This window comes from Lynx canadensis, chromosome A3 (genome assembly GCF_007474595.2).
Source record: "Lynx canadensis isolate LIC74 chromosome A3, mLynCan4.pri.v2, whole genome shotgun sequence".
Lineage (NCBI taxonomy): Eukaryota > Metazoa > Chordata > Mammalia > Carnivora > Felidae > Lynx > Lynx canadensis.
The window spans coordinates 14,232,383-14,373,090 of NC_044305.1; the positions used below are offsets into that span (position 1 = coordinate 14,232,383).

Genomic DNA, 140,708 nt, shown 5'->3' on the forward strand with positions numbered 1-140,708 from the left:
AGAGATGAAGTTATAATAGTTATAATGTTATCTATAATTTAGGATGGCTTATAATATTCCAGTCACTGTTGGGGCATCAGGGTGGCTCAGTCAGTTGAGCATCCAACTCTTGGTTTCAGCTCAGGTCATGATCTCACAGGTTCATAGGTTCAAGCCCCACATCGGGCTCTGTACTGACAGTGTGGAGCCTGCTTAGGTTTTTCTCTCTCTCCCTCTCTCTCTGCCCCTCCCAGGCTCACACATTCTCTCTTTCAGAATAAATAAATAAACATGAAAAAAAATTTAATAAAAAAAATATTCCAGTCTCTATTAAATTCCTTACCTGGCTTGGCTCTTGAAATTACAACAACGTTAAAAGGTAGGTACTTTTATTATGCCCTTTTTACTGAAAGTATAAATAAAAGATTTAAGTGCCTGTAGCTGGTATGGTTCTAAGGATACATCATTAGAAATTTGGCCAGATAGGGGGCAGCTGGCTGGCTCAGTTGGTGGAAGATGCACCTCTTGATCTCAGGGTCGTGAGTTCGAGCCCCACATTGGGTGTAGCGATGACTAAAAATAAATAAAAGGAATTTGGCTAGATAGATCAAGTTTGTCCTAGAGCCCAAATCCACAAGGTTTCCACCCATTCTGGGGAGGAAGATGCACCTCTTTATCTCAGGGTCGTGAGTTCAAGCCCCACATTGGGTGTAGCGATGACTAAAAATAAATAAAAGGAATTTGGCTAGATAGATCAAGTTTATCCTAGAGCCCAAATCCACAAGCTTTCCACCCATTCCGGGGAGGAAGGTACCATCTGTTTCCATCCCACCCTGTCCAAAAACTTGCCATCTCTTAGGCGTGGCATTGCCAGATAAGACACGGGGCACGTAATTATACTAAAGTAAAGTATGCATGGGATATACTTATACTAAAAATCTATTTGGTGTTTAACTGGGTGCCCTGTGTTTTTATTTACTAAATCTGGGAACGATACTTCGGTAGAAAGAGGGTGTGACGTACCCTTTGCTGACCCTTAGCTCTGACTGTCCTAGCCCATCCAGAGGACCAGTCAGTCTCTATTTTCAGTGGCTGATTTTATCACCATATTCCAGGTGGCCTGTTGCTGGACAGGACCAGCCTGCCTCAGTTTCTCTGTCAATCACTCTCCGTCCCTCTCCCAAAGTTTCAAGTGGCCGTCCCTCTCCCAAAGTTTCAAGAATTCTTGGGCTTCACACCCACAATGTGTAGCCTTGTCCAAAGATGAAAATTTTGCCTACTTACACTTTATAGATATTTTTTAAAGTTTCTTTTTGAGTATCTTTTTTTTTTTTTAATTTTTAACATGTATTTTTCAGAGAGAGAGACAGAGGGTGAGTGAGGGAGGCACAGAATCCGAAGCAGGCTCCAGGCTCTGAGCTGTCAGCACAGAGCCTGACGCGAGGCTCGAACCCATGAACCATGAGATCAAGATCCGAGCCGAAGTCGGTCGCTTAACCGACTGAGCCACCCGGGCGCCCCTCCTTTTGGGTAATCACCTGCCTCTTCCCTTGCACAGTCGGTAAGTCTCCCTCACTTCGCTGGCTTCATCAGGAAGCGGTTCTTCCTGCCTGTTCTTCTTCTGTCTGTTCACCACACTGTCCCAGTAGTTGTCTTCCTTCTCCGACTGCTGAGTCCTCATGGAAGGCTCTGGAGTGTTTTGCACAACGGCTGTGTGGTGATACGCCTGCTGAGTCTGAATATGCGAAAGTACCTTTATTCCGCCCTGTTACGTGAGTGACCGGCTACAGAACCGGGGTTCGGACTCCCTTCTCCTTCAGGGTGGTCTGGGAAAGCAGGGTCTCCCTTACCTCCCAGCGTCTGGACAGGCTGAGAAGTCGTGTGCCAGTTTGGTCCTCACGCCCGTGCAGGCGACCCGTTCTGTTCTTTCTTGCAAGTTTTTCTTTCTCGGGGGGGTTTGAGCTCTTTCGCCAGGATGCCCACTTGCCGGCCGGATGGTTCCTGCCCGTGAAGACCCGCGTGCACCCGGACACTTTCAGTGGTTTGGGGGTTATTTCCCTCCCTTCCTCCTCTTCGTTCTCACCACCCAGACCTCCTGCGAGGCTGTGGGTGCCTCTCCCCTGCGATCCGTCTGGGCTCCTTTACTTTTCTGTCACCTTTTCCATTTTCCTGGGCTTTTGTTCTGTGCGTTGAAAGATCAGCTCATTTTTGTCACCCGTGCCATTTTGTTTTCAAGCCTTCTTTAGAGAGTTTTAGGGTTGGCTTTTCCCCCCGCCAAGTGGACACCAAAATACTTACTATCTGGGGAGGCGCCTGGGTGGCTCAGTCGGTTCAGTAAGTGTCTGACTCTTGGTTTCAGCCCAGGTCATGATCTCATGGTTTCATGAGTTCGAGCCCTGTGTGGGGCTCTGTGCTGACCGTGCAGAGCCTACTTGGGATTCTCTCTCTCTCTCTCTCTCTCTCTCTCTCTCTGCTCCTCCCCTGTTCATGCTGTCTCTGTCTAAATAAATAAATAAATAAATCTTAAAAAAAAGATATATTCACTATCTGGGTCCCCCCCCCTTTTTTTTGCCCATAGTCCACTTTTCTCATTTTTTTTAAATTTAAACTCAAGTTAGTTAACATATACTGTAATAATAATTTCAGAAATAGAATTTAGTGATTCCTCACTTACATATAACACCCAGTGCTCATCCCAGCAAGTGGCCTCCTTAAAGCCCCTCATCCATTTAGCCCACCCCCCACCTCCCCTCCAGCAACCCTCAGTTTGTTCTCTGTATTTAAGAGTCTCTTGGGGCGCCTGGGTGGCGCAGTCGGTTAAGCGTCCGACTTCAGCCAGGTCACGATCTCGCGGTCCGGGAGTTCGAGCCCCGCGTCAGGCTCTGGGCTGATGGCTCAGAGCCTGGAGCCTGTTTCTGATTCTGTGTCTCCCTCTCTCTCTGCCCCTCCCCCGTTCATGCTCTGTCTCTCTCTGTCCCAAAAATAAATAAACGTTGAAAAAAAAAAATTTAAAAAAAAAAATAAAAATAAAAATAAAAAAATAAAAAATAAAAAAAAAAAGAGTCTCTTATGGTTTGTCTCCCTCTCTGTTTTTATACAATTTTTGCTTCCCTTCTCCTATGTTCATCTGTTTTGTATCTTAAATTCCACCTATGAGCGAAGTCATATGATGTTTGTCTATCTGACTGACTTATTTCACTTAGCATGATACACTCTAGTTCCATCCACGTTGTTGCAAATGGTGAGATTTCATTCTTTTTGATTGCTGAGTAATATTCCATTGTATATATACATCACTTCTTCCTTATCCCTTCACCAGTCGGTGGACATTTGGGCTCTTTCCATACTCTGGCTATTGCCAATAGTGCTTCTATAATCATTGGGGTGCATGTGCCTCTTCAAAACAGCATTCCTGTATCCTTAGGATAAACACCTAGTAGCAATTGCTGGGTCATAAGGTTGATCTATTTTTGGTTTTTTGATGAACCTCCATACTGTTTTCCAGAGGGGCTGCACCAGTTTGCATCCCTACTGGCGTACAAAAGGGCTCCTCTTTCTTCCCATCCTCGCCAATGCCTATTGTTGCCTGGGTTGTTAATTTTAGCCATTCTGACAGGTGTGAGGTGGTATCTCATTGTGGTTTTGATTTGTATTTTCCTGATGATGAGTGATGTTGAGCATTTTTTCATGTGTCAGCTGGCCATCTGGATGGATGTCTGCTTTGGAGAAGTGTCTATTCATGTCTTTTGCCCATTTCTCTACCGGATTATTTGTTTTTTAGGTGTTGAGTTTGATAAGTTCTTTATAGATTTTAGATCCTAACCCTTTATCTGCTATGTCGTTTGCAAATATCTTCTCCCATTCTGTCGGTTGCCTTTTAGTTTTGCTGATTGTTTCCCTCACTGTGCAGAAGCTTTTTATTTTGATGAGGTCCCGGTAGTTCATTTTTGCTTTTGTTTCCCTTGCCTCCGGAGACATGTTGAGTAAGAAGTTGCTGGGGCTGAGGTCAAAGAGGTTTTTGCCTGCCTTCTTCTCTGTGATTTTGATGGCTTCCTGTCTCATGTTTAGGTCTTTCATCCATTTTGAGTTTATTTTTGTGTGTGGTGTAAGAAAGTGGTCCAGGTTCATTTTTCTGCAGTTTCTATCCAGTTTTCCCAGCACCATTTGCTGAAGAGACCGTCTCTATTCCATTGGATATTCTTTCCTTCTTTGTCAAAGATTAGTTGGCCATACGTTTGTGGGTCCATTTCTGGGTTCTCTATTCTGTTCCATTGATCTGAGTGTCTGTTTTGTGCCAATACCATACTGTCTTGATGATTACAGCTTTGTAATACATCTTGAAGTCCGGAATTGTGATGCCTCCTGCTTTGGTTTTCTTTTCCAAGATTCCTTTGGCTATTAGGGGTCTTTTCTGGTTCCATACAAAGTTTAGGATTGTTTGTTCTAGCTCTGTGAAGAATGCTGCTGTTATTTTGATGGGATTGCATTGAATATGTAGATGGCTTTGGGCAGTATCGACATTTTAACAATATTTGTTCTTCCTATCCATGAGCATGGAATGTTTTTTCCGCCTTTTTGGGCCTTCTCCAGTTTCTTTCATAAGCTTTCTATCATTTTCAGTGTATAGATTTTTTCACCTGTTTGGTTAGGTTTATTCCTAGGTATTCCTTGATTTCTCTTTCTGCTGCTCGATTATTGGTGTATAGAAATGCAAGCAATCAACTTTTCTCATTTTATGGAAGTAAGACTCTTACATCAATCTAGGGACACCAATTTGAAGTCTTAAAAATATTTGTCTTCAGTATCTAAATTGATTTTGTTTCCCTACGCTTCAATCTATTCATCTTGGTGCTTATTTTTTAAGATGTTGGTTTCTATTTACAGAAAATAAATAATTTGTTAAGCAGTTTTACTTGTGAATGCTTATTTTTCCGATGGTTGTTTTTACTCCCGCATCTGGGCCCTTTTTAGTTTTCTGTGTAAATGGAAAGGCAAAAACCTCATTAGATCCAGGCAGCTGATGTGTGTTCACTCGGCAACACAGGAGTCTGTGTCTTTGGCGAGCTTTTCCCTTGAATGAAAGGGCGTCGGACTTGGGGGCCTTTCATGTGGATTGTTGGGAGATGTGTACAGACAGGCCTCTCTGTAGGCTCAATAGAGGGGGACAGAGCTCGAGGGGACCCTCCCTTCCCCCGCCAAAGCCAGCAGTGCCTTACCTGATGGCAGAGCACGTTGGTCTGTTTCCCTAGAGTTGCCTTAAAAGAAAGGCTATGGCCAGTTCAGGGCCCTCAGCATAGTACTTGCTTCCCTCTTGGGTTGCAAAGTTCATGCAGACTCCTGGAGGTGGTTCTCCTACATTTTACAGGAAACACAATCCTGAGCATCAACCCTTAGGCAACCCCTCGGGGGTGTGAGAACAACCCAGAAGTGTGGCTGTCTTTTCTCATATCCCCGACTCACTCTCCTGGTTCTTCAGCCCGGAGCCCATGTCCTGCTGTGGCCGGTTCTGAGTTGGGAGATCCCGCCTGGCTCTGGACAGAACCCAAGATTCTTGCACATTCCGTGTTTGTATTAGGGGGTTGAGCACACCGCCTCCAGTACGTGCCTCCTACTCTGTATCTTACAGAAGCCAGTCAGAATTTGTCACTTGCCGACAGCCCCCTTCCCTGTACTCCTCTGCTCTGATAATGTATTGGTGTTTTTATGTCTCTCCCTGCTATGGTTTTGGAGGCAGAAGAGAGAAATCTGGAGATGAATCCAGCCCATCTTGTGGTGTTGAAAGCATCACTTATTCTTGAAATTGTCACCGCCGGTGGCTTCATTCATTTGATGGCTGTTTAGTGAGCACCACTGTGGACCTCCTCTGCTCTAGATGCTGCAGATACTGGGCACCTGGGGGGCTCAGTTGGTGAAGCGTCTGACTCTTGATTCCTTTGGCTCGGGTCATGATCCCACGTTTTGTGGGTTCGAGCCCCGCGTCGGGCTCCATGCTGGCAGTGCGGAGCCTACTTCAACTGCCAACCCGACCTCTCCACCCGTATGTGTCACAGACGCCTTACACAGAACATGTCCAAGATCTACCCCGCTCTCTGTCTCTCTCCTGAGTGGTTAGTTTCGTATATGCCACCAGCATCGACCCAGCTGCTCTTGGATATAACCTCGGAGTAAGTAGTGTTCCATTTCCCTGCTTTCCCTAACCAATCGCTGATTAATTCCATTTAGAATCTGCTGTACTTTTTTTTCTTTTTAATTTTTTTTTTCAACGTTTATTTATTTTTGGGACAGAGAGAGACAGAGCATGAACGGGAGAGGGGCAGAGAGAGAGGGAGACACAGAATCTGAAACGGGCTCCAGGCTCTGAGCTGTCAGCACAGAGCCCCACGTGGGGCTCAAACTCACGCGCAGTGAGATCATAACCTGAGCTGAAGTTGGACACTTAACAGACTGAGCCACCCAGGTGCCCCTCCACTGCACCTTTTTTTTTTAATATCTTTTTTTTCATTTTTCTAATCTGTATTTTTGAGAGAGAGAGATAGAGTGCCAGTGGGGGAGGGGCAGAGAGAGAGGGAGACACAGAATCCAAAGCAGCACAGCACAGAGCCTGACGTAGGGCTTGAACCCCACGAACTTCGAGTTCATGACCTGAGCCGAAGCTAGACGCTTAACCCGCCGAGCCACCCAGGCACCCCAGAATCTGCTGCACTTTTAAATGCCCCTGTTACTACATTAAAATCTTCTCTTTTCCCTTTAAAATAAGCTTTCTCAACCTCAACGCTATCAGTATTTGGGGCCAGATAATCCTTTGTTGTAGAGGCTGTCCTGGGCATCACAGAACATTCCACAGCATCCCTGGACTCCCCCCACTATATACCAGAAGCACCTTTTCCTCAGCTGGGACAACGACAAGTGTCTCCAGACATTGCCAGGTGCCCCCCCAGCAGGCAAAATCATGTCGGTTGAGAAACCGCTGCTTTCACACACTCCCCCGCTCTGCTTCTAGGGCGTTGCTTTCCAAATATGAATCTGGTCATTTTACTTATGTATATATCCCCATTGTCCACGGAAGTCATCCCCAAAGCCAGGTGTCCACCCCGGAAAACTGCATGAGACAATCAAGTAGTGTATGGTATGCAAAGAAGGTATTAGAATACCCTTTTGTGTGTCTTTCGTGTCTACAAAAATTAAGAAAGGAAGCTTTCCCTTTGGTGGGTAGCTGGAGAGTCGTAGAGGTACATCATTTACAAGTTAATGCACCGAGGGAGGCTTAGGAACTCTTACTGACGGGGTTGATAAATACCTGGAGGCCAGTGGTCTCCAGGAGAAAGTCCAAAATTTCTCTGTGTCTGACCACTAAGTACCTCTACTGCTCTGAGTCTCATCAAAGCCCCCAGCCTTATCCTGTCACACTGCACTGCTTACAGCTCTCTTAATTTAATGTGTTTTTAACGTTTCTACACCTTTGCTTAGCTGTTGCCCATATTCACACGAAACTCACATTGATTGGTGTGCAGTCAAATATTGATCTCCTTGATGAACATAACCTGAGAAAACAAGGAGATTGAACACCCCTCCCTTTGTGATTTCACTCCACCTTATATACACATTTTTTCGCGGCCCCCATAATTTATTATTGTGCATGTATGTGTTTTGTAGAAAGTCTCCTCGATGGTCTATAAACACCTTAAAAAAGGGACCAGTGTCTCCTTTGCCTTACCATCCTCTACAACTAGAACAGTTCTAGGCATATAAAGGGACTCCCATTTTTATCATTTTATGAATTAATAAGTAAATGGGAGACAGAGTATTTCTATTATGATGTCTTTCTCCCACAAAGTATAGCATGAAGGAAGGTTAATGGCTGACATCCTTTGTAATGTTTTCTGGTAAATTCTTAACATTGAACACAGTAGGAATTCATTCCCATGCGTATTTCCCACGTTGTCTGGTCTTGAGCACTTCACAGAGAGCAGGATTGGTCTGTTACAGGGATCAATGTTGTTCGAGGATGTATCTGTGGACTTCACCCAGAAGGAGTGGCGGCTGCTGGACCCGGCCCAGAGGCTCCTGTGCAGGGATGTGATGCTGGAGAACTACGGGCACCTGGTGTCCCTGGGTCAGCACAGCTCCCCACTCAACTACCAACAGCATCCATTTCCTATCTTAGGAACCAAATCATTGTAGGATGTATCAGACTTGAGATGTGGGATTTAAAGACCCTTGTCGGGACTTGAAAGTATGTTGTATCCTCGCCTCCCTGGTGCAGAGGTCTCCTTTGATGAAGGCTCTGTCATCGTACAGCTTCTAAAGCTTCTCTCTTCTGATCCTTCAAAGGGCCTGAACCTTAAGCAACTTTGCCAAGCCCCATGTCATTTCCCACAACAGGGCGCTGTGTCACCAAAGCTGAGCTGATACTCAAGTTGGAGCAAGGAGAAGAGCCATGGGTACCAAGGAGGGAACTCCCAAGTCAGAGCCCCCCAGGCGAGTTAACGAAGGCAGCTGGTAGACATTGGATCCCAAATGGCCAGTTCAGGGTATTTTTCAAAATGTTTTAGAAATCTCTTTTCTTTTTTTTAAGTTTATATGTTTCTTTTGAGAGAGAGAGCAAGCGGGGTAGGGGCAGAGAGAGAGGGGAGAGAGAGAATCCCAAGCAGGCTCCACACTGTCCGCACAGAGCCCGATGTGGGGCTCAAACCTGCCAACCGTGAGATCATGACCTGAGCTGAAATCAAGAGTTGGACACTTAGCCAACTGAACCACCCAGGTGCCCCAGGAATTTCTTTTATAGGCTTCTAGAAGTGACTAAAGACAGATGATCACCATGCCTTAGATATCAAACCTTCAAATAGCACTCTCATGAGTAAATGCTCTTCGTGTTCTGTTTGACTTTTACATACAGAGAGATTGGCTGGGTTTTCGTAGAACCCAATTGCTGCCTTCCTCACCCGAGACCTTCATTTCCCTGTCTTTCTGTTCAGCAATGGCCATTCACCTTCCCTTCTGTGCCAAACACTCTGTAAATATACAGTTGTTGGTGCACTCTTATGTTCAACAGATATTCATTTTCTTTCATGTTTATTTATTTATTCTGAGGCTGGGAGAGAGAGGGAATCCCAAGCAGGCTCCACACTGTCAGCACACGGCCCGATGTGGGGCTTGATCTCACGAACCATGAGATCATGACCTGAGCCAAAATCAAGAGTCAGATGCTTAACTGAGCCACCCAGGCGCCCCTCAACAAATATTTATTAAGCACCTGCTGTGCACCAGTCACACTCCAAGCAGAGGGGATACAAAGTCTCTACTCCTATCAGTAGACCCAATTAGCAAATTGGCAAATTTAGCAAAAAATTGGCAATTAGCAAAAAATATATATATATATACATATATACATATACACACACATATATACATATATGTGTATATATACATATATGTGTATGTATATACATATGTGTATGTGTATATACATACACATATATGTATATATGTGTGTGTGTATATATATGCATATATATGTACATGTATACCAAAAATTGGCAATTAGCAAAAAATATATATATACATATATATGTATATATAGGCATATATATGTGTGTATATATATGCATATATATGTATATATATATTTTTTGCTAATTGCCAATTTTTTGTATATATATAGATATATATCCATATATGGATATATATGTGTATATACATATATATACACATATATATACATATATGTGTATATATGTACATATATATATGTATATATATGTGTATATATATGTATATACACACAAAAAATTGGCAATTAGCAAAAATTGTATATATTACAATTAGCAAAAATGTATATTGCTAAAAATATTAGCAAAAAATTTTATATTGTATATTGTATTGTAATTGTATATATTACAATTAGCAAAAATGTGTATTGCTAAAAAATTAGCAAAAAATGTATATATATGCATATATATGTATATATACACACATATATGTATATATACATATTTACATGTATACATATATACATTTATATGTATATATGTGTGTGTGTGTGTGTGTGTGTGTGTGTATATCTATATATATATGTCTGGTAGTGATCAGCAGTATGAAAAACTGAAATCAGATGAAGGGCATTGGGACTGACATGGAGTGCTGTTCTGGAAAGGAAGTCGGGGAAGGCCTCTTTGCAAAGGTGGACATTGGTCAGGAACAGTAGAATACAGTTTCAAACAGGATAGAGTAAGCCACAGGTTATCTGAGAGATTTCCAGATTGAGGGAGCAGCAGGTACAAAAGCCTCTGAGATGCGAGTCTCCTGGGTGTAATCAGGGAACAGCAAGCAGTCAGTGGGACCAGAGCGGGGTCAGAAGAAAGTCTCAGCTCATGTCAGAGAGTCAGCAGGAACAAAGCTTTCTGGTCCTCAGAAGACTGACTTGTACTCCGAGTGAGACATTAGAGAGGGGGTCAAGGACTGCACCTGTAAGCACTACGTTTGGAGGTCAGGAAGGCACGCGGCTCTAGCAAGGGAGACTGAGAAGCACCCAGTATGGAGGGAAGAGAACCAGAAGACAGTGGTGTCCCAGAAACCACATGAACAAAGGGTTTTGAGAAGGAAGGCGTGAGTTCCAGCATTGCAGGTGGATGCGTGAAGTCAGAATCGCTTCCTCTTTTCCTGCAAGTTATTCAAAGGCCACAAGGAAAATAAGAGCAACGTGTCAGCCCCATTTTCGTTAGTGGTTGGAGGCGGCTGAAATCCCAAACTGAAAGCAACGGAAATCAGGCTTGGTCACGGAAGTAGAAGTCGAAAAGAACACCATACAAACCAGCCGTGCAAAATAGTGTCAGAAAACATTGTGCAGATAGTACTTACTTGCAAACCTTGCCGTAAATGGAACTTGAAGTGATGAGATTCTTGGTTAAAAAAGCAATTGGATGGTAGCATTGCCCTGAAGGATGTATAGGTTCTGAGTAGAGCGAAGGATAGACTGTGTGCTACCCGAGTAAGAACACGAGAGTGGATTTGTATCTAGAGATTTCCAGTTCACAGAATTAAATGCCCTGGTCCGATATGATCTGACAGGACTGGGCTGGTCACTCAAAATTGTATTGTGATTTTGGGTATAAGAACCTAGCGTAAACTCTAGGTATAAAAATCCAATATCAAATTTTCCTTGCTCACGTATTGGCTTCTATTTGTTTTATCTGCTACGGAAAAGTCATATACTTTTAGGCATACCGTGGATTTTATTGCATAAAATGATAATAGCAGAGGATAATAATAATCACCCATAGCTAAAAAAAATTTTTAAGACAAAGATTAATAAAGGTCCTTGGACCAAGTTGGATAGCCAGCTGCTTGAGTTTTCACAGAAAAGAGAAATCAGAGAGGAAGAAAACATGATATAAAGGTGGAATTAAAAATTAGTGTTGTGACAGGACACAATGGGTTGGCAAAGTAAATCAGCAGATCGAAAGAGGGAAAAGTAGAGGTGTCAGTCAGGACAGATAACTGGTGACCAATTCTGATAGAATCAAATGAAGCCCCACCAACCAGAATGCAGAGGTGAATGGCTGGTTCTCTCCTATATTTTAACACTCTCTTTGGACGTTGTTTCACCATATCACAGCTCTGTGAAGAGATGGGGATGAACTATAAGACTGACCTTTAGACCCAAGGAACTTAGTAATTTCATAGGTTTAATTGGGAGTTGGTGTACAGAATGGGAAAGAGGAGGAAGAGATTGGGAACATGGAGAATGGAGTAAGGATTCCGCTGCAGGTGTTAAAATATGGGCGCGGGGAGGATATGGCTCTAGTCTCTGACCTGCTGTAAACCTGATCTGGGCTCTGGTACTTCCTTCTTACCACCCCCCTCCAGTCTCTTTTGTCTCCCTCCTCACTGTCCCTTGTCTTTGCCCGTCCTCTGAATATCCTCCCTCCTTGTTTTCCTGACCATCCTTTTTGCTCCGTTCACCATTCCTTATGTCTTATTTCAAGCCTTCTAGCCATTCTTTTTGACAGAACTCTAATATGATTTATTGGTTTTCTTTGATTGCCTCTGGTCCAGCTTTGGAAGGGCTTTCTGGGCTCTTCTGGCCTCCCGGGCTGCCGCTGCTGCAGGTTTTAAGGCCCTTTTTTGCTTCTTCAGCCTTTGTACTTCCCGGAAAACCCGAATGCACAGGGTCTTCTTGGTCGCCCAGCGGTGGTGGGCTTTCCAGTGGAACGGAGGGGGAAAGGTGTATTCCGTCCCCAGGTCCTTGCATACCTTCTCAAAGGCACATGGTTGGTCTTATGGAGGTCGGTCTTGTGAGTATCTTGCTCTTCTGGTGGATGCTCGTCAGCAGACAGCACTTGTGCGTCTCGTCCTTTCGGTGGCTCCGCGTGTGTGCTTCGTAATTGCAGATCTTGACGGTCAAGGCGACAATTCGAGCCTCCAGGAAGCTGCTACTCTCAGGGTTTGCCACAATCTTCTTCATCAACTGATCTTGCTTGACTTTTAGTTTCTCCTTCTGGTTGGCCATTTCCAAAGACAAGAGTCTTCTTACAACGTCATCAAACTTCTCAGTTCCAGGAATGTTCTGGTAGTCTTTGAGCAGTTGTGGAAGGGGGTGGGTGGGTCATCTTCTTGGCTGGGCTGGACTGGTTTCTGGGTGGCATATCCACAAGCAGCCAGGAGGGTGACACCCCCAGGAGGGGAGGGAAGGCCCCACTGGTGGCGGGGAGGCCTGGTGCGCGCACCGCCCGGCAGCCCACGGACTGGAGCCTGGGCCGCTGCCTGGGTCTGAAGCGACCTCAGCGCGCTCCATGCCATTCTCAGCATGCTGACCTGTGACCCCGAGGGGCCAGCGCCACAGCCACCTTCCCTTTGCGGCACAGATTGTGTTACAAGGACGTCGCCATCCTGGCTCAGCCTCTCTGTCCATTCTGACAGCATATTCGCAACAAACCAAAGTCACTTGTATTAATTTTCAGCTTTCTCTCCTCTTTCTACTTTTCCTACCACAATGTGTTTTTGTCTTTGTTATCATGCTACCAAATCAAAAGAGTGGAATAAATATTTGCTCAGGACTTCTTTCATCCCAGAAGACTATGTCTAAAAACTTAAGAATCAACTCTACATAGTCCACTTGTGCACATGCTGTATCTCAAGAAATGTGTGAAGATTTATAATGTGTATCAATTTTTCATATTTCTAGAATGCCAGAAAGCCAATAACATGAAAGAAAGAAGCCAAGAAAAGGTAGGTAAATACTTGAGGCAAGCTTTATTCTTCAACAGCAGAATATTGACTATGGAGAGAGGCAAGATGTTGAGAGAAGCATTTAATATGGCCACAAATCCAGTGCCCTCAAGAAAAATATCCCATAAATGTGACTCCTCTGGAACAAGCTTGAAAAGTGTTTCAGGATTAATTATTATTAATAGAAACCAGATAAGAAAAAAGCCTAATGATCTCAATGGATGTGGATTCCTTGATATGGTACATGAGAAGACTCACCCAGGGAACAAGCCCTGTGAAAATGATCAAAAGAAATCCCACAGACATAATGAGGAGTTTATACAACATCAGAAGAATTCTGTTTTGAAGAAGATTCTTGAATATAATAATTGTGGGAAAGCCTTTCACAAAAAGGCGGCCTTTGTTACATGTAAGAGAGCTCACAAAGGAGAGAAATCCTCTGAAGGTAATGAATGCAGACAAGCCATCACCCAAAAGTTAAAGCTCAATGCTCATCCAAGAACCCTTAGGGAAAGGAAATCGCATGAATCCAATAAAAACAGGAAATCTTCACGCATGAAGTCAAAACATGCACATCAGAGAGCTCACCTAGGGGAGAAATACTATGATTGTAACAAACTGGAGAAATCCTTTAGCATGAAGTACAACCTAACTCAACATCAGAGAGGGTACAGAGGTGGAAAACCCAAGAAGTATAATGAAAGTGAGGAAACCTTGTGGAAGTCATACCACATTCAAAGTGAGAGAACTCTTGGAAAGAAAGTCTATGACAGTGATAAATGTGGGAAATCCTTCCACGCAAAGCCATGCCTCACTCAACATCAGAGAACTCATACAACAGAAAAACTTAGTGAGGGTAATGATAGTGAGAGCACTGTAAAGAAGGAGTCATACCTCCCTCTAAATCAGAGAATTAACACAAGAGAGAACAGCTTTAAAGGTAAAAAATGTGAGAAGTCCTCCTGTGAGAAGCCAAAACTCACTCAACATCAGAGCGCTCACAAGGGAAAGAAAGCCTATGACTGTAATAGATGTAGGAAAAGCTTTTGTAAGAAAACAGACCTTGCTCAACCTCAGAGCACACACACAGGAAAAAAAGCCCTTTGAGTGTAATGAGTGTGGGAAGTCCTTCTTTGTGAAGTCCAACCTCACTGAACATCAGAGAACTCACACAGGAGAGAAACCGTACAAATGTAATGAATGTGGGAAAACCTTCTGTGTGAAATCAAACCTTACTCAGCATCAAAGGACCCACACAGGAGAGAAACCCTACAAATGCCCTGAATGTGGGAAAACCTTCCATGACAAATCAGCCCTCACGAAACATCAGAGAATTCACATGGGGGGAAAAACCCTGTGAATGTAATGAATGTAGGAAAACCTTCGGCCAGAGGTCAGCCCTCACCGAACGTCAGAGAAAAACACACAAGAAGAAAACTCCCATCAACGCTGCGTGCGTGCGGAAGCCTGTGTCTACAAGTCAGACTCGTTGAACGTCAGCAAAATCACAGGGCTGAAAAGCTAAGATGTCAACACATGTAGGAAAGTCTTCATCAGTCGGTTATAGCTTATTGGAACTAGAGGATTCATATGGGAGTGAAACCTCATGAATGCTTTGAACATGTGAAGTCTTTCGACAAATATTCAAGGAAATTGAGGGGAAATGTATCAGTTTAAGGAATATGGATAAAAATGTTCTTGCGGAAATATTAACCAGAAGTCCTATTTCAGATGTGATACCAAACTTATTATAGAAAAGACAACAGAAGATATTCTGTTAATAGATTGTGAAGCATAGAGCTTTTCTAAAAGCATAAATAATTTAAGTCATTGATGCAACAGCCTGAAATGTATGTGTGAAGACTGAGGCATTTTGGACTATAAGCATATAGTACATGAGTGTGCCATACGACATGAATCACGTGTACGGTCGATTTGTGTGCAGGAACCCACCGCTGTTCCCGAATCTCAACAGTACAGCACATAGAGACTAAGTGGAAATGGATCCATCCCCTAACCTGTGACCCAACAATTCCACTTCTGGAGACGTACCCGAAAACAATAGTTCTCAACTGCGCCTCCCAAAGGGGTATTTGTAAACACTGGGATGGTTTGGCTGTCACTGTGACAGGGTGCTACAGGCAGTTAGCGTGTGGGAGGGCCGCAGATCCCAAACGTCCTACAATGTGTCAGGAAAAGGACAGGAAGAAGAGGTTCATCCACGAAGACGTGGCTCCATCACAGAACAACGCTGCCCTGGAGAAACTCTTGCACAGCTGCGGCCACAGACGTGTACAAGAATGTTCACCGCAGCGCTGCAATAATTTTTTTAATAACAGTTTTTTAAAAAATGGAAAGTAAAAGGTGTCCGTTAGTGACAGACTAGATAAATAGATGTTGGTGATGGTCATACCATGGAGATAATATATAACAAAATGAATTAATGAGTTAGACACCACAAGATTATTATACCTTAAAGCAATAATGTTGAGTGGAAAAATATACATATAGCTATCATGTTACTGCATTTCAAAAACAAAGTTCAAAACGCAAAGAATTCACGGGTGCCTGGATGGCTCAGTCAGTTGAGTGTCTGAGTTCAGCTCAGATCATGATCTCACAGTTTGTGGGTTTGAGCCCCGCCATCGGGCTCTGTGCTGACAGCTCGGAGCCTGGAGCCTGCTTCGGATTCTGTGTCTCCCTCTCTCTCTGCCCCTCCCCTGCTTATGCTCTGTTTCTCTCTTTCTCAAAAATAAACATTAAAATTTTTTAAAAAAAGAATGCAGGAGTACATTGTTTGGGAATATAGATAGATCTTCGTGTAAATATACACATAGAAATATATATGTGAGCCATAAAACTACAAAGGAAAGAAAGTGGATGATTAACAAAATCTAGGATAGCTATTACACTTGTGGAGGAAAAAGGGACTTACATTTACAGAGAGAGAAAGCTTCATATTTCTTAAAGGGGTCACGAGTATACAGGTGTTGCTTTTAATATGCTGTATCATATCTATGCATACATAACTATTTCTGTTTATAGACTTTGATTTTCAAGAAACAGGCTTCAAGATCATTGCATTAGAATGTTAACAAAAGTGGTGTTTTGGCATAAGGATCATAGTTAAGATATTTTTCATTCATCTATTTTTCTATATCCAAAATTTCCATAATGACTTTTTCTTTTAAAAAAAAATGTTTACTTATTTATTTTGAGAGAGAGAACAGGGAAGGGGTAGAGACAGAGAGAGAGACAGAGAATCTCAAACAGGCTCTGCACTGTCAGCGTGGATCCCAATACAGGCCTCAAACTCATGAACCGTGAGATCGTGACCTAAGCCGAAGTCAGACATTTAACCAACTGAGCCACTCAGGCGCCCCGATCCAAATATGCTCTTAACCTTTAAGTTCTTCAGCGTCTCATCAAAAATGATCTCATAGGGAAGTGGCCATTAATATGTATATATATTCAGGTTATGCTGCTTTTCTGTCTTAAACTAATGTTTTGTTTTTTAAACTAATGTTTTTAACCCTCCGTAACGTGAGGATTCACAGGAAGCTCTGGAAAGAGCAGAGAAGGGAATGGGCTTTCAAACATGTGTGTCTTTTTGACTGATGGCGCTCCCTTGGTTGTCCTTTCTAGTAAGAAACTTTTTGAGATGCGTGTTTTGACTTCATTTGGAATGACGGACAGGGCCCTGAGGGTGGGCACCTTGACTTCTAATCTTGGCATGGCCTCCAGCCCAATCTTATTAATCTTTAAAACAAAGAGCAGATTGAGACAACTTTATTGTCTTCGTCTGTTTGGGCTGCTATAATAATACCACAGACTGAGGGTCTAATAAAGAACAGAAATTTATTTCTCCTAGTGCTGGTGGCTGGGAAGTCTATGACCATGGCAGGGTCTGCTGAGGGCTCACTTCCTGGGGCACTGTTGCTTCACATGGTGGGAGGGGTGAGAGAGCTCTGTAGGGTCTCTTATAAGGGCAGTAATCCCATTAAAAGAGCTCGACCTCATGACCTAAGCACTTCTCGAAGCCTCCACCTCCTAACACCATCACAGCTGGGCGGTTAGAATTTCAATATATGAATTTTGGAGGGATACAAACAGGCCATGAGAGCTATTATGTGCTTCCAGTATTGTAATTCTGAACTTTGCATGTCAATGTACAGAGCAATCCGCACAGCCTTAGAGGCCAAAGGTGATGATCTGGAAAGAAAGAGTGGAGAATAAAGAAAGCATGGAATGTGCATGTCCTCAGCTGAGCCCGATGATGCCCTCCTACCTAGATTGTACCCTTGCAGACACCCAGTAATAGTCTTTTTCTGGTAGAATCTTTTCCTGCCAGTCCCCCAGTTCAGTTCACCTCCTTTTTTTTATGTTTATTTATTTATTTATTTTTGAGAGAGAGAGAGAGAGAGAGAGAGAGAGAGAGAGAGAGAGCACACACAGGAGGGGCAGAGAGAGAGGGAGGCAGCAAATCCCAAGCAGACTCTGCACTGTCAGTGCAGAGCCTGATGTGGGGCTTGAACTCACAAACTGCGAGATCATGACCTGCGCTGAAATCAAGAGTCGGAGGCTTAAACGACTGAGCCAACCAAGCGCCCCTCAGTTCACCTCTCTGGAAGTTGACCCAAGCCTTCCATTGTCACTCAGTCCTGACAGTCTCTGCAGGGGGTAACACTGCAAATTTTGCATGCTCAGAATAGGAAGACCAAGAATTATATCTGACCTGGCTTCCTGTCTGAGGCCCTCCTGCCTCTTCCCAGAGCCTTGGTAAGAAGTCTCATTTCAGTGTGGGTCCCCTTACTAGAATTATTCCTTGAGCCTCCTCCTAACACACAAGAGCTGGTGTATTTACAGGGAGTCAGCATCCGGGCCCCAAGCACAAATTCACTTCAAATGGAACCTCCACCCCAGGGACCGGTATCTATCTCTGATGGCACCCGCTGCCCCCTGGAATCCCAAACCTGGCTTCTGGTAAACTCAAAACAGGGCCACTAAGAGAACTAGCAGTCTAGAGAGTCCAGGAGACATCCTGAAGCTCCAGACATTCAATTTGGCCTCAAACTCTTAGAAACACCAAGAAATTCAAGGATTAGAAGGCAGGAGTCAATTTTAATTCAATGTGTGTTTCCTGGAGTCACTTGAGGGCATTTTTATTGGGCTGAGTGCTCTGAAGAATTCAAAGATGATCGAAGTCCAAGTCTGGGTTTTAAGCAGTGTGGTATATTGGGAAAACGTGAAATTTGAAGTAAAGTTGTTCTAGGATTTGATCCCAGAACTTCCACTAGATTGGAGGACTTACTTCACTTCTCTGCACATCAATTTATTTGTTAAAATAAGAACGGTAACACCAGCTGTAGAGTTCGTGGAGCTGCTTAATTAAAAGAACCTAGCAAAGTGCCCGTAGTGAGTGGTGGTGGTGGTGGTAATGGCTTTTAATAGGATTTTGTTATGCAACAAGCAATGAAGCGAGTATGTATACGCCATTTTGCGTTTAATCTTTAAAACAGGCTTACGGGCGGGGGTGGGGGGCGCCTGGGTGGCTCAGTCGGTTGAGCATCTGACTTCAGCCCACGTTATGATCTCGCAGTCTGTGAATCCAAGCCCCGCGTCGGGCTCTGTGCTGACAGCTCAGAGCCTGGAGCCTGCTTCAGATTCCGTGCCTCCCTCTCTCTGCCCCTGCCCCACTTTCACTCTCTCTGTGTCGCTCAAAAATCAACATTAAAAATTATTTTAAGATAAAATAAAACAGTCTTATGAAGTAAGTTCTCTTTCCAAGACTATTTTAGAGACGAGGAAAACAAGCGTTATAAATGTCACTTAAAATTACTGGTATTATAGGGAAGCCGAGACCCTGGAGTTGAACCCAGGTCTCTCTGGCTCCAATATTATTGCCTTTTTTTTATATGAATTTGCACTATTGTTGCTTTTTTCAGATCAGCACATAATATTCATTCTCTTCCTTGATGCTCTCAAGAAAATTTTTTTTTTTTTTAATGTTTATTTTTGAGAGAGAGAGAGAGAGAGAGAGACAGAGCATAAGCAGGGGAGTGGCAGAGAGAGAGACACAGAATCTGAAGCAGGCTCCAGGCTCTGAGCCGTCAGCACAGAGCCTGACATGGGGCTCGAACTCATGAACTGCGAGATCATGACCTGAGCTGCAGCTGGACACTTAACCAACTGAGCCACCCAGGCACCTCTCAAGGAAATCACTTCTTAGAGTACCAGCCTGTATGTTGGCTAGTACACTTGCAAAAGCACAGTTTCCAGAATCTTCTTGTGCCCTTTGATTCATGTCCTGGGCTCCTACCCAGCACCCTGCTCAAGAGAAGAAACAAATGCAAACCTAGCCCATTCCACCCTTGCTCACTCTCTAACTCAAAAACACTATAGATAGATAAAAAATAGAATTCTGAAAAGTTACCAGTAACACAAGAAGACAGGAAGAAGAAAATAGAGAAAAATGAAGAACAGTGATAATAGAAATAAACAAAAAACCAAATGGCAGACTTAAGCTCTAACTTGTCAATTATTACATTAAATATAAGTGGTCTAAACACCTCAACTAAAAGATTGACAGTGCAAATTAAAAAACATGCCCCCACTATATATCGTCTACAGGAAACTCACCTGAAATAAAATTATATAGGCTAGTTAAAAGTAAAAGGATGGGAAAAGATATACCATACAAACATGCATTGAAAAAAAGTTTGGGGCGCCTGGGTGGCGCAGTCGGTTAAGCGTCCGACTTCAGCCAGGTCACGATCTCGCGGTCCGTGAGTTCGAGCCCCGCGTCAGGCTCTGGGCTGATGGCTCAGAGCCTGGAGCCTGTTTCCGATTCTGTGTCTCCCTCTCTCTCTGCCCCTCCCCCATTCATGCTCTGTCTCTCTCTGTCCCAAAAATAAATAAACGTTGAAAAAAAAAAAAAAAATTTAAAAAAAAAAAAAAAGAAAAAAAGTGGCTATATATATATATATTTTTTTTTTTTTTGACTGGACTAAGTGGTTTTATTGGGGAAAGCCAAGATTACAACGAACTTAAGAGTTGGCATGGTGCCCTTCTTCTTGCCAAAGGTGGGCACAACATTGGCAAAGTAATGGTTGTACTACCTCTGCCTCTTGGCTCAGCCTGTCTTCTTTTTCTCCTGTTTGGCCACCTTGGGAGTCTGCCCTCTTACTTTCCCAGCACGGGCCAGGGAATGATGGATTTTACCTCCAAGCATGGAGCTGGCTACTTCCAGGGTGTTCAGAGCCTCCACTCCAAACTGACCTAGGGTTGCCTCATCCTCTAGGGGTGTGCCTACCAGGAGCACAACTTGATCTTCTGGAGCGACGCCCTCCAGAGGGACTACATGAGCCTTGATCTGGGCAACAGTCTCCTCACCAGTCACCTCGAGGGTGTGTAGCTCCTGGGCACAGACAAAGAGCTGCATGTCAGCAACTGAACTGTGGCCACTGGAGCTGCAACCGAGAAGACAGAGTCGAGAAAGAGCCAAGAGTGGTTACACTAATATCAAATAAAGTTAAACATCTAAGAAAAAAGTTACCAGAGACACAAAGAGATATTACATGATAATAAAAGTAAACACAGCAATCCTAATGTGTATGTACCAAAACAACAATAACCAGATCTGCCAAATATGTAAAGCAGAAATGGATGGAACTAAAAGGAGAAAGAAACAAATCCACAATTAATAGTTGGAGACGTCAACACCCCGTCTTAATAATTGATAGAAAGAGACAGAAAATTATCAAAGATATATAATTCAGGGGTGCCTGGCTGGCTCAGTTGGTTGAGTGTCCCGCTCTTAATTTTGGCTCAGGTCATGATCTCACAATTCGTGGGTTTGAGCCCCATGTAGGGCTCTGTGTTGACAGTGTGGAGTCTGCTTGGGATTCTCTCTCTCCCTCTCTCTTTACCCCTCCCCACTCATGTGCTCTCTCTCCTTCTCAAAATAAACATTTTTTAAAAAGATATAGAATTTGGGGCACCTGGGCAGCTCAGTCGGTTGAGCATCCAACTTCGGCTGAGGTCATGATCTTGCAGCTCGTGAGTGTGAGCCCCGTGTGGGGCTCTATGCTGACAGCTCAGAGCCGGGAGCCTGCTTCAGATTCTGTGTCTCCCTCTCTCTCTGCCCCAACCCACTCACGTTCTGTCTCTGTCTCTCTCAAAAATAAATAAACATTAAAAAAATTTTTTTAAAGATACAGAATTTAATTAACACCGTCAAACAACAGGATCTACTTGACAGCGGACCATAATATAAACCTCAAATTTTTAAAATCATATAGGCTGTTTTCTCTGACCACAGTAGAAAAAAAATAACATGAACATCTCCTAACACTTGGTAACTAAGCAGCACACTTCTAAATAATCCACAAATCAAAGAGGAAGTCTCAAGAGAATTAATAGAAGTACATTGAACTAAATGAAAATGAAAATACGATACACCAAAATATTTGGGATGTACTAAAAACATTTTAAAAGAGAAACATAGGGGGGCCTGGCTAGCTCAGTCGGAGGAGCAAGCAACTCTTGATCTCGGGAGTTGTGAGTTGGAGCCCCATGTTGGGTGCAGAGATTACTTAAACAAATAAAACGTAAAAAAAAAAATAAAATAAAAGAGAGACATAATCTAAGATCACAATCCAAGAATCTGGAAAAAGAAGAACAAAATAAACCCAAAGCAAGCAAGGAAAGAAATAATAGAAGATACCAATGACACTGAAAATAGAAAAATAATAGGAAAAAAAAGCAACAAAGGTAAGAGTTGGTTCTTTATAAATGGATAAAATTGATGTCTGTAGAAAGATTGATACAGAAAAAGAGAGAAGACACAAGTTACCAGTATCAGTAATGAAATGTGATATCATGACAGACCCTACAGACATCAAACTAGTAGAGCAATTAATGAACAGCTTTATACCCATAAATGTGACAACCCATTCTGAAAAAAAAGAAAAAAAAAAAAAAACGACAAACTACCACAACTCACGCAATATGAAATAGAATTAAAGAAATTGAATTTGTAATATAAAACCTCCCCAAAAGGGGGTGCCTGGGTGGCTCAGCTGTTTGAGCTTCTGCCTCTTGGTTTCGGCTCAGAGGGTTGTAGAATGGAGCCCAGTGTCGAGGTGTGGAGTCTGCTTAGGATTCTCTCCTCTCCCTCTGCTTCTCCCCAGCTCAAACTCACTCTTTCTCTAAAAATGAAGTGAAATGAAATGAAATGAAATATAAAAATTCCCCAAAAGGAAATCTCCAGGCCCAAATGATTTCACCAGAGAATCCTACCATGTGTTTAAGGAAGAACTGACGCCAATTCTATACACTTTATTCCAGAAAACCAAAGAAAAGAAAACACTTCCAGGTTAGTTTGTGAAGCTAATATTCACTGATGCCAAAACCAAAAAATAAAAATATATACAATACAAAAAAATTACAGACCAATATTCCTTTGGCTATAAGCACACTAGTCCTTAACAAAATAATAGTAAATAGAATTATTCATTAATTATATGAAAAGACATGTGAATATATGAAAGAATTATATACCATGGGGTTTATTGCAAGGATGCAAGGCTGGTTTAATATTCAAAATCAATCAGTGTAATCCATTATCTTAATAAACTAAGAAAGAAAAATCACATTGTATTGACCAATGAAGGAAAATTATTTGACAAAAAGTATTTTAAATTCATAACAAAAACTCTCAGAAAAATAAGAATAGTTGGTAGCTTGGTAAAGAGCATCTAATAAAACCCACAGCCAAAGTTGAGACTTAATAGTGAAAGACTGGATGCTTCCCTCCCAAGATCAGGAACAAGGCAAGGATATCTGCTCTCACCACCCTTATTCAACACAGTGCTGGAAGTTCTAGCCTGTCTAATAAGGCAACAAAAGGAAATTTAAAAACACAGATCAGAAAAGAAGGCATTAAAACTGTCCTTACTTACAGATGACATGATTGTCTAAGTAGAAGACCCAAGGAATCTTCCAGAAAAGAAAAGGAAAGGAAAAGAAACCCTCCTAGGACTAGTGAGTTCAGTAAGGTCACAGGATATAAGGTAAACATATGAAATTCAATACTCCAACAATGAACACATGGCCACCAAAATTTAAAATACAATACCATTTTAAATTGCTCCCGCCAAAAATATATGGTTAGGTGTAAATCTAACGAAACGTGTGGAACTTGCATGCTGAAAAGTACAAACTGCTAATCAAAGATGATCTAAATAAAAAAATGGATAAACATACCTTGTTCATGGATTGGAAAACTCAACCACAGTAAAGATGTCAATTCTCCCCATACCGATACATATGTTTAATGCCGTTGCTATTAAAATCCTAACAGGAGGGGTGCCTGGGTGGCCCAGTCAGTTAAGCGACCACCTCCGGCTCAGGTCATGATCTCTCAGTTCATGAGTTCAAGCCCCTGTGTCAGGTTCTGGGCTGACAGCTCAGAGCCTGGAGCGGATTCTGTGCTCCCTCTCTCTCTGTCTCTCCCCTGCTTTTGCTTGGTGTGTGTGTCTCTCTCTCAAAAATAAATAAACATTTTTTTAATTTAAAAAAATCCTAATAGTTTTTTTTGTAGATATGGGCAAGATTATTCTAAAGTTTATATGGAAAGAGAAAGGAATGAGAAGAGCTAAAACAATTTTGAAAAAGAATAATAAAATGGAAGGCTGCCTACTGATAATTTATGATAAAGCTAGGATAATCAAGACTGTGTGATATCAGTGAACAGATAGACGCGTAGATCAATGGAACAAAATGGAGAACCCAGAAACAGACCCATGCAAATATCCCCAATTGATTTTTTATAAACGTGCAAAAGCAATGAAGGAAGAGGAGACTTTTGACCAATTAGACATCTATAGATGAAGAAATGAACCTCGACTTCCAAAGGAGGAGAGTATGGGCTTTAGATTCAGGCAAACCTGACTTTTAATTCTAGTTTTGCTCCTTACCACTGAGTGATTATGACTCATGAAACCTCACTAAACCTCGAACCCAAGCCTGGAGCTCATCAACGACATCTTACGGATTCTGAAAAAATAGCAGGTGAATGAATGGGCTCCATTTAATTTACTGGGGGATGTTCCCGGAATGGCCAGCAGAGGGCTCTAATCGCACACGAAAGACCATAACTTCCCGAAAGCTTGTCTGCCTTGCAAATCCCACCTTGGCGTTTCAGGCTCCCATTTTCATAAACCCACATTAATGCACAGTGCTGGGGAAACATTTTTCACAGCTATGTATGTCACTGTGTTTCCTTCAAAGAATCAAATCGATAATTGTAATTATACCTCCTTTTCCTTGCTTACTTTAATTATTTTCATACAGGAATAGGCATGCATACTCCACGAGAACAATATTGCCCCCAAGGGGGTGAAAATTGGTTCTTGGGTCCAACCCAAAATCTCAGATATTGTAATGGCTTGTGGCCTTCAAAGGACCCCAGTACATAAACAGATATACAGTATATCTATGGTATTAAAATTTCATGGGGAAGGGGACAATTAGGGGGAAAAATATCCAAAAGGGCTTTTTGGGGCGGAGGGGAGCTGTAACTTAAAAAATAAAGGTTGAGAAACACTGCAATAAGGAAAGATGAATCAAGAGAACGCCCCATCATTGGCCCACATCTGAAGTTAGGACAATCCAGGGGCGCCTGGGTGGCTGTTGGTTGAGCATACGACTCTTGATTTCAGCTCAGGTCATGATCTCATGGTTCATGGGTTCAAGCCCTATGTCTGGCTCAGCACTGGCAGCCCAAAGCCTGCTTGGAATTCTCCCTCTCTCCCTTTCTCTCTCCCTCTCCCTCTCTCTCTCTCCCTCCCTCTCTCTCTCTCTCCCTCTGCCCCTCCCTGCTTGCTCGCTCTCTCTCTGTCTCTGATTACACTTTTTTAAAAAATTGAAGTTAGGGCAGTCCTTTCTCCTAGAACTTGGGGTAGGCCACGATCCTGTCCAACATCAAGAGCTCCTAACAAAAGACCTTGTTATTGTTCAGAAGGCACTCCTCCAGGGAAAATTTAAATTCCATTATAATCCATTATAATCATTCCCGAAAGTTTCTCCTGTACCACCCTACTCCCCCCCCCCCTTCAGGTCCAGTCCATCCCGAAATAACCATCGATCTGCTATGTGTTGCGCACTCTTTTTTTGCTTCTTTCACTCAGCGTAATTATTTTGAGATTCCTCCATGTTGTTGGGTATATTTTTTAAAATTTTTAAAATGTTTTCTTTATTTTTGAGAGAGAGAGAGACAGAGCGTGAGTGGGGAAGGGGCAGAGAGAGGGGGAGAGACACAGAATCCGAAACAGGCTCTGCATGGTCAGCACAGAGCCCGACGCCGGTTCAGACTCACGAACCATGAGATCATGACCTGAGCCGAAGTCGGACACTTAACTGCCTGAGCCACCCAGGCGCCCCGAGTATATTCATAGTCCATTTCTTTTTACTGCTGAGTACTGTTCCATTGCGATGCTGTATCACAATTTGTTCATTCGCTCACTTGTTCGTGGATGTCTGGTTTGTGTCCAGTTCAAGGCTGTCGTGAATAAAGGTGTGCGTATTCACGTCCAAGTCTTTGTATAGGTCATGGGTTTTCATGGCTCTTGAGTAAATACCTAGGAGAGTGCTACTGGCCTGTATGACAGGTGTGCCTTTAACTTGGCAACAAAGGGACTGATTAAAGTCTCTCTGCCCAGGCTATGGGACCCCCTTGCCACTCCTCTAGGAGAAGCCACCTTGTCTAATTCAAAAGGAGTCTTTCCTGGGAAGCCTCACGTGATCCCTGATAGCCACACCCTCGGAGAGCAGCAAGTTGACTACTGCTCTCACTACAGCAAGGTGATTTTCTGGAACCTCCCTCCAGAGGAGAGAAAACACACCTACACCCGTATCATCACTGGTGTGGCAAAGTACATCTGCTACAGCACAAAAATGTGGGGCGCCCGGGTGGCTCAGTCGGGTAGGCGGCCAGTTCTTGGTTTCCGCTCAGGTCACGATCTCACGGTTTGTGGGTTCAAGGCCCGCGTTGGGCTCCATGCTGACAGCACAGAGCCAGCTTGGGATTCTCTCTCTCTCTCTCTCTGCCCCTCCCCTGCCTCAAAACAAGTAAAACTAAACTTGGAAAATTGGTGGAAAACATAGAAAAATGCAAAGATTAAAAGGCTTGCAATACCACCAGTGAGAGGTAAGAATGGCCCACAGTCCACTAAACGTGGACTGTTCTAGTCTTTTCCTAAACATAGTGTACATAGAAATGTATGACCCTGTGTCTCTTCTCCACTGATACATCTTTCACAACTTAACTCTCCTGACCAGGTAGTTAATCACCCCTTTAAAAAGCCACCGTCCCTCACTCAGTTTCCAGACCTGAGCCAGTGTTGGGATCCCAAACACATGGACTGAAGCAAAGACTGGATCCTCAGAAGGACCCTGTAAAACCATGACAGATAACAACATGCCGGGGAAAGGGGGAATATGCAAGCATTTAAAAAAACCCATCACACAGGGTCTGCACTGGCATTTATGCCCAGGAACCCATGTGAGATTAGTGTAGAAATGAATATACTTTATTCCTGCTGTTTTAATTCAGCCTTACTATTTATTTTTCTATGTTATTTCTCTCCTTTTTCATGTGTTTGCTGGCTTGATAACATGGCCATTGATTATCTTTTTTTCTCTTAGATTTTAGTGTTCGATACTTTTCCATTCCGACAGCAGTTACCTTCCCCTTTTCACATTTAGAGTAAAATACATAATCACAATTATATAATCTTCCATTATATGAAAAAATACCATCTATTTCCCACTTATAATACTTTTAAGATGACCCACTTATAACACTTTTAAATCTCCATGCTCTCAACCCCTGTAGAGATTTAAATGCTTTTATTCTATAACATTACAACTCAGGCAACAACGGATGTTGGTGAGGATTTGGAGAAAGAGGACCCTATTGGCACCGCTGGTGGGAATGCAGGGTGGTGCAGCCACTCTGGAAAGCAGTATGGAGCTTCCTCAAAAAACTAAAAATAAAACTACCCTACGACCCAGCAATTGCACAACTAGGCATTTATCCACGGGATACAGGTGTGCTGTTTTGAAGGGACACATGCACCCCCATGTTTATAGCAGCACTATCGACAATAGCCAAAGTATGGAAAGAGCCCAAATGTCCATCGATGGATGAATGGATAAAGAAGATGCAGTGTATACACACACACACACACACACACACACACACAATGGAGTATTACTCAGCAACCAAAAAGAATGAAATCTTGCCATTTGCAACTATGTGGATGGAACTGGAGGGTATTATGCTAAGTGAAATTAGTCAGTCAGAGAAAGACAAAAATCATATGACTTCACTCATATGAGGACTTTAAGAGACAAACCAGATGAACATAAGGGAAGGGAAACAAAAATAATATAAAAACAAGGAGGGGGACAAAACAAGAGACTCATAAATATGCAGAACAAACTGAGGGTTACTGGAGGGGTTGTGGGAGGGGGGATGGGCTGAATGGGTCAGGGGCACTAAGGAATCTACTCCTGAAATCATTGTTACACTATATGCTACCTAATTTGGATGTATATTTTAAAAAAGAAAATTAAAGAAAATAAAAGCAAAAAGATATTATGAAATAATAAATACATTAAAAAATTCAAAAAAAATAAATGCTTTTATTCTCCATCTGCCCCTCCCCCAAACATGGGGGGTGGTTTACAGAGGGGGGGGGAGGTCCTCCAGGTACTATTAGTAATCTTTCATTTTCTCTCAAAACCCTGCAGATTATCGTTTGCTTTCAGTGTTGCAGGAAAGAAGTCCAATGCCTGCCTCATTGGTTTTCTTTGTAAGCTGCTTATTTTCTCTTTCTGGAAGCTGGGAGGCTTTTTTTTTTTTAATTTTTAATGTTTATTTACTTTTTTAGAGAGAGAGAGACAGACAGTGCGTGAGCAGGGGAGGGGCAGAGAGAGAGGAAGACACAGAATCCAAAGCAGGCTCCAAGCTCTCAGTACAGAGCCAGACGCGAGGCTCGAACCTGAGGTGAAGTCAGACGCTTAACCGACTGAGCCACCCAGGCGCCCCTGGAAGCTGGGAAGTTTTGTATTTATGTTTGGCCTTCAGTCGGCTGTTCGGGACATGCCTAAAGGTGAGCTTTATTTTTTTCTAAGTGCTGTTTGGAATTCAAATCTTCAGATCAAGTATTTATTGGAAAACTTTCAAGGAAAAATCCCTCCTTTATGCTCTTTAATTATTGCCTTTAATTTTTGCTTTATGCTCTTTAATTATTGCTCATTAATTATTTTCCATTTCCTCCATTTTATGAATTCCCATTATACCGATAATAATGATTCCAGTATCTGAGTATTTGGTTGCCTGCGTTGTCCCCTCAACCCTCTTCCGTTTCACCTTACGATTGCCATCTCTTTGACTCTTCGATTTGTGTGCTGTCTTATTTCTCCATTGATATTTATTCCATGTCAGGCTCCAACAGTGACCATCCCTCCTCAGACTCCTCTCCCGAGGTGTTTAGTCTGGACGTGAGAGTGTCCTTCCGCCCAGAAGGCGCGTTATGTTAGTGAGTATACTGCCCTGTATTTGTACCTCTTTGGGTGTTGCTTTCGTCGTTGATTTCTGTTCAGGGGGCCTTCTCTCTCCTCCAGGAGGTCTGTGCCTGCTGTTCTCTGTGATGTTCTAGTTCTTTCTCTTGCTCACTTCTAAGTCCCCATCTGGTATGTTGGTATTTTCCTTTGCTGGCTCATCGGGGCACATGGTCAGCTGCTGGGGATCTTCAGCAGGATCAGTCCCTCGAGTTGTGGATGGCCCAGTGGTTTTGGCCCTTCTGTCACTGGCTCTCCAGCTGGCAAGCCATGGTTCCCAGAAGGACGTCCTCTGCTCTCCAGTCTCCTCATTTTCCTGGGGAAGAGGGAATTCAGCACATTGTTTACACCCTCGCAGCTTTGTTTGTTTGTTTGTTTGTTTGTTTGTTTGTTTTTTAAGTAGGCTCCATGCCCAACATGGGGCTTGAACTCACAACCCTGAGATCAAGAGACTGGGCCAGCCAGTCACCCCTCCCCCACGGCCTCTTAAGTGCCCCAGAGCAGTGATCCCAAAGCACCCTTGTGTGGGCCGGCGCAGCCTCTCCCTCAGGATACACTTGGACTTCTATAGATCAAATGTTCCCAGATTTCACCAGTTTCCTTCTGACCGTGACTCCTGGGCTCTGTGCTTCTGGTCCCCAGGCCCTCACTGGACCCGGAAGTGGAAAGTTTCTCTGCCAGCTCCCTTCCTCTGGACTGGAGAGAAAAGCAAGGTCTTGTGTTCACCCTAAACCTCACAGGCTTCTTGCCTCAAAGAATGTTCTGTAGCTAGTTTTAAGCTGAAGGATGATGGCAGCAAGGATGTATTCAAGAACCATCTCCCTGGAATGCCTAGAGGAAAATTCACTACATTCCAAAATACTACAGGCCATTTCATAGACCACAGTGCAATAAAACCAGAAATCATTAACCAAAAAAACCCCAAAAACTTCACCAACAAAACCCTAATAGACTCAAATATTAAACTTCACTCTTTTCAACTGTCTACTGGGTTAAAGAGAAAATCAAGACAGAACTTATAAATCACTTCTAATGAATGACAATGAGAGCGGAAAATATAAACCTCCGTGAGATGTGACCAAAGGAGAATTCGAAGGAAGACATACAGATTCATAGAACGGTATTAGAAAAACAAACAGAAGACTAAAAATAATGCAGAGCCCCCAGGGGTAGTCCGTGCACTACGTATGCAAGTCTAATTTTGCTTCCACCGAGATGCCTATTAAAAATCGAGTCGAGAGATTTTATTTCCACCTTTATATTTTGTAGAATTTCAAATCCCCCAGAAGAGCAGAAGAACACTACAACGAACGTCTCTGGATGCACCCCTGGTTACGATTTTGCCACATTAGCTTGCCGTCTCTCTCGGTCTCTCGTTATATGTGGATGCACATTTTTTTTTTTCTGATTCATCGACAATAGTTACCAGGATTATGACCCCTCCCTCTTCCGCACGCATCCCAGGAGAAGAGAGAAAATGTCCTCTTGTCATAGCTGGCCTTCTTGGGAGAAGGACTCTGGAGCAGGGATTCGCATGCGGAGCGCTCTGGGGCTGGACGTCTGCGAGAGGGAAGGAAGGTCTGGGCGGAGTGAGGACGTGGGGTGTCACATAGATTCAACAAAAGCATGTGCAAGCTCCTCGAGGAGCTTCGAAACTTCTTCAGAGTTAGTCCTGAGTTGCCGTGAGAGGAGCTGGGTCCTTATATACTGCCCTGTCAACCAGTGATTGGACACGGGCTGCCCTGGGAAAGGGCATGACCTTGGATGAGGCAGTTCCCTTCAGCCCAGGGATCGCCCTGAAGAGAGCCAGCAACTGAAGACTGTGCTTCCAGCAGCTGTGGGAGTAAGTCCTTCCCTCCTGTGGCCAAGTGCCACTTCATTTCGGTTCCAGGAGCTCCTCCTCCAGGACGCCAAGGGTCGTCTCTCCTGGAGGACACTGACAAGGGGAAGGTTAAAGGGGCAAAGTACAACCCCGGCCAACGCAGCTGGGCCCAGGGCCGCACTGATGCTCTTGCTCTGTCCATGTGTTCAGGATCCAGAAACTGGCTTTGATCTGCAAAGAAAAAAGGCCAGTGTAGCAACATTCATACCAGACAAGTTGAAGATTAAAATTCCCCGAGGCGCCTAGGGGTGCCTGGGTGGCTCAGTCGGTTAAGCGTCCGACTTCGGCTCAGGTCACGATCTCGCGGTCTGTGAGTTTGAGCCCCGAGTTGGGCTCTGTGCTGACAGCTCCGAGCCTGGAGCTTGCTTCCGATTCTGTGTCTCCCTCTCTGTCTCCTCCTCCTCTGCTCATGCTCTCTCTCTTTCAAAAATAAATAAAAACATTTTTAAAAATTAATTAAGTAAATAAATTTAAATAAAATAAGTCAATAAATTTCCCAGGGCGCCTGGGTGACCCAGCCAGTGGAGCGTCCGAATTCAGGTCAGGTCATGATCTCGTGGTTCGTGGGTTCGAGCCCCGCGTCGGGCTAGAGGCTGACAGCTCGGAGCCTGGAGCCTGCTTCGGATTCTGTGTCTCCCTCTCTCTCTGCCCCTCCCCAGCTCATTCTCTCTGTCTCTCTCTCTCTCTCAAAAATAAATAAACGTTGAAAAACATCAAATTAAAAAATAAAATGCAGACTCTGATTCAGTAGTTTTGGGGCGGGGCCCGGGATTCTGCATTTCTAACAAGCTCCCAGGTGATGCCGAGGCTGCTAATCCCATCCCCCACACACATAATTTAAGTACACCCTCACCCAAAGCAATTAGCCTGGTAGAATGGCGGGGTGGCCTGTGCAAGGTCAGTTAAGGCACCAGCTCAGCTACCACACCCGTCGGGGTGGGACGCTGTCGTCCGGAATATGGCGTAGGCACTGAGCCAATGGCCCATGTATGGCGGGCGTGGTGTCCCCAGGAACAAATGAGCAGGGAGGGAGGCTTCGCCTCCCACCACCTCCTGGCAATGTTGGCGTCTTCATGCAAAAAAAACGGAGTAGGAAGCGAAGAATGAAATGAGTCTGCTGGCGGGGCTGGTCCACCTGCCGCACGGGGAACTAAACCGACTGCTACCCGGTGGGACTGAGCCTATGCCTGGCGCCCAGGGCATCACGGGGCATCTCTCGGGGCTTCCAGGACATTCCAGGTGATTGTAACAACCGCAGTTAGACAAAGGCAAGGCGAGGGAGGAAGGGCTGGGTCACCCCAGCGGGCCAGTAGCACCTGCCAGTTGAAGTGAGGGCCACGGGGCAGGAAAATCTGTAACGGGTGGCAGACGAGGAAGAGGACGACTATGGATCACCACCCTGGAATGAGCTACCACTGCAGACACCGGCCGTTGGCTTGCGAACCGTCTTCAAGACTGTTTAGGAGCTGCCATAGGCTTCCCCCTTGAAGGACCGGCCGAAGGCATCTTATTCTTACATGTGCGCCAGATATTACAGGAGGGCGAAAGAGAATCTGACTGGTGCAAGGGCCGGAATGTGCCAGACTCGGTTTATGCACCACCACGGATCTCCGGCCTTCTCCCTGCAACCACCCTGCACACTGACCTCACCCCTCAGCCGCTCGCCTTGATTCCCAGCTGGAGGGGCTCTACGGGGAACAGGGGCGAGCGATTGCCTGGTCCTTAAGCTTGATGGCGGCCTCTGCCATTGATGACGCTACAGGTCAAGGAGCCCCACGGCAGTGCTGACCGAAAGGGAGAGACAGACCACGACATGAACTGTTTGGATTGGTCCCAGGGGCTCCCGGGGCGGGGATAGGAAGGAGCCGGTGGACAAATTCTGCTCACCTTCTCCTCCAGCGGGGTGTTCCAAGTCGGAGTAGTTCACGCAACTAGCTGTGCTAGTTACAAAACTCTCAGCAAGGCCCCGGCTCACCCTGGCTCTCCTCCTCCCTGACTCACTTTCTCCCTCAGCCTGGTTTCCTCCAGGAAGTGTTACCACGTAAACTTTTGCCGAGGGCTCTGCGTTCTGGGGAGCCCAGGCTGAGACAGCGTGGTCCTTGAGAAATAGACAAAGAACAAGAAAACAAACTGAAAAAAAAAAAATTAAGAAGAGAGAATTCATGAAGACAGAAGATGCTATTTTAGGAATGGTGGAAGGGTGGGGGGATCAAAATGGCTTTCTTTGAGGAAAACAATCCCAGTATATCAGCAGTCAAGTTTCCGTGTTGTCAGGGATACAAGCCGATTCTGATGATTAAGCAGCAAGCAAGTTTGTTAAAGAGATAATGAGCAGCTCACGCTATTGTTAAGAGGGCTGAAAAGCCAGACTCAAGGTCAAGTAATGCCCCCAACTGTTCTGTATGATGATGAAAAACTGCCATTCTTGTCACTGCCCCTCCCCCATGCCAGGACCTTGACCTTGGAACCACTGAGGGCACTACCTCCTGCAAAGCCCATTGCCTATGCCACCTGGGCCTACGGAAAAGACAATTCCATGCAGAACTTGAACCCCCCCCCCGCCCCCCGTAGCTAGCTCACTTAGTCATCCCACAAAGGCCCAGTGCCCACATCCTAACGATGAGGGAGGCTGGGAACTGGAGTTCCGATCCAAGCCTGGAGGGACAGGACTCCCGATTGTGAATCTCTCCAAATCTAAGACTGTTGTTCCAAAGATGGTGGGAAGACGGATGTCTACCAGAAGCAATAAAACGGATACACCCCTTGTGAGGCAGATCAGAAATAAGTAAAACAGACAAAAACATGTTTAAGAAATAGTTCTGGAGGGGCCCTTGGCTGGCTCAGTGAGTAAAGCATCCCACTCAGGGTTGTGAGTTCAAGCCCCACATTGGGCATGGAGCCTACTTTTAAAAAAAGAGAAAGAGAGTTCTGGCAAACGGATTACGTGGAATAGTGCTGTCCGATAGAAATATAATAGAAGCTGTGTAGGTAATTAATTTTTTTCTAGCAGCCACATGAAAAAGAGTTAAAAAAGAAATATGTGAAGTTAGGGGCGCCTGTGTGGCTCAGTTGGTTAAGCACCTATTTGCTTCGGCTCAGGTCACGATCTCAGGGTTCATGAGTTTGAGCCCCTCATCAGGCTCCCTGCTGACAGTGTGGAGTCTGCTTGGGATTCTCTCTCTGCCTCTCTCTCTCTCTCTCTTTCTCAAAATAAACAAATAAACTTTAAAGAAGAAAAGCATATTTAAGAAATATGTGGAATTAATTTTAATACTTAATCCAACATATAATCAATATAAAAGTTAGTAATGAGATATTTTACATTCTTCTTTTTTCACACTAAGACTTGGAAATTGGTGTATATTTTAAACTTACACTTCACTTCAGTTGGACTGGTCATATTTCAAGTGCCCAAAAGGTTCATGTGGCTCGTGGCTGTATTAGATAGCACAGAGATAGTAGAGATAAAATCAGAACTCTATTTCACACATCATTTAGAGAAAAACAAATTCCAAGTGAACTAAGGATGTAAATCTAAAAAATAAAATGATTAAAATCTTAGAAGAAAACATCCAACGCTATACCTAGCTAGCATTTGTGAGATCTTTCTAGCCATCTGCAATGCAGGTGGCAGGTAAGGGGTTCCTGTCTATATCCACAAGGAGCTTTGGCAAATCAGTATCAGAATAAAAATGGTCAGAAGTTCTCACAGAACAAACCCAAATGGTGAATAAACCTAAGAAGATATTCAGCTTCCCTGGGAGTCAGGAAAATACACATTAAATAATGAGACATTGCTTTACTCACATCAGACTAGCAAATCGGGAGCATGGTAACACCTACTGGAGGCTGGGAAGGGACCCTCCTCACCATATCACAGTGGCTATGACCTTGTTGGAGAGCAGTCTGGCAACACCTATCAAAATAAAACAACTCCGCATATTCTTTGACCAGCAATCCCATGCCTGGGAACCCACGCCAGGGAAATAAAAGCACCAGAATATGCGGAGAGGACGGACGTTCCCATCCACAGTGACCATGAGTATAGGCAGAGGAATGGCTGAATAAAGTGTGATACATTTGTATCATGGCAGGTTATGCAACCACTAGAAAAGAATCTCTTGACTCAAGGGAATTACCATCTCCCACCTCTGCAAGATGCAGAGACATGCATGGACTGTGGTTCCGTTTCTGTAAGCGATCGGGAGAGAAATCGGGAGAGAAATCTACACAGACATGTATATTTACATCTGATTTCATGAGCATGAAGAGAGGGTTAGAAGGATATAATCGCCCTGCTAGCAAGGTTACCTGGGAGGAGGAGGAGAAGCAGGTGGTACAGATAAAAACACGGGAAGGCAGGAAAGAAAAATATGAGAACAGAGAAAAGACGCGGGGAGCGATGGGGCGGGGAGGTTAAAAGGAAGAAAACTATCATTTCAAGGAAGGACAATTTCTGTGAAGTTATCATGTGTGTTTGAAAAGGGCAAACATGTATCTCCACATAAATGTGTTCGATAAAGCTCGTGAACCATGGCATTCAAATCTTCCATGTGATTTACTTACTGTTTCAACTGCTTGTTCTGCAGATTTCTAACCGTTTCCCACCGAGCTGTGGACTGGTGGTTTCTCCTCGGGATTCTATCAGTGTTAGTATTTGACATTTCAATCCTATGTCACTAGACGCATACAAGCACAAGGGCTAAACTTATTGGTAGATTGAATATTTATCAATATATATTTCGGTCTAGAGACGCCTGGGTGGCTCAGTCGGCTGGGCGACCGACTTCGGCTCAGGTCACGATCTCAACAGTTTGTGAGTTCGAGCCCCGCGTCGGGCTCTGTGCTGACAGCTCGGAGCCTGGAGCCTGCTTTGCATTCTGGGTCTCCCTCTCTCTCTGCCCCTAACCCACTCATGCTCTCTCTCTATCTCAGAAATAAATAAACATTTTTTTTAAATTTAAATATATATATATATATATATATATATATGTCTTTTCAAATAACACTGATCGTTGTTGTGTGAGATCCATTTTGCCTAATGCTGTTGTTGTCCACTTGCTTTCCTCTCCCCGGCTTCCCTGGGACAACTTTTCCCGCTCAGTATTTCCAGTCTTTCTGTGCTACCCTAATAAAACAGCATACGGTTTGACTGTCTCTAATAAAACAGCATACGGTTTGACTTTTTTTTTTTATTCTAGAGTATCTGTCCTCTCACAGTGAGTTTCATATATTATTGATGGATTTGTATGTTTCTACCAATTTATTAACCTGGTGTTTTCTGCTATATATGCTGTGTTCATGTTTCTTTTTCGTCTCTGCTTTTCAGTTAGTTGATAACATTTATTTGCTGCCAATTACCCTTTCTTCTAATGACTTAGAAAGTATAGGGGCACCTGGCTGGTTCAGTTGGTACAGCATTGGTTCTGGATCTCAGGGTCGTGAGTTCAAGCCCAACGTTGGGTGTGGAGATTACTTAAATAAATAAACTTTAGGGGCACTTGGATGGCTCAGTTGGTTAAGCACATGACTCTTGATTTGGGCTCAGGTCACGATCTCACACTTGGTGGGTTCGAGCCCCACATTGGGCTCTGTGCTGACATCTTAGAGCCTGTTTGGGATGCTCTCTCTCTCTGCCCCTCCCCCACACTCATCTCTCTCTCTCTCTCTCTCCTCTCTCTCTCTCTCTCTCTCTCTCTCTCAAAATAAATAAACATTAAAAATATAATAATAATTGGGGCGCCTGGGTGACTCAGTCAGTTAAGCGTACGACTTCGACTCAGGTCATGATCTCACGGTTCATGGGTTCGAGCCACGCGTCGGGCTCTGTGCTGATAACTCAGAGCCTGGAGCCTCTTCAGATTCTGTGTCTCCTTCTCTCTCCGCCCCTCCCCCACTCACGCTCTATCTCTCTCTGCCTCTCAAAAATAAATAAATGTAAAAAAATTTTTTTAATACGATAGTAAAAAACTTAAGAAAGTATATATTCTGTTCCTATTATCTTTATTTTTGACACGAATCGTTAAGCCTATTAATTAATATCTGTATCTTCCTACCGAATAAAATGAGGATCTTTTACTTTTCTCTCCTACCTCCTTCCCAGTCTTCATGCCTCCCCATCCTGGGTTGTCATCTCAGATTTTAGTTAATTGTTGTAAGTAAAGATTTTTATGTAGTCTGACATTTTGCTGTTTTGTTTTGTTTTTGTTTTTGTTTTTGTTTTTTGCTTGCCTGTGCTTTGTATATCCCACATTTTCTTCTTGGATCCACTTTCTCTCCGTTGGAATATAACTCCTACACCGGTGGGTTCTCAAGCAGAGGCCGGTACCACACCCCTTCCCAACATGGGGTGTTTTGTACTGTCACCGTGGCTAAGGAGCAGTTCCACTGGCATTTGATGGATGGTGGTCACAGGGACACCAAGGACACTGTCGTGAGCGTGTGGATCAGGCTTATGAGATGGAGAATCGTTCCACCCCAAATGCCAACAGGACCCCGCGGAGGAATGCTGTGACTAGGAGTTGTAAACATTTTTCGTCCATCGGTGTCTTAAAATGGTCGGTGATGCCCCCACATTGGCCTGATAGATTAGCTGAGTGAACACTCCTCAACGCTCCTAAACTCACACGTATTCCACCAGAGAACTTTGAAGACATCATTGGGCTGTTGTCTTGCTCACAAAGTTGCAAAGGAGGAGGACTAAGGTCAACCTTATCCTCATCCCCTTCTGGATAATTTGTTTCACTCCGGAAACATTCAGCGTTTCCTTTTCATCCTTAGGGTCCTGAGATTTCAGGAGGGTGTACTTAGATGTAAGTCTTTCCATATTCTTCCTGTAAATATTCACTAGATCCTCTCGACATAAGAGCTCATGTGTCTCCTAAGTTCTAAGAAGAAGTCTTGAATTATTACGTTGCTTCAGGGACTTTCCTTCTTCTGTTTCCTTCTCTTATTCTGTAACTCGCATGAAGCAGACAATGCGACATTTGCAATACCCTTCACGCCTCCGTGCTTGTTCCCACTTTCCATCTGTTTATTCCTTGGCACTGCATTCTGGGAGAATGCCTTTGCTCAGCCTTCTGGTTCACTACTTCACTCTCCAAATCCATTTTGCTCTTCAATCCATCTATCAAGACTTTATCCTTAAAAGAATTATTATTTTTAGCGACATCTGGGTGGCTCAGTTGGTTGAGCATCCGACTCTTGATTTTGGCTCAGGTCATGATCCCAGGGTCATGGGATTGAGCCCCATGTCAGGCTGCACGCCCAGCATGGAGCCTACTTAAGATTCTCACTCACAGCGCCTGGATGGCTCAGTCCATTAGGTGTCCGACTGTTGATTTCGGCTCAGGTCATGATCTCACGGTTCATGAGTTCGAGCCCCACATCAGGCTCTGTGCTGACAGTGCAGAGCCTGCTTGGGATACTCCCTCTCTCTCCCTCTCTCTCTGCCCCTACCCTGCTTGCTCGCTCACTCTCGCTCTCTCTCTCTCTCAAAAATAAATAAGGTTAAAAAAAAAAAAGATTCCCTCTCTGCCCCTCCCCCACTCTCACTCTCTCTAAAACAAAAATGAATAAAAGAATTATTATTTTTATTTTAAGAAGAATCAAACTTTTTTGATTCATAAAGCTGTTGTATTCTTTTTGAATACTTTTTTTGGGGGCACCCGGGTGGCTCAGTCGGTTGGGCATCCGACTTCGGCTCAGGTCATGATCTCGCGGTCCGTGAGTTTGAGCCCCGCGTCGGGCTCTGTGCTGACAGCTCAGAGCCTGAAGCCTGTTTCAGATTCTGTGTCTCCCTCTCTCTCTGACCCTCCCCCGCTCATGCTGTCTCTCCCTGTCTCAAAAATAAATAAACGTTAAAAAAATTTTTTTTGAATACTTTTTTTTTTTAAAGTAAACTCAACCCCCAACTTGGGGCTTGAACTCATGACCCCACATCAAGAATCACATGCTGTACCGACTAAGCCAGCCAGGCATCCCTTGTTGTACGCTTTTAAAAAAATTGATGCAACAGGCTCTTTCATTTGCCCAAGATATTAATGATCCGTATTCTATAATCTGGTTCTATTTGCTCTCCTAACTCAGTTCCATCATCTGTGAAACAGGAATAATAATTCCTACCACCGAGTTTCATGGTGATTATTAGAATTAACATAAAACGATGCCTGGCACGTAGTGCATTAAATACCAAGTTGATGAATAGACAAAGCAAAATAATAAATGTAAAAGAAGTATCTGATCGTTATCCTCATTGATAGTGTCTGCTGAGACAATGACATCCAAGATTTTACCCTCTTAGTTTTGACTCTGTCATAACACCACCGCCCCTCCCACCCCCAGATCCGGGGCATGGACTGCTTCCTCACTTTGCTGAGGCACGAATTTGAACTGTAAGCTGCAAGGCTGGTGAGTGGGAGTGGGAATGTGTCCAGCATCTGTCTCCCAAAACGGCTCTATGCTTCTATTTAACGTATGAAGTCAGCAAACCCTCACCACCACCCTGAAAGGCAGATGTCGTTATCCCAGTTTCACAGGATGAGAAACCTTGAGAAAGTACAAGCAGTGGGCCATGAGGCAGTGGTTTAGGACTCTGTGCTAGGCAGTCAGAGTTCTTACCGACTCAAGAAAGGGACTCTCGGAGACTCAGCTCATTCTTCTGTAAAATGGGCCTGTCTTTTTTGTCAACTCTGCTGGAATTCTACTCATCACTCGGCCTTCGAGGTCAGTACCAACACAGTGTGGTCACTTCCGAGGATCCGAACCATTCAGGCTGAACGCCGCCACATTCTCCCGCTTCCTCTGGGCCTCCACTCACCTAAGGCATCGCACTCTGCCGGGGGTCAGCCAGCTGCCTGTGCTTCTGCCCCCCACCAGACAGGGAGCAACTAGAAAGAAGTACAGAAGGCCACAATGATGCGATTTCCCCAAACCTTAGAGACCGGGCTGCCCTCTGATGACTACATGAGATAAATCAGAGGCCAGATTGGTGAGATGAGTGGCCATTGACCTAGGGGGCAAGTTAAAGGCCAGCTCCAGTAGTGACGTGTTGCTAGGGCCGTAGGAAACCATCACTCTTTTCCTAGGCGTGTGCAGGCTTTTCAATATTTACACACACACACACCCCTTTTGTCTTCCTGCCTCCGTCTTTGTATCCACAAGCCATTCTCAACACAGTCTGATCACAGCGACCCATGGGATCTTCCTTCAAAATTCAAGTCAACTTTCTCCTTTACTCCGCCCTCGTGGTGTCTGCGGTTCACGGTCCCTCTCCATGCCTCCTCACAAGATTTTCAGGATCAAGCGATTCCCGACGGAGAAACAAAGGCAGAATGGTCCCATTCCCCAGTGGATTTGGACGCAGACTGGTAAGAAAATCAGGTTCAACTCCAAGAGGAGGCGTTGAAGGAGAACCCGGCTGGGCCTATGAGGGATCGCCCGTGAGATAGCACTGTGTTCATGCTGCATGAAGGTCACGCGCTGCTGTCCTGTTGCTCTGTGGACATCACTACCCCAACAATAGCCAAGGTTTGTAATGTTTATTAATTTGAGAGAGAGAGGCAGAGGGAAGGGCAGAGAGAGAGAGGGAGAGAGAGAATCTCAAGCAGGTTCTGCACTGTCAGCGCAGAGCCCGATGTGGGGCTCGATCTCACGCACCGTGAGACAGTGACCTGAACCGAAATCGAGAGTTGGACGCTTAACCCACCGAGTCTCCCAGGTGGCCCCAATAGACGTGTTTTATTTTTCTCGGTTACTATGCCTCTGCAGCAGTAGGTTGGTTTGGTATAAATACGTGAGACTTTTTGTTTGAAAAAACATCAAATCAGACAGTGCTGTTCCCCTGCTTACAAGCCTCTAATACGTTCCCACTGCAAGTAGAACAAAACCTAGAGTCTTCATGGCAGAGATGACAGGCCTGCATTAGCTGGCTTCTTCCTACCCTCCTCTTCCCTTATCTTTGATGATCCAACCACCCAGTCCAAGTCAAGATCTTCCCTACAGACGAATTCTCGGGCAGGGAGGTCTTCCTACAGCATATATGAGCCTCTCCACACAGTTTCCTCCCGGGCCAGAGCTCCAAGGCCAGGGCCTGTGGCAAGAGTGGGCCCTTCGTTTCTTCTATGATGGCTGCCTCAGTTTCTCAACAAACGGGCAGCTGCTCTGGACAAACCAGGTCAGGTCACTAAAACTTAGGAAGGAGTCTACCGGAGCCAAGGAAATACCGACCGGGAATGGGGCCCCCACCCCTCCTGGGGCTCTGAGCTCTAGGAGTGGGCTTACAGTCGGAGGCGGAGGGGTGAAGGCAAGCGACAGTGTGGCAGAGGGACTCTGGTCAACAAGGCTACCCCACTCTTACACACACACACACACACACACACACACACAGTGGTTGGCCTTTAATCACAACCCCATTGACTGAATGCCTACCGTGAGCTAGAAGCTGGAACTTAACTTATTTTAACCCATGCGACTCCCTCACCAGCCTCATGAGTCAGTTTCTACCATCATCGCTATTTTACACGTGAAGACAAGGACTTTCAGAGAGGTCGGGCCAGTTGCCTCAGGACCCACAGTAAGGACAGCACTATTCAGCCAGCATAGTCATACCTGTTGTCCGAGTATTGAAATTCTTCCATATTCGTTGGTACACAGGAGCTGCCTCACCCCCCTGAGCGTTTTCCCAGCAGCAGCTGAGTGGCCAGCAGCCCTGACCTCTCCCTCCACCCCTAACCTCTTCACCTCCCTACATTCCAGTAACTTTTCAGTCCGGGACACAGGAGGGTGGGGGGGGGGGGGAGGCGGGCAGAGAAATTCCCCGAGGAATCTTCTCCAGGAGCTGTCTGCTCAGATCTGTCAGTCCTGAACTCATTCCTCAATGGCTGCTAAGTAGTTTACATTTATCGTTCAGGATTCTCTGCTTCTGCTGTAACCAAGATGCTGGGGAAGCAGATCCAAGGAGCCACGCTTATCCCTGGCTGGGGGCTTATCTCCCATCCAGACAGATGGAGTGTTTGCAAGACCAGTCACCCAGAAGAATCTACTTCCCCCACTCGCCTCCGCTGGGGTCCAGAAGGAGCAGACTTACCACTAAATCCTAGTATGTCTGCCATTTTCTAAGAAATTATTGAGCCATTGCTGTGTGTCTGCTCTGCGTAAGGTTCATTTTTTTTTTTAACGTTTATTTATTTTTGAGACAGAGAGAGACAGAGCATGAACGGGAGAGGGGCAGAGAGAGAGGGAGACACAGAATCGGAAACAGGCTCCAGGCTCCGAGCCATCAGCCCAGAGCCCGACGCGGGGCTCGAACTGACGGACCGTGAGATCGTGACCTGAGCTGAAGTCGGACGCTTAACCGACTGAGCCACCCAGGTGCCCCAGGTTCATTTTTTTTAACCAGGAGAAAACCTAACTTAATAGTGTAAGTACAGGGAATCCACACAGACTTGGAAACTCTAAGGACATTCAGGCAACATGATACTTATATGAGCTAAGGAGAGGGGTAGGGGTCTGAGGATACAAAGGGCAGAAAGGCCTTTAGCAGGAAGGTGAATGGAGATGTTTGGAAAACACTCGGTGCCCTATTATACAGAGAAGTTCCTTAGGCGAATAGAAGCTCTGTTAATAGCTCTCTTCCCGGTAAAGCAGGCAGTTGCTGGAGAGGTAAAGAGCTTTCTCTGAATCTGCTAGGTTCCGATTGCTTTTAACTCAAAATAATGTCCCTGCCAAAGTGGCCCATCTTGGGGCAGCCTGCCCTTGGCCCCTACAGTTCCCTCCTCTAAAACTTCCTTGAAATTCCATGCATTAAAAATTGATCTTGTAAATCGTTCTGTCTCACGGAACCAGTCTTGGTCCTGACAAATCGGTCAGTTCAGTTAAACTCGTTTCAGGCGGTGGCGAAGCAGATGCATTTTCAGAGTTGGGCTCATGGTTCAAGAAATCAGACACTAGACAAGAGGCGTTTCTACCGAAAGACAAGAAAAACGATGGTTAATGATTCGGTCAGAACAGAAGTCAGTTTGGGGGTTCTGAGGCTAGCCAGGGAACCTTTCTAGAGGTCAACTTGAAGCATCTTCAGAGAGAGTGAGAGGCGGCTGCAGCGTTCTGACGGATTTTCCTGGTTTGTGGTTCAAATGTCTCTGGCACACACAGCGACAGGCCTGAAGATCGTCTCTATATGAGCTGCTGCGGTGATTTCCCTGAAGTTTACACGAGGCCCTTTACATCTAGTGTGCAAGGCTTGGGGGGAAGGGCAGTTTTTGTTCTCAAATGAATCCACTCTTCTGGTTGTTTGTCACATTTCCCAAGGATCTCTCAGCGGTCCGGGGCCAATGGTGTCTGATGAGGTTTCGGAGTGGTGGTGGGGGTCCGGAGCCAACAGCCAACCAAGAACTCTTGAGACATCTTGGATGCAAAAAGGTGACTTTATTAAAGCACGGGGACAGGACCCGTGGGCAGGAAGAGCTGCACTGGGGTGGTGAGGAGTGACTGGTTTTATACCATGGAGTAAAGGCAAGAGGAAGGTTTCCAAAAGGACTTTCATATGTTAAAGAGGACTCAAAGGACCCAGGAGGCCTAGCTACCGCCAAGGGAAGGTTGTTTTTCCCTCTAGCAAGGCATTAACATTAAGACAGCAGGGGTCCTGGAGAAGTGTTAGACTCTGTATTTGCCTCAAGTGTTTGTCAGTAGGCTGCAGGTTATAAAGAAATTTGAGTTTATTTACATTTTCTTCTTGCCTTTGTTCCCTACCCCAGTATGGAGGGGAAGGTGATGTTAGGGCTCCAGGAAACAGAGTCTCTGGGTTTCTGGAGGTTAGGCTAGTGACAAGATTGCCTTTTTCTTGTGATTCACGAAGACGTTTGTGAACCGATGGAGACTCTTGTCCTGCATGACTGTGATCTCTCCGTCGGTTAACCATTTGCTTTCTCCTTTTCTTAGCTTTCGGAGAGCCAGGAGTGCCTGGGGAATGTCACAGGAATCCCGCCCAAGGGGAGGAGGGGGGTTGCAGGGTCTCAGCTTGCCGTATGCTCCCCCATCAGTGCCCGCGGAGTTAAAGTATCCTGCTGACTACACCAACTGTTCGGGAGGAAGAATTTCCTCTGCCCTTCAAAGCCCTTCTGGCTGGCCTTAGAATCAAATTAATACGAGGCAGATTAATAGGAGAAAATCAGATTTAATAGTATAAGTACAGGGAATCCAGACATGGAAATTCCTGAGTAAGGCTCTTTACAAGGGGCTTGCCAGGGGGTGCCCCAGACATAAGGAATGGCCAGTTAGTGGTTTCCAGAGCGTGGGCACGAAGCTTAGAGTCTACTTGTTCAAGTCCCAGATCCTCCACTTAATATAGCCACATTATAAATGACTTACCCTCTCTGTGCTTCAGGCTTCTGTGGTGAAAAATGGGAGTGAAAACAATAATTTCTACTTCAGAGGATTGGGGTGATGGTTCAATTAGATGTAGTATGTAAAGTCCCAGGAGTAAATAAAATTAATGTAAAATCTATAAAACAGTGCCTGCCCACGACTCTGTTATATTGGTAAGTGGTAGCTATTAGTTTTATATACTGGGTGTGCTAGACATTTCTCAAATCTCATTGAATATGCTTCCCAATGACCTCCTACCCCACCACACACACACACACACACACACACACACACACACACACAGCTTTAGATGTTGAAGATGACTTCCTACGCCAGCAGGGGGCGCTGGCCTCACACAAGCGGCTGGAGCCCTCTCCTGCTGGGGCTGACACCTGACCGCTCGCCCCAGTCTCCAAGACACCCTCCGGTCTCTTCATTTCCACTCACAAAAATACACGATAAGACCCAGTTCCTGGAAGAATGATCTTTGCAAATTAAGTTATCGTGAGTTATGTGAACCCCCAACCTGCAAGAGCCAAGGCTAGACTGGCTGTCTGCCTCCTGCCCTTTGCTTCCCACTTAAAAATCCAAGTCACCATGAATTTTCGTAATGATACTTTATTCGTCTGCTTTAGTCATTTTTCTTCTCTTCCTATCTGAGGCAGCGAGTTGTCTTAAGGGAGATAGCACAATGTTGCAGAAAAGACTCAGGCCTTGAAATTAGACAGAATGGATATGAATACTGGCTTCACCACTTCATCAAACAACCCCCGGCAAATATCCCCACCTCTCTGGGCCTCAGTTTCCCCCTCTGTAGAATAGAGGTAGCAATATACGTACCTCATAGGAATGAGAGGAGCAAGTGAGATAAATCATATAGAGATCTTATCTCATAGGTATCCAGGCTTCATAATTACTTGAGACGCAGAACAAATTACAGAATGAAATGCCCACATACTATATTGTTCTCAGGGGGTCGTATAAAGGGAAGGACATGGGCTTTGAAGTCGGACTGACTTAGGTACCAAACGAGCTGTGTGGCCTTAACAAGGTTCTTTGCACCGCTAAATCTCAGTCTTCCTCATCTGTACAATGGGCACTCGGACACTCCACAGAAAGCTGATAGCTTTGAATGAGATCATATATATGTAACAGTCCCCCACATAAGACACAGACCCACAGTAAATACTGGCTCTCTTTCTTTAAGCAGATAAACATAGGTTTTGACATTTATGAGCCACCATGTCAGAAAACCTTCCAGTATGGTTGCAGGGACTGTATATAACAGGAGTCACATTCGTAGAGACCCTCCATTTACCCATGGTTTGTTTTTCTTTGTTTATTCAGCGCTGCAATAAAGAAAATATGGGCCACGGATTGGGCAACTACACAGTAGTTGAGTACCTGGAAGGAAATTAGAGCAGGTTAAGGGAACGGAGCGGGGTTGGTGGGGGGTACATTCAAGAAGATGGGGTGGTCAGGGAAGATCTGGCTGAGGAGGTTTTAGAGCAGACCTGGATAAAGTGAAGTAAGCACGTGACGATCAGGGGGAAGAGCACTCCAGGAGAGGGAACAGCGCGTGCAAAGGCACAGAGGCGAGAAGAAACTGTGTTTAAGGAATGGGCGATCAGGCTGTAAGACGGGGAGACTGGCCATAGAGCAAAGTCAAAGTAGTTCAGTGCCAGATCATCTGGGGTTTTGTAGACCACGGGGAAGCCCCCGCCAGTCTAAAGATGGGCCACCTTACGGCTTAGGTGGATGCTGGGGGGCACGACAGGGCACCGATGGTGCAGGGGAGATGGCGGGATACCTGCAGACGCAAAATCTGTGAGTGAGAAGAGACGCCATCTGGGGGCACCTGCAGGGTAGCCCTTATGGGGGTCAGAGAAGGTGACTTTATGGTAACAGGACAGAAGGCGGGGCTCTCCGGTGCTGAGGCAGATAGGCCGGTGGATTTGGCAGCGAGAAAATGTGAGTTTTCTCCTTATTGGTTCTTTCCTTCTTTTTTTGTTTTGTTAGAGACGCAAGTGTGTCATCAGCTACGAGTGAGGAGCTGAAGGCAGAAGAGAGAAGGAAGACACGAGAGAGCCTCTGGGGGAGGGGGACCGGACAGGCCATGGAAGTACAGGGCTGTGGGGTTACCCCACAGTGGGGAGGACCCACCTGGGCCACAGAGGGTCTGTACTTCTCTCTGGCCCCGTCAGTTGCTGGGGGGCACAGGTGAGGGACAGGTGGTGAGCTGAGTTTCAGCAGAGTTGGGATTTTCCAGATGAGTCAATGGAGAGAGAAGGGAGCACGGGAGAGGAGGGTGAACACAGGGACTCACTGTATGGAGACCAGAGCCCTAAGCTGGGAAGTGAGGCCGCCGAGGGGATGCCAGACTCCCCGAATGTGGACGGTGTGTGGATTAGAGAGCTGGGGTGTTTCGATACCCTCCAGTTTCAGACATGGTTTCAGAAGAACTGAAAACATTATAGATAATTCACTCACACAATAAATACATATCGAAGGCCTACTACAGTTTTTAAAACTACCTACAATTTGGGGCCCCTGGGGGGGCTCAGTTGGTTAAGGGTGCGACTCTTGATTTCAGCTCAGGTCATGATCTTGCAGTTTGTGGGGTCGAGCCCTGATCAGGGCTCTGCTTGGGATCCTCTCTCTCCCTCTCTCTCTGCTCTTCCCCTGCTCATGTTCATGCTCTATTTAATTATTTTGAGAGAGAGAGAGAAAGGGACTTAAAAATTAAAAAAAACAAAAACAAAAACTACCTACAATTTACTGAGCACTTATTATGTCGGGCACTGTGCCAAGTTTTGTTCATTTACTGCATCTCATTTAATTCTCAGGACAGCCCATGAAGGACAGTGCTGTTCTTTTTTTTTTTTTTTTAATTTTTTTTTTAACGTTTTATTTATTTTTGAGACAGGGAGAGACAGAGCATGAACAGGGGAGGGTCAGAGAGAGGGAGACACAGAATCTGAAACAGGCTCCAGGCTCTGAGCTGTCAGCATAGAGCCTGACGCGGGGCTCGAACTCACGGACCGCGAGATCATGACCTGAGCCAAAGTCGGCTGCTTAACCGACTGAGCCACCCAGGCACCCCAAGGACAGTGCTGTTCTTATCCCCACTGTACAAATGAGGAGACCGAGCCCACAGAGATCGAGTAATTTACACAAGAACACCCAGCTGGTAAGTAACAGAGAGCTCTGTCTGGTTACAAGGCACAGGCCTCTTAACGACTATGCTCTACCATGGGCCAGATACTGTGTTGGGTTTATGTAATCATGACATTCAGCTTCAGGTTCTTCTCCTACTTGATCCCATCCTGTAAACAGGCAGCTGGCCTCAGCCGCCCAGGGGTAGCAGCTGGGGTAGAGGTGGAGGAATGGGGAATTCTTCCCTCGGTGGGGCCATCAGTCAGGGTGCCTGCCCTCCTTAGCTAAGGGGAGAGGACACGTTACTGAGCTCAGCCAACTGAACTCTGGCACCAGGGACTTTGATTCTTTTTTTTTTTTTTTTTAAATGTTTATTTATTTTTGAGAGAGAGAGAGAGGGAGGGAGGAGGAGGGGCAGAGAGAGAGGGAGAAACAGAATCCAAAGCAGGCTCCGGGCTCTGTGCTGACAGCACAGATCTCAACGCGGGGCTCGAACCCACGACCCCGGATCTTGATCTGAGCCGAAGTCGGACACTTAACTGACTGAGCCATCCAGGTGCCCCTCAGAGACTGACTCTGATCAGACAGAGATCTGTTCTAGAAAGGGGAGGGGCAGAGGGGGCGGGGAAGGGCGGGGCTAATGCATTTTGACTACCTCAACACCCACAGCATCTCCAGTCTCTGTCTTTTCCCCACCTGGCTCTCGGCTTCCTGTCACTCCTGTGAGTTAGCCACCAGCCTGCCCATAAACTCCTTTTCTGCCGAAGTTAGCCAGATTGGTTCCCGAAACTTGCAATCAAAGAAGCTGCACTGGCATATCAGGAGAAAAGGACGAAGTAGTATAAAGCTAAAACGAGTGACACATTCCTCGGATACATGTGGCCCGAACAGGGCCAGAACTAGGGCAAGGCAGGTGAGGCACCAGGGCACAAGATTAAGGAGGTGTCACCCCAGCCCGTGTAAGTGCAGGGCTCGCTCTACTAGATGCCCCATTCCCCCCACTCCCCAAAAGTTAATGGCCTATGGAGAGCAAAGATTAATTCGCTTGCACATCAGAGTATGAAGTGACGAGGAAGTATTCCCCATCAGCAGGTAGCTTTCTGCTCCAAGTGCTCCTTTGGGGACACTGGCACCTTCGGTGTTGTGGTGCTGTCATCCCCCAGCACATCATCATCATGACAAGGTCAAGGCTGGGTCCAGCTGGCGAGAAGGACAAAGTGCAGGGAGGAGGCAGGCCTACTGAGTAAAGGCCTTGCCTGAAGTTTCACCCGCCAATTCCTTAGACAAGAACTTAGCAACCCAGCCGTCCTTAACTGCGAGTGGGGCTGAGCAGTGAAGTTTAGCTGGGCAGCCACATGACTGCAGAAGGCAGGGAGAAGGGTTTGGCAGATAGCTGGTCAGCCACGACAGTCACTGCCCACATGGAGACCATGTCTCTTTAATAATCAAGGGTGCTGAGTGTAAGCCCCCTGGGGGCTGGGGGAGGGAGAGGTATTCAGGGGCTGGAATAAATGGGGAAGGCAGGGAGGAGTAGGAGAATGTTCCTCAGGAGGAGAACTACAGGCGTTACCTTTCCCCAGAGCCCAGGGAAGTAAAGGTAAACACGGCTTGCCACCTTGCAATGGGGCAGGAAGGAGGTCTGCTACCCACCTTGAACCCTCGTGGACTCTCACCATGGACTTGTCATCATCACAAGGTCAAGTAATGGAATCTGACAGTGCAGCGTGGTAGACAGAGGATGGGAGTCGGAGTGAGGAAAGCTGGATCCGGCTTCCGGTTCCTGTGTTGACCTTGGGCAAATCCTTAACCATGCCAACCTTATATCCGCCTCTGTAAAATGATGGAGATGACGTCATCAGCAACGGTAACAATAAATAATAACAGTAACAATAAATAGTAACAGTATGAATAATAACAAAGTTGTGGTGAGGGATCCCACAAAGCAATGGTCCATAAAAGACTCTGATACCCAGCAAAGTGACACAGACCAGGGGTGAGCAAACTGTGGCCACAGGTCACCACCTAGAAAAGTTGACTAGTTGTCAGAGACCGTATGGCCCAGTATTTACTATCTGGACCTTTGTGGAAAGTTCCAAGAGGATCTCTGCGGGGACTGTATTGATGTCAGCTCACACTAAGTTTCCACTTCCCTGAGCACCAGTTTATTCACCAGTAAAATAAAACCAACAAAGTTACCTTCAGTTCCAAGCTGTTTCTGCAATCAAAGGAAACAACTTATGTAAAACTGCTTTGCAGATTGTCAGGTGCCATATAAAATTTTTTTTTTCAACGTTTATTTATTTTTGGGACAGAGAGAGATAGAGCATGAACGGGGGAGGGGCAGAGAGAGAGGGAGACACAGAATCGGAAACAGGCTCCAGGCTCTGAGCCATCAGCCCAGAGCCCGACGCGGGGCTCGAACTCACGGACCGCGAGATCGTGACCTGGCTGAAGTCGGACGCTTAACCGACTGTGCCACCCAGGCGCCCCTGTCAGGTGCCATATAAACGGTAGTCACTAATTTCATGCTTTCTGAGTAGTATCGATTTCATTATTTAGTCTCTGCTGCGCATCTGTGAAACGGACATCAAAATACCTGCTTCTCAGCATTGTTGCAAGGATCTGTGAGACAAGATGGTTAAACCATAAGCTTTAGAATCAAACCAGCACAGTCTGGCGTCTTGCTTGTCCAGTCACTAGCTGTATGATCTCTGGCCCTCTGGCAACCTCAGTTTTCGCATCTGAAAGGAAGGGAGCGGCATAATACCTTACATCAGGGTTGTATAAAGGGAGATAGCCCAGCGAGGTCTTGGCTGGGTGCCCGGCCTTGCTCTGATCCACAGGTACGGTGACAAATGCCACCTCCCACGGGTCCCCACTGATCCTACAGCAGAGCTGTACCCCTCTGCCTCTGCTCAGCGCCCACGGTCAGCCCCGGGTACCGGTATAATTAGCTCCATCTCGGTGGTGAGCAGCCACGGCTTCTCACAGCCTCTGACACGACTGTCACCTCCCACTCAGTTATCTCCACCGTTGAGTGTGCATTACATGCCCGCTGGGCATGGGGCTGAGTGCCACCAGAGGACAGCTCAGCCCTCACAATCTCCGAGTTATCACAAGGAACCAAAACCTTTTCCTTCACTCTCAGGCTGTGCCAAAAGAAAAGTTTGGGGGAGAAAATGCCACCTCTTGGATCTGCTGAGGAATCGCGTTCCTCCTGACCCCACAGCCAGCGGGGTGGGCGATGAGGGTGGGGAGAAAGGAAGCCTGTTTCTTTAAGGGCCCTCTGCTAGTGGGGCGGGGACTTCCCCCGGCAGCTGGGCCCGCCCCCTCTTGAGTGACGGGCAAACAACCCAATTACAGAAAGAGACTTCAGCGTGACGGCGGAGCGGAGCAATAGGAGCCCGGGCTGGCTTTCGGGGGCGGGATCCCGGGAAGGCCGAGCGGGCGGAGGCTGGTGGAGCGGCGGAGGCGAGACCCCGGCGCGGGAGCTGGGCCTAGGTCGGCGCCCTGGTGAGTGCGGGGCGCGCGGGGCGCCGGGGCGCGGCGGGCCGCGGAGAGGGGCCTGGCCCGAGGGACGCGGGGCGGAGAGGCTGGGCCGGGAAGGGGGCCGGAGGCTGCGGCCTGCATCTGCCTCGGGGACTGAGGGGCAGAGGGGCTGGAGGGCGGGCCCGGGCTGCAGCGCGCAGGTTCCGCAGGGGGTCGCGGCCCTGCGGGGGCCGCCGGGCCGCAGATTTGCGACCGGCAGGGGCGTCGGGTGGGGAAGAAGGAGGGCCGGGCCTTGAGGAGCGTGGGGAGGAGGAGGGTGGGAGGATGGAGCCTGCGGGCGCGGCGAGCAGATGGGGGAGGGACGGGATGGGAGAACGCTCGCTGGGAGCCCGGGGAGTGTGTGGGGCTGGGTGGCCCTCGTCTGCAGTCCTGGAGTCTCTCTTGACATCGCCGCCTCCGAAGCACACGCTGCTCGTCCCCCCCACCCCCCGCCCCGTCGAGCCGGCCGGCTCTGCAGCCACCAGTCCACCTACTTCTCTCCGCCGCTCCCCCTCTGTTCAGGCGTCTGTCGCCTCCTACCTGAACTGTGGCATTGTCCTACCTGAGGTGCCCCCACGCGCTCTGGCTGCTCTGCTGTGGGCCTTCCACCGTGGCCAGTGGGATGTTTGAAGGTGCACATCAGATCAGGACACTGCTGCGGAAAACTGGCCAGTTGCCCACCTCTTGCAGGATCGGCCCCAGATCCTCGTCCAAGCCCCGGAGATCTGGCCCTTCCGACCTCTCCCTCCCGTTCAGTACTCTTCACACGGCCCTTTTCCTATTCCTTCTACATACCAAGCCCTGGAGGGGCGGGGTGGGGGGGGGTGGTCCTTGTCCTTAGTCTTCTTTCTGCCTGGGCTTCTCTTCTCGGCCTGGCTTAGTCCAGTAAACTCTCCTCCGTCCTCTAAACCTGGACTCAAGTATCACTTCCTCGGGTCGCATCCCTGGGCTCTGACTCCTCCTCCAGGCAAATTCCCCACTTTTGTCACCCTGTGCACTTCTCCTTCATGACACTCGAACAGTTGCAGTTTTCCTTTTATTTGTGAAAGTATTAATGTCTGTCCCTCCCATCCAGATAGTAAGGTCCAGAAGGCTGTGTCTGGTTTTGCTCCTTGTGTCTCCCGCATCTTGCACAAGGACCAGGCACCGTAAATATTTTTTAAATCAGGGAGTGGAGGACTTGGCTTTGACAGGAGGGAGGGGGCGTGAATCACGGTACCTGCCGGCCTGTCAGGGGGAGAAAGAAGCCAACGTTGGAATACTTCCTGTGTGGCGAGCTCTGTGCTAGAGTCATGTTCGACGTCCAACAGAAATATAATGCACTAGGGTTCCTGAGTGGCTCAGTCGGTTAAGCTTCCGACTTCACTTCCGCTCATGATCTCGCGGTTCGTAAGTTTTTGTGAGTTCGAGCCCCGCGTCGGGCTTTGTGCTGACAGCTCAGAGCCTGGAGCCTGCTTCAGATTCTGGGTCTCCCTCTCTCTCTCTGCCCCTCCCCCGCTGGCGTTCCGTCTCTCTCTCCCTCTCAAAAAGAAAGAAACATTAAGAAAAGAAGAAAAAAATACGATGTAGTGCATGTAATTTAATTTTTTTAGTAGCCACGTTAAAAATGAGTAAAAAGAAACAGGTGAAATTAATTTTTAGAACACGTTTTACTTAACATATTCCAAAATAATACTATTTTGACACATAACCAATATAAAAACACTATTAATGAAATAGTTCACATTTTTGCGGGTGTGCTAAGTCTTTGAAACCTGGGGTGTGTTTTCTGCCTGTGGCCAGTCCATTTCAGTTTGTGGAAACCACGTTTCCAGGGCTCAGGGTACACAGTACCTGAGCAGTACTGTGGTAGGAACTGCCATATTGGGCTGTGCAGTTCTAGAAGCTTCACCTGCCTGTGGCATTTAATCCCATTTACTTTCTTCTAAGGTAATTATTGTCTGCATTTTACTAATAAAAATCATGCGGCTCCTAAAAGTTACGTTGCCTACTGGTGATCATGCTAGAGTTTGTGAGCAGAGGAGGAAAGATTAGGACCAGTACCCCGTCTGGAGTCTGGTCTTTCTATACCCTGTGCTCCCTGTAGGAGGTGCCATGCAAATTTGGGGGTGCAGGGAGTGGGGACGAAACTTGAGAACAGTGGCACCTGTGGGTATATTGCCTATTCTGTCTGGTTTCATGCACAGTAGTGTGTCGGCGTGCATCGGTGCCCCCTGTCTGGGTGGCTCAGGGACAAGCATCTTTGATGCAGTTGGAGGAAAAGCGTGCAAGACAAGTCCTTCTTGGACCTAGTCACTGTACCTCAGCACAGTGGACACCAACTTGGCCCGGTCCCCGGAGCTGGGTAGAAAATGTTTGCACCCTGCAGCATTTCAGAGGTGCTGGGAGCACCACGCTCGGGTTAACAGCGTGGCTGTTCCGGTCCACAGTTGCTCACTGAGTGAGGTTTCCCTTCTTGTGAGGCCAGCCCTGTCCTAGGGCAGTAGAAGTCACCGCCTTCGTCTTCAGGATGCTTACTGTGGAAAGACGAGGCCAGATCACAGGGTGATTGATTAGATGATATGCACGACACCCTGTGGTGCAATGAAGAGTGAGAGAGAATCAGTGGTTGTGCAGGGCCCGAAAAGTTGCTGCCAAGGCCAAGCTGCGTCACGTGCTTAAAAGTGTTGAATTTGAGTTCCTTTAGGTGGGTGGGTGCTTTGCAGTCTGCCACAGTGCCTGCGTAGACGCTGCGTGGCTTATTTCCTCATCTGCCCGGCTGGTTAAGGCGTTTGAACCTGTCACCCCACTGGGCATCCTGGTTTAACGTGAGTCACCAGGAAAGGTTCGTTGAGCACCTGTTATGTGCCAGGCCTTGCACTGGCCCCTGCTTTGGAAGCGACTAAAAAACTCTCCAAGGTGCTTCTTCTAGAAGAAAGTAGTATGGAACACCTGCAGCAGCGGTGCTTTGCCTTTTGTATTGATTCTCCTCCCCGATTGCCTTCACCTGTGTTGTCATTTTGTCATCAATGTCCTGCAGCCTGGCAGGTCGGGCTGCTTCGTGTTGGGGAACGCGGTTAACGCATTTTTGTAACTTCTTCAAGTTCACACAGTTGGGATTCTGCTTACTCCTATCAGGTATTATGCTTAAAATGATTCACGTAGATCATCCCACTTAATATTCACACCCACTTTGTAGAGTAGGGTTGATTTTAACCCCCATTTCACAGATACAGAAACTGTTGGAGGGGGATCCAAACCCAAGTCTGTCCCACTCCAGAACATAAGCTCCTAAGCACTACATGACACCGCGTCACTAGTAGGTCACGGTGGAAAGAGGCCTCAAAAACATCTAGTCTGACCCCCTCACGTAGATCAGGACAAGAGGCCTAGAGAGGCCTGTGCTCGTCGCCAATCTGGGCAGTCAGGTCTCCTGCCCTGCAGGGGGTGGAACCTAACCCAGACATGGGGGGGCCAAGACCTTCTTTTGTCCCCAACTGGTGGTGCGGCCTTGCCAGCTTCTCCGGACCTCAGTTCTCCTATTTATAAAATGAGAGGGCTTGGCCTGATTTTACAACACGAACAATGCTGTGTTGTTATGGTGGGTATTGAAGGAGTCGGGCCCATAGCCCGGGATTTCAGCCATAACCCAGGACTCTTCACGGCTCACCACACCCCCTCCCTGCACAAGCTCTGCCGCCCTGTTGCAACCACAGTGGTCTGTTGAGGGGAAACAGTTTCTTAAAGTTCGTCCATATTTTCCATCTCAGTGTCTTGTTTCCAAAAACCAAGGTAAGTGGTCTGCAAACGCTGACCCCCTTCTAAATTTGTTGATGACTATAGTTAGGGATTTATAAAGTTCTAGGCAATGAATAGTCCTCTGTCATTAGTGTTTTTATTCTCTTTTTAAAGGCAGTTAGGTGTCGGGGCATCCCGGAGGGTATTTTTAGTGTGGAATTCTGCAGGCCCAGCCGTGTGCTGGGCATTGTGCTGAAAACTTTGGGGAAGAGAAGGCGGGGAGGTGGGGGGGGTGGATGCGGGCCGGATGAGTCCTGCTCTCGGGTGGCTAACGGTCTAGTTGGCCGTGGCTCCTAACCCTGACCGCCTTTGGGAACACTTGGGTGGGGAGGGGGAGTCGGTGGCGTGGGCTGGGCATTGATGGTGCACAGCCGGGGTTGAGAACCACTGGCCTGGAGTCTGCTTCTCAGACTTGAACGTGCATGCGAACCACCTGGGGGTCTTGTTAGAAGGCAGATTCCGACCGAGTGGGTGATTGTCCGTTACCGCAGGCTCCCAGACGACTGTGCTGCTGCTGCTGGAGTGCAGCTCACACTTGAGTAGCAAGAGAAGAGGCTGCACGTAGAGAATTGCAAGTCACTGGGATTGTGGAGGGTTGTGTAAGAGACTGGGAGCGCCGGTGAGGATGCGGTGAATTCTGCCTGAGGTGAGAAGACTAGGAAAGCCACGCAGATGAGACGTTGTGTGAGGCGGGCCTTGAAGGATGAACGGAAGTTTGCCACTTGGACGAGGTGGAGGGAATAATAGCTCAAGTGAGAGCACAGGTTCAGAAGAGCATGATGTTTGAGGGAGCAGGATGGTCTGGTGTGATATACTAGCATGATGACAGTGCGATGACAGTTCTGGCCTGAAGAGCCACGTGGACCCAGAGTGAGCCAAGTGCTCTGCTAAGGAGTTTAAACTCCGCTCTGTAAGCGTAGGAACGCTGCACAGTGATTCTCCGCGGGGTAAGAGGAGACCCAGGTGATTCTTAGGGTGGGTGTTAGGAAGAAGAAGCCCAGACAGGTACCCAGTTCCCATACCCTTACTCACTGCACTTTGGCTGCAGGTTAGTGGCTTTTGGGTGAGTCTAGTGTCCCGCAAATTTCTACAAAAAGAAATGCCAGGGGCGCCTGGGTGGCCCAGTCGGTTTAGCATCCGGCCAGCTCTTGATTTCGGCTCAGGTCGTGATCTCAGGTTCGTGAGATCGAGCCCCGCATCGGGCTCTGTGCTGACAGTGCTGAGCCTGCTTGGGCTTCTCTCTCTCTCCTTCTCTCTCTGCCCCTCCCCTGCCTGCCCTTCCCCACTTCGAATAAATAAACTTAAAAAAAAAACCAAAAAGTCAGCTGCTGTTGGCATGACGGTCCTTCTCAGTGTTTCTAGCAGTGAGCAGTGCATGGCAGAACTTGAATCTCTGCCAACCCAATTCCCCCCTTCTGCACCTCAGAGCTCATCCTCATTCAGTGGCCCGAACTAAGGGAAGTTGAGTCACTTCTCAGATGAGAAGATTTCAGAAGGAGAAGCCTCTAGTGAGATTGTGGTTTTGATTAGAAAGAGGGTGTGACCTCCCGTTCCCTTCCTGGTGTGGCCGACTCTGTTGCAGGAAACATAAACCAGACTCACCCATGTCGCCCCCACTGAATCAAAAGCAAAAGAAGAGAACAAAAAAGCACATGTCAGTCCTTATCCTTAAAAGAACTGGGGGCGGCAGGGGGCGGGGGGGGGGGGGCCCCGTCACTGCCTGGGCCATCATTGACAACGCTCCACGGGGGCCCTTGGTAACAATGTTGATTTTGTAAACACACCTTCCAGAAGCCGCTTAGGGAATGCTCCATTGGAGACACCGAAGCTACGATTTTTCTCGTTTCCCCAGCTTTGCCTTTGAAACCCGGTGCTTTCATTCTCCTGTGTTAAACAGATTTCTCTTCCTCAGATCAGTGTGTGCGTCTCTCATCTCTCCCGTTCTGTGGCATTTTGAGTTTTTCCAAGCCGGCTTTACATCTGTAACACTTCAAAGGGGATGGGAGGTGAGGGCTGGCAGGGTTGTTTCATCCGGAAGAGGTGTTATCACTCCTTTGCCCCCCCTGGGCCTGGATGTGAACTGCAGCTCCCTTATCCTGGCTGTTTGGTGTTGAGCTCTGGAGCACTGCTGAGCGGCCGACCAAGAGGCTATTTATAACCCCGAGAGTTTTGCAATGTTACTGAATCGCTTCGACCTAATTTCCACTTCCTTTCTAAAATGAAAATGAGAAGAGTAAGCAAGCCAGCACTGAGAGAGTTCCCCACAAGGAGACCCTTCGTCCGGGAACGTGCTCCGGACCATTTACTGCTTCTACTCTCCTGTCTCCTGGTGCCTCCAACAGAGAGGGAAGCCAGGGGGGTTATTCGCCCCTTTCTTGTCGGTAGCGTCAGGGGCGCCAAATCTGGTTTTCCGGTGAGACACGTTCTCACGTTAGAGATGACGGCAAAACTCTCAACACTGGAACTACTGTGCAGTTGGAAGGTGGAAGGATGCGGAGGGAATGCCAGACAAGCAGCACAGTTCTGGCCAGTCCCTCTCCATTCAGAGGCAGGCCTGGTTCGTAGGAACTGAGGAGGTCAGAGCCGACGGATCTGTGCAGACACTGGTCCTTTCTGAACCGTATCGGTATGCCGGGTGCCGTGCCAGGTTGATGAGCTACAGGGTGTACCTGCCCTGGGGGAGGAGCTAGTGAGGAAGAGAGACATGTAAATTCACAACTATTGTAATAGTATGTACAAGAACCACAATAATAATACCTGTAACGGAGCAGGACGAGAGCCTTCGTAGAGGTCTGGACAGAATGCTGTGAGAACAGAGTGGCCCCCTCCAATTTCATTTTGCTAGGGAAAAGTGGGGAAATGGTAGAGAGGAAGTGACATGTGAGCTGGGCTTTGATGTTCGGATAGGAGCTCTTTTGACCGTCCATGGAAGGGGGAGGACATGCAAGGGTACAGAAGAAACGAGGGGCGCCTGGGCGGCTCAGTCGGTGGAGCGTCCGACTTCAGCTCGGGTCACGATCTCGCGGTTCGTGAGTTCAAGCCCCGCGTCGGGCTCCGTGCCGACAGCTCGGAGCCTGGAGCCTGCTTCGCATTCTGTGTCTCCCTCTCTCTCTGCCCCTCCCCTGCTCGTGCTCTGTCTCTCCCTGTCTCAAAAATAAATAAAACATTAAAAAAAAATTTTTTTTTTAAAGAAAACAAATGAAAGAACGTGGCCTGCCTCACAGAAATACCAAGTATGCTGGGAAGATCTGGCTAGATTATGAAGAACCGAATGCCACACGAGGAGGTGTCGATCTCCTTCTCCAGACAGTGGAGAACCGTTACCTGTTGGAATAGTGAGCTCTTGCTATACAAGTCTCTCAGCCTCAGTGTGCTTAGGCTACAGGTACAGCAAAACCAGAATTCTCCAGACACCTGCTGTGGGCCACGTACAGCACTGCCTGCTTTTCACATGGCCTTCAAACAGCACCACACTACCTGGGATCTAATTATTAAGGTTAGCCGTGTCACATTGAGCATGGTACTTAATTTCACGGTGCCTCTATTGTCTCTTAAATGGGGATAATAATACGCCACACAGGGTGGCTTTGTGGATTAAATGAATTAATACAGGTAAAGCCCTCAGAATACTACCTCTGCACCATGCAGTTGTTAGCTAACATCATCAGCATCAAAGAAGTACGATGTAGAGGGAAAAGAACTAACTTTGAAGTCATAAGACTCAGCCGTGAGATCCAATTCTAATACGATTTCTCTCTTTTTTGGGAGGGCAGGGAGGCGTGGGAAGGAGCTGTGTGGAAGACAAGCTTCTCAACCGGTCTGAACTTCACTTGCCTCATCTGTGTAAAGAAGGGATGATTTACAGGGTTCTTTGAGCATCAGCTGTAGAAATGCCATAGAACTGAGTGATCGGCTATAAAGAGGCTGTCTACCTATTAACTGTTACGTACAACTGTCACGTACATGTCACCGTATCACTGGTCTTTTTTAAACACACCAGACTTACCTAAGTGGGTTTCACTCTTCATTAATTCAGCCAGTGTTAATTGAGGGCCTGCTCAGTGCCATTATCTGTTGTTGTTGTTTTTTTTTTTAAGTTTCTTTACTTATTTTGAGAGAGACAGAGAGTGAGTGGGGGAGGGCCGACAGAGATGGGGAGAGGGAGAATCCCAAGCAGGCTCTGAGCTGTCGGCACAGAGCCCGACGTAGGGCATAGAGTCAGGAACCGTGAGATCACGACCTGAGCCAAAGTCAGATGCTTAACCGACTGAGCCACCCAGGTGCCCCTCAGTGCCGTTATCTTAAGCCTGTCATGCTGCTGTCTGTTTGGGCCTCCATTTAGAGTTCCTTCAAAGCTTGGGGTCAAACTTAGCCTTAGGCTTTTTCATTGCAATGAACAGAAAAGCAGTCCAGTTCCATTGAAAGGAGTTTTTTTGGCAGGATCCAGGGGAATTTCAGGCACCCCGAGTGTAGGAGTTGGAGCCGTGGAATCTGGGAAATCATCAGGCTTTTTCCATCTCTTTTTGGGACTTTGTGGTTTCTAGTTTGTGGCCTCTGCTTATCTACTGCACATTTCCGGATTCTTCCTGCAGAACAGCTTCCTCTGAAAGCTCTTGGTTTTTGCTTCGTGGTATCTTTGACTTGCTGGTGGCTTTGGCTTGGCAGGGTACCTGCTGTGAGGCTGACTGCAACATTTCTGATCCAGGGCCCATTGTCATCCAACTTCCTTAACCCGTGTCTTTAAATTTAAGAGAAAGAACTGGATTGGTCCAGCTGAGGCTGAGTGTTCCCCTCGGTCCCATTAGCTGGGGCACCGGTGGGGAGGGTGTCATTCAATATGAACGGACTGCCTGCACTTGATGAGAAAGGGCAGGGTTGCTGAGAACTATCTCCAAAGACAGTATCCAGAAAGGAGTTCTAACAGATACTGGTTGTTTCTTAGCAACACATTGAACTAAGGGCGTAGTTTCTTTGGGCGAGGACTTTGAACTGGGCAGTCTTCATTTGGGTTTGTAAGTTCTACTTTAGAATCATGGAGTTTTAGACTCAGGAGGCACTTTACACGTGGTTTAGTTCAACACTCACATCTCACAGTAGAGACTTGGGTGAAAGGGACGCCTACACATCCCCTCCCCCCACAGCACTTAGGGACAGGACTGTGACTAGGTCCTGAGTCCGTTGGATCCAAATCTAGTTCCTTCTTCTGCAGCAAAATCATCCCAGCCCAATGATGTTGCTGCACCTGCACTGCCTCCTTATTTTAAAGAGAAGAACTGAACTAAGTAATAAATGGTCTAAGAAAGCCGTACTGTTCAGTTCCATGTATTTACAGTACAAAAACAGGCAGCACTCATGTATGGCAAGAGAAGTCAGAAAGGAGTTGCCTCCTGGAGGGCTGGAAGGTGGGGGATTGATTAGGAGGAGGTAGGAGGGAATTTTCTAGGGTGATGAAAATGTTTCAAGTCTTGTTTTGGGCAGTGGTTATAGAGAGATTTTTGTATTTTTTTTTAACTTTTTTAAATGTTTATTTTTGAGAGAGAGAGACAGAGTGCAAGCAGGGGAGGGGCAGACACACACACACACACACACACACACACACACACACACACGCAGAATCCGAAGCAGGCTCCAGGTTCTGAGCTGTCCGCACAGAGCCCGACGCGGGGCTCGAACTCACAGACTGCGAGATCATGACTGAGCCAAAGTCATATGCTTAACCGACTGAGCCACCCAGGCGCCCCGAGATGTGTGTGTTTCTATTATATATATATATATATATATATATATACACACACACACACACACACACATGCATATACATGAGCTCTGCCTTTCACGTATATAAATATACACGATATATAAATTATATCTCAGTTTTAAAAAGTGATCTCACAACTGTATAGTCATTCCTCCTAATTCTGGCACATTTACCACTAAGGATGGGGATACCTGCCCCAGGCACCCCGAGATTCATGGTACCGCCCCTGCTGTGCTGTGTCACTGGAGCAGAGCTTCTCAGCCAGGAGCTATTCTAATGGGAACAGTTGCCAGAGGCTCATTGTGTATCTAGGCCCATAAACATTGCATGTGGAAAATTCTGCTTGGAGCTGAGAAGCTTTTAGGGGCCATCGGGCCGGCCCCCTGCAACCCCTTCAGGCTTGATTTCGTTCCAGCGAACCAAAATTCAGGCTCGCTCAGCGGGGAGGGGAAGAGCACTGGCCAAAGCCAGCCCCAGGTTCTGTCTCCTTTACTACTTACGGGCTGGTGGAACTGAGGCAGTTTAACCGGCCTCTGAGCGCCAGTTGGGTCCTCTTCAGACAGGAGTAGTATTCTGATTCCGCCTACTTCCTGAGGCTGCTGGGAGGGCTCAGCAAAACCGGTGGAAGCACTTTGAAAACCATCTCTCCATTGCCACGTCCTGAAAATGCTGGTATTTTCGACAGTTGACTTCTGGAGCAGCCCGCCCCGATCAGGACATTGGTCGTGGAAGCTTCCCTCTTTCTGAGACTCGTGGGTGTGTAGGGGAAGGAACCGTGACCCCTTTCACCAAAGGAGTGTGTGCTTCCCAGGCTGCGAGAACTGACATCTGTGCCGGGGCCTAGCAGTTGACAGCATAAGTGAATAACAGCTTAGCAGCAGCTAGCATGTTCCGGGAGGGCCGGGCGGTCTTCGTTAGCGAAGCATGAATTGAGGAGAGAGGCTGAGCCCGGTGGATGCAGGAGGAAGGTTTTTTTCGTTAAGCGAGAGAGAGGCCCGTCCTGAACCTGTAGGTGAGGAATGTAAATATACGTGGAAATAACCCATCAGTCGAGTGACTTCCCTTCATCAGACCTTGGAGAGAAAATGCTTTACTGCTTGGAGCACCACTAAGCTGGCAGTTGCCTAGGATACCGGTCACATGGGCCCATCTTCCAGACCTGTTCAAAATGATTCGTTTTCCTTCATTTTGGAGACACATGGGGGAGGGGGGTCAGAGGTACTTCCGGAGCCTCGTCCTCCTAGAGACCGGCCCTTGTGTGAGGCTGTCCTCACCGCCCCACGCTTGGGCTCTCAGCAGCCCTTGCCCTTGGCAGTAGGGACTAAAATAGCATTTCCTGTCCCAGTTCTCTTCCCCGTTTTCTGAACTCTGCGTCATCCCACGCAGAGGAGGCTCCACACTGTGTCCTTTGAGGGGGAAGGAGTGGCAGCAGAAACTAGAGACGAGGCGAGAGGGTGTGTGGCCGGGCCGTGCCGACACCGGGGGCCTTCCTAGGATGGCTGCAGACACAAGGGCTGGCTCCGCTCAGCTAACCACTCGACCGAGAACAGGCTCTGTCTATTCTTATCTGTCTCAGAGCCTATGCTTCTCCCTCTCAAGGTCCCAAGGCCGGCATTTTGCAGTAAATTCATCCTCCTACCACACAGTCCTCCTGACCCTTAGACCAAGGTGTCACATCGGCAGATCTTGCTCCCGGCTGATCCGCAGTTGATGGATAGGCTTTGTCCCGTTTCTACTTGCTGATTTAATCTAAAGAGACAGAAAGCCCAAGGAGAGGTTACGGTGTGATATAGAAACATTCCAACCAAGTAGTTCGGTATGTCACTTTGGACACTATCTGTCTTCTGATTCTCCAAAATATCTAAGGAGTGGAAAACGAAGGCAAACTCTCTGACTCTTTCCTTCTTTCTGATTCTTTGTCTCCAGGCGGCTGTGTTTGTGTGTGTTTCTTGGAGAAACAGGGCCCATTGGGAACCATGCCACCACCATCAGACATTGTCAAAGTAGCCATTGAATGGCCAGGTGCTAATGCTCAGCTCCTTGAAATCGACCAGGTAAGCTCCTGAAATGAGAAGCAGAGATGCGGGGAGCAGGATCTGGGAAGTGCATGGCAGAGGGTGTCTTCGGGGGTGGGGGCCGTTGGCATCAGGAGTAAGAACCAGCAACACGAACGTCAAGGCCTGTCCCGCCCTGCCCTGTGGAAGATTGGTCCCGGCTTGGGAGAGGCTTCCTCTCCGGGAGGCAGTCCACACGAAGGCCCAGGTTGATCCTTCTTAGCAGCCCCTCATCAGAACCTTGGCGTGAATAGCATGTGGTTGCTGGTGAAAGATCTCTCTCTCTCTTTCAGAAACGGCCTCTGGCATCCATCATCAAAGAAGTTTGTGACGGGTGAGTAGGAACACTGCCAGACCTTGAGAGGAGTCTCCAGTTAGTTGCGTCCCCGGAATGGGGCTTTTGTGGATCATTGTGTTACAAAGGAAGTAGCTGAGGAGGATGTCCCTAAGAGCTCCCCTAAATCTTTTTTCCTCCTTTAAGCCCAAGAATGTCCTGCCCGAGGTCCTGGCGGGGTGCGAGGCCCGCCCCGAATTGCGCACACCACCTTTTCGCGGTGCCCATCTTTATGCAAGTTGCTTTTTCAGCATCTCCGCCTGAACCCGTGGGATCCCCCCATCCTCCAAACAGGCCGCCCAAGCCCTTGAGCGGCTGGGCTGGAAATGAACACGTGCAGCCTCTAGCCAGGCCTGGAGGGAGGGCCCAGTGTCTGTACTGTGTGTTTCTTACACAGGTGGTCCTTGCCAAACCCGGAGTATTACACCCTCCGTTATGCAGACGGCCCCCAGCTCTACATCACGGAGCAGGTCAGTGCCGAAGCAGCAAGTCAGGCCTCACTCGGAAGCGAGCCACCCAGGGAGGTGGCACTGTCGGCCTGGCCGACCTGCGGGCAGCTTCTGCTTATTGGGGACGCGCCAGCCCCTGCTTCCTCTAGTGGCTGGAAAACCGTGGCTTCTACATCCTGAGGGCTCGGGGCACACGGAGGGGGTGTGAGTTCTCGGGCAAGAAGCACGCGGAAGGAGGCCTGGCCAAAGAGGCTCAGTTACGACTACTTTAAAATGACAGCAAGTTCTCGTTGATTCAGCTGGCCTGCACAATTTTAATATTTTATCTCAGCTACTCTTTTTTCCTCTTTGCTACCCAGACGCGCAGTGATATTAAGAATGGGACCATCTTACAGCTGGCTATCTCCCCGGTAGGTATTCGGCTCTTCTCAGGGGGACGTTTATTTAACACATTAGATGAGCACCCACCTTAGGCCAGACTCTTTTCCAGCAACCAAGACTACAGAGCTTAGAAAGTCAATCTTTGAGGGACGCTTGGCTGGCTCAGTCAGTGGAGCAGCCGACTCTTAATCTCAGGGTTGTGAGTTCAAGCCCAGTATTGGGTGGATGTTACTTTAAAAAAAAAAAAAAAAAAAAGTCCATCTTTGCTTTCACAGCCTTGTTGGGAGTAAACAACCAAAGGCCTCTCTTAAACATCTTGACAGAAAGTTGCTTAGGGAGCTGTGGGGGACTCAGAAAGGGACCGCCTGGCTCAGCCTAAGGATTCCCAGAAAACCTTCCCAGGGAAGGGGGAAGCTTAGCGCAGATGTTGAAGGATAAGCAAGAATCAGCTGGAGAAAGAAGAAAATGAAAAGTATCCCGAGCAGAGAGATGTGCTTTGGGGAAGGCGGGGGTGCTGGGTGGCAGAGGGCCCGCAGCAGCCAGGGGAGCGCCAGACCTGGAAGGGTCCCGGATGGCAGGGGTCTCGGATGGCCTACTCATGGGTTTGGACTTTATGCAGAAAGGGAACGTGGGGACATTGAAAGACTTTGAGCAGGAAGGTACATTATGTTTAGATTTATATTTTAGGAAGATCACTTTAGTGACAGTGTGAAAGATGGGCTAAAAAAGGAAGGTTGGTGGTAGGAGGAATCTTTAAGAAGCTAATGAGCCCGTGAAGGCAAGTGACAGTGGAGACGGAAGGACAGGCATGAGAAATATTTAGAGGTGAACCAGGGGATGTGGTGACATCCCGGATATGGAAGGAAAAGGGAGAATTTGAGGTGACTCCCCGACTCCTGCCAGAGTGGCCCTTAAAGGCAACCAAGGGAGCAACCAGAAGGGCAGAGAGAAAACCAGGAGCAGGAAGTGGCTTAGGAGCTGAGGGCAGGGAGTGTCGGGACAGAGGAAGGTATGGTCTGCAGTGAGCAGAGCGCAAGAAAACCGGGAACAGAAAAGCCGTTTGTTGATCTGGGAAGCCGTTTGTTGATCTGTTCCCTGGTGGCCTCTGCGAAGACGGTTTTGGTGGGGTGATGGGTGACAGACAGACTGCAGTGGCAGCAGAGTGAGGTCCGTGACTTTACCGCGCTGTCAGGAAGCTCGGTCATAAGAGGAAGTAGACACAGAAGGCAAGAACTCGGGGATGTGCAGCCCAAAAGAGAATGCTGTTGAAAAGGGAGTAAGACGGGGGCCCTGGGTGGCTCAGTCGGTTAAGCGTCCGACTTCAGCTCAGGTCATGATCTCACGGTTTGTGGCTTTGAGCCCTTCATCGGGCTCTGTGCTGACAGCTCGGAGCCTGGAACCTGCTTCAGATTCTGTGTCTCCCTCCGTCTCTGCCCCTCCCCCACTCTGCCCTTCCCTCTGTCTCTGTCTTAAAAATAAATGAACATTAAAAAAAAAACAAACTTCTTAAAGGGGTAAAACATTCATGTGTTTCAAAAATCAAAAACTTTGACAAAGATGCAGTGAAAGGTCTCCCTCCCCGCCCTGTCCCTCATCTACCTAGTTTCCCGCCTCCTCCACCCTTTACAGTTGCTAACTGCTGGTGCAATTTTTTTTATGTGTCTCCGAGAATAAGCTAAGATGGGAGAGGAAGGTCGATGGTGCAAACAGACCGGGACCTTACTGGGTCAGGACAGGAGGAATCCAAAGCCCAGGTGGAGCGATTTTCGACTGCTCAGTCCCCAAGGAGGACAGTCAGGCATGGGGGTCGCTTAGGTGGAGAAGGGCTGCCAGAAAATTAAGGGCATGATGACACGTGTTTTCTTGGTGAGGGACGAGACGGGTCTGTCTGCGCAGAAAAGCGAGTAGTAACAGCTAAGGGTTCCGGAATGCCGGCATTCTGCTGAGCGCTTTACATACGTGCTATCATTTAACCTCGACAGACACCCGATGAGATGGGCACTCCTGGCAGCCCCATTTTGCAGATGGGCAAACTGGGGCTTAGGTTAAACGACTTGCCGCTTGTCACACAGATAAAAACGTGGCGGAGATGCCCCTCAAACCCAGGGCTCTCTGACTCCCTGCCAGTATTCTCACCAGCACGTTCTCCTGCTCCCCCGCCCCCCCTTCCCGAACTCTTCTCATCTTAAGGACTTCATTTCCCCCCTTAGCTCTGCTAGCTTAACGTGACAGCCCGGGAGTTGCTTTCGCAGACGTGCTGAAGCGTTTTACAGACCTCCCGCGCAGACTAGTTGACTTTCTCGGGAGTACATCTCTCTGGAGCAGGAGGCAGCGGCCCAGAAACGCTGTCTCAGGAGGAACGTTAACATTTGGAGTTGGGAGTTTCTAAGTGTGATGCAGACCAGTGTTCTTCAAGTTGTTCTATCCTGTGACCTTTTCTCGTGGCGTGCGCCTTCTCCGCTATGGAGAGTGTGGAGGATTTCTGTGTCCTTGAGAGCCGTGTGCTGCTCTAGGGCCATCTTTGTAAGAATAAAAGAGGAACGGCAGAGGGGAGAGAGGTGAACCGGCCTGACTCTTTGCCAGCAGCAGGAGCCGGGCTGCGGTCACTTGCTTAGCACTGTAAAGACCCCAAGAGCATTTTGCTCTCCAGGCTCTTCCATTCCAGCTGAGAATATGAATTAGCACACAAAAAATCAAGAATGACGAATCGGTCACTTGCAAGGCACTGACTATAAAGCTAGTAAGTTCAGCAAGAGGAAGGACCAGCGAACACTGGGGAAGGGCTTATGGCCGAAGCTTGTAGAAAGGAGGCAAGCAACCTGCTGGGAAGAGTTGGTGGGCTAGGAGAAAGCTTAGTCACCAGCCATCACCTTGAAAAAGCTATTTTGAAAGCTTCCAGCTCCTTGATACTCTTAAAGTTTCCCCAGGACTGTCAGTTTTGAAGAACAATGATACGGACTTACAGAGAAGGTTAAAAAAAAAAAAAAAATCGTCAGGCTTACCACATTTTCAGATTGAAAGGGACCTTAAAGGGGATCATCAGATTAAATCCTCCATCAATGCAAGAATCCCTTGTGTGGCATCTTGGCCAGCCGGTTGTCCAGATTCTCCTTGATTGCTTTTGGTGACTGAGAGCTCATTACATCAAGAGACAACGTCGTCTACTGGCTGACGGCTTAAATTAATAGAAAACTTCCCTCTGTTGAGCCAATATCTGTTTCTCTGTCTGCCAGAGGTGGCGACTGTTGTCTCCTCAGTGTCTCTTGTAGTCCTTCAGTGGGAAGTTTTTGTAATCCATAGACCAGAGTGCTACAGAAAGGATACCCGTAACTACAGATCGGTCTTGGCATACTGGTAATTTCCTGATTGATCCAATAAGCATGTAGTAAGCAACTCCTAGACAGTGTCAACAACAGGGTCTGCCTCGGGCTGGATGGCCACAGAAAGGCCTTCATGAGCTACTTACAGAGCGGTAACCTGCCGTGAGGACCAGATGGCACACATCTTGTCTCTGGTCTCGTAGTCCCGGGCTGCACGCCAGCTGATGGAGAGGACCCAGTCGTCCAACATGGAGGCCCGGCTGGATGCCATGAAGGAGCTGGCCAAGCTCTCTGCCGACGTGACCTTCGCCACTGAGTTCATCAACATGGACGGCATCGTGGTGCTGACGCGGCTTGTGGAGAGTGGAACCAAGCTCTTGTCCCAGTGAGTATTACTGGGTTCTTGCTCGGGATTTCAGAGACTCTACGCTCGGCGGGGCATCCTTCCCTCATCTCCACCGAGCCTCTTGAACTTACTGGGCACCTTGTGTGTGCAGAGCAGCGTGCCAAGCACTAGGGTCTGCACAGAGGAATGCAGCGTCACGGTCCTCAGTCTCGTAGTCTAGCTGGGCTCTCACAGATGCCGCGAAGGAGCGAGAACAGGGGCTTCAGGAGTCAGGAAGAGAGAAGTCGGTTCACGACAAACCTGTTAATTTATGGAAAATGATTGGCCTGGGGGAGGCTAGTGAGCAGACTGTCCATTATTGACCAGAACAGGCGTCTGTTCGTAATCACCCCCTGCTTCCTCTCTCCCCTTTCCAGTCACCTCCCCACTTACACACACGTGCACACACACAGGCCTTCCTCTGTGTTCGCCATCTCCCCCCACCCATTGTCACGGGGAGACGAAGCTCCGCAATTTTCCATCTCCCTGCTAGGATGGGAGTGGTGGGGAACCGCGCCGTGAGCAGCAGGGAACGAACAGGTGTTTAGTTAGCCGTCTAGGCCCGTGGTGCCTCAGCTGGCAGAGAGGGAGTCAGAAATCTCTCAGCCGATGGATCAGCTATTGAAATTTTCAGCCAAACCAAGCAGCTAATCATGGGTGTTTGTCTTAAGTCTCCGATTTTGCAGCTGCACTGAAATCCTGAAGCCTTCCGCTGCCATCAGCGCTGGCCCAGGACTTCCGCAGTCTGCCGGGAGTACGGCATTTGGCTGGCCTTGGTTTCCTCCTCTTTAAAACGGAGATGCTGCTTCCATTGCCGTCTTGTCACGAGGAATTAATGGGTCCGAACGTGCCTCGCCATTGGGAACAGCGTTTGTTAAATCGAGAGCACCGTACAGATGTATAAAGGGTCGTGTGTAGAAAGAGGAGGGACACAGGAGAGAAGACATTGTAATCCCCGTCCTCCTCCAGCACTGCGGTAAGGGCTTCGCATACCTTGTCATCTTGCCCTCGCCACAGCCCTGTGATGTTAACGCTGTGAGACCAATGCAGTTTTACAGAGGAGGAATTTCAAGTTTGGAAAGGTAAAATGTGCACAGTTAGTAAATAGTTGACCAGGATTGAACCCATGTCTGAAGTTTGTACTCCCTGTCCTGCACTCTGCCCCCTCTTGGCCTTGGACATGGGCTGTGGGCTCCCTTGGGTACCCCCGCCAAGTGTTGGGGTTGACAAAGGTCTGATGGCTTTCTCGGGTTGGGAAATGGATGAGTGATTGTGTTTCCCTGAGATGAGGCAGTACGGGGAAGGAGAGCCTGACCCGCAGGGCCCTTCCCAGAGACGGACGGACACCTGGACAGAACCTGCTGCACACCTGCCAAGGCACGCACGCAGGCACTCGCAGCCATACCACCTGACCCCTGGTGTGGTGCTAACGCCGGGATCCGTCCCTGTTGCGGCTGCCGTCACACCTGTGTTCCCTGGTTCTGAATCTTTGTATTATTTTGTGTGTGTGTTGTTGATGTCTCAGCTACAGTGAGATGCTGGCATTCACCTTGACCGCCTTCTTAGAGCTCATGGACCATGGCATTGTCTCCTGGGACATGGTTTCCATCACCTTCATCAAGCAGGTGAGGCCTCCGGCTTTCTGTCTTCCCCGCCCCCCTCAGTGGCCGCTGGTCCTCTAGGTTCACGGAGAGATGCCGGCGAGATCGCCGTGCTGCTGGCGGTCGGCTCTCTATCCCCAAGGCCCGTTTTTTTTATCCTCACGCTCGGGCCTTCCTGGCGCTCCTGAGAGAATTCCTTCATTGCCCTCGAAGATGGAAACGGGCTCCCAGAACTGGAGGTGGCCAAAGCGGGACAGGGTTGTCAATGAGACCTGGGACGACACCAGCCGGTCAGCCAGTACGAGCCCGGCGTCTCTGACCTGCTCCCTGCGCGCTCCCTTCTCTTTGGAGACACATGTTCATGTCGTCCGCCTTGTGGTTCAGTCTGCCTTCTGCCGGCGGGTCTGCAAGGCAACCTGCTCGGGTTGTCAGATCGACCTGGGTGCCTGGGAGGGCATACTTTTGCTTTCCTTTGTTCTGTAGGGAGGGGCAGTGTCACTTCCAAAAAGTGAACTAAAACCAATGAGTAATGTATCTGCTGACCTAGAATCACACCTGTCGTTGGCTTGGGACATTGGGAATTTCCCGATGCCAGAGATTGTTAGGCAAAAGTGAAATGGGCACGTGTCGAAGACATTATAATGGAGGTTGAGAATAACGGGGAGTGATGAGCTTACAAGACTTTGAGGGCTTCCTGCCTCTTGAGCCTCTGCCGGCCTGTGTGTGTGTAGGGGCACAGTGTGTGTGTCAGGAGAAGGGCCCATGGCGATTAAAGGAGTTCCCGATTTCAGTAAGATCCTGTTCTTTCTCCACTCAGCTTTCCCATGCCTGAACCCTCATTTTGAAAACAAAGGATCGAGCCCTTAGATTTTGAGGAAACACAGTTGACTGGAAGCTGTTGTTTGAATTTGAATTGTCCATGCCTAGGGACAATAAAACAGACACCGCTGTCCACATGGGGACAGTGGCCCGGTATGGAAGGAAGGAGAGCCTTCGTGGGCTAACCTCAGAGACTCGAGTCGCCCGGCACGCTTGGGCCCCGGGCTCCCTGACTGATCTGGCCCTCGCTGGCTGTAGATTGCAGGGTACGTGAGCCAGCCCATGGTGGACGTGTCAATCCTTCAGAGGTCCCTGGCCATCCTGGAGAGCATGGTCTTGAACAGCCAGAGCCTGTACCAGAAGATAGCAGAGGAAATCACCGTGGGACAGCTCATCTCTCACCTCCAGGTGTGAGTAAGAGACCCCGCCCCGGCCCCCTTCTCGCCTCTTATTCTCCGTAGGTCTCCCAGCCCTACCCCTTTGCTTGTGTTCCAAACCACTGGCCTGCTTGTTCACTCATTCGTCAGCACTTTCACACTATGGGAACGCTCCCGGGATCGGGCCCTGATCATGTCACGCTCCTGCCGCAATCCTCCGCGGCGCCCCTTGTCCCTCAGGCTGAAGGGAAGTTTTCCCGGCCTCTCTGTACCGCCGTGTCCCAGACAGAATTAGATGCTCTCTCCTCTTTGGGCCAAATAGTCTCTGTTTGCACCTATGAGAATTATATAGAAAATCCCCTGTTTTTGTTATCCGCCTCCCATTTTAAGCTTTGAGCTCTCTGGAAAGAGGGACCAGTCCTTTTTGGATCCCTTGCTTTGGTTTAAGGAGAAGTCAATTAATACTTGAGAATGAACGCTTAGCAAACTAGCAGTATGCTGTGTGTGTGGGGCCGGGGGGAGGGTAGCAAAAACTATTGTATAGGACACGAGTTCGGGCTTCCCATTCAGATCCCGGCTCCACTGTGTCCTAACTAGGTCTCTGCCTTCCACATGTCACCTTGTCCCATCTGGTCTCTGTTTCCTCAGGTCCAGGCTGGGGTTCACCCTCTCCATTACTCAGACTTGTGAGGCTCAAAAGGGTTAAAAGGTCTAGCGTAGTGGCCAGCATAGGATGGGTATATAATTCAGGAGTTTTTTGTTCTTGTTTGTTTTTGAAGAAGCTTATCCCATTCCAGGCCATTTTGTCAAATGGTAAAACCAGAAGACAGATGAGCCCTTTGGAGCCCTGTTCCTCTCCTCCCCATTCTTTGTACTTCACTTTAACCCTATTTAAGGGGGCTGGACTCCCCAAAACAAGGTGGTGATACTATTGACTCCTTTGTTCCCTTTTAGCCTTTTGGGCATGGACAGAGTGCCAACAGAAAGACCTGTCAGGCCTGGGGAAGCCAGAGCTCCCAGCTTTGCTTATTTATAGCAGCCTTGTCTTCATTCAGCTGTGCTCCCAACCTGTACCCACCCCACCCTCCCGCCAACAGCCCCGATTTCTCCTTGTCACTTCTAAGGAATTCTTCAGTCTCTGTTTTCATACCCCAAAGCCAAAAGGTTGTTTGAAGTGAAGGGAACATTATAAACTCCAGATGGAGAGTTCTGATTTTCCTGACATCAGACTTACCTGTTTCTTTGTTTCTGAATCAGGAATGACCCAGTTGTGTACCCAAGGATGATAGAGGACAATGGCATTTCTCAGGGGTCAGTCCGTGAATATTTTCAGCCCATAGCTACTATCAGAAATTATGTCCTCTGCTGTTGGGGCTGAGAGATACTTAGTGCCCTCCGTGAGACCTCCAGGATGCCCCCACCCACCCACCCCACCTGAGCAGGAAGTCTGTTAGCCCGTCTAAGAAGAGAGCCACGGAATGCATCCCCAGTGCGGCCCTTGGAGACATTTTGCCAAGTGCTTGGATTATAAGATTCCAGAGAACGGTTGTCTTTAATTCATTCGTACTAAAATGAAATAAGTTTAGGGGCGCCTGGGCGGCTCAGCTGGTTGAGCATCCGACTTGGTTTTGGCTCAGATCATGATCCCAGGGTCATGGGATTGGGCCGTGCGTTGGGCTCTGTGCGAACGTGGAGCCTGCTTAAGAGTCTCTCTCTCCCTCTGCCCCTCCCCGGCTCGTGCGCGTCCTCTCTCTCTCTCCCCCCAAAATAAAAAATAAACAAAATGAAATAAATTTGTAGTTGAAGACTTTGAAAATAGGGAGGAGCACAAAGAGTCAATCCTTTTCCCATTTTCCCACCTGCAGACATAACTACTGTTCACGTTAAATTAACTGCCCTGCTCGTCTTTTTTTCTGTGTATGTTTTTGTTAACAAAACTGGGAGCTTACTACACATACTGTGTGTACCTTGACGTTCTTATGAAATAATATCTCTTGAACGTTTCCCCACGTTAAAGAGTCTTGGTGGTTCTAAATCTTTTTTGCATGCCATATGCCTTTGAAAATTCAGTAACAGTTATAGACTCTCACCTCCTTGGAGAAAATAACACATAGTCAACCAACCGCATGGAATAATTTCTGCACCATTTCTAGGGTTTGCAGACACTCCAGACTCATCCCCGAGTCCCAGGTGAAGAACCTTCCCGACGTGATTTTTATTGATGACTTACGGCTTGAATGTGTATAAACAGAGTTGTGACTGTGAACATTTGGATTATTTACCATTCTTTCTTTTTTTTAACAGTACTTGAATGAAACACTTTGCCCAACTCTCTGATTCCTGTCTTTGGATAAATTGCTATTAGTGGAGTGGCCGGGTCACAGAGTATGCCCACTTTCGAGGCTTTTGAGGCTTCACCCCAGACGATTATTTGATGACCATCTACAAGCGACTGCTGTAAACGCCCCACGGGGCTCTCGCTGGTCCGTCTTCTAATGTCCCTCTGCCTTCTTTCTCCACCGGCACAGCTCCAACCAGGAGATTCAGACCTACGCCATTGCACTGATTAACGCGCTTTTCCTGAAGGCTCCTGAGGACAAGCGACAGGTCTGTGGCTGTCTTTTCAAGCTTTTCATCTGGGCTCTTCCAGGAGAGGAGTTGTCACCCACCTACCCTTCGCTGCACGGAGAGCAGAAATGCAGCCATTTCCCCCAAGAGTCCCTTGCTCCTGTCGCTGTGTGTCAGGCCCCCTAGTTCCAGGGAAGAACTAGAAGGGGACCCCGCGGGTCTCACGTCAGAGCAGGGGCCTGCAAACTTTCTCCTCTAAAGGGCCCGAGAGTAAATATTTCTTGCTCTGTGGGCCGATGGTCTGCGTGGCAGCTGTCCCACTTTGTCGTCATAGCCAAAGTAGCCTCAGACAATAGGAAAGCAAATGAGTGTGGTGTCTTCCAGAAAGACCTTAGATACACAACTAGGGGACAAGCCCAGTTTGGTCTTAGTTGCTGACCCTGGCTTAGAGGGTCAAGAAGAAGGGGGAGGAGACCTTCCAGGCATCACTGTCAAGTCCACGGAGACCCTTACTTAAGGAAGCAAGGCAGGGGGGCGGGAGCGGGGGGACTTCGCACAAAGTTTCATGTATGAAGGCCTCTGGCCCAGATTCTAAGCTGCTTTCTTCCCCTGCTCGTTAGCTGTGTGACATAATGCAAATCACTCTGCTTCTCTGAACCCCAGTTTCCTCATCTGTAACCTGGGAGCGGCAACATCTGCCCCGTTGACTTCACGGGGATGTGAGGAGAAGAAACAAGACCCCTGTCTTACAAGTGAGGAAACCAGGAATCAGCTGGGCGGGGAACGAGCACTGACCTGAGTCCAGGGCCCTGAGGCTAGGTGCTCTTCTGGGCCGGGCAGGTGCTTTAACCTCTGGGTCTCTGTTGCTCTTTCTGTAAATGAAAGGGCCAGATTAAGTGATCGCTAAGGGCCCTTCCAACACTGACACTCTAGATGGCAGCTGGTAAAAGCCCAAGTGGTGTATACAAGACTTTAAAATTCTCTGTCAACACCATGGGCTCTGTAAAGTTGAAATCCACGTGGGTTCAGGCACTGAGCTCCTGGTGGGTTCCAGTGGGAGGAGCCGGAGCGTCCGTGGTTCCGTCTGTCCTCGTCTTTCTTGGATGGCTTTGCTCTGTTATTCTCTTCCTTCCTAGTCCAGTTTTGAATGTGAGCTCATTCTCCCATCTGCTTCTCTCTGTGCTTTTTGCTTTCTGCCGGCAGGACAAGCACCTTAACCCTCTAGACCTACCTGTCACTGTAAGTAGTGCTGCTTCGTGGAAGGGGCCCCAGCCCTCTTCCAGGTGGGGAGGTCAGAGCTGGGCAAGAACCTCACGTTCTGGTGCAGGTGCTCAGGAAACCGTGAGACCCAGAGTTCTGGGTGCTGTAGATCCCGTTCGTCAGAACACTCCGGGAAGTGCTGGAGATTAGCGTCACGTGCAGGAGTGAGGGGATGTCCGCCCTAGGGAATGCTGCCCAGTCTTCCCTTTGTAACCTGCCTTTCCGTGAGTTTGTGGGTCAGCCTGGGGATATCAGATTCGGAAATAGCCTGAGACTTTCACCGAGATGATCCCATGGACGTGTCGCCTTCCAGCTTGGTACAGCAGAGAGTGAAGATAAATCCACGTCGCCCTGGATGCGTCCTAGACCGTAGGAATCTGACAGGGTTTAAGACAGTTGACAGAAGGGAATTTGCCTGCTCGCTTCTTGGCTAGAGGGAGCTTTAGAGGTCGGCTGTACGAGGCTGAGAATGAGCGCTTTGCCCCAGCACCGCAGAGGAGCTTTGGGTGTGGGGCCGTTACGTTCTGAGAGCAGACCACTGCCACTTACCCGCTTTGTGAGTTGTCCACAGCAAGGCCGAATCTCAAGCCGACCTCCTCTAGCCACCAGAGAAGCTTCTAGGCCACCTTCTCCTCTGCCAGCCAGCGTGTGTGCTCAGGGGAAGCAAAGTACAGCTTAATGTCCCTGGCAGCATCAGCCATTTGGAATATGGCTAGAAATGGAGAAGCGAGAGCAAAAGGCCTTTCAGCTCCGAGAAAAATGAGACCCTCACAGACACCGCTCCGTGGGAGAGGCGTGACAGCTCCCTCAGGCCCGGTGATTCAGAGTTATCCATAAAATTAAATTAAGGCAGCAGTTTAGAAAGTGAAGTCATACTAATTAACGTGCTAAGAAGTGATGGCCGAGATTGGAAGGAAGAGACAGAAGAATTATGAAGAGCTGTCAGAAAGATTAAAAGCACAGTAAGCTGGGACCATTTTTGTTTAGGGGGAAAGAGCGGCACATTCAAGAGCTCCTTGGGCTATTACGGAGTCACAACACGCTGTTCTTTTTGTTGAGCCCAGTCCTTGGCAGTGATTAAATTATAATCGCTGCAGTCCCTTCAAAAATAAAGAAACGTATATATTTTCAGAGGATTTGCTTAAGAACGGTCCCAGTAAGGTCCTGAAAGGACCCTTAAGGCTTCGCTCCCCGGAAGACTCATTTATGGAGGGTACTTTATTTCCCAAGCGTGCCAAATAAATAAAGTGTTCCTGTCGGAATCTGAACCAAATATAATAAAAAAGGTGACCCTATTATGAGAAATTACCCAAAAGCACCAGCACGCTCTTCTCCAAAGCAGTCAGAAGTGAGTCACAGACTACTCACTGTTCCAGAAAATCCGCTCCCCGGCTCCACCAGCTGGTGCGGCACTGGGGGGCCCGAGGGGGGCGCTGGGACCGAAGCCCTTTCCTCAGCTTGGAGGAGGCCCATCCGGCCGGTGGTGGGTGTCTGCCTGGAACGGTGCATGGGAACCATCACGCTGCTCTGTGCTCCGTACGCATTGTCCATTGCCCGGCATCCTCGTAACACAAGTGTCTTGTCCTGAAGCAGTCTTTGTTCCTCTTTGAAGACGATGTGGTTGATTGTGCCATCGGGGAGGGACACCCTGTGTGGCTCCGTTTACATTCCCAGAGGGAAAAAAAAAACACAAGGGAATTTTTTCAGAGTATAAAAGATGTTGGGTGGGTCCATGGATTCTTTCCATTTGCCCACTTTTTATTCGAAAGGAGAAAAAAATTTAAGAGAAAAACCCGCAGAGCTCCAATGCCACTTTCCTCTCGATAGTTGTCACAGCTGGGCGCGTGCCATCGTGCCTTACATTTGCTTGTTTTTCTCAATAGGATATGGCCAATGCATTTGCACAGAAGCACCTTCGCTCCATAATCCTGAATGTAAGTTCCCACAACAAGCTGTGTTTTGTTACTAGCGATAGCAAGTATTACTGTTACTGTGATGGTGTCATTAGTGAAATTACTATCGAGTGGGATGGCACTCGGGGAACCAACGGGTAGGTGCGAATAAGCCCATGTTAAGCTGGGAAGCTTTTTCTTATAATCCTCTGCAAGCGGAGTTGTCTCTAGGAGGCTGTCCCACCAGGAATTACAGAGCCTCTAAGGAGGTCCTAAGGCCAGCCAGCTACACGGTTTGTTGCCCTGCAATTCCAAATTTTTTTCCAGAAGGAATGTGTCAAAATAGGCCCCAAAGAGGAAAGGGATTCTTTCAGCTAACATCCATCAGACCTGAGTTGTGTGGGGCACCGCTTGGGATGAACGAGACAGTGTGGTGTGTTTGCTCCCAGAGATCTTCCGCTCCAGTAGGGATGGTGCTCTAGCAGTGTGTGGCCACTGGTTCCTTGGAGCTCCATGGTCTGGGGATTTCAGGAGGAGGAGCACCGCCTGCCTTGCAGGAGGTGTCAGGAAGCCTCTGGAGGAATGACGTCCTGAGGCTGAGGCTCCATCATTCGTCCAGGAAGGAAAGGAAATCCAGCTGGGAGTGGCTGGAATTGGCTGGAACCTAGAAGGACTGTGCCATGGGGTAGAGGGTGGGGCAAGGAGCAGACACGTGGAGAGCGAGCAGAGACCGGATCGAGTAGGGCCTTAGTCTTTTTCCCAAGCAGAGTTGAAGGGTTTAATTGGGATGGTGACATAACCAGGCTGGCATTTAGAAACCTCACACTAGCAGGTGTGTATGTTTCGTGGGGGTATATGAGGGAGGAGAGTAGAGGGGGAGGTGGTGAGGAGGGAGGCATCTGGAAAGAGGGCTGACTCCCTGTTCCCACGCAGGGATGTGGGTGAGAGAGAGCTGGCTGGGGGTGGGGGTGGGAACTGGGGAAGTGAGCCGAGGATCTGGGTGCAAGGGAGGCCATTTTATCAGTTGTCAAAACCAAGGGAAAACCAGACCACAGTGAAGGGAATAAAATGAGAAATCAGAAGTCAGGTGTGAAAGGCTTGATAATTCTGAGCGTGAACTTCAGAGTCCCCAGCCTCCCCTCTACCATTAAGCAATCTGTGATCTTGAGCAATTCACTTAACTTCGATTTACTTTGATTTGCTCGTCTGGATGTGAGGCCTGAACGAGCTCATATATATATACAGCTCTTAGCAGGGTGCCTGGCGCTCGGTAAGCACCCCGCTCACAGCGGGTTCTCTTACCCGTGAACAGGATCCAAAGGTGAGAGGATTCAAGAAGTGAGCTCTGAGCACTTGCAGAGTTGAGCGATCGGCTGCTCTGAACAGCCCGCCAGACTTCACCTTGCAGAACCAGCTCCTGCCTGCTGGCCGTTTCCCTGGTCGTGGCCCCACCGCCACGGAGGGACTCGGGCAGGAGGGACGACGCTCCGGCCCGCTGCCTGCGAGGGATGCGGCGTGCACGGGTCCCACGCGTGCTTGTCCACATTCCTGAGCAGCTGTGTTGGACGCCATCCTCTGCATGCGTGGGAGCGAGGGTCGCCTTCTGACGGAAATTTAATGAATCTCGAGGCTTGTTAATTACCAGAGTAGGATTAGTTCAGCTCATTTCTGGACAAACCTTGGGACAAGCGAAGATTCCACTATAGAAGACAATTCAGGGTGAAGACTCAGGACTTCAGTGGTCCTCTACAAAACAGTTAATGCGTGCTCGCTGAAGTCCAAGGAGCTCACTGAGTCAGGCCAGAGAGCGTAAGCCTCAATTTACTCAGCAGTCAAATAAGACTGCAGGTAAAAGCTCTGAAACTGACTCCTCAGACTGGGGCTGTACTTGCGTAAGCCCGTTGCTGGCTGGAGTGATTACCTTCCCGCTGTGATGTCTCTAAGTTTGAGAAAGGGGGATTAAAGTGAATGAGAACCGTATCACATTATCTTTAGCCTCTTCTCAAAGTGGTTTTATGAATTATGGAGAGAGGAGAGGAGGAAGGAAGACGGAGAGCCAGGTAGGGTAGGGAGGAATTGGAGCGGCAGAGGGAGGGGACACAGAGAAGAGAAGAGGCTCGGAGAGGGGCAAAACAAGACGTGAGGAGGGGACCAAGGGGACCCTGCGCGATGAGACACTGGCGGGGGTGGGCGGGTAGCTCAGGTTGGAGAAGGAGGAGCGGCAGTCAGTTTGGGATGGAGGTGAGCACTGAGCCTGAGCCGAGAGCCCAGGAGCTGGAGACAGCCGCAGACAGCCCCTGCTCGGAGGAGGTGGGGGCCTCGGCACTCGCTCCAGTGAGAGGTCAGGAGCAGCGCCGTCCGCAGAACCTTGCGCAGCATGAACGTGCCGTCCGGAATGGTGGCCACTAGCCGCGTGTGGCTACTGAGCCCCGGCAACGTGTCTAGTTGTGACTGGGGAGCCAAATTTGTCATCTTCTAAAATTTCAGTTAAAACACCCACACGTGGCTTGTGGCTGCTGCGTTGAGCTGGGCAGATCTAGAGGAATGAAGAGCACCCGGGAGTCACATGCCGGGGAGAGGAAGTCTAGAGCAGTGCCGTCACGTAGAAATGACAGTGAGAGCCACTGATTTCGTTTTAAATGCTGTAGTCGCAGCATTAACAAAGTAATACGGGAAGTCAGTTTCAGCGGTAGATTCGGTTTAACCCAATATATCCAAAATACTATGCGTTCAACGTGTGATCGATAGAAAACGACTAACGAAATATTTTTTTTCTTTTTTCACGCTAAGGCGCTGAGATCTAGCGTACATTTTACATTCACGGCACATCTCAGTTTGGACCAGCCGTGTTTCCAGTGTTCAATGGACATCACAGGCCTAAGACATTGATCCCGAGCCAGAGTAGGCTCTCGAGTTACGGAACTCTAGAGCAGTGCCGTCTGCTAGGACTTTCGGTGCTAATGGCACTGTTTTATACCTACTCTTCTCATTGGGTGGTAGCCACTAGCCACATATACCCGTCGAGCTTAAAATGGGGCTGGTGTGACCAAAGACCGGAATTTTTACCTCAAATTAATTTTAACTGACGGAAACACGTGTGGCGAGGGGCTACCATATTGGACAGCAGAGCTCCAGAGACATGGAGCTAGACTGAGTGAGAGAACATAGAGGACACAGAGGTAGCGTGTGGGGGGAACCGGGCAGGAGTCTCATTTGGGTGAGGAGAGACCAGGAACATCTGGATTCAAGACGGCGGGGAAGACAGAGGAGGAGCGAGAAATACAGGGAGCGAGTGAGAAAGGGCAGCCATTGGGAGAGTGAGAGCCGGACCGTAGGAGACAAGAACGTCAAGAGGCATTGGTCAACCCAAGGGACACAGGGAGAGGTACCATGCAAGAAAAAGGTGGGGCATGAGGAAAGGAGAAGTGGGGTGGGTGTCAGATGGACGAAGGGAGGTAGTGATGGACTGAGAGGGCATGGTGGAGGTCATGGGAAGAGAGGGGACAGGACAGAACACAGGGGATATAGGGAGGAGGGTATATAGAGAATGACAGGAGAGAAGGTGGTGGGAGTGTTGGGCGTAGACAAGGAGCATTAGGTGCCCTCCTTGTGGAGGCGTCTCCGTACCATTTGAAGAAAATGACCTTTCCTAAAGCCTGTACTTGGTGAGGCCATCCACACCATTGTGTTTTTCTAAAGAAAGACAGAGTGGAGTCCTCTACACGCTGTCCCTCATCTTGGATTGAGTGCCCAACTGGGGGAAAGTCCCTCTGCTGAGCCCTACTTCATAATCTTTTTTTAAATAAGTTTTAACGTACTTATTTTGAGAGAGGGAGAGAGCATGTCTGTGTGAGTGGGGGAGGGGCAGAGAGAGAATCCCACGCAGGCTCCGCACTGTCAGCGCGGAGCCCTGCAAAGGGCTTGAACTCACAAACTGTGAGATCATGCCCTGAGCTGAAACCGGGAGTCAGAAGCTCAACCGACTGAGCCACCCAGGCGCCCCGACCTGCATCGTAATCTTAGCTGGGTAGCCTCCCTCATCTTTGGCATGGCTGGGTACAGCCTCCACCCTTGGTTCCACTTTCCCTGCCCAGGGGAATGCAGAGAAAGAGACTGCGCCCTTTGGGCCTGCAGTGAATCATCTCACCCTGAATCAAGCCCTTTCATGCTCCATCCCTTCCAGAACACGAAGTCTCTAAGTTCTGAGTGTAAGAGGGAAACCCTGTTCCCTGCCCAGCATACTTTCTTTTTCACCAGCATGGATGTGACTCTCCCGCAGAAGAAAATGAGTTCAGCCCTCTGCCCCCTGCCTTTACTTTTTACAGCATGTGATCCGAGGGAACCGCCCAATCAAAACTGAGATGGCCCATCAGCTGTATGTCCTGCAAGTCCTGACCTTTAACCTTCTGGAAGAAAGGATGATGACCAAGATGGACCCCAATGACCAGGTAAGTGCTCAGTGGGACAGAGCTCTCCTGGCTTAAATCATGTATTGTTTGATGTGGTACATTCCACCATTAGGCCATGCATTGAGCACCTACTGTGTGCCAGGGACGGTGTTTGATTGTGTCTGCAGAAATGGCTTGTGTTGCCCTGGGAAACCTGGCTCTGCCTCCCTGCGATCGCTTCCCTCTGGGTGACTCTCTGGGCCAAGCCCACCTCTGTCCTGCCAAGGCAGAGGTGATGCCTTCTCGGGGATTGATCGGGGCCAGAGTTCCGTGCAGAAAAGTCCAACCTGCTCTTTCTTTTCCTTGCTTCCCTGGGTTAGCTGATTCACCTGCTGACTGTCTGTTTGACTTCTCAGGCTCAAAGAGACATTATATTTGAACTGAGGAGGATCGCATTTGATGCAGAGTCTGACCCTAGCAACGTCCCCGGGAGTGGGACTGAAAAACGCAAAGCCATGTACACCAAGGACTACAAAATGCTGGGGTTTACAGTAAGTTTCCCAAAGCACGGATCTTGGTAGGCGTTCTCCCCTGATAGGAGGTCAGAGGGCCCACCCTCACAGAGCCCTGAGAAGCCCCCCTTCATAATGGAGGCCCTGGAACAGATGACATCGAGAGGCTGGTGGGGGCGGGGGGCTGATGCTTGGTTTGCCTTGGTGATGGCAGATTACACATTTCTGTGCAGCATCTGGCCCCGGGGAACGAATCTCTCTGTTGGAGGGCCCAGGAGGTCAGTCACGTAGACAAAGAGAGGACCTCTCACCGCAGCAGCTAGGTTCTTTGAAATGCAAGAGTGGCTATTTTGTGATGGGACACAAAGCCTGAGGATGAAGTTCATTCAATTAAATACTCACTGTGCACCTGCCTCCTCGGGGCATGGCGTGCTGGGCTCTGGGGAGACGGGATGAGGCCGCACAGTCAGGATCAGGAGCTCCCAGTCTCGTAGAGATGGCGGGAAGGAAGGAGGTGAGCACAAGAGCTAGTGTCATCGAGGGGAGGGCAGTAGGGCTTCCCCGCCAGTGGCTCTGCACACGTGAGGCTACCGAGTCTCAAACTGGGTCTCTTTATTTCCCCAGAACCACATCAACCCAGCGATGGACTTTACCCAGACTCCTCCTGGAATGCTGGCCTTGGACAACATGCTGTACTTGGCTAAAGTCCATCAGGACACCTACATCCGGGTAAAGGCTGGGGGCCAGCTGGCTCAGCCCTGCTACATCTCTTGCCTCCCTAATCCCCCCTCCCTCTGTCCTCACAGATCGTCTTGGAGAACAGCAGCCGAGAGGACAAACACGAGTGCCCCTTCGGCCGCAGCGCCATTGAGCTCACCAAGATGCTCTGTGAGATCCTGCAGGTTGGGGAACTGCGTAAGTCCCCGCCGCTTCACTCTTCTATCAGACGTTCCAAACTCAGGAGCCTTGGGGGACTCGAGGTTACAAGGTCAGGGGTCGATGGGACTGGACAATTACTGTGCGTAGTTCTGGTAATCGGTGTGTGAGCTGTGATCCGTCCTATCCTCGTCTAAGGGAATCATGGCTGCTGCCTTGTTTGAGCGGGTAATTTGAAGGTGTTCGGAGCTACACCAGCATCCGTTTGCCCCTGTGCGTGAGGCTGGCTGAGCCTCTGAGAGGGCAGCGCCAGACCAAGAAACCGTCCTGGCGAAGGAAGTCGAGAAAGGCCCGTCTCACACTCTTCATTCGCCCTGGCCTTGCTCTGTTTTGTTCCTTGGGGCCTCGGTGCACGCGATCCAACATTTCTGAGTGGGAGGACCCAGCTCCACCCTCCTGTTTCTCATCCTCTGTAGCAAACGAGGGCCGCAACGACTACCACCCGATGTTCTTTACCCATGACCGGGCGTTTGAGGAGCTCTTTGGGATCTGCATCCAGCTGTTGAACAAGACCTGGAAGGAGATGAGGGCGACAGCCGAGGACTTCAACAAGGTCAGTGTCCCAGAGCTCTGATGCCCACGGGCTGAGGTGGGCGCGTGACGGTCTGTGACCCCCTGAGCTGGGAAACCGGCTTGGTCGGCGGCACTGGGTCCCGAGACGGAGCACGAGAGCGCCTCGGGTCCCTCCACTTGTGCTTCTGCGATGGCCTGGAGCCGGGACCTGCCCCTCAGTGCCCTGGGCCCCTCATTGACCCAGTGGAGCCAGGCCGTGCCCCGCCCGTCTTCCATGGAGGACAGGAAGCCAAGCCTGACAGTAATCGCCGTGGTCTGCCAAACACCCACTATGGACAGGCACTGGTGTGGCTCTGTAGGCGGGAAACATTGGCGAGAGTGGGGGCGGACCTCCGTGGTGAGCGTGGTCCGGCTACCCGCTCGGTACCGACTCCCGGGGCACACCACGTACCCACTCTCTGTCGCGCACCGCTGGGCCCCCCGAAGTTAGAATAATCTAGAAACTTCTCATCTCATTGTAAAAAACTGTCAAAGTATAAAGAGGAGAACGTTCTCTGTAATCGCACCACCCAGCGACGACCATTTCCCTGTTTCTCTCTCGTCTTCTTTTCCCCTATAGACTCGGCCCCGCTGAGTGCAGAGCTGTTGGATGTGTGGTGTGATGGCCCTTTTTTTCTTTACCTGTTGTTTTAGGGAAATACCCCATCTTTTGAACCCACCTCAGTGTGCCAGGCGCTGTGCGTCCATATAGCATCCATATGGCGCCTCCAGGCAGCATATACCTGAAAATGTGCCTTCCTTTCTCATGTTTTAAAGATGGGGGGGGGGGGCGCCTGGGTGGCTCAGTCGGTTAAGCGTCCGACTTTGGCTCAGGTCATGATCTCGCGGTCCGTGAGTTCAAGCCCCGCATCGGGCTCTGTGCTGACAGCTCAGAGCCTGGAGCCTGCTTCGGCTTCTGTGTCCCCCTCTCTCTCTGACCCTCCCCTGTTCATGCTCTGTCTCTCTCTGTCTCAAAAATAAATAAACGTTAAAAAAAATAAAAGATGAGTGGGGGTGGGGGCCTGCGGACCGTAAGCAACTTGCTCCAGGAACAGATTAAGAGATGGGGTCAGGATCTCAGCCCATTTCTCTCCCACTTCAAAACCTGTGCATTTGTCACCATGAGGCACTTGTCCTAAGGGGCCATCTAAGAAGGTGTGCCTTAGAGAGCCAGTACTCCTTCCTGTTCACCCAGCGGGTGTCTGTAGGGCCTCCGGGGCGGGGGCAGAGCCGTGGGGCCCGGAACCAGCCTGGCCCCTCACCGGAGGGGCCCAGGCAGACGCCATCCTCCTTTCTTCCCTTCCAGGTCATGCAGGTGGTTCGAGAGCAGATCACTCGAGCTTTGCCCTCCAAACCCAGCTCCTTGGATCAGTTCAAGAGCAAACTGCGTAGCCTGAGCTACTCTGAGATCCTGCGGCTGCGCCAGTCCGAGCGGATGAGTCAGGACGACTTCCAGTCCCCGCCGATCGTGTAAGTGCTGCCGGCTGGGCTGGGGGGAGGCGCCACCAGCCGTGCCGTCCCGTGACCTCCCCTCGCTCCGGTGCGTGTCCACCCAGGGAGCTGAGGGAGAAGATCCAGCCCGAGATCCTTGAGCTGATCAAGCAGCAGCGCCTGAACCGTCTCTGTGAGGGCAGCAGCTTCCGGAAGATTGGGAACCGCCGAAGGCAAGGTGAGGGGGCCTGGGCCCCTGGGCCGGTCCTTACCGCTCAGAGTCAGTGCCCTGAGGAGAGAGCCTGCCGGACAGGGGACAGGTCGTCGTTTTGCCCTCCGTGTGCCCAGGCCCTTCCCGGACCTGTCTTTGGTCACTCGTTTGTCTTCCCGTGTGTTGCAGAACGTTTCTGGTACTGCCGCTTGGCCCTGAACCACAAGGTCCTGCACTATGGTGACTTGGACGACAACCCTCAAGGGGAGGTGACGTTTGAGTCCCTGCAGGAGAAAAGTAGGTTCGCTTCTCTGTTGACGTGTCATAGTAGCTGGACTCCATGTCAGGAGACCTGCGTTTTAGTCCCGGCCGTTTCAGGCCGATTATCTGGTCTTGGGCCGCTTGTCTCTCTGGCCTCCTCTGTCAGAGGTCATCTCTACCTGGCCTACCTCACAGGGGTATTTGGAGAATTCCGTGAGATTCTGATGTGAATGGGCTTTGTAGACTGTCAAGGGTGATACAGGACTGTGTTGAAAGGCAGTGTTAACGAGCCGAAGCTCAGAAGCCAGATTGCTGCGTTCAAATCCTAGCTTTGCCGTTAATTCTCATTAACTGCAAGTTAATTCTCACCTCTGCCTTGGTTTCTTGTGCAAAATGGGAATAATAGGCACATTTCCATTGTAAGGGGATTGAGTGAGTCATGTAAGTAAATCGCTTACAACATTGGCTGTCACGTAGTAAGTGAGCACAGCTATTTGCTCGTGGCATTGTTCTCTTAACCGCTATGCTATGCCGTGGAGGGGGCGTGAGCCTCTGAGGCCCCAGACCTTCGGGGAGACCATCCCAAAGCCCTGAACTGACCCCCAGTCAGATCTGACACAGCCCAGCCAGCCGTGGCCCACGGGAAGGGACCACGGAGGAGGAAACAACACAAGGCTGTTCTCTCTGAGCTGATCAAGCCCTGTGGTCCGGGGGCTGGGGCTTCCCCTCCAGCACTGACGCAGAGACCCATTTACAGCATAAATCTTCCAGACTAACTCTCTTCATTTACCAGTTCCTGTTGCAGACATTAAGGCCATTGTCACCGGGAAAGATTGCCCACACATGAAAGAGAAGAGCGCTCTGAAACAGAACAAGGTGAGTGGAACGGGGGCCCTGGCAGAGTCACCGTCACTGTGACGCCTGGAGAGTGCAGTCGGCGGTGGCCGCTGTCCGAGCGCACGCTCTTCCGTCCGCTGTCTCCTGCTAAGCTGTTCCTTCAGGTCTTGTTAGGAACAGAACAAGAACAGGCAGAACCCCCGCGTACACATCACCCGGCCTCAACAACCTTGGCAGGTCCCAGCTATCCACTTACTATGCTACTTTGAAGAAAATCTCAAGTTACGCCGTCGTTTCCTTTTCAATGTGTAGAATGGATCTGTAAATTATAAGGGCTCTTACCATAATCACCATACCATGATCACACCTAAAAAGAAAGAAAAAGTTGTTATTTAATATCAGATACCCCACAGATGTTTGCGCCGTCTTGTGAATAGCGTAATTTCTCTGTATAAAAACACACAAACGGTGTGTGCACACATATGCACACTCACACAGTTCTGTTCGCTAAATCAGAATCCAAACAGGGTCTGCACATTGTGATTATTCTTATAAGTTCCTTGATTACCAAGTTCCCCTCTAGCTTTTCCATGTTCGTTTCACTCTTGGCAGTTTATCAGTGGAAGAAACCGGGTTGCTTGTTTGGTAGCTTCTCCGAGTCTGAAATTTGCTGATTGTCTCCCCATGGTATAGTTTAACTTGTCCCTCCGTCCCAGATCTGGACGTTGGTGGAGAGACCTCGGGGGAGGCTTGATCCAGTTCAGGTTTGACCCTTTTTTTTTTGGCAAGACTGCTTCCTAGGTGGCATTATGTTCTATCAAGAGACACACGATGTGCGATGGTCTCTCTTTTTGTGATGTTAGCAGACTGTTAATGCCGAGTGCCTCAATCCACTGGCCAATTAATATTTGCAAACTAACAGTGTTCCAATGCAGTTGTTCCTTTTCATTTATGAGCTGAACTACTTCTCTAAAGAGAAACTTACCATCATCTACTCTTGGTTTCCCAGTGGTCCACTTTATATAAGAAAGGATAAGCGCCTGATTCTTTCCTTTTATAAAAGTACCCACTTTTAAAACAATGAGTTGGTTCTCTGGTATCATCCAACAGTGACCAACTTTGCGTATGTGTTTTGTGGATGTGTTCCTGTGAACTCTTAGACTTAAGCAGATGGTATTTGTTCCACTCCATTACAGTTATGTTGTCGATGCTTCAATTCCCCCATCTTTGGCCACAATTTGTTACCATTATGGTGGTTTTAAACCGTTAAGACTTGGGGCGCCTGGGGGGCTCAGTCGGTTAAGCGTCCGACTCCGGCTCAGGTTGTGATCTCGTGGTTCATGAGTTTGAGCCTCACGTCAGACTCTGTGCTGACAGCTCAGAGCCTAGAACCTGCTTCAGATTCTGTGTCTTCCTCTCTCTGCCCCTCCCCCACGGTCTCTCTCATTCTCTCTCTCTCTCTCTCTCTCTCTCTCTCTCCCTCTTAAAAATAAAAAACATTGAAAAAAAATGTAAAAAAATCAAGATTAAAAAAACTGTAAAGATTTTCAGTTTGATCACCAACACGTGTAACTGAAGGTGATCTCCAGTCATGGACTCTGACATTCAGGGGTTCTGAGTGTTGGGAAATGACTTTTCTCCATTGTTAGAAGCATCCACATCTTAGGTGTGACTCAGGCGGGGAGTCTTCAGCCACACTGGGGCACGTGCCCTGGGGCCTGACGATACCACATCTGGATCAGCACGTTCAGTGACGGGGCCAAGTGACTAGGACTTTGGCCACGATCTTGGCGTGCTAAGCCCAGGCCATCCCATTGCTCCACGTAACTGAAACCCTTTCTCCTTCAGGAGGTGTTGGAGTTGGCCTTCTCCATCCTGTATGACCCCGATGAGACCTTAAACTTCATCGCGCCTAACAAGTATGAGGTAAGCAGTGTGCAGCCGCTTTGGACAGCCGAGCCCTCTCTGTCTCTTGAGTTGCAGGAGAGGAGTGGGCAGAACAGGGACATCCCCCTAAAGGCAGGGGACCCCAGCATGTCATGAAGGCTTTTTGGCACCGAGATCTGCCAGGCTGGGGTCCATCCATCTGTGCTGGGCTCCCCAGGTTGCTCTTTAGCGACAGTCGTGAGTTGTCATTAGAAAGACAGGGTCACCAGGGGCTAACTTAACCTGTCTGGACTAGGAAAATTCTCCCCGTTTTCAATCTCTGCGTGGCCACCTTCCCAAGCGAACCTGACAGATTCTGCCTCGTCAGGGCTGCTGGGCACATGCGGTAGTGGGTCTGGCCTGGGCTCTGAGGCGGGATGGACCCGGTCCTTCTGACGCGGGGCTCGCGGCTCTGCCCACGGCCCCAGAAGATACTGCATGCGCAGTGAGTGACTGGGGTTGAGCCCTGCGTGTCTACTGAGCTCCGGGGGCATCAGAGGGAACTGGAGGTGGGGCTTCTGGAAGAGGAGATGCTTAGGCAGGCCCTGAGCTGCCAGTGGAGTTCTGCTGGGAAGAAAGGAAGAAGTAGCAGGTGGGGAGACAAGTGAGCTAAGGCATGGAAAAAGACCTGACAAGTGGAGTTAGAGAGGGACGGGCCGAGAATTCTCTATTATTCCTGCTTATGCTGAGACCCTCAAGTTCAGTTTCTCTAGCCTTATTTTAACATTTGTTGACTGGGCTTTTTTTTTTTTTTTTTTTTTAATTTACTTTTTTTGAAACAGAATTGAGATCCTACAGTGATTCCTTCTGTATCCTGCTTTTTTCACCTAATATGTATTGCCCCCGCCATTGCTAATTTCGTGGGTAGTTTCAGGTAGCTGACGCCCCAGTACTCAGGTCTCGTTTTGCTGTATCCATTCATTGCGTTTGTAGAAATCATATTTCGGGGCACCTGGCTGGCTCAGTCAGAGGAGCATACGACTCTTGATCTTGGGGTCATGGGTTTGAGCCCCACATGGGGTGTAGAGATTACTTACATAAGTAAAACTTTTTTTAAAAAATCATGTTTCAAGGGCACCAGAGTGGCTCAGTCGGTTAAGTGCCTGACTCTTGGTGTGGGCTCAGGTCATGACCTCACGGTTCGTGAGTTTTAGCCCCACATCAGGCTCAGCACTGACAGTGCAGAGCCTGCTTGGGATTCTCTCTCTCTCTCTCTCTCTCTCTCTCTCTCTCTCTCTGCCCCTCCCACACTCTTTCTCTCTCTCAAAGTAAATAAATAAATTTTAAAAACTTCTAAAACAATTCTATTTCAAAAAATAAAATAAAAACAAATCATACTTCAGAGTATCTCAGGAAGCTTAAGCGTAAACCCCTCATAAAAGCCAAAAGGTGTCCTTGAGAAAGTGAGCGATCACCTCCCGATTTGTCTTTGCTATTATCCCGAATCGGTTTTGCCGACACGCTAAGTCGTGCCAGAAGAGACCATTATGAGTCCTCTCAGCAAAGGGACCTTGGCAGGACCTCCTGCTGACCAGGGGCCACCATGTGACGTTTTGCAACTTGCCCCCCACAGTACTGCATCTGGATCGATGGCCTCAGTGCCCTTCTGGGGAAGGACATGTCCAGTGAGCTGACCAAGAGTGACCTGGACACCTTGCTGAGCATGGAAATGAAGCTACGGCTCCTGGACCTGGAGAACATCCAGATTCCCGAAGCCCCACCACCAGTGCCCAAGGAGCCCAGCAGCTATGACTTTGTCTATCACTACGGCTGAGCCTGGAGCCAGACTCCGTGTACCCAGGAAGGGATTTTGGGCCCAGGAGAAACACCTACAGTCTGGTGCCTTGTCTTTTGCTTGTACAGAATCTGTAGTGACCATGGTGGCCAGTAAACGCCAGCCATTCCTCAAACTCACCTCGGACCATCCGGAGCTTCCTCTGGGTCCCTGCCCACTCTAAGTCACGAGGGCGGGGGTGCTCTGCCCCCCCTGTCACCACGGAGCCTGGGATCAGAGCGTGAGGCATGAACAGCAGACGCTCTTGCCTTCCCGGCCAGGGACTGCTTGCGCTGGAGTTAACAAGAGTCACTCACTCACCTTTTCTTCCTGAGCCTGCTCTCCAGTTGGCTGGATCCCCTTGTGGGCAAGAGCTGGCCCGGGAAAGGCTGCCCCGCAGAAGACAGAAGTTCTGGGCGTGTTGAGAGCCTCAGAGAGACTGCCTTTGGGTGACCCGTGCCTGTGTCTCAGATCCAAGTGGAGGCCTCGTCCTTTGCTTGGTAGATGCCTTGCCCTTGCTCTCGTCGCCTTCGTGAGGGCTCACTCCGGCCTCATTCAGTGCCAACGAGCTGCTGCTGCTGAGGCTCGGCTCTAACATCTCTGGTCTCCGGAGCCACCAGATCTCTCTTGCCCACACAGTTGTCTGGGCAGAGGGAAAGTCCTCCCTACAAGCTCTCGGTCTCTCATCCTGGCAAGTCAAAGACGTGCGAGCTAAGTCCTGTCCTCTAGTCTCAAAGAACTCTGCAGGGAGAGCCCAGATGAGGCCTGGGCTGAGGCTGGTGAGGCCACTAGAGTCCACTCCCGCCACCCCCCCGCCCCCCAATTTTCATTTTTTCCTTCCTCGGAGAGAGATCTCCCACCTAACCTGAATTGCGGCCCTCCACTTGGCTTTCCTTTGGCCTCCCCGACCTCAGGACGTTTGGCCTTCCCTTCCCCCTGCTCCCAGTGTTGTGGTTTCTGCCATTGGCCATGATTTCAGGGAGCTAGCTGAGGCCACAGCTGTGCCAATGGGGCTTCCCTGGTGCTGCGGCACCTATAAACCACGTGCCCAGCCTCTCCCCTTGGACACGTGAACACGGTGGCATTCAGTATTGGTAGCCTGGCATGATAGGTACTGCCCCATGAAGAGTGTACTATATATTTTCTTTACTATAGGCCATACTTATACAGACGTGTATATATATTTATATAAGATCTCCCTATCCTAGGATGCAATGTTGGAGGGAAAATAAAATTGGAGGCTCCCCCTAAAAAAAAAAAAAAAAAAAAAAAAAAAAACCACTTCCCGTCGTGAGCCAAGAGAGTGACCCGAGAGCAGCCAGGAGCTTCCTGTCGGTAACCATGTTTTCAATAAATACTCTTTCATGTACAAACTGCGGTACCTATTAACAGCCGTGTCTCTGTACTTGCCGTCCGCCCAAGGGAGCTCTCACCTTCACAAGCCTTCATTTCATTGTGTCCGGGAGACTTGGAGAGCTCCAGCTGGAGCCCCCAGCCAGCTTCCAAGGGCCTCCCCCCCCTTTTTCAACCACTCTGCCCTCCCCGTGCGTGTGCATGCACGCATGCACGCACACACACACACACTTCCACAGTTAAGGATGCTCACAGATTGTTGCACCAGGACAAAGTGTTTTCTGCCCAGGCTTGCTGGGCACAGCAGGGAAAGGCATACTGTATACCCCCGTGAACATATCCTCCCTCTTCTCCCTGCCAGGGACACAGCCAGGGAACAGCTCAAATTCTTGTGACTTACAAAGAAGACACGTTCTTCACCCTGTGTGTTGCCGGTGCTTAGTGCCCAGCCCTCCAGCTGGTGTTGGAGGCTGTTGCTCCAAAACTCAGCCTTGGTAGCTGGGAGGCCTGAATGAGGGTGGTGATGAAAATAGATCCTCTCTCTCCCCTCGAGAAGGGGGCGAGGACGAGCTCTTTCAAAAGGCATAGAAAGTGCATGCGGTGCAGGCCTTTAGAACTAACTATAGCCAAGACCTTGGGCAGTGATGGGTGCCACTTGTGGGTGCTTGGAACCAGTGCCTGCGTGATGCCAGCTGGCGGTGGCTGGGAGTGGCAGCGGTTTGCAGAACGCGCTGCTCACACCCAGGTCCTGAGCCTTCTTTTCAGAGGGGCCAGGGAAGTCACACACCGGGATCCACGTTTGCAGCCAGTGTTAAAAGAGAGCCGAGGAGGCACTGGGAAGGGAGGACAAAAAGTCCTAAACTGGGCCTCAGTCTGCAACCCTAGCCTGCCCTGACCTCCCAAGGGTTCTTGCCTCTGCCTCTTCTCATCCATCCTGCAAGACGAGTGAGATCTGAACTCCTTAGCTGGCGTTTTTGAGACCACTGCAACCTGCCCCTTAGCTACTTTTCCAACCATAGCTTTGGTTAACTCTCCTTATAAGCAACTGGGCTACAGCCAGGCTCCAGTCTTCCCCTCTCCTCCTATTTCCTGAGCCTAGGACATTCCCCACCCCTCCTACTCAACCTGTGGAAATTGAGGTAATTCTTCTTAGAAAGTTTCAGGCAGGGGAGATGCCTGGGTGGCTCAGTCGGTTGAGCTCTTGATTTCAGCTCGGGTCACGATCTCATGGTTTGTGGGTTCGAACTCCACCTCAGGAGGCACCTGACAGCACTGAGGCTGCTTGGGATTTCCCCTCTCTCTCTCAAAATAAATAAACATTAAAAAAAAGTTTCAGGGGTGCCTGGGAGGCTCAATCCGTTAAGCATCTGACTGGATTTGGGCTAAGGTCATGATCTCGCAGTTCGTGGGTTGGAGCCCTGCATCCGGTCCGCACTGGCAGTGTGGAGCCTGCTTGGGATTCGTTCTCTGTCCCTCTCTCTGCCCCTCTGCAGGTTGCTCTCTAAGTAAACTTAAAAAAAATTTTTTTTAAGTTTCAGGCACACAAAATGTTTCATAAATGTTTATTATTTATCATTTCCCATGGATCTTCTAAGTCCTAAAATTTAATGCCCCTGAGTTATCACTCCCCAGCTGACGAGTTCTCAGAAGAAAAAGCCCATGAGAGATTTATCTTCGTGGTTCCATGGCTGCCTGGCACAGCACTGGGCTGGAATAAGGTAAATTATCTGTTCAATAGACGTAAACAGGAAGCTATTTTCTGGCTGCCGCCGGTGCGCATGGCTCCCCAGCAGGCACTGACTGGTCTCCAGAGCGAGGCCGATTATTGGGCGGCGGAGACGCAAGCGACCACACCACGAAGGGCTGCTCGGAGCCAGCATCGAGGGCAAGCCGCGCGGGGCCGCGGCGGACAATGCTGGAGGCCCCACCCCCGGAGCCCCGCCCCGCCGGCGGCCGGCAGCCGGCAGCCGGCAGCCGGCGGTCGGTCCCGCCCCTCGGCGGCTTCTGGCGGAAGTTCACACCCTTCGCGGCGGCGCTCGGCCTCGCACTTCCGGCGGGGGGATCCGGACCGTAGCTCCCGGGACCGAGGTGAGTGGGCGCGCGGCGGGGCCCGCGCGCGCTCCCGAGGGCGGGGCCGGCCGGCCCGGGCCGGGGAGTGGGGTCTCGGCCGGGCTCTGCGCGGCGCGGCGCGGCGCGCTCCGGCTCCTGTCCCTTCCGGGTCGCAGTGTCGGCGCCGTGAAGGGGGCGAGGCCTCCACGCGCCCTGCCCGGCCGCCCGCCGCGCGTTTCCCGGCGCTGCCTGCGCCCCGCGCGACGTCCCGGGGCCGGAGCCAGGCGGGAACTGCGCGGACGCGGCCCGGGCCGCCGAGAGGCCGCAGCCCGCGGCGGGGTGGGAGTGCGGGGCGCGCAGTAAACACGTGGGCAAACAGCGCAACGTCAGGTGGTGGGAGGTGCCGGGAACCGAGTCGCGGACCCTTGAGGAGGGTTCGGCCGAGCAAAGGTCTAGGGAGGAGGGAACGGCGAGTGCAAAGAACGACACGGGCGGGATGGGTTTGGCGAGCGGCCAGGGGCCAGCGTGGCGGCGGCCGCGGCACCGGGACAGACACCGGCAGAGGCCAGATGGTGGGAGGCCTTCCCCGCGGGCCCGCTCGGGGGTTGGGATTCGCCCTGGGAGGGCGTGGCGTGCTTCCTGTGTTTTAAGCCTTCGCCCCTGCTGCCCTGCCTCGTGGACTCCAGGCTGTCAGGAGGAGGAAGCGAGGACACTAGTTAGGGGACTGCTGCAGCCGCTAGGTGAGAAATCAACGTGGCTGAGGCTGCCGGCCCCCACCGAGGCGATGGCAGCTGGGCCACAGGGATATGAGAGCAGGAACGGACAGGATAGGGTTTGAGGAAGGAGGGAAAGAGTGGGCAAGGATGAGCTCATCGTTGATTTGGGGGCTTGCGCGTAAGTAACCAGGTGTGTTTTGCTGGCATTCACTAATGGTATAGGTTGGGGGCACCTTCAGTTTGAGGTATCTCGAGTGGAACTACCAAGTAGACTGTTAGATATACCAGCCTGGGAGCTGGCAAAAGAGGGTAGGGCAAATGAAAAGGATTTAGAAATCACTGGAATGTCCATCAGATGGGATGAGATGACCCAAGAATGAAGAGAAGAGAAGCCAGGGTCCAGTGCTCAGGCGGCCAACTTTTACAGGTTGGTTGATGAGAAGGAGCCAGCGAAGAAGGCAGGGAGTTCGGAAAAGGAGTCCAAGAAAGGAAGAAAAAGCAGGACAGTGTGGTGTGGCAGCCAAGAGAAGGTTTTCCGCGGAGGAGGAGGTGGTCAGTTGTGTAAGGTGCTGAGGGAAGCAGAGACTTGATCCTCGGAGAGGCAGCCAGGAGGAGGGTGTGGTGACTCGGAGCAGTGGGGACAGACTGGGAAGGAGTAGGGATGGCAGGACACGGGGCCCTGGGGGAGTTTGTTGTAAAGGAGCCAGGAGGGGGTGCAAGCGGCTGCTGCCACAAAGCAGCATCCGGTTTTGGACTTGATGCTCTTGACTCCTCTCCCAAGAGGCAGATGAGTTTATCCTCTGTCGTGGATACACTGTTGTGGAAACTGAGGTCCAGCGCTCAGGTAATTCAGAGGCCACCAGGTAGTAAAGGAGCCAGGACTGGATCCCAGGTCTTTCTCACTCCAAGCCCACACTTGTAAGCGCTAAACTGCACTGCCCAGGTTACAGCCACACAGAGTGAGGGGGGCCAGGTGCTACGGTGCCCTCCCCTGAGGGGGCTGGGCAAAAGTAAGGCCGACATAGAATTCCTTTCTTGGCAAATGTGATTTGAAAAAGAGCATTTGCCCCTTTCAGGCTGGTTTCCCTTATCCTAAAAGAAAGGCAGGGATCTTATCAGTTACCTGTCTCTGTCTCCAGGGCTGGGTATACAGTGGCACTTGATAAATGCACATTGAGTAAGTGGCCAAATGATTTCCAAGAGCCCTTCTGGCTGAAGTCTGATCTTGTGTTTGGGGTTAGGTGACTCATAATAAGAGAATGAGTGTTGTTAACTTGGAGACCGTGCTCGCCGCGGGCTGGGGTAGTCATGGGGACTTTTTGGAGGTGGAGGACCTGGACTGGTGAAGGCAGGGTAGGCCGTGAACAGGGCGGGGAGGCAGGGTGCACAGATCGCAGCGTTGGAATGGGAACTGCACCAAAAGCAGAAGATGCGAGAAGTTGACGCACGGAAATGTGTCGACTGCCCTGGCTTGGGAGCCATGGGTGGGGAGCCCTGGGGAGCGAGTGCTAGAGGATATAACGCCGTGTGGTTGCCTGTGCGGTGTAAGCAGGCATGTTCTCAGCAGGGAGCGGTTTTGCCCCCCATGGCCTCTGGCCCCGTCTGGAGACATTTTTGGTTGTCACAGCTGAGGATGAGGGGCCGTGATGGGCACCTAGTGGATGGAGACCAGGAACGTTCCTAGACGTCCCACAGGGCACAGAGAATGATCTGGCCCCACCTGTCCGTAATGCCAAGATTGAGAAACCTAGGTATAGGGAAAGCGTGTGGGCCTTAAGACCCGTTAGGTGTAGGTTTGGTGCCCGTGTGCCCCACTCCCCAGCTGGGCAGGCAGGAGCCTGACCTGCAGGAGATGTGGGGAGAAGTGGAGGAGACTGCGCATCGTGTGGTGGGGGGAGAGGATGGCGGCCCGGAGGGCAGTGGTGGAGGACAGGAGATGTGACCAGATCGGAGATGTTTTTGAAGCCTGAGGTGACAGTACTTGCTGATTGCACGTGGGCTGAAGGAGACAGGAATCAGGCTGGGGACGAGATTTGTGGCCTGAGCCCCTAGGTGGACGGAGGTGTCACTGGCTGCGGTGGGAGGAGGGGCAGGTTTGGACGCCTGCTGGGAAACAGGAGTCCGTGCTGGGCAGGCTAGGGGTGGGTGCCGGACACTAGGCATCCAGGTGCGGACAGACAGTCGGCCACTGGCTATTCCTCTGGAGTTGACGACGAGGTCAGAGGGAGGGCTACACGCTGGGGAGATGTCAGCTTATTGCTAATAAAAGGTAATCGGCAATAAAATGTGTTTCGACGTGTAAGTTCCCGAGTCCAAGGATGCTAGAAGCCGCGAGGAAGCAGTCCATGCTTTCACCACCCCACAGAACCCCCGGGAACGCGGTAGCTCCTGTGCTCAGCGCCCCAGCCACGTTTGAGCGTGACAGCTCAAACACCACGTGTGCCATTGCTGTGGATGTCGTGGTTTCTCCAAACCGTTTATCAAAAGCAGTGCCGTCTCCTCGGTGTACGTGGCAAACGAATTTCAGTGCATTGTGGAACCACGGAAAGACTGCTCTGTGTCACATGTAAGAAAGACAGTTGGGGTCTGGGGACACCTGGCTGGCTCAGTCAGTACAGCGTGCAACCCTGAATCTTGGGGTCATGAGTTGGAGCCCCATGCTGGGGGTAGAATTTACTTAAAAGCACACACACACACACACACACACACACACACACACACAGAGTTGGGTTCTAGATTCAGGTAATTTTAAGTAAGTCTTCTACCCTACAAAGGATCCAGAGCGAGTCTTAGTTATGTGACTGTCTCCCCCCCCCCCCTCCACCCCCCACTAAAAGCTAGGAGGGTTCTGGGGCGCCTGACTGGCTTTTGGTTTCGGCTCAGGTCATGATCTCACGGTTCATGAGTTGGAGCCCCACGTCAGACTCTGTGCTGACAATGGATCCTGCTTGGGATTCTCTCTCCCTCTCTCTCTCTCTCTCTCTCTCTCTCTCTGCTCCTCCCCTGCTCACATGCCATCTCTATCAATATAAATAAATAAACTTGAAAAAAAAAAAAAAGCTAGAATTCCCCCAAAATACCACCGGCAGGTTCCAAAGCTCCCCTGGAGAGAACAGCAGCCCGGGGGAGGGGGGGTATCCTCTGGGCAAAGCCTTGTGCTGGCTCCCACCTCGCCTTGGGGGAGGGGAAACGATAACCCGGCTTCCCTGTCCAGAACTGAATGCACTTCCTCCTTTCGGAAAGGGCTGGGGGTGGGGAAAGTAGATGTCTGAGCAGATGGTTCTAGGAAGGCTTGAAGAAGGTGGCGGCACTGGAGCAGGTTGGGAACCTCTCCGAGGAGGAGAAGGGGACCGGAGGGACGCACAGATGAAGCAACGGGCGGGATAGCTCGGGACCTGGGTCCGCCCGGTGTCCGCAGAGCCCACACGCTCTGGACACTCACTAGAGTCGCCTGCATCGATAGGCTGGGAGCGGTGAGGTTTGGCAAGAGCCTCAGGCGGGCACGGCGACTATGGGAGTGCTTGTTAGAGGCTGGGGGCAGGGAGGTGTTGGTTTCCTGGTCCATTTTTAACGCCTCAAAGACCAGATCAGCCCCCAGAGAACCAAGTGCCCGGTGTCTTGCGCTGAGTCATCGAACCGTATGGACAACTCACGATGTGCCCAGTGGGCGTAAGACTAAGGGGCACGGTGGTCCCTGTCTTCACGGAGCTCACAGCCTCCCAGGGGACAGAGACGTCACTCAGATGACCACGCCCCGCACAAGGGCACTGAAGGAAAAGTAGGGGGCCGTGAGAGCAGCCCCATCACGGGGTAGCCCCCGAGGAAGTGACATTTGAGCTGAAGTTGACTAGGACCAGGTGAGACAGGAATGGAGAAGGGTGGCAGGTCCATTCCTTCAGGTGGTAGGAAAGAGCCTGTGTGTTTGGGGAGCTGAGGTGGCCGGTGGGATGGGGACAGAGCCCAGCAGGGACAGATCAGTCCGTCTTAGCGGACAGAAAGGCTTTTGAGGGGGCGCCTGGGTGGCGCAGTCAGTTACGCGTCGGACTTCAGCCAGGTCACGATCTCGCGGTCCGTGAGTTCGAGCCCCGCGTTGGGCTCTGGGCTGATGGCTCAGAGCCTGGAGCCTGTTTCCGATTCTGTGTCTCCCTCTCTCTCTGCCCCTCCCCCATTCATGCTCTGTCTCTCTCTGTCCCAAAAATAAATAAAAAACGTTGGGAAAAAAAAAAAAAAAGAAAGGCTTTTGGTCTTTATCATAAGAGCACTGGGAGCCACTGAAGGGCCGACGTCTGATCTGACGTGATCAGATTTACGTTCTTAAAAGGTCACTTTGGTGGCAACTCACGGAGAACGGCTCGAGGCGACAGAGCTGACGTGATTGGAGCTCCCGTGAGCGCCTGTGCTGGGCTTGGGCCCCTTCCTGCTCCTGCTGAGTCCACTCTGGCCTGCCCCCTGCGGGCAGGGGTGGGGTGGACCGGTCAGACAGCCCTCTTTCCTTTCCATTCTTCTAGTCTCCGCCCTGGGGACGTGTGAGCCCTGCGTCCACTTAATCATGGAGAGGGTTGGCCTGGGCCACCAGCCCCTTAGGTGAGGACTCTGCCTGGGGCTCCGTGGACGATTCTGAATCATGGAGGCAAAGAGGACTCTTCCGGCCAGGAGACCTTCCTGTTGAAAGTTGTGGCCCAGCTTGGCCGGCCCTTCCTGCCGGCTGTCTTCGGGAGAGGCTCCCACCGACCCAGAGCTAGGGGGTTGCGGCTTCCCCGGATGGGGAGGTGGGCCTTCGACGTGGCCTTTGTGTGGAAGGCGGTGTTGACTCTGGGGCTGGTCCTCCTCTATTACTGCTTCTCCATCGGCATCACCTTCTACAACAAATGGCTCACCAAGGTAATGGGGTCCTTGCCGGGCAGGGGGCTGGGTGGCAGGTGACTGTGGCCGTGGCTACAGCGACCCCTAATATTTAGCAACAGGACAGCACAGGCTTCAGCCAGTCAGACTGGAAGCCAGTCACGCTGGTGATGGGACCGGGCCCTAGAGCCCCACCGTGCCAAGGCTTCCCCTCAAACGGGCGGAGGGAGGGGAAACCGGGAAAGGGGGAGGACTGAGGATGAGAGGGGGCACTAGGGAGGCTTAAGGAGGCAGCTGCTCACCGGCCAGTGGAGAAGCGTTTCGGGGTTTTCATGACCGGTGCAGCTGAGCCGGCCGCACAGGCCCTTCCTGGGGAGGGGCCTCAGCAGGAGGCCGAGGGCGGTGGGGATGGCGCCGTGCCCGCCACCTGCTCTCTGTGTGACTTCTGAAATTGGAACCACACGTCTCTTGTCTCCAGTGATTATAACGTGGGTGAAAGCCCCTGGGCTGCTGCAGACCCTCGGGAGCCACCCGGTTGGCGTCGCTGCCACCGGACGGGGGGACGGGCTGCGGGCAGGCTGTAACCCGTGCTGGGCGGTCTGTGCTTTGGGCTCCGTAGAGCTTCCACTTCCCCCTCTTCATGACGATGCTGCACCTGGCCGTGATCTTCCTGTTCTCTGCCCTGTCCAGGGCGCTGGTTCAGTGCTCCAGCCACAGGGCCCGCGTGGTGCTGAGCTGGACGGACTACCTCAGGAGAGTAGCTCCCACAGGTACAGGCCTGCCTGGGGCCGGGGCAGAGGAGGGCACTTGGAAAGCCACAGGCCAAGAACACAAGGGCTTGGTGTCTCAGAGCTTAGGCCCTCCCGCTCCTCTCTTCCTGCCTCCCCCCCCAGCCCAGCCCTGCTTCTGCCTCTTATGCACTCCCCAGCCCCCCCGCCTCCCACATACACACAGTGCTCGCACTCTCGTGCACATGGAGGCAGCAATGGCCTTGTCGTTGTCTGGCCCTTCGATGTGTATGCTGAGCCGACACCTGCCCTGGAGACGGCAGTGAGCAGAGTCCCGTCCCTGTCCTGGCGGTAGTGGGGTGATGAGGGGTGCCTGGGAGCCCAGAGGCACCAGCCCAGGCCCAGGGGGAGGCTTCCCAGAGCTTGGGCTACAGCGGCCGAGGCTTCAGTGCGTGTGCGGGTCTGAAAGGGAACTGAAAGCGTCTCTGGACCCCGAGACTCAGCGCTGGTGAGGGGAAGTGGGAGAAATGAGGGGGTGGCAGGGACAGACCCTGGAGGACCCAGGCCTCCAGGACGAGTGTGCCTCTATCCTGAGGGAGGGGGCATTCACACATTCGCCGTGTTTAGCCACTGGGAACTCCCCAGTCCTAATGCTGGAGCGGAACCCCCTGCGTTTTGTGGCCAGGAGTTGACCCTTCAGCTGCTGTGAAAGGAAGGCCCGAGGGCCCCAGAGAAAGCCGGGGTGTTCGGGGCAAAGCAGGGAGCGCTCGGGGGCCTCTCGGAGGTGTCTGAACAGCCGGCGCTCGCGTGCCGGCCTGCCCTGGCTGCATGTCCGGGGCGCCCCTGTCTCCACAGCACTGGCAACAGCGCTTGACGTGGGCTTGTCCAACTGGAGCTTCCTCTACATCACCGTCTCGCTGTGAGTACCGGCCACACCCCGCCACCTCCGTCCAGCCTTTCGCGCGCACCCTGCCGGCGGGCCAGCGCCGTACCCCTCTCTGGGACCGGCCCTTGATCTCCGCTCCTTCCTGACACCCAGCAGCTCTCTGGGAAGCTGACAGCCTCTGCGGTAAAGTTAGCTCGCAGGGGTGCTGTGCCTGCCTGCCCGGCGGCCCCGGGGGGAGCCAGGGACTCAGAGTGGTGACCGTATGCAGGGGAGAGAGGGCACTGACCGGTGTGTGGTGCCTGTGGCTGCGCAGAAGGGCAGGTGTGACCGTCCTCTCTCATCTCTGACTCTGCACTTCAGGGAGCACAGCCTTTGCCTTCTTTTTCTCCTCTCCTCCTTCCTTCCTTATCCCGGTCTCCACGGAGGAGCAGGTATAATAGGACTCAGTGAGCTCAGCGTCCATCCCGCGGCCTTTTCTCTCTGGCGGTAGCAAGAGTCCTCTTAGGCCAAGATTTCTTCTGATTAAAGGTCACGTCATCAGTCCAGATGACTCAGGCTGCCTTCCTGTGGTCTTCTGTACCCAGATTGCCTGGCTACCCTGAGCAGAGCCAGCTGCCCTCAGGGAAATCAGAGGTCCCCCGGCCTCCCGCCTTTTCCAGCAGTGTCCGTGGACTCCTCTCCTGGTGGCGGGTCTGAGCCCTGAGCCCTGGCGGTGCATTGTGGGTACTTTGTCCTTGCAGGTACACGATGACCAAGTCCTCCGCTGTCCTCTTCATCCTGATCTTCTCACTGATCTTCAAGCTGGAGGAGCTGGTGAGGCCTCAGCTCCCCTGGTCCCTCCTACCCCCACAGATGCCAAGAATAAAAGGGAGGACTGGGCAGTAGCTAATCACTGTATGTGACAGAGGAAACGAGCCCAGGTGGCAGTAACTCCTGTCACTGAGGAAGGACCTAGGACAGGCCACTGCTGATAATACTTAGCAACCGGCGTGGCAGGTGGAATGACCAAAAGAATGACCAAAGGAGAAAGGGTTCAAGGTCAGGGACCAGGCACAGCTGGCCTTTTGCTATAACCAAAGGAAAGCGCTAAAGAAGTTTAGATCAAGGAGGGATGCAGGGTACATGTCTACTGAACGTCAGCCGTGCCTACATTGATGGGAAGTTGCTGGCCGGGACCCCCAAGGTCGAGGGGGAGAAGGGTTTCCTGCCTCAGGGTCAGCCAACATGGCTACCGAGCCTAAGCTCCAGGTTTGAGGAACTCAAGAGCCCACAGTTAGTTGCCACTGCTCCTCATCCTAATAGCGCGCAGCGCTGGTCCTGGTGGTCCTCCTCATCGCCGGGGGCCTCTTCATGTTCACCTACAAGTCCACACAGTTCAACGTGGAGGGCTTTGCCTTGGTGCTGGGGGCCTCGTTCATCGGCGGCATCCGCTGGACCCTAACCCAGATGCTCCTGCAGAAGGCCGAACTTGGTGAGAGAGGGGCCTGGGGGCACCGGGCAGGGTGGGGGCAGGCCAGGCCAGGCCTGGCAGCTCACCCGTGTCCCCATTCTGCAGGGCTGCAGAACCCCATTGACACCATGTTCCACCTGCAGCCACTCATGTTTCTGGGGCTCTTCCCTCTCTTTGCCATATTTGAAGGTAGGTTGGGTCGTCCATCTTGGCGGCCCCTCGGTACAACAGATCCCCGGTCCCTGCTCTGAGCCCAGCCCTGTGGTAGCTGCAGAGTTTACAGACATCAGAGGTGTAGTCCGTCCCTTGGTAGTGCCTGGTTCAAGGGCCAGACAGACATTAAACCGGATGGCTGGAATCCAGCATGATAAATGCTTACACAGAAAGTGTGTATGAAAGACAGCAGATGATGATGACAATGGATGCGGACAGGTGTGCCAGGCTCTTCTGATCATTTTAAACATACTAACTCATACACCCCAAAACCCCACATGGCCGTACTATCATTATGCCCATCGCGCAAGTTAAAGAAACAAGTGGGGAGAAGATAACCTTGCCCAAGGTCCTGTGGTTCATAAACAAGCCAGCATTTGGTTCCAGCAGCTGGCTTCCAAGTCCTTCGTGTTAACCATGATGTGTTCTGTCTCTTAGAAGGAACGGAAGGCCATGAATTATTTCAGGATGCTAGGGTGGAAAGCCAAGTCAGAAAGGCTTACCAGGCAACGTATTTTGGAGGCTGGATGGGACTTTGACAGGCCGTTGGTGGCAGAACAGTAGGTTGGGACAGGGGGAGTGTGCCGGACTTTGTGCGGCCAGCCCTTGTACAGGAGTCTGGGCTGGTGAGCAGTCCCGCCCACCATTGCCTCCCGGAGAGGGGAGAGGCGAGGCAGGGAGAATGGTCTAGGCTGGCAGTGCACTCCATGTCCTTCCTTCCTCCCATGTTTTGAGATTAGTCTTTGTCGCCTGTTTCTCCTTCCTCCCAGAGTCCTTTCTGTCCTCAGGGTCATTTCAGAGCATTCTGTCCCACATCCATTTCAGTTTCAAGCAGTGAAGCGTCTCAAACCTCTCTGAGAAAATTATTCTGCAGCCCCGTTGTCCAGGAAACTTCTGCAGCCTCGTTTTTCTCCTTTTTAATGTCTCCCCTGCCCCCCCCCCATTCCTTGTGCCCCCCGTGCCCACAGCCGCCGCCTCCTGTCCTGGCTGTTTACACTGCTCCCCGTCTCCGCAGACCCTCATCCAAAAGCCCTGATAGTCGTCACTTAGCAAAGCTGCGTGGATTTAGCTCCTTTAATCTTTTCTGGTAAATTAATCCCCCAAGCGCCTTCATTACTTATGTTGCTCTTTCCCGAATTCCCTTCAATTTGCCGACGCCTTTGCGGTACTGCTGAGCCCAGCACCAGACAAGATGTCCTACATCGTGAGGCTGTTTGCCTGGGAGGGACCGTCACTCTGCATTTCTTTGGTGCTTCCCTCCAAAAATCTCCCAAGTGCCTGGCCACCCTCCATCCCCACCCCCCCCCCCCCCCCCCCCCCCCCCGCCCCCAAGTGTCTCTGCTGTGCCTAGCTCGGGCCGTTCTTGTGCAGACAGACCTGCAAAATCACTCTCTCAGAGGGTTGGTGTTGGAGGGCCGGGAATCCTCTGGAAGTCGAGCAAACTTTGGTGTGTGGGTGCCCATGCGGGTGTCTTTAGAATGCTTTGTCCTATATTTGCGTGTGTGTGTATTCTTTCTGAGAACTGTTTGTCACATTCTACTTTCTGAGAAACGCTGGGCTTGTTGAAATGCTCTCATTTTATCACTGGGGAAACTGGTCCTGAAAGAGGACACATCTCAACCTAGTGCCACAGCTGGGTGATAGCAAGACCGGGATTAAAGCGGGGAAGGTTTGTGAGGATAAGACTCGTCCCTGTTGGTAGGTGGCCCAGGGCATTGACAGTCCTCACGGGGTGGGCTGCCCGCCTCCTCTCTTAACCACAGCAGCAAGGGCCGCATGAAGTCACCCTCCTTCCCAAAGACAGGTACATACCATGGGAAGGCACAGGTGTTTCCCGCCGATGTTCTGTGAAGTGCCGTGCTCTCTACCCGAGCCCAGTGGCTCGGAAGCCCTCCACGTGGTTCCCTGTGAGACTCTCTGAGAACCGTCACTGCTTCCCCGGCCCCCCAAGTGTCAGGCCATCTGCCGCAGGGTTCTCTTCCCTGCCTGTCCTGTCCTCTGGGCCTCGGCCAGTCTGCAGGTGCTCAGGGGGTGTGGCTGCAACAGTGCTGGCTCTTCTGCTCGCCGGGCAGGGTGAGGCCACCCAGGCAGGCTCACCCAGGACGCGGCCTCCCGCTGTCTCCCCCCTCTGCTTTCAGGTCTCCATTTGTCCACGTCTGAGAAAATCTTCCGTTTCCAGGACACAGGGCTGCTCCTGCGGGTACTAGGGAGCCTCTTCCTTGGCGGGATTCTCGCCTTCGGTTTGGGCTTCTCCGAGTTCCTCCTGGTCTCCAGAACCTCCAGCCTCACTCTCTCCATTGCTGGCATTTTTAAGGTACAGACTTGGGGGTGGCCCTGGTCCCGTCTTAGAGTGCAGCCCCCAAGCTCAGTCGCAGCTTCGGTCCCGGCTCCCGTGCCCCAGGGCCCTGCAGAGGAGACGGAAGTGCCTCGTTAGGGTGCCGTGTGCCGTGCTCCTGTCTGTAACTCCCATCGTGGCCGCAGCTCTGCGGGTAAGGGCGGTCATCCCCGTTCCACAGATGGGCTGATCTGCCCACAGATACCCAGCCAGTGTGTGGCCGAGCTGGGATTCGGACCACCAGGCCTGGGACACATTCTCATTTTACCATGAATGCCGACTCTGGCTGCCTGGCCGTGGCCTGCAGTTGGGTTGAGAAGCCCCATCCAGACTCATGGGGAGAGAGTTCGGTGATTGATTGGTGATGCCTGCCGTGGTCAGAGTAAGGGGCAGTGCTAGGCATGAGTGCCCTGTGTTTGCCTGTCTTGCCTTTACTGCTGCCTGGCCACACGCATGCCTCTGCTCTCAGCTTCCCCTCCCCTGCCGCCTCTCACCCCACCCTGCTCAGGGCCGTGGGGCGGTGCAGTTTCACCTTGACTAAGCAGACACAGGTGCTGGACTAGTGCTGCCCAAACCCAGAACCGTAAGTCTCCCCAAGGGGCTTAGACGAGGCGTGAGCTGTGGTTCTCAGAATGAGCCGTCCCACCAGCCCCATTTGCAGCCACTATGTATGACAGCCACCACGTGAAGAGCCCTGTGGCCAGCGTGTGTCCCGCGGAGCCCTGTGACACTGCATTCTCCTGTGGCGTTGTCGGGCTGTCCATCCGCAGGTGTGGCCGCCCTTTATTCCTGCGGACAGGGCTGTGGGCCAGGCGCTCTGCTCCCAGCCCCGAGTTTGGTTTGCCCCCCCCTCGTAGCCCTGACGCGACAACTATGCAAACATCTGCTTTGTCTCATCTTAGCGGCGCGAAGGGAGGAAAGCCCTGCGGGCAGGCCTGATCTTCTGGGCGCAGGGAAGCCTCTTTCTTTCCCCGAGCTGGCCAGCCCGCCCAGGCCCCGGGAGTTCGGGCAGGTCAGGCTCTCCCCTGTGGTGGTGGCCTTGCCGTCCACCTTCCTGGCAAAGGGGCCACCTCCTCCTCCTGATCACTTGCCCTTCCCGCCTGTCTGCCCTCAGGAGGTCTGCACTCTGCTGCTGGCAGCTCACCTGCTGGGGGACCAGATCAGCCTCCTGAACTGGCTGGGCTTCGCCCTCTGCCTCTCGGGCATATCCCTGCACGTTGCTCTCAAAGCCCTGCACTCCAGAGGTAAACCGGAGCCCCTTCCCGAGGCCTCTTTTCTGAAGGTGTTCTCCTCGTGACTCAGTCCCTCTGCTCTCCCCTCGACCCGGCCCTGGGTCCCCAGCCAGGAAGAGGCAGGTGGCCCTCGGCGTGCCCACAGGCGGTTCCAGCCCGGTGGCGGTCCGCACGGCTCAGCCGCCTCTGCGTCGGCCGCCCCTCCGCCAGGGAGTAAGCCCGGCGATCCTGCCACCGTCACTCCGAGAAGACGGGCGGTGTCCTGGGAGCGGGCGGGGAGTGGGTGGGGGCCTAGGCGACTCAACACCCCCATCGGGGCACGCCGAGGAAAGCACGAGTGGTCTGCAGCTGGCTTCTCTCTGTCTCCAGGTGATGGGGGCCCTAAGCCCTCGAAGGGGCTGGGCTCCCACCCCGACCTGGAGCTGCTGCTCCGGAGCGGGCAGCCAGAGGAGGACGACAATGAGGAAGAAGAGGCGTACTTCGTGGCCCAGGGGCAGCAGTGACCAGCCGGGAGACCAGCTTGGAGGCAGGCCTCTCCCCGCCCTCACACCTCACAGCAGCTCGGGGACCCGGGGGGCCCTTCGCGGCAGCTGGGGAGCAGCGGGCCAGGCCTCTCCCAGGCCGGGCCTTGGGGAGCGCGCGACCGCCTGGCGGGGCTCGCTCGGGGAGCTGAGGAGACTGCGGGGTGCGCGTCGGGCCAGAGCAGGGCCGAGGCCGTGCTGGAGGCCCAGCGGGACGAGGGAATGGGCGGTCCTCGGCCGCTTGCCAGGCTCTGGCGGCCGAGGTGGTGCTTTCCGGAGCACAGCGGGTTTCTTGGGGCACTGGGTTTAGACTGCGGACACTGGGAAGGGGAGAAGGAGAGGCTGGAGCCTCATCACCTGGACAGCGTCTTTTCTCGGAGAGCAGATCTATTTATAGTTTGGAAATAAAGGATTTACGGTCCGCCGGCCACTTCGTGTTGCCTGGAGGCATGGGGGCAGGAGGGGGTGGCGGGGGCCTCACTCTCGTTCCTGGCTGGGGCTTCTGCAGATGACTGGGCAGACTCCAGGCTTCCCTGCATCTCTTGGGTTCCTCTGGGCCCCTGGGCCCTCTCTTGGGGCCCCAGCACACCTGCAGGCAGGAAAAAAATGTATAGAGTGGTGTTCTGGGGCGTGTAGTGCTTTCATAGCCTGGATTTGAATCCTGACTGTCGCTAGCTCTGTGACCTTAAGCGAATTACTTAAACTCTCTGTACCACAGTGTTTTAACCCGTGCAATGGGAAGAACTATTTCAGTTATTCAGAAGATTGAGTCCGAATTGGTAACAGATGTTACGTGTTTGTTTTGAGAATGCTTTCAACAGCCGTGGAACCGAGACCCCAAATGAGTGATGGAACGAGGATTCACCGCCAGGTCTGTATGCCAAGTCTGTGCCCGCGGAACATAGATGGAGTGGCCTCTGGGACCTGAGCTTCCTGCTCCCCCTACCTTGGACCAGTCAGGCCAGGCCGCCCCTCTACGCTGCGGTCTTCATAAAATGGGGAGGACGGTGCGAGATCCTGGCTCTGCTGCGCAAGGGTTCCGAAGCCTGGGCTGCTCCTGGGAGCCGGCTCCTCCCCCACCGCCCCCACCCCCCAGCCCCTCCTGGGGACAAGTACTTCCAGGCAGAAGTGTTTTCAGGCACTCACAGCAGGTGGCGCCATTGCACCACGCGGCGACTCGGCACCACCCCGCCTGCCTCCGCTCTCCAAATCCAGGCTGGGGTCCTTGGAAGAGGACTGTGGTGTCTGTGGGTGGGGACCAGGATAGGGCTTGTTAATGAGTTGTTCTCATCACGTCGAAGTGACAGAAGCTTCCTCGGTTAAGCCTAGGGAAACATACTTTAGAAACAGGTCCGCGAACTTTCTGTAAAGGGCCTCATAGTCCCTATCACAGCTACTCAGGTCTGCCATTGTAGCCGGAAAGCAGACAGGGACACCGGAGCAAGAGGGTGTGGCTGCGTTCCAGCGAAACCCTACAAAAACGGGATTCAGCTTGTGGCCTCTGGCTTGCCAACCCCTGCTGTAGAAAAACCCTTAAGAATGATTGAGACCCACCTTCTGGTCGTACAGCGAAGGAAACTGAGGCTCAGGAGGGGCAGTGACGAGCCTGAGGTCCTCAGAGCCTCCAGGCTCCGGAGGAACTAGAACAAGATTTTTTTAAATGTTTTATTTTTGAGAGACCAAGCGCAAACGGGGGTGGGGAGAGGAGAGGCAGGGAGAGGGAGAGGGAGAGGGAGAGGGAGACACAGAATCTGAAGCAGGCTCCGGGCTCTGAGCTGTCAGCACACGCGGGGCTTGAACTCTTGAACTGCAAGATCGTGACCTGACCCGAAGTCAGACCTCAGCCGACCGAGCCACCCAGGCGTGCCGGAACTAGAACGACAGCTGCCTCCAGCAGGGCAGCACGATGCAGACACGCTTCCTCTGGAAACGAGGGGGACAACACCCCAAGAGCTCCCCTGAGGTGGTGCCTTATCTGTGTCTGCACCTCTGCCCCCCTCGGATTCTACAAGCTCAGAGGCCAGGATTAAAGGCGACAGTGTTCCACACCGGATGACGGATGACTGGGGAGAGCCAGCAGAGAGGAGGGGCTGGGGGCCTCCCGCCGCTGCTGGAGAGAGCCTGCCACAGCCCCGCCGGCTCAGGTGGATGAGAGCTTCCTGTCTGCTCCCCCTCCGTCCCCCTCTCCCCACGCAGGGAGTAAGCACCCGCTGTCTGGTGCGGTAATTACAGGGTGCCTGCATATTGGGTTCAATGACAGCCCCTCACTTAGCAGCAATTACCAGCTGAGCCTAGAGGAGGGCCCCCCCCCCCCGCCCCTGGCCCCTGGCCCACGAGGCCAGACCTCGTCCACTCGGCTTTGAGCCCTAGAAGCACCCATGCTAGCTGCAGCCAATGCATCTCGGGGCTGCAGCGTCGCCATGGCAACTCGGTGCTCGAACAGGTTGAGGGAAGCTGAGGATGTGACTTGTCTCTCCAAGGCTGTGGCGTCTGTCCCCATGCAGCCTCCGACTCCTGAGCTTCTGCGGAGGAGGGAGGGAGGAAGGAGGGCTGACCCGCAGGTTCAAGTTTTAAGTGCTTACATGCCCACCGTCTCTCCCCAGAGCCTGCGGTGGAAGGAAGGTTAATGCCCCCGATACGTGAGGATGTCTGCAGTTGGGGTTCGTGGTGGGGATGAGAGCCAGCTGGGTTTGCCTGTGGGAGACGCCTGCCCTGCCTGGGCTCGGGGGCCACCTTCGTTTCTTTCGGCTCCTTTCCGCTGAGAGAAGCCTGAAAATCCCAGTGGCCTGAGAGTGGGGTCCTCTGGGCACCAAGAGAATTGTCTTCGTGGTGGTGGCCACAGCTTTCTGCCTCACGGAGTAATGTTGGACTGAGAGGGGTCCCCAGCTTGCAATCCAAAGGACACGGTTGGGACTCACAGATCATCCATGTGGGTCAGCCACACTCGGCGAGCGCTGGCCGCGTGCCGGGCGCTGTGCCGGGCTTGGACTAGGGACGTGTGTCCTTGGAGAGAGAGCAAATGGGGCCACGCTTCCTCCCGGTCCCGGGGGAGCTTTGAGACAGGGGACGAGGGGACTGGGGAGGAGAACAGAATGCACCTTCACTGGGCACCCTCCGGGCCTCTCGTATAGGCCCTTTGTCCCCAACAGCCCAGTGCAGTAGGGACCGATTGCACCTATTTCATAGCTGTGGGAAGGAAGCTGGTGGAGGTTTTAGCACCACGGTGACTAAAAGCAGCCTCGCCCCCCCCCCCACCCCCGACTTGGATTTTTATCTCCTCGCAGCCCTGCGATGAGGCGAGTGTCTCAGGCACGCTGCTGACCCCCTCTGAGCCGGTCTCCTCGTCTATTAGGAAGGAATAATAATAATCCATATCTCTTAATGAAGCTCTCATACAGATGAAATAGAGTCCCGTAGGTAAGGCAGTTAGCACGATGCTGGGCACATCCTAGTGACCACTTAGCACCCGTCGGCGTCGAGCGTGTACCATACTTGCCGGGTGACGAAACAAGGGAGAGGAGTCAGTATGGAAGCCCCCGGCCCCTCGAGGTCACCATCCTTCCTACAACGCCTGGCGCAGTGGAGATACTTAATAGATGATTATTTGTTCTGTGAAGGAATTTCCAATAGTGGGAACCGAAGGGGATTTTCCAGGTTCTGGAGACCTCAGTGTAGCTTCTAAATGATTCCCCTGCAAGAACACGCTGCCCTCCCCCAACCGGCACCACCCATCCCTGCTGGCCTCCGGCCTCCCAGCCATTCCCGGGGGCCTTCACCCCAACCACAGAGCCTGACATCCTCCAGGCCCCTTTGCCCCCGCTTTGTAGCAACCAATTAGCCCGACTTCTGTTCCCATGGTTATTTACGGCTTCGTTGGCAACTAGTACATTTCCCAGAAACAGGCCCACAGCTCTGGTCCCACTGGCATCCTGCTGGCAGGGCCGTCTGTCCCTTTCTCCTGGGTGCCCTGAGAACTCTCTCTCTGGGACAACAGGAAGACAGAGCAGAGAACCAGGAGAAAATGCACTAAGATGTATCCTGTACATGTTTCTGGAGCACCCACGGTGCACCCGGGCCGGTGAGCGCTGCGGGAGACGCAGAAGTCACGAAGACACTGACGCTGTCCTCAGACAACTTCCCCAGCGCTTTTTAATCCACTGGGTTCCCTGGGAAGTAGACTCAGAGCTGGAGATTGGTGTGTAGGATGTTGTTTAGAAAGTGCTCTTGGGAAAAACACCTGCAGAAGGGAGGAGCAGGACGAAGGTCTGGGCAGAAGCAGCCCAGCTTTGAAGCAGTCCGGACAGAGAGTTCTGGGGAGGGAATAACCCTGCGGACTTAGCTCACGTGGGCGTGAGAGGTTCGGGCCTTTGCAGGTCCACGTGGATCTGTCACTGGAACAGTGACACAGTGGGCCTACCCCTGGTAAAAGGCATGACTTTGGGTGAGGCAGTTTTCTTCGAATCAGCACGGTCTCCAGAGAGGGCTGGCTATCTTCCAGCCACGACCCCAGCCCCAGCAGCTGGGGAATCAGTCTTTCAATCCCAAAGAGGGATCTGAGCAGCACTGCACAGCACCTGCCGCATCGGGGTCCACAGCCCAACTTCAGTGACGACCAGAAATCTTTGAAGAGGGAGGCTACAAGGCATGTATGTGCATATGTGCGTTTTTCTGGGGGAGTGACCCTGACCCCCAAAAGACAAGAGCCACTAGTCTCAGGAGAGCCAGGTTTATCCATAACTTCAAAACAACATAATCAGAGATGCAAACTATAGCTACTCAATAAATATGAATGAATGGATGGGTGGATGGATGGGTGGATGGATGGGTGGGTGGGTGGGTGGATGGATGCCTGGGTGGATGCCTGGATGGATGGAAGGATGGGTGGATGGGTGGATGGATGCCTGGGTGGGTGGGTGGGTGGATGGATGGGTGGATGGGTGGGTGTGTATGTGGGTGGATGGATGGATTCCATAATAGAATGTATGGGAAGGACAGAAAGGGGAGCAACCAATTCTGCCTGGGGCAGGAGGAGAGTAAAGAGTCTTGGGGGAAGCTGACCCTTTTGAAGACTAAAGCCTTGAAGATTAAATAGGAATTGCCCCACAGACAAGGAGTAAGGCATACCAGGCAGGGAGGAGAGCTGATTCAAAGACACAAGAAAAGTGTGAGTGACTTTCTTCACACCTGCAGTCCCCCCCTGGGAGGTCAGTATCATCGGCCACCCCGTTTTCCAGATGACAAACAGGCTCAAAGAGCCCAAGTGACTTGTCCAAGGTCACTTGCTAGCTCCCCATCACAGCAAGGAGCCGTCTCCACTGGGATTCATACCTCCCAAGGCCCGCTCTGGAGGGGATGCTGGCATCCCCTGGTGAGGGGCGTCCAGGATGGCAGAGAGACTGGCTCGGGGGTCAGCCTCCCGCTGGCAATATTTTGCTCTGGGAGGAATCCCCCACTGAGCCAAAGCCTCCCGTCCTGTTCCAGGGCTGCCCCATGAATTAAACATGCCCCCGTGGTTAACTCGGTAATGCTTTTATTAATAGTTAATTACTCAACGCGCACTGGGGAAATGAGAGTCGCTCAGGCCTCGTAAATTAAGGCAGTGATCTTGTGAAGGAAGCCAATAGGAGTTCATTACCCGGCCCCTCCCGCCGCCGCCCCTCCGGGCTTGCCACTTAGCGGTGCTAAACGAGCCATGCGGGCTGGGCGGGGACCGGGCTTTCTGGGGGAGGAGGTGGGAAGCGGAGGGGGACCTCCCTTCTGCCGCTGTCCTGTCCGCGGGGGAACGGCCGCGGGGGCGGAGGTGTCAGCCCGGATGTGGCGCCCTGCCCTGTCACTGCTGGGACTCCCGGGGCCAGGCCGGGCAAGGCCACCTGACCCAGGTGGGGGCTCCTTCGCTCAGCCCAGGCGGCCGCCCCGCAGCCGGCCTCCCCCACTGCGGCCTGGTTCATTTCACGAGTGTCCAGACTTCTAGGTTTTTGTCGTGGCTGAAGCCAATTTCCCGTCCTGCTTCTGCGGCTGAGCTGGATACGGGGCTTGTTCTAACCCGGTCTGGCTCTTCTAAATTTAACTTTGTCCCACAGTTTTGTTTCCCAGGCGACGGAGCCCCTCTGTTTCTCTTCCTGGGAGACTCGAGCCCGCACCTGCCCTGCACCTACTACGTGCCAGGACCTGGCCCTGTGGTTTATCGTCAGGAGCTCTCACGTGTAGCCGTGACTTTGGGCCAGAGGCTCCGCCTCCCCGGGTCTCCAGCTCTTCATCTGAAAATGGAGAGAATACCTGTGTCAGGAGTCACTGGATGATTAAATGAGGGAATATGTGTGAGCAGACTGCCTCCCGCAGGGAAGCCTCTCCCTGATTGGCAGCTACTATCTTTCCCCCACTGCACTGCATCTTACAGATAAGCCAGGGGTGGGGGGCTAAACATGCTCTCTGGCTTGCCTTAGGACCCCGAATCCAGAACTCCTCGACGCCGAAGCTCACCACTTTCCTTCCAGAAGGAAAGCAGGGAGCCAGTCGCCCCTCCAGAAGAGCCCATTGGCCACGTCCCAGGAGCCAGAGGAATATCTGCCCATCTGTCTCCCCAGATCACAGAGCCTCACCAAGGCCGTCTGGGGTGGGACAGAGGAGCGCAGGCTCTGAACTTGAGCCCGCCCAAGTCCAAATCCTGCCATATCCGCCAGCTGTCATGTCAGCCCCTGGAGCCTCAGTTCCCACTCCCGATAAAGTGGGTTCATGGTAACATCCACCTCCTTGCACAGCCCTAGGGAGCTGTGTTTTTTAAGTGTGTAGCCCCCCGTAGCCTTCTTTCAGGACTCCCTGCCACCTGGATTTCTGTGTAACCTGGGGAGGCCAAAAACCTCCCCCGCTGGGTCGGTGGAGGCCCCACAGAGATAATGGGCCTCAGTCCCACGCCACCAGCAGGAAAATGTAAAGTAGGTGAGCTGCTGGTGTTAATGGTCAAAGTCCCACAAAGGCAGGGATTTTAGGAGAGCCTCTGGAGGCTAAACACTGCCCTGCGTGGACACAGTGACCTCTGGCCTGACGAGGACTCTCCTGGGTGAGGTGATGCAGAGGGTTGGGGACAGATCGCCTCCCAACACCCACGCTGCCACCCGCCGCTTTGCAGGCGGCGATCAGCCTCTGCAGTGACCCCCAAACTGTCAGAGCCACATGCAGGCAAAGAGTCTGGGGCGGGAGATTGAAGCCTCCCCCGGTTAGGGAGCACAAGCCACTGAGGAGTGCGGCTCCAGGTTCATATATAATATGTAGCGTCAGATTTAAATGTCACTGCTGCAGGCGGCTGACCCGGGTTCCCACACAATGGGCCGCCAGGGGCGCCTACGCTGCCTCTTCATCTTCCTGGCGGTAGCTGACCAAAGGGAGGGGGATTGGGTTTCTTAAAAAACTAAACAGTTGTTGAGCACTCTGGCGTTGCCTGGGCAACAGCCGAGGGGGAGAGAGAGAAGCATCTTATTGTTTAAAGTTATTCTTGCTCGATTTCAAAGGGCTGCTCAGAAAAAGACCGCATTCTCCAAGCAGCCTGGCTGGTCCTCTCTCCCCCCTGCTCGGCTCCTGCCCCTCGTCAGCCCCAGCCCTCGCTTCCCAGCCAGAGGTCACAGCCGTGCTGGACATCAGGGCCCCAGAGACAAGTTCCCTCCTGTACTCGGGGCATTCACACCCAGGCCCAGAGGCGCAAAGTGAAGAATAAGCACACCGACAACACACGGGCAATGAAGGTGGGTGTTTCCCCAGCCATGGGCCGCTTTTCCGGCCATCCCTGACCTGGGCATAAGGACATAAGTGGGGCTCAGTGGCTTTAGGGGTCAGCTCACAGAAGTGCCTGAACTTGGGGGCGCCTGGGTGGCTCAGTCGGTTGGGCAACCAACTTCGGCTCAGGTCATGATCTCGCAGTTGGTGGGTTTGAGCCCCGCGTCGGGCTCTGTGCTGACAGCTCAGAGCCTGGAGCCTGCTTCGGAATCTGTGTCTGTCTCTCTCTCTACCCTTCACCTGCTCATGCTCTGTGTCTCTCTGTCTCTCAATAATAAATGTTAAAGAATGAAGAAGAGGGGGAGGAGGAAGAAGAAGGAGAAGAAGGGCCTGAACTTGGAAGGGAGGGGGTCTTGGCCATCCATCTAAGTTCCGGAGGTAGGCATCTTAGTTTTCAAGCCCGGACAGGGACAAGATAAAGGTGCCTGTGCCAGGGCATTGCCTGGGGGGCCATGGCTGAGTGCCCCCGCCAGGACCATTCAAGACCCTGCCAAGTAGCATCCTGCAGCCCGCCGCCCCTTGTGGGACACGATATTGGAATTGTCTGCTCCTCTCTCTTCCCCACGAGACTGTCAACCCCCCGTCAGCAGGGTAGCATCTGTTCATCTCTGTGTATTCTCGTAAGTGCCTCAAATCCTTTCAGGAGCAAAGCAAATTCCGAAAATCCAGATGAGATGTGCGTATATTTTTTAATTTTAGAATGTTTAGATAGCACAAACGCAGGATGCGAAATTCAAAGGGTTCAAAAGGAATACATATCCCTGTCTCCTGGTGCCCAGTCCCCCTCTGTGGGGACAGACATGGTTTCCAGCCTCTGGCGCATCCTCCCACAGATATTCTGCTCGTGTAGGAGCAACCGGGCATCAAATAAAATATGTTATTCGCATCTCTATCTCCTGGGTCTAGCACAGGGCCCGGTACCCAGTAGATGCTTGATAAAAGTTTGTCAGACAGGGCTGCCTGGGTGGCTCAGTCGGTGGAGCGTCCGACTTCGGCTCAGGTCATGATCTCACGGTCCGTGAGTTCGAGCCCCGCGTCGGGCTCTGTGCTGACAGCTCGGAGCCTGGAGCCTGCTGCGGATTCTGTGTCTCCCTCTCTCTCTCTCTCTCCCCCGCCCCTGCTCATACTTGGTCTCTCTCTCAAAAGTAAATAAACACTTAAAAAAAAAAAAAGCAGTTTGTCAGATACACGGATGCACAGACAAACAGAAGGGTGGATGGACGGATGGATGAATGGATGGATAGGTTGATATAAAAGTGGATGGATAGGGGCGCCTGGGTGGCGCAGTCGGTTAAGCGTCCGACTTCAGCCAGGTCACGATCTCGCGGTCCGTGAGTTCGAGCCCCGCGTCGGGCTCTGGGCTGATGGCTCGGAGCCTGGAGCCTGTTTCCGATTCTGTGTCTCCCTCTCTCTCTGCCCCTCCCCCGTTCATGCTCTGTCTCTCCCTGTCCCCAAAATAAATAAAAAACATTGAAAAAAAAAATTTTTAAAAAAAGTGGATGGATAAATAGAAAGGTGGGAGGTGGGTGCACAGACGCAGCTCTTGTACGGTTAGTTCTCTTTTCTCCCAGATGTCTGGACTCCCCACTCAGAAGTTCCTTGAGAGAAAGCTGGCAGACCCAGCATCAGACACGCTAAGCCCGAGGGGCTTGTGTTATTCAGATGGACACAACCAATGGGCAGTTGGGTTGGGGTCATATCAGGTGGGAATTTTATCCTACTGCTAGTAACAGAGATCCAACGACAGTGGCTTGAATCCACAAAGGTTTGATCTTTCTCAAGATGAGTTTTGATAGAGGTTCAGCCCCCAAGGACATCGGAGTTGAGGTTATTGTCATGTCCTTGACATTTCCCTCACGGTCTCTAAAAAGCTGTTGGGGGAAGGGGCTCCGGCCATCACGTCCCTGTTCCTGGGAGGAAGAAAGAGGAAGAAGAGGGGCCAAAGGCTGAGTGCACCTCCTATGAAAGCCTGTTCCTGGAGACCGCACCCCGTGACTTCCTATCACCTCGTTGTGGCACCTCCCAGCTGGAAGGAGGCGGAGATCTGTGGTGGGCACATCGCTCTCCCAGATCATGCTGGGGATCTGTTAGTAGGAAAGGAAGGGGAACTGGGTAAGAGTAGATTGGTAGCCGGCTCTGCCACATGGTGGAGGATCAGAGGGTTCTGGGGTAGAGGTTTGAAGCCACAGGAAGGCACGGCCCAGGGGGCGGGGGGTGAGCAGACACTGAAGCACAGAGGTGTGAAAGCTCCGGGCTCTCTCAGTCTAAGTCCTGTCGGCTCTTGCCTCAAAATATCTCCCGGATGGGACCGCCTCTCCCATCCCTGCCCTGGTCCAAGCGGCCACCCTCGGTCCCCTGGAAGACTGCAGGGGCCTCGCGCCTAGTCTCCTGCTCCCCTCTGGCTCACTGCTCAGTGCTCCCTTCTCTGCTCAACCTCCAAAGTGGCCCCCTGCTCCATCAAGCACCCTGCTCAGCACCCTGCAGTGGCTTCCCGCTAAGAACGAAGCCTCAAGGCTTACCAAGGCCTCATCAAGCCCTCGCTTGATGTGGCCCCTTCCCTCCCCATCCTCTACCCTGGTGGTCACTTTGCTCCAGCCGCGCCGGCCTCCTGGCCCCTCCCCACTCAGAGCCCCTAGACTTGCTGTTCCCTCGGCCCAGAATGAATTTCGCTCAGAACTTTTGTGTGGCAGTGTCTCTGCCTCCTTCAGGTCACCGCCCGAATATCACCTCCCCCGAGAGGCCCTCCTGACCCTTCCACCGCCGGCTCCGCTCCTCTGCATTCTTCTTTCCCCCTGGGAGCCCCCCATCTGGGACCCTGAACCCTTTGGCATTCGGTGAAGCCTAGACGCCCCCTTCCCAGAATAACGTTTTTCGATGTATAACTAACTTGCCTACTGTCAGTTTCTCCCAGGAGGGCAGAGGCTTTATCTATTCCGGTCTCTGCCGCGTCTTCAGTACCTAGAACACTGCCGAGGCACCCAAGTGATCAATAAGCATTTTTAAAAATAAATGAGCAAGCAAAGGATGAGGCTGGAGAGACAGGGAGGCCGGAGTCCAGATACAAGGGGCCTTGAACGCCACGCTCGGGAACGCGGCTTTGACTGGCGGTGACCGCGTCACCCTGGCAGGGGAGCTGGGCCCCGGGGAGAGGAACAGGCTGGCTGAGCCTGCCTTCCGGAGGCCGCCTTCTGAGGGAGGCTCAGGTGTAAACAGCTCCGCATCAATCCGGAATGTCAGTCCTCACTCCCTCGTCTCCTCTTCTGGCCTCCCTGTATATTAAACGGAGACCTTGGAGACGCTGGGCCAAAGCCCTGCCATCATTCTTCAGTGTTTGCAACCATGATGGTGTGCCAAGTGACAAGGACAGGGCCCACGGGGAGGCAGGCACAGGGATGGGTGGGGAAGGAGAGGCCCAGAGGCTCGCAACTTGCCTGGTGGGGGGGACCCCACTGGTAGCTGCTGCAGGGGACCTGATGTGACAGACACCGGGGCAAGGAGGAGACGGGACACTCCTCCCAGACCGGGGTCCCCTATTCAAGGCTATGGATTGCACCACAGCCCGAAAATAGGGGGAAACAGCAAAGTTCTGGAATCAGACCAGCGTTGGCCATCTGTTCCCCAGTCGCATGTGCTTGAACAGATCACAGAAGCACTCCAGGCCTCAGTCTCCACACCTCTAAAATGGGGGTGAGGGAGGACCCCGTGGGAAGAATCAGGGATCCAAAGCAGCAGCTCAGCACCAGGCACATGGTAGACGCCCAACAAACAGTGGCCCTTGTCGCTGTCAACATGTAGCCGACGACTGGACAGTGGGACCAACAGTCCCTCTACCACTAACATTTCTTCATAACCCATTTCATCTCCCTGCCCAAAAAAGGGAGAGGGAAGGTTGAGGTGGTGACATAGGAGCCAGTAAGTCGGGAGTGGAGAGAAAAAAAAACAGGGCTGGAGTCGGACAGAGACAGGTTCAAATCCAGCTGGGGACCTTGGGTAAGCCGCATCACCTCTCCGATCGTCAGTTTTCTCGCTCATAAAACATAGATAAGACCGTCTTCTCGAAGTGCTGTGAGGAGCCCTGGACGAGAAGGATGTGTGACAGGCTCCAGGGACAGGGGCTGACTCAACGAGGGCCCTCAGTCAACAGAGCCCTTGAGTGCTTGTCACATCCCAGCCCCGGGCCAGGAGACAGACCACGGCCACCGTCCCTGCTTTCGTCACACAGGTCGTACTTTGGAAATCGCCCCCGCACACCCGGCTTTACCCAGCACCTCAGTTTGAACAGGACTGAGGGGTCGATCCACATTTGACAGACAGGGAGCTCAGATGGCCAGGGACACCCAAAAACAATCTGCTCAAAGGTCGCACAGCCAGTAGGGTTAAGGTTGGGGGGGGGGGGGAAGCCAGGTGTCTCAGCGCCCATGTCTCAGACCAGCTGCTCGGATATCTACTCACTCAACAGGTATCCCCCGAGCTAGGCCTCAGACGCGACTTCTGCCCCCAAGGAACGTGGAGCCTGATGGACTCAGGGCTCAGAGTCAGGACTCAGTCCATGCTACACCGATGAGAAGGAAAACCCACACCTGCTCATGGGTGACAAGTCAGAACGTGCCCTGAGTCCGGTCACGGCTCCGTGTGCCCACCCTGGGCAGTGGGACAGAAGAATGGCATTGAAGAGAAGAGTTCTCTGTCCCTCGGAATGACTCATCCATAAGCCCAGAGATAGAAACTAGGATCCCTGCATGAAAAAGAACACTAAAATAAAGAATTCCATGGTCAAATGCATTCAGTAAAAGCCATACCTTCTCCTGGCCTCTCTGAGAGCCACGCTGCTTTTAGAGCATACCGCAGCCTCTCTGGAAAGTTCTGCAGAAAAGAAACCTTATTTCACCCAATGCTTCCCAACTGTGCTTGACCATGAGAACTTTTTTTCTTTTTTCTTTTTTTAGTTGTTTTTTCACGTTTGTTTATTATGGAGAGACGGAGAGAGACAGAGCATGAGCAGGGGAGGGACAGAGAGAGAGGGAGGGGCAGAGAGAGAGGGAGGCACAGAATCGGAAGCAGGCTCCAGGCTCCGAGCTGTCAGCACAGAGCCTGATGCGGGGCTTGAACCCATGAACCAGATCATGACCTGAGCCAAAGTCGGACGCTTAACCGACTGAACCACCGAGGCGCCCCTCTTTTTTTTTTTTTTTAATGTTGATTTATTTTTGAGAGAGAGACTGCACGCACGTACAGGAGCAGGGGAGGGGCAGAGAGGGAGGGAGACAGGATCCCAAGTGGCCCTGGGCCCATCAGGCCCAGCAGAGAGCCTGATGCCGGGCTCGAACTCACTAGAACATAAACTGTGAGACCATGATCTGAGCCGAAGTTGGACGCTTAACCCGACTGAGCCACGCAGGTGCCCCGAGAACCTTTTTCTCAAGCCACCTCTACTGTTCCGGAATTTGCTAGGACGCTGGAAAGAACAGCGTCTAGAGCCAGTGACACGGGTTGGAGGCCCAGCCTTAGATGTGATTAGAGCTTCATAAACTGTCGAAACATTGTAACGCAGAGGAGGGAGGGTGATTTGCCCAAGGTCACTCACCATCTGACCTAGAACCCGGATCTCCACACGACTGGTAACATGGAAGGGGCCACTGAGGCATACCCTGGTTTGCTTCCCCTCTGCCCGGCATAGTCCTGACAGCCCGCTGGGTGGGTGTCACTTCAGGTCCGTGAGTCCGTATAGTGCCTTTGTGCAGATCACACAAAGGTACCCGCTTCTCCTCCTGAGTCGACAAAATTCCATGTCAGGGCGCATGGATTGATAAAGCGTTACCCGGGCTGCGTTTCAGTCCCCGTTTGCCCCCTTGGCCAAGTATCCTTGTGCAGGATACAACCTGTACAACTGTATATGGCCACCCTGGTTAGCCGCTTTTTGCTCCTTCCTCCTCCCTCCTTCCACCCTCGTTCCCTTCATGTGAGCCCTCCCCTCAGGGTGCCAGGTTGAGGCTGCACTTCCCAAGCCCCAAAGCGGCGTCGGCCAAAGGTGCTGACTCAGCAAACTTTAATTTATCTCACAGGCCAGGGGTGCGCATGAAGCAATTAGTGAAATAATGGTTATGTCGCACTAAAAATTATTTATAGAGTCACCGCGCACACAGCTGTGATTAAATTAGACAAGCGGGGGGACAGCATCCGAGGCCCAGGCTCCAGCCGGCTGGGGCTGACGTCGGGGCCACTCCTCCTGTCCACTCGCCCCCTGCCAGTCAGGTGGGCCAACCATGACCCAGGCAGGGATGCGGAGGGTCTGCGTAGGCAGGGGCTCGGCAAGCCCGTCGCCGTTGACCTAAGCTGCCGGGACCCTCGAGCATAAACAGGTCCGGGGCTTTCACACATTTGAGGCTTAGCTGTAGTTAACTAAGGCTCTTTCAAACGGACCCTCGATAAGTAAATGGAGGTGGTCCAGGCGCATTAGAAAAGAATGTCCTCGAACCCCATGGGCTTTGCGTGGACCCCAGCCAGGGCCCCTGAGAGCCTAGAGCCAAGCTGGAAACCACAGATCTATCCAGATGTGTCCTTTTGCGGGGGGCAAAACTGGGGGCTGGAGATTCTGTCTTTCTGGTTGCCCTGGTGGGTGTCAGGAGACCTTCGTTCCAGCCCTGGGTCCCAGGGGAGCCCTCTACCCCAACTTGGACCTCCGTGTAGCCCCTGCGAGTTAGTGTTGGACAGGGGGCTTCCACAGGAGGGAACAGATATGTATTGAGCGCCTACTGCACCCCGGGCACTGTCTATATTTATATTCCGCGTTTTGTGCGTGTGTATGCATATTCTTATTCACTTCCTCGAAACATTCCCGGGAGGTAAGTATTCTCGTTCCCACTTTACAGAGACAGAATCTGAGGTTCAGAGAGGTGGGACGTTTGCCCACAGCCACACCGCCGGGGAGGGCAGAGCCGTTTTCTAAAGGCCCATCAGACACCAGGGATGGAGCGCTGAGGTGCCCTGAGTGTTTGGGGGTGTCTTCTGGGCGCCCGGCGCTGTGCCGGATGGGACACTGAAGCACGACAACAGGGCTTCCTTGACACCGGACACAGAGCCAGACGCGGGGCGTGCATCGTTTCATTTCGTCGGCAGCCCCTCGTGCACGTGGGGAGACCAAGTCGCGGAGGGCTCCGTGAATGGCGCCCGAGCCCGCAGCCCGTCAGGGTCTGTGCCGGTCCGCAGGTCTCCATCTCTGGCCGTGACGCAGGCAGACCCCCCACCCCGTGTGGGAGCCGCAGATTCTGCAGAAAGGCCAGAGCTCCCCGTGTGACCCTAGGGGTCCCCCAGGGAGCTGAGGGTGTCAGCGGCCCTGAGGGATGACGGCTGGGACAGGGAGGGCGGGGTGCGGTCAGGAGGCCCTCCTGGCTCCCAGCCCGGCCCCTCCGCCACCCCCGGACCCGCATCCCTGGCACTTCCATCCCTCCCCCTCTGAGCTAACGAGGTTTGGGACCGTTTCACGCGAGTTCTCTCCCCGGTCATCCTGTAGTGGCCCGTTCCGGGCCTCCCTCCAGACGAGCTCCTGGAGGCTGGGAGGAGTGGGTGACCGAGCAGGGCCCGCAGAGTTCCAGGCTCACGGCCTCCCGGCCTGCCTTGTCCTCCTCCTCTGTCCCAGCACTTCCCCTGGGCCTCCCGCATCAGCTCTCGCTCGTCCTCCGAGCAGGTGCCCTTTGTGCCATCACGGTGCCCTGCCTGGCAGGGCCAGCTGAGCCCAGTGGCAGGCCCTCCCAGCTCTCCACAAACCTCATCCCTGGGGTCCCAAAGGAGGAGGACAGCGAACCGAGAGGGGATGACTCCGCTGCCCCCATCTCTCAGTAGGTCCTCCCCTCCTGCTCCCCAGGAGGAAGCTTCGACCCCACAGAGCGCACGGTCCTCCTCGCTGCCCCCTGCCGCTGCCCACTATGGCTCCTTATCCCAGTCAGGGCTGGCCTCTGGGGTTCTCCGGGCCGCACACAGGTCCAGTCCCCTCTCCCGGGTCTGTCCTGAGTCCCGCTGCTGTCTCCGGCCACTTAGCATGCAGCACTGGTTGTGCGGGCTGCGGCAACCAAATGAGATTAGCTTGCCTGCTAAAGCAAGTCCCCACTCGCCACCACCCACGGCCCTGCGCAGCACCGGTTGTTCTGGCGAGCCTCCCACGGCCGGGTGGGCCCAGCGCAGGCCCTGCCACCTCTCCCCGCATCGAACTCCAGGCCAGGGTGCGGCAGGTGGAAAGAGGAGGAAAGATCCTGCCCGGTCTCGTAACCCCTCCACCCTTCCCCCAACAGACCTTCTGGAGTCAGCAGGAAGTGGGGGGGGGGGGGTGGCGAGCAGAGGAGACCAACAGGATTGAGGATCCTTGCCTGCTTTGTATCCCTTGGCGAATCCTCCTGCATCAAACCCGGGGAGGAGCACACGCCCTGCCTCTTCCTCTCCCGTTCATCCCCCCGGGGACCCGGACCGGTGGCAGGAGGGCAACCGGGGAAGGGTCAGCCCAACCGCGATCCCCCCACCTCCGCTGCCCAGGGCCACTGGGCATCAAGCGAGAAGGTCCGCGCCAGCCCTGGGGTGGTGGCCGGGGAAGGGGAGCCCCGCGCAGCCCCAGTCTGGTCATAGGCCCGGCCCCGTGTCTGCCCCAGGGGCCTGTGAAGATTCTCAGCAAGTCTGAGGTCCCAGTCAAGCCCCCGGAGAGGTGAGAGATGCTTCTGAGGACAGGACCTGGGTGGGGGTGTCTCATGAAGGGGTGAGGATGGGCAGGGCCTCCCCCGGGGCTCTCCCGGCTGCAGGTGCAGCGGCTTCTGGGACTGGGCTCCAGGCCGGCTTCTCCCTGACAGCTTCTCTCCTGGTTCTCATCTACCCCGCAGGCTACCTGCCCAGCCAGCAGTGACATTGCTCACACGGTCCTGAGCCACCCTGGGGCGTCGTGCCTGGCGGGGGCCGGCCGGGCTGCTCCCTGTAAGGTCTGAGATTGGCACCTGCTGGCCAAGGACGGCACGTCCCTGTCACTTCCTCCATCCGCCCGGCCAGTCCAGACGGATCGGGCTGAGTTAGAAGGGGGCCCGGTATGAAGGAGGGGGTCCTCCTGTCCTTGCCTGGAGGGGAAAGGCCCCCACGAACCCCCCACCCACCCAGCATGCCGTGTCCCTTCCCTCTCCTGCCCAACACCCCTCACCCCCAGCAACTCAGGCGCCCACTCATGCCCTGCCCGCTTTCACTCGCCCTTCGCTTTCTACGCGCCATCTGTGTAACCTTAGGCGAATCATCGAGTCTCTCTGAGCCTCCCTTTCCCCATCTACAAAATGGGAGTGATCCCTACTTAAGCCAAGGGCTGCTGTGTGCGCCCGTGTGAATCGCAGAGCGACCTGAGGGATTTTCCTTATCGGTGACTGAACGTCGCGGTTCCTCCTGGGTTTGCTGGCCTTTGGCCCACAGAAGTCTCCACAGGCCTTCGCCCCTCATCGTGGTTCATCTGGAGCAGATCCGGGCTCTTCTGGCCTCCGGCCCTGGCAGAGGGAGGGAGCCTCACGGTGAGGGTGACCCCTCCTTGTTCATTCCCCCACCGGCCCCTGCACCCCGCTGGCCGGGTTGGTGCCTTCTCCTCCCTGCCGGCTCTTATCCAGCCCCCACCTTGGCGCCTCTGCAGGGCCCTGAGCAGGGCCCTGATGGCCAGAGCGGAACCCTGGGCTGGAGCCCACGGGTGCTTGGAAGCAGCCCCAGTGAGTTCCTGGCACAGCCAGGCTGCAGGTGGTGGGGAACGGGCCTCGGGTGGCCGGGGGCAGCCAGCTGTGTAATCAGGCAGCCTCTCGCCACGTCCAGGTCTAGCCGAGGCAGGAGGTGGGCAGGGTGGGGGCCGAGGTGAGCAGAGGGAGGCTGCGGTCCCACCTGCCTCCAGCTCCCCAGGCAGGCCAACCGGGAGTACCCCAAGGGGGCCCGGCGCTCCAGGAGTCTCAGCAGGGAGCTGGGACCCAGCGTATAACCCTCTACGTAGCCCCCGTGAGGCTCAGACCAGACCAGCCCCCAAGACGGATGGAAAATCAGAAGCTAAATGCTGCTGCCTCCCCACCTGAGCTGGTCCCAGCTTCCCCTTCCCAAGCCAGCGTCCCCATCTACGCCTGGAAGTCTAAGACCCTCTCACTCACTGGCCCCTGGCCTCCAACCAGTCAGGAGCCCGTTCCCTCTGTCCCTGCTCCCCCAACTCCCCTCCACGTTGACACCCATCACCAGGGCAGAGCGGGGATGGACAGCGGCGAGCCCAGCAGGAGGAGGACCCTGGCCCAGGATCACGTGGCCCCAGACCTTTCCCCACTCGACCCACCCTCTCCAAACACACGCGCACACATGCGCTCACACGCCTTCTTTTGGATCGTTCAGAACGTGTTGGTGAATCTCAAATTCACACCTTGTTAGCTCCAAAAACATCTTAATCCAACCCCCCCCCCATTGATGGGGGCGGGAGGATACCAAGGCTCAGGGCAGGAATGGACTTGTCCAAAGTCACATGACAAGGTAATCCTTATAAACCCAGCCAGTCCTTCCCCCCCTAGGGGGACTTCCCCGGAGAGCCCCCACTGGCCTCCAGACTCTCTTCCCAGACTTTCCAAGTTCTCCTGGCCCTCCTGCTCACCTGGGCCTCCCAGATCTGGCCAATTGCAGGGCCCCAAAGTTAATAAATCAAGGTGACTTTGGGGACAAGAATCGGCCTCTTTCTCCCTTGTCCCTCCCATTTGCATAATCCTGGCTGGCAATATGATAATGATGTTTGTTAAAGACAGAGCACAATAAATTAATACCGTTAAGTTGTTGCTGCAAAATGCAAAGCAGGTAATTTACTGCCAGCAAGGAACGGAGCCTTTAAACTGTAATGGATTAACTTTCCCAGCAGCAAATGTGTCCCCCGAGGGAGGGGGTGGGGGAGGCAGGGGCGGGGCTGGGTTGATGGTAGGGGGGACCTAACGGCTGCCCAGGGTGTGGGGCTGAGGTATCCAGGCCCCAATCAGACGTCTCCACTGGATGTCACCCCCTTCCCCATTGTACAGAAGGGGAAACTGAGTCCTGAGTGGGGCAGGGAGCTGTAGAAACGTACAGCGAGACGGTGGTGGTGACCTGGGACCTCCCGGGACAGCCAGATGCTTCACCGGTGCACCCATTCTGCGACCCTCAGAAGGAGCCCTTGTCGCAGACCCTTCTTTCTTGATGGTGACTAGAGTGGTCCCACCAGCCCTGTCCCAACCCCGCAGGTGACTGAGCCCCTAGACCCGAGGGGGCCTCAGCCCCAGAGTCAGTCCTAGCCCAGGCCCTGGGCTCCTCCCAGGGGTCCAAGTCCACACCAGGGCAAGGAGGGAAGGATCTGGTTCAGTTAGGGTCCAGGGGAGGGGGAAAGGGAGGGGTATACCCGGAACTGAGTGCCAGACCCTGACACGGTCCCCCCCCCGCCCCCTCCCCCCGCAGCTTCCCCAAAACAGGGCCCTCAGGTCCTGGGGCAGGAGGCGGTTAAGGAAGGAGGAGGGGAGGAGGGTCAGGAGGGGAGAGGGAGGGGGGGAAGCAGCGGGGAAGGTGGGCGGTCAGGTGGGACTGTAGACAGTGGGAGAGGCCTGCCTTGGACATCGGCCGTCACCAGCCCCTCAGCTCCGCGGTCCCCAGGAGAATTGCCGCAGCCCCAGCTTAGGGCGGGCCGCCGGGCGGGTCTCTGGGACCCCAGCAGAATTCTAATTTCTCATTTATCTCTGCAGCTTCTCCAGCTATATTAAAGGGGCGATGCTCTGCAGTCGGCTCCCAGGCTAATTGGATTTGGGCCTCCGCTCACTCCTGGGCAAGGGAGGGGGCTGAGGGGCTGGGCCAGCCCTGACTGGGGGAGGGGGTGCTGGAGACGCGGGCCAGGGCGGGGCTCGGGGGCGGGGGGCGGGGTGCTGTGGTCCTGGAGTCCAGAGCCCTGGTCACAGTCCTGACTGCCATGTGTCCTTGAATGAGGCTCGGCCCCTCTCTGGACCCTCACATTCCCTCGTGACTTCCTAGGTGTCAGGCACCTTTCCAAGCGCTGTGCACGACAGCACCCCTCTCTACCCCCCGCCACGGCTCAGTGCAGCGAGCATTATGTTCCACTGGACAGATGAGTAAACTGAGGCATTCAGAAGCTTCAGGGTCCAGATGGCATCCCCAGTGAGTCTTTCAAAGAGCCTGGAGTCCCATTTTTCAAAGCCTAGTTACACTCAAGACTTGGGGGTGGCGGGCGGGGGGTGGGGGAGAAGCTCCCTGTGCCCATTTTGAGGATGGGGAAACTGAACTCTGGCCCGCAACTGCTTTTTTTTTTTTTTTTTAAGTAATTTCTTTATTTTTGAGGGTGGGTAGGGGCAGAGAGAGAGAATCCCAAGCAGCTTCCGCGCTATCAGCGCAGAGCCTGACGTGGGGCTCGATGTCCCAAACCGCGAGGTCATGACCTGAGCCGAAGACGGATACCCAGCTGACTGAGCCACCTAGGCGCCCCACGGCTGCTTTTCTTTAGGATTATGTTACTTTCAGGAAGGTTCCCTTCCATTGCCTCCCGCCCCAGGGTCCACACACAGGCTGAGCTGGAGGGAGGGCCTCACCTCCTGAGCGCAGACTCTTTCCCACATGACCCCGAAGGCAAATCATACGCATCTACAGGTCGGGAATGCAGGGACACAGAGGACCGAGGGCCTAACTCCACCAGAGCCTGTTTCCTGCCAGAACCAGGCAGGCCCGTCACACGTGTTGCCTCCCTTTCACTGTCACAACAGCCTCATGAGTCATGGCTCCCGCGACCATTTTGTAGACAAAGAAACTGGGGCTCCCGTGAAATGCTTTGTGCAAAGTTTGGTTGGCCTGGGATTCCAACGGAGGTTTGTCTGAATCCAGAACCTTCCAGAGCACTTAACGGCATGCCCTTCTGCGCGAGGACCGTCAGGTCCTGGCACCAGGATAGTAGACTGTGCAGAAGCAGAGAGGAAGGAGCTCCGGGCTGGGAACCAGGGGACCTGGGTTTAAATCTCTACTTGGCCCCAGACTCACTGTGCGAAACTTGATTTCTCTGAGCTCAAGGGCAAAATGGAGAGACTAATAGTCCCTGTCTCATGGGGCAATTGCACGACAGGGACTATACACGAGGCGCGATCCCAGTGCCTGACACTTAGTAGGTGATCCACCAAGGCCAGCTATCGTTCCCGTGGACGAATTCGCACCAGCCTCCGGGACTGCCGGAGCAGCAGAGGGGAAGAGCTTTGCCCGCCCCACCGTCTCCGAGCTTGTTAGAGCTGGAAGCTCTTTCGGATAGGGAAACTGAGGCCCAGGCTTGCAACAAGTCAGTGGCAGAGTCAGGACTCAGCCCCGACTCTCCTGGCAGCCTCCCCCCTCGAGCCGGGGTGACGGTTCTCCTTCCAGTCTCCTTTGGCCCCGTGTGTCCGCATCCGTCTGTCCAGGCGTCCCTCCCTAGGAGGCCAGCTGGATGGCTGACCCCCGCAGCCCTCTGTAGTCCAGCCGCTGGCAGGAACCAGCTTGAATAAATGCAAAGAGACCCCCCTCTGGAGGCTACTCCTCCAGTGGCCCCTGTCCAAATGTTAATTTTGCCAGGCCCTTGATAAATCTTCCTGTCGTCTCCATCCGCCTGAGGCGTAGATTTCATCTTATTGAGAGGTGACACTTCTGCCCTTTGGTATCGGCTGTCAATTTCAGGCCGCACTGGGAGTGGCGATCAGTGAACAACCAGGACTTGCTTCCCGCCTCGTCCTCCTCCCATTGCTCCTCTTAAACCTTTGGGGCCAGCCCACTTGAGACATCACCACCTGGCCTTCCCGAAGAGGTGTTGGGCCCCTACCCCTATCCCTCACTCTGGGTGGCGGCGGGGGGGGGGGGGGTTGTAAATACTCTGAGGTGTGAGGTCTACACTGGCTCCCAGAATTCCCTGGGGGAGTTAAGCTTCAGTTGCCGTCTGTGCTAATGGGCTGGATCATGCACCCCTCACTGGCTGTCTCTCTTTCCCCCTCAGTTCTCCGCCCCCCTGCGGCTGCTTCCCAGGACGACATCCCAAATAAACCACTTGCCCTCGAATCCTTTGCATCGGGTCTCCGTTTACAGAAACCCCAATTAAGACGCACCAACAGTTTTTAGCAGCTCAAGACGTACTGTGCTCTAATCAGCAATGGAGACACAGTAGAGATCCGACATTTATCAAATGCCTACTATGTGGTAGGACTGTGTGCTTCGTGCTCCTAGATCAATTTCTCATTCAAGCTGTCAGACATCTCTGGGAGGTCTTGTCCCACTTTTACAGATGAGGAAAGAGATGCTCAGAGAGGTGCAGTGATTTGCCCAAGGACACACAGCAAGCAACTGAGTCAATATCCAAACTCAGGCAGCACACTCCCTTAGCCACTCCACTCTACCTCCTCTATGTAGAAGCATGAAATGGAGCCAGGATCCACCTCTAGGTGTGAATAACAGCTTGGTTGGGAGAATTCCTTCTGAGGGCTTACTGTGGGGCAGCTTTCTGCAAGGTGCTAAGGACACTGCCATAAAAAGATATAGTTACTGGGGCGCCTGCGTGGCGCAGTCGGTTAAGCGTCCGACTTCAGCCAGGTCACGATCTCGCGGTCCGTGAGTTCGAGCCCCGCGTCGGGCTCTGGGCTGATGGCTCGGAGCCTGGAGCCTGTTTCCGATTCTGTGTCTCCCTCTCTCTCTGCCCCTCCCCCGTTCATGCTCTGTCTCTCTCTGTCCCAAAAATAAACGTTGAAAAAAAAATTAAAAAAAAAAAAGATACAGTTACTTCTTTAAAGGGGGCTGGAGATCCGACGGGGGCGATAGATGCAGGAAAGACTGTATAGCTGGGACCTGCCCCCGAACGCACTCAGCATCTTCCCTGCAACGTCCTCTTCTTTGAATCTTGAGACATTTGTGCTGGGATGCAGGCAAGAGATGGTCTATTTCAACACCATTATTTTATGGATGAGGCAACTGAGGCCCAAGAGAGATGGGGACTCACCCAAAAGTTGTATACTACAGGGCCAGGGCTCCCGTCTCTCAATTCTGCTGAGCATCACCCAGGCCCCTGCCCTGTGCCTTTGTCTTGCCCTGCAATTCCTCAAGAGAGCCAGAGGATCCATCGGGCTTACAAGTAATTCTCAAAACTCAGAAGCCTCAAAGTTAAAAAAAAAAAAAAAAAAAAGATTTTACTACATAAAATGTTTACATTTCTGTGCAACCAAAAAAAAAAAAAAATAGATGTATAGACTTAGGGGAAGATATTTGCATATAGCGGGTAAAAGGTTAATAGCCTCAATATACAAAGAGCTTTTACCAATCAAGAAGACAAGAATAAACAACCAGGGGCAAAAAATAAACAAAAGATCTGAGCAGGGGACGCCAGTCTAAGGAGTTGATGCTAGAGCCTGGGACTTCTGAGGACCCGGAGGGTGGTAAAACTGTTATTACTTGTTAAATAAATGCTTATTCATTATTAAAAGATCCATTTGTAGTGTGGGTCACACATTACCGCTTGTTAAACCGTTAAAGTGCTAGGAGTCCTCCCAGATGCCTTAATTTACAGTTACAGTCGCAGAAGAAGGTGGCCAGATGCCAGAGCCATGGCCCTGTGGTGGGACCCAATCCCTGCCCCTTCCCTCAGCCCTGTGCCTATGGTTCCTCACTCCCAAGCAAAGTGGCCTTGGAGCAGCCAAGTTGCCCCTACCGCCTGGATAGGGCAGACCAAGGAGAACCATGGCTGGGGAGTCAGGATGCCTAGGCTCAGATCCTGGCCCTTCCCTTGTCTCTGTGACCTCTACCTCCATCTCTGGGCCTCAGTTTTCCCGTCTGTAAAATGGGTGGGTTCGCACCAATGATATCAGAGGTGACTCCAGCGCTTAGGAACTAGCATTCAGCGGCGGTGGGGGAGCTGGTGAGTGGTAGGGGGAGATCTGGCACCTTCCATGTTCCCTGCCCCCACCTCTGTGCAGCCGGGCAGCTGCTGACGCAATGAACTCAAACTCAATTCAAGAGCCCTTTGAAGCAACTAGGACAAAGACCCCACTTTACAGGTGAAAAGACAGAGGCCCGGAGAAGAGCTGGGACTGGCATTAAGTCGCCCAGGCTGGCCAGGACAGAAGCCAGGACGCTGCATGCCTCCTTTTTCTCCCTGAAAGGGAAACAGACACCCGAGGCAGCTGCCGAGCCCATATTGTGCAGTTTCCCTGTTCTCTGCCTCCTCGCCCTCATCTCCCAGTCTCCCTCTCCTCCTCCTCGATTCCGTGGGGCTCCCTCCCGCTCAGGGCCATAAGCACCTTGCAGCTGGAGCGTCTTGTCAGGCCAGCAGCGTCCTCCCAGCCGGGCAGACCCCCTCCGCCTCTGCTCCGAAGACAAGCCCCGGCCCTGAGTGACCGCTCGGGGTCTACGCTGCGTGCGTGTGGCTGGCCACACGGTCTTTCAGGTTAAGCACCGGCCTCTTCAAGAAGTCCCCAGGACAGGCACCTAAGTACCACCGAACACCTGCTGTTCCACCACGTGCTTTATACCCTCTGTCTTCACGACTCTCTTCTGCGTGCCCGGTACTGGCAGTGAGGAGATCTGGGTCCGGGGCCAGATTTGCCACTTACTGAGTGACTCCGGGCAAGCCGTGGAACCTCTCTGGGTTTTTCAGCGAACAGCACCGCTGTGGGGAAACACTTAGGTAATAAACAAAAGGTATTAGCGCAGCGCCTGGGGCATAGGCGGTGGTCAGCAAAGAGTAGCTGCTGTCATTACCTAAAAAATGAGATCCGTAACGTCTACCTGAGGGTTCTTGGGAGGGAGTACCGACCCAATATGTCTAAAGCATATGGTGAAAAGCGGGGGCTCATTTAGGACCACGCCGGGGCGAGACCAAAATGGCAGCGGTGACCCAGACAAGGGCATTCAGCCCCTGCACGGGCAAGGGGTCCACCTGGTGGCTCCCAACGCTCACCAGGGAGATGGCCACCTTGTCGGCTCCCACCTGGGGCTGGCCCCAGGTCCGGCCAGTCTTGGGATCTGATCCAAACTGGGGATGCCGGCATCAGGGGTGGGTGGGAGCCTGGAGCCCGGGAAGATGTACATGATCAATACTAAGCCAATCTCTTACAAGATTACCCTGGCCTCTGGTATCCAGTCGTAAAGAAAATCACTCAGCACGCTAGGGAGATGTGAAAAATGCCACGGATTACAGTCTGGGATGTTCCGAGTGAGAGTAAGTGAGTCCGGGATTGTTTCCTGCAGTAAATAATTCATCCACTTTAAATTTCGTTTTTTCTTGCCAACGCCTTCCCTCCCTCCCTCCGTCTCACTGCCTCTCCCGCCAGCTCCCTCTCAAGCCTGATCTCTCCAAGGCTCCCACCCCCACCTCTGTCCGGGGCACCCCCGCAGCCGGCAAGGAGCGTAATACAAATGTTTTGAGTCTGTTAATGACACTAATCGCCTTTCACTGCTAATTAGTAACACTGCCAAGAAAAACTTCTTTGTTACCAAGGCAGAGGACCACCCAGGCAGGAGAGCCACCGGGAGAAGCTGTCGCTCTACTGGGGAGCTGGGGGGAGCCGGGAGTGGACTGTGGAACCAAGAAGGTTCAGTGTGCCGGACCGAGGGTGGTCTGGCCAGGGAGAATTCCTACCATGGAGGACCCTGTCCTCTGCCTCATCTGCTACATCATTCAAAGGTGACAGCTTGACAGGGGTGGGGGCTGGGACCAAGCCAGAAGACGGGGAAAGAGATCTGGCCGGTGACAGCCTCTTGACCCCCAATATAGTCACTTCAGGGTTCTGAGTCAAAAGCATAGAGCAACTCCAACCTAAGAGTCAATTCTGAGACCGAGGGCTCAGAAGTAGCCGGTGACGGGCACCTATGTGGAATCTCTTTGCACGCCAGCAGCTGGGTCTGATGACCGCTCAACGAGCAGACCCTGGGGAGGTGCTGGGCACCCAAAGACACATCACGCTCTGCCCCGGTCTCCAGAAACTCATAGCTTGGTATAAGATGAATGACAGCTGACATTTGTTGAGCATCTCCTATGTGCCTGGCACTACGGCACTATTCTAACAACTTACGCACATTTTTACAGGTTCCTCCCAAGAGCCCCGTGAGGTAGGTACTTTTTTGGTTTAAGGTTTGTTTCTTACATTCTTAATTAAAAAAAAAAAAATTTACCGTTTATTTTTGAGACAGAGAGAGAGACAGAGTGTGAGCTGGGAGGGGCCGAGAGAGAGGGAGACACAGAATCCGAAGCAGGCTCCAGGCTCTGAGCTGTCAGCACAGAGCCCGACGCGGGGCTCAAACTCATGAATGGTGAGATCATGACCTGAGCCGATGTCGGATGCCCAACTGACTGAGGCAGGGCCCCACATTTTCAAATTTTTTGATAAGGACTCTTCTTATCCCCCATTTTACAGATGAGAAATCTGAGGCACAGAAAGATCAAGTAATATGTCCATAGTCGCAAGAAGACAGAACCTCAGGGCGCCTGGGTGGCTCAGTCGGTTAGGCGACCGACTTCGGCTCAGGTCATGATCTCACGGTTCGTGGGTTCAAGCCCCCCGTCAGGCTCTGTGCTGACAGCTCAGAGCCTGGAGCCTGCTTCGGATTCCGTGTCTCCCTCTCTCTCTGCCCCTCCCCTGCTCGTGCCCCTCCCTGCTCTCTGTCTCTCTCTGTCTCAAAAATAATAACATTAAAAAATTAAAAAAAAAAAAAAGAAGAAGAAGAAGACAGAGCCAGGCTGTAAACTCAGGGAGCCTGGATCCAAAGCTCACCAGCTTTAACCACAAAACCTTTAACAGAGAAGTGAAAGGGCAGTTTTACTTCAGCGTGAGCCATGTGAGAACCGGGTACGTTTGTGGGCCCCAGGAGCACAGAGAAAGCATGTCATGTAGTCTTGGGTAATCGGCAAAGGCTTTCAGGAGGAGGTGGGGTCTGAGAGAGCCTTGAGGACGGCATAGGAGTTGGTTCAGGGGGTCGGAAGGAAGTCCGAAAGGATAGGGCATTGTGAGCAAAGCACAGGGGTGAGAAAGGGCAGAATTCAAGGGGTGTAGTGATGTCTGAGGGTAAGCAGTGGGGTGGCCCAAGACGACGGTGAGAGACCAAGCTGGGGAGGCAGGAGGAGGGGGACGTCGTGGACCGGCAGAACAGCACAGAGGGCCCGCCTGAGGAAGCTCCCTCTGGCTCTCAGACTATCACTACGGGTTGAATGCAGACTTGGGAGATTGGTGATAGGCCGGGAAAGGGCTGGCCGGGGATCCGGCTCAGGGCACGGGTGCTGGGACTAGACAGGAGGAAGCAAATTCGGTGACCGATTTGGAGTGGGGGGGGGGGGGGGAAGAGGGGACAGAGCCGGAAGTGGAGGGAGGAGAAGAGAGCCGGTGGAGTCCAAGGGGTGAGGCCCAGCAGACTCCAGGCAGACTGGAGGCAGGCACCTTTCTCCCAGGCGCTGGGGCGCTGCCCAGCCCCCTCGAGGTGGGGGTGCGACCTGCTGATTGTACCCCAGCTCGGCCTGTAGGGGGCCTGGCCGCCTGGAGCTGATAAGGGCAGAAGCGCCCAAGCCCCCATGCCAACTATACCCCAAATCTACGCCCAGTCCCAGCTTCGCTCCGTGGGTAAAGCCCAGCTGGGGAGGTCCTGTTATGCCACGAAGTCCTCCCATGCAGCGTTGAAGATTCCAGTTGTACCCCAGCCCTTTTAGGGCAGCTTTCTGGGGTTCCAGCAGGCAGAACAAATTGTTCCCTCTTCTCCGGTCCCGGAGTACTTTGTATCTTTGCACGGCTCTGAGGATACTGGACTGGGGTGGTTGGTTGGTTTGTTTGTTTGTTTGTTTTAGGCTTTTGTTTTGTTTTCTTTCTCAGTCTGTCTGCTGCATGAGTCTGGGAGCTCCTGGAGGGGCAGGACGACAAGAGATCCTCTCGTGTGTTTGTGCTTTTGCAAACGAGGCTAATTTTCCGTAAGTGCATTTTGTAAGTATGTCTCCTGCTCTGGACTGTGAGTGGTCTGGAAGTAGGGGTCTCTCTTGTCTTTATTATTTTATTTTATTTTATTTCATTTCATTTTATTATCATAAAGTAACACTGACCTTTTTTTGGTGTTCAGCTCTATAAATTTCAGCACACGTAGATTCGTGTGACCAGCATCCGAATGCACCTTGAGTTCACAGAAGTGCTGTTACGCTAGAGATCCCTATCAGCTCCTTCTTTCACTTCGTGTTTTATTTTTTTTAATGCTTATTTGTGCACACACAAGCAGGGGAGGGGGAGAGAGAGAGGGAGACAGCATCCCAAGCAGGCTCTGAGCTGGCAGCACAGAGCTCACTCAACGCGGGGCTCGATCTCACGAACCGTGAGATCATGACCTGGGCCGAAACCAAGCCTGATGCTTAACTGACTGAGCCACCCGGGCGCCCCTATTTTGTGTTTTAATGACCCATCCAGGTCTGGCGCTGTATTCGCGTCTGTTGCACTAACAGCCACACAGACCTCCACAGTGTGTCCCCACATCTTCCTGCCCACTCCGCCAGGGAGGTCACCGGGCTGCCTCCAACTTCCCTGACCACAGACAACTTTGGGATGAGCAGTCCCAGACTGGATGCTCGTGGACATGCCAAGAATTTCCCTGGGATTTATACTCAGGGGCAGTATCCTTGGGGCTGAGGGTCAGTGTATAATTAATGGCCTCCAAAATCCCGCATCACTCGAGTCACTCCAAAGGGTGTCCCAGCCCATCTTGGGAGATGACAGGCCGTGTAGAGCCAGCATGCACCAATAAGGCTGTTCCAGGGGTTAAAATGTCGACCCCCTTCCACTCTGGCAGGTGAAGGACTGCTCCCCGGTCTTCTGAGTCTCGCAAAGTCTCAGCCCCCCTCCTTAACCCTCCAGCTCCTCCTGGGGCTCCTGGCTTTTCCCAGGACCCAGCAAGTCACGGGTCATACCTGTTCCAGTTCCTGATGTCCACCCCCGACTGTTACATGTTTTGAATGGCACTCATTTTTTTAAGATTTTATTTTTAAGTAATGTCTACACCCAGTGTGTGGATTGGATTTACAACCCCCAAGATCGAGAGTCACATGCTCCCCCGACTGAGCCAGCCAGGCTCCCCTGAGTATCACTCTTATCCATAACCCTCTGTAAGGAAAGAGCTAAAGAAGGGCCCAGAGGTTGAAGTTCAAGTCCTCGCCAGCCAGTCTCCGGCAAGCCCCCTCCCCCTGCTGGATTCCCAGGGCTTGCCATTCTGCTTGGAAAATCTGCTTGCAGAACCCTCACGGCCACCCTGAGAGCTAGGAGTGGTTCTGCCCATTTGACAGATGAAGAAGCTGAGGCCCAAGGTCATAGTGAGTTGAGGCCGGGGAGCAGAGCTGGGACTCCAGAGCATTCGGAGACAGGCTCCAGGGCACTTCTGCCCTGAGGGGGTCTCCACCCACGCCATACCACCTGCTGTGACTGGCCAGAGCCGCACCTCCCACGCCACCCGAGAGCGTGGGAGAGGCGAGCTGAGTTGCCGTTGACTAACCCGCACGAAGCTAGGTTTTGTAGACATTTAACGAAACACTCATCAGTTTGGATTTTGTAGTTTTCTTTCTGTGTTTCGGCGCTAATCTCCCTCCCCGCCCTCCCCCCACCCAATCTTGAACTCGTCCATAGGCCCTCGGAAAGAAGATGGAGGGCCCTTCTGAGTGCCTGAACACCGCATGTGGTCCTGGGGGCCGCTCCGGTGATTGAGCCCAAGTCTGTTCCTCTGTCTCAATGGTGGGCCCTTGGTAGCCCCCCTGGGTTCCGTCGATGCGGGGACGAGGGGGGCACAGAGGTGAGTCGACCTGGGGTTCTGCCCTCAAGGAGCCCCAGTGCTGCCTCTGGAACTCAACACTCCCCAAAGCAAACATTCTTCAGACCCAGGAGGGTCCGTGCCCAGGCAGCCGCAGGGGCTCCCTGTCAGTGGTTCTGCGAGGCTAGCATTGGGGGCAGTGGGGGGTGGGGGGCCCTGGTGGAGTCTGCAAGTTATCCATAGTTCGTTTTTGAAAGGTAGAGAGGAGCAAGGAAGAGTGGCCCAGATGAATAGCAATGCCAAGCTCCGTTTGTCGGGCACCTGCTGGATGCCAGGCTCTGGACTCCCATCATCTTATTTAATCTCCGTGACATCTATGGGGTGTGGGAGAGGCAGATATGCGAAATAGCCAATACCCCGTACAGCAGGTGTGGGGCCAGCGGAACACTTACCACTATCACGGAAGCAGGTCCTCAAGGCCCCTCGAGGGGCCTTGCATCGCAGGGAGGGGAGGCATCCCTGGGTGGGACTGGGGTAGTGGCAGCAAAGAGCATTGGGTCCATCGGCTACTTAAGCCATTGGAGATAACTGCAATATTTGAACAAGGCCAGCTGAATGTCACTTCAAGTTCCAGGTATATTATTATCCGCACCTCACCTCGCTGCTCAAAGGCGGAGGAAGGGAAGGGTTAATTGGGCCACAGCCCAGGGCGGGCCTGGCCCTGCTCTCAGGCCTGGAGGCCGCTGGCACCTGCCCTCTCTTTCATCTTGGCGGGCTCCGGGGGAGAGAAGCCGGAGCCAGGCCCGCCAGGGACCCAGCAGCGTGGCTTCCCTTTGATTCTGGGGGAGGCCGTCTGCTCTGAGCCCAGAATCAAAAGCAGGCAGCAGGGCCGGTGCCCCGGGGTTCCCAGGATGGCAGCCTCAGGCTACCTGCCCCCTTCCACCCGGGCCTGGGCCTCTGGCCGGGGGCTTCCGTCCAGCCAGATCCTCTGGAACCAGCTAGAGCGGGAGAGGGGCTGCGGGAAGCTTTGGGCCACGGGGGACGAGGAATAAGAGTGCAGGGCCAGGGCGCCAGGGGCTGAGCCCCGGGACGGGCCTGGGGTGGGGAGACAGTGGGTGCCCGAAAAGCCCAGAGCTTGACCGAGGCGTATCCCTGAGGTGCTAGCAAACTCGTGGGGTTCGGGTCTCCAGGTGAGCGCTGCAGGGGGGGCCGGTGAGAAAAGCACCGAATTTAAAAAGAATTAGTCAGGAGGAGGTGACAGGCCCATTCTGAAGCAAGATGAATGGGTTTCGGTTGGCGAAAATGATTCTAATTTATAATCTGTTTCTTGCGGCCGCTCGCCAATTAATTCTCTATAGATACATAAATAGGCCGCGTGTTTGCTTTGCTTCAAACGTAATAAACATTACACTCTGTCCTCTTCTTTTGTGCCGGTTGCTGTCACGGCATCAGTCCCCACAGCTAATTCCTCACACCTGTCTCTGCCACTCAGGGGAGCGGGGCTGAATGGGGAGGAAGTGCCCGGCTCCAGGAAACTCCAGGCTCCGGGAGACAGATGACTGATCCAAAAGCTGCGGGGTGCGCGTGGCCGGGCTCCCCACTTGCTGGGGAGGGGCCCGGGGGGGGGGCACCTGTCACAAACTTTGGGACCGTCTTTCCAACGAGGGAGGGGGGCAGGGAGGAAGCCGGAGAAGCAGCCATCATCACTTTCTGTCCCCCCGCCACTGGCCTGGGCTCCCCGGGGCTCCCCGCTTCCTCCAGGCCTTCCCCTGCCCCTGGCTCTTGCACTCGCAGTTTCCTAAACAAGTGTCTCTCCCTAAGCAGCCACCTCCTTTGTGTTTTTATTCACACACCTCACCTAGCGGTGAGGTCGTTTCCTGACCCCCCCTTCCCAAGAGGGGAGCCCCCTCCTCAGGACTCCCTGTGACCCTCTCCCGCTTCAGGTCCCCTTGGCACGATCACCATCAGCCATGCTATTTCTCTGACTCATTTGTCTTGTTTATTGCCCTTCCGACTGGAATGAGAGTCCATGAGGACGAGGGTACGTGCTTGCTCACTGCTGTGTTTTCTGCCCGGCACAGAGGCACATAGTAAATGCTCAATAAATATCTGGGGGGGTGGGTAATACAGGAGGTGAGAATGGGATGGGAAGGAGCAGACGGGGCCCCGGAGACTGACCTGAGACCTCACCTGAGACCTCACGCAGCCCATCAGCTTGCCATCCTGCAGGACCCCAGAGATGTAGGCAAAACCGAGGTTGGGGGCGGGGTTGGGACTTGCCCAAGGCGACACAATGGGTTAGTGGGGGAGCAGCGGGGACCAGGCTCCTCTCTAAGATCTAAGGCAGCTGAGGAATACACACTTCACAATAATTCTCCCAGGTGGGTGTTGGAGAAACGGAAACACGGACGCACCGCTTGCCTTGCCCAAGGTCATACAATCATCGATTCAATGCAATGATCGAGTACCTGCTGTGTGCCAGGTGCTGCTCTAGGAGGTGAGCGTGTCCCGGGACCAGGGCAGACAAGCCCCCTGCCCTCACCGACCTTACAGTCTAGGGGGAAGAATGAGCTGAAGGACGAGGTAACATACAAGTGTGTCAGGAAGGGCCAAGAGCTGACAAGATAAACCAAGGGGCGCCTGGGTGGCTCGGTCCGTTAAGCGCACAACTCTAGGTTTTGGCTCAGGTCACGATCTCATGGTTCGTGAGTTTGAGACCCACATCAGGCTCCGCGTTCACAGTTGCAGAGCCTGCTTGGGATTCTCTCTCTCTGCCCTTCCCCCATTCACGTGTGTGTGTGTGTGTGTGTGTGTGTGTGTGTGCGCGCGCGCGCGCACACGCTCTCTCTCCCTCTCTCAAAATAAATAAATAAACTTGAAAAAAATCTAGAAAAATAAGCATTCAGAGGGGTGCCTAGCTGGTTCATTCAGAAGAGCATGAAACTCTTGATCTCAGGGTTATGAGTTCGAGCCCCGTGGGGGGGCTGTAGAGATTATTTAAATAAAAACTTTAAAAAAGTGGGGGGGCACTCAGGGAGGAGGTGACAGCTAGAAGATTGGCGTGGGCGTTGGAGCCTGAACCCCGGGGAAATAATCAGTAGCCAGGGATGGGGCAGGGGCTTCTCAGGGGAAACCACAGGGATAAGCCTGGAGGTGGGATGGCAGCGTTCGAGGCACAAACTGCCTGTAGGGGAAGACGGCAGGGGAAGCCCTGATTTGTAGCGTTTGCCAATTTTCATGGTGTAAAGACTGTGGACGTGGCCAATTTCAAGGGTTTGCAAAACTGGCTCGCGAAATTCCTGAAAACCCTCACAATTGGCTTTGCTGAGCCAGCACATGCCAGCCCCAGCACAGCACGGCTTCGAGTATCAACAAGGAAGCTGGCCAGACAGCATCCAGAGGAGGGAAGAACGAGAAATGGTTTGAAAAAGTGTGTGTGCAGCAGAGAGTTCTGGGCTCGAATCCCCGGAAGGGCCCGAGGTCACCGTGGCCTTATCCCCCGCCTCCCCCCCGCTACTCCTCTATTTCACAGAATAGAAAACCAAGGCCAAGGGAGAGCCGAGGACTCGCCCTCAAACACAGAGAGAGTTGGGGCCAGAGCCAGGCCTGGGAAGAGATCTCAGGGCAACTAGGTCCCCCGGGGTTGCTGCTTCGGAGGGGGTCATGATCCACGATGGCACCCCGTCAGGCCTGAGAGCCACGGACTCTGGCACCCACGTGAGGCGGGAAGAGGGAAGCAACTGCAGGTCCAAAGGCGTGCAGAGGTGGGAGAGAGGGGGGGGGCGGTACTTACGCCGGGTTTTGAAGGGTAAATAGGAGTTTTCCAGCAAGACGAAGGCAAAAAGAGATCTCCAAGGGGGCAGGAGCGGCACGATGAAAGGTCAGGGTGTGAAAGTGGCAAATCCGGGATGTAGGGTACAAAACGGAAATAGAGCAGATGAAGCCAGAGAGGCCCCGGCCCACTCCTCCTGCCGAAGCAATAACGTTGGGCCTTCAGGCAACCGCAGAGAAGCCATTTGGAGATGGGTCCCCTCGTCTTCTCAGAACCAGGTGGGTATGCCAAGGTCGACCTCCTGGATGAGGGCCTGGAGGTGAGGGAAGGCCCAGGTTCTCCAGCTTCTCTGCCCTTTCCTACTGGTGCTCAGCCAGTCAGTCACCCCATGGTGGGTCTCTCCCCGCCACGGCTCCCTGCTGATCCCCCTTCCCCTCCTGTTCTTCTCCAGGCCAGGAATAGAACCTCACATCTGACAATCCTCAGCGGTGTTTAAATTTAATGGGCCTTCCTGCTTTTCTCCCCCTCAGCACCTGGGCTGGGCGCTCTGCGGCAGCCCTGGGGAGAGGCAGGTGAATAATTCAGGGAGAGGCAGTGTTTGAAGTGTTGGGGGGTGGGCCGTGTGTGGCGGGGGCTGTCTCGCTCTCCCCCCCCACCCAGGGAAGGGGGTTCAGGAGGGGTGGTCCAGGTGCCCAGGCCCTGGTCTGCCCTCCATGTGTCTTTAGGGCCTTTCGGGAAAGCTCGAAAGCTCAGGAGCCCTGTTGCCATCTCCCGCAGCTACCTGCAGCGTGAGGCCTCAGGGCTGCGGAGGCTTCCTGGGGCTGAAAGGAAGAGACAAGAAGGGGAGACACGCGCCTTCCGCCGCCGCCCCCCCCCCCACCCCCACCGTGGGTTGCCCTGCCTTTGGATCCGGGTCCAGAGAGAGACACAAGAGGGACAGAGTGTGGTGGGGGAGGCAGAGGGTGGGGGCCTAGCCCCAGGCTGAGGGGTCGGGGAGCTGGGGTGCCAGCAGCTGGAACACTCCCAGTGTGAAACTGGGCTCCGGGCCTGGGGCTGCGTCCGCAGCCCTCCATGCTGCCGCAGCTTGGGTCCCAGATGGACAAGCCCTCGGCTCTGGGCCCCTCCTTCCACCTCAACCCACCGCGCCCCTGCACACAGAGCAGCCTTTCAATTTTCTGGCTTCAGCACCTTTCCAGTCATCCCTTCCTTCCTCCCCTCCCTTATTCATGCAACAAGTATTTATTGAACATCTACTATGTGCTGTATCCACAGGATACAGCAGTCAACAAAACAGACCGAGTCCTTAACCCCGGGAGCTATGTTCCAGCCTCCGGGGCCCACTCCCTTGAGGAGAAAGGGGGAGAGGGCCCCACGCTTGTTCTGAGTCCTCTGCCTAGTCACTTCCCCCTCTAACCCTGGGTCTCCCCATCTGGAGCAGGGCGCTAATAATCCCGCTAGCTGTTATTAATTACAGCAAACACTTGCTCTAAGTGTCTGACACGGATCTGCTCGTGCAGGCTTCACCCGGCCCTTTGCCGGAGCGGCGAGGGGGATGCTGAGCCGTGGAGAGGCGAACTCACTTGCCCAGGGCGACCCCGCTGGTGAGTGGGGTGACGGGATTTGAACCCAGACAACCTGGCTGCGCGGTGAACACGGCGAGGTGTCTAAGCGCGGCGGTGGCGCTTGTGGTTGCCCCGCAGGGCTCCCCACCTCCACAGGGTGTGCCGCCCCCCTCCGCCTGGAAGCCGGGCTCCGCAGAGGCAGAGGCGCGGAATGCGGGGGGGGGGGCCTCGAAGGGGGGGCAGGGGGCCCTCCAATCCCATCCCGGTCCCCGTCCCTTCCCGGGCAGAGCTGGGGTGCGCCCTGACTGCACGCCCCCCCCCCCCACACCGTCCCCGGCGGGCAGGCGGTCCCAGTCCCCGCGCTGACATTTCTTTGGTTGTTCATGTCACGGCCCTTCAGTCTGCGCAGTTTTACAAATGTGCTGGCGAGATGAAAGGCGCCGGGAACAGCGACTGGAGAGCAAGTTCGGAAAAGCTTTTAACTTCCAGCTCCCACAGACAAAGGGGAGGGGGAGGAGGAGGGAGGGAGGGCGGGGGACGAAGGAAGAAGGGAGATGGGAAGGGAAGAAGGGAGGGAAGGAAGAAGGAAAGGAGGGGGGGTTAGGAGTGAGGGAGAGAAGGAAGGAAAGAGAAGGGGCTGAATGAGAGAGCAGAGGGCTGGGAGAGGAGGATGGGGAGGGAGAGAGCCACAGCAGGCCCAGCAAAGGGGAGACAGAGGCCGAGGGGCCGAGGTGATCAGAAAGCGAAGGAAAGGGATGGAGAAAGACACACAGAGAGCCAAGGCCGGCAGGGGGGGGGGGGGGCAGGGGGGAGAGAGAGAAAGAGAGAGAGAGAGAGAGAGAGAGAGAAAGGAAAAACAGCCAGAGAGAATAGAGGGACAGGTAGAAAAAGACCAATAAGGAGACAGAAAGAGTCAGAAAGACCCAGAAAAGAAGGCTGTTGGAGGAAGGGGACAGAGACCGAGGTGG

At 51.8% G+C, this 140,708-nt stretch overlaps 3 protein-coding genes and 1 pseudogene across 4 annotated transcripts; 2 read left to right on the top strand and 2 right to left on the bottom strand.

Moving 5' to 3' along the window:
- Positions 1-11,985: 11,985 nt before the first annotated feature.
- On the bottom strand, positions 11,986-12,841 carry LOC115510017 (annotated as a pseudogene).
- A 7,366-nt stretch (positions 12,842-20,207) lies between these two features.
- LOC116737974 (ubiquitin-like protein FUBI) lies at positions 20,208-20,665 on the bottom strand. The gene is given in 1 exon segment (XM_032592556.1): positions 20,208-20,665. A coding segment is annotated over 1 exon segment (435 nt). The 5' UTR covers positions 20,648-20,665; the 3' UTR covers positions 20,208-20,212.
- A 30,003-nt stretch (positions 20,666-50,668) lies between these two features.
- Positions 50,669-89,958, top strand: ELMO2 (engulfment and cell motility 2). Its single transcript, XM_030309467.1, has 21 exons — positions 50,669-50,749; positions 62,226-62,353; positions 62,647-62,687; positions 63,085-63,157; positions 63,496-63,546; positions 67,041-67,222; positions 68,748-68,847; positions 69,901-70,052; positions 72,548-72,626; positions 75,731-75,781; positions 80,065-80,187; positions 80,544-80,678; positions 81,264-81,368; positions 81,446-81,554; positions 81,992-82,128; positions 83,434-83,597; positions 83,684-83,796; positions 83,959-84,066; positions 84,824-84,906; positions 86,716-86,793; positions 88,367-89,958. The coding sequence occupies exons 2-21, from the start codon at positions 62,276-62,278 to the stop codon at positions 88,565-88,567; spliced, it is 2,163 nt and encodes a 720-aa protein (XP_030165327.1). The 5' UTR covers positions 50,669-50,749; positions 62,226-62,275; the 3' UTR covers positions 88,568-89,958.
- Positions 89,959-91,937: 1,979 nt separating this feature from the next.
- Positions 91,938-105,322, top strand: SLC35C2 (solute carrier family 35 member C2). 2 transcript variants are annotated; one of them, XM_030309468.1, is made up of 10 exons: positions 91,938-92,008; positions 97,194-97,566; positions 98,147-98,297; positions 99,111-99,174; positions 99,882-99,954; positions 100,444-100,612; positions 100,697-100,780; positions 102,943-103,118; positions 104,254-104,383; positions 104,741-105,322. In XM_030309468.1, the coding sequence occupies exons 2-10, from the start codon at positions 97,447-97,449 to the stop codon at positions 104,872-104,874; spliced, it is 1,101 nt and encodes a 366-aa protein (XP_030165328.1). In that variant the 5' UTR covers positions 91,938-92,008; positions 97,194-97,446; the 3' UTR covers positions 104,875-105,322. The 2 variants fall into 2 exon arrangements, with proteins under 2 accessions (XP_030165328.1, XP_030165329.1); XM_030309469.1 differs by lacking the exon at positions 91,938-92,008 and adding an exon at positions 93,692-95,251.
- Positions 105,323-140,708: the final 35,386 nt, after the last annotated feature.

What these genes read in the sequence shown, in the direction of transcription:
- ELMO2 (XM_030309467.1), top strand. Translation starts at nt 62,276, where the DNA reads ATGCCACCACCATCAGACATTGTCAAAGTAGCCATTGAATGGCCAGGT. An exon ending in CCATCACCTTCATCAAGCAG is followed by an intron (nt 68,848 to 69,900) that starts GTGAGGCCTCCG and finishes CGCTGGCTGTAG; the next exon opens with ATTGCAGGGTACGTGAGCCA. An exon ending in TCGCGCCTAACAAGTATGAG is followed by an intron (nt 86,794 to 88,366) that starts GTAAGCAGTGTG and finishes TGCCCCCCACAG; the next exon opens with TACTGCATCTGGATCGATGG.
- SLC35C2 (XM_030309468.1), top strand. Translation starts at nt 97,447, where the DNA reads ATGGGGAGGTGGGCCTTCGACGTGGCCTTTGTGTGGAAGGCGGTGTTG. An exon ending in TCTCTTTGCCATATTTGAAG is followed by an intron (nt 100,781 to 102,942) that starts GTAGGTTGGGTC and finishes CTCTGCTTTCAG; the next exon opens with GTCTCCATTTGTCCACGTCT. An exon ending in CAAAGCCCTGCACTCCAGAG is followed by an intron (nt 104,384 to 104,740) that starts GTAAACCGGAGC and finishes CTCTGTCTCCAG; the next exon opens with GTGATGGGGGCCCTAAGCCC.